Source organism: Palaemon carinicauda, chromosome 1 (genome assembly GCF_036898095.1).
Source record: "Palaemon carinicauda isolate YSFRI2023 chromosome 1, ASM3689809v2, whole genome shotgun sequence".
Taxonomy (NCBI): Eukaryota; Metazoa; Arthropoda; class Malacostraca; order Decapoda; family Palaemonidae; genus Palaemon; species Palaemon carinicauda.
Window position 1 is genome coordinate 300,314,020 of NC_090725.1, and position 106,800 is coordinate 300,420,819.

Below are 106,800 nucleotides of genomic sequence, written 5' to 3' on the forward strand. Positions count from 1 at the left end.
GGAGAGCCAGGAAATGGCTGCTGATGATGCAGCAGGTGGACCTATAGGCTCCCCCAAACACCCCACCATTACCTCAAAGGAACTAAAGGAACTAACGAGTTTGAGTGACACTTGAAGCCCAGTCTGGCAATCACCAGTCAGGGACGTTATCAAATAGGCCACCATATGCCTTATTTTAAAGGACAAAAGGTTTGTATAATTGTATGAGTAAATAACTAATCTTAAAAGTAATTGATATTTTTCCCAGCCATAAAATTCCGAGTCCTTTAAAGATGAACGTCTTACCTCAACCACCCCTCTGAGTTATAAGCTGACAGTAAAAAGTGATGATTCTGACAAGAGAGTGGGCTGGGCTACTTGCCCATCCTCATCAAATGTTGTTAAGTATAGGTATTTCATTGACAAATTCAACGCCTGTTTGCGTTTCACTGAAAACATTCCCATTTTTAAAGGACTCGGATAGTATAGGTTGGAAAAATACGAAAGGCATTTAAAATTATTTTTATTAAAAAGATCTAATATGGAATATGTAATATATTTTAATGCATATATGTCTCTTCTACTTATAAATTACAGAACACCTGAAGCAAGGATTTGGGAATATAAAATAGGAAAAAATGTTTGAAAGAAATTATCAAAAACATAACAAAGTACTTTAGTGTTTCCAAGTTATACTAATCTAAGACCTTTAACAAAAAGCAGGTGGATCTGGAAGGTAATTTAATTTATTAATGGGTGGTAAGTGCGGGCGAGTAGCATTCCCACTTTCCTGTCAAGAATATTAAATCTTGGCAGGAGAGTAAAGACATTCCCTATTTTAAAGGAGGAATTATTAGTATGCGTGTATGAAAAAGTAATACTTACGTTGGGTCTTGAGCATTACAGTGATACAAGTAATTTGGTATAACTTCTTCAGCATCCTTCACCATTCCAGAAAATTTGCGTATAAGGTCAGGCCGGGCTTTTTGTAGAAGTTTAGGTCCTATGGGTAAAAAGAATAAATGAGACAAAAGATATTTTAGGGTAGCATGAATGGGCAAATACTATTTTAAGCACCATATTACAAGGTAAGATTAACGAGGGAAAGAAAATAAGTGGTTCTGACAATTAAAAAAAATTATTTTTGGTGACTGGTGTGTAGTCCAAAAGGAATTTCTGGAAGCTAGAACAGGGAATCCAGCACTATAATATACTCTTAAAGAAATACAGTATTGTCTTCCAATGTACTAGGGTTAGTGTATCAACAGGTAAGGCACTCAGTGCGTATAAGAGAGAGAGTCATGTCTATTGTACTCGTCACAGCACCTCCAATGCTGAATTTGTCTGCGGAATGACAACACATAATCCACTGGGAACCAATAATAATACTGAAAATAATGCTTACCCAGGCATTTGTTCAACTTCTGGTTTATGTCAAGGAATTATTGAAGTTTTCCATGATGTAAGCAGAATAGCTTTGCATTGAAATGTGAAAATTATGCAAAAAAAATCTCAAGATATTTTTTAAAAATATTCATGAAAAATATGACATTCTTAATAATTTGTACGTTTCCTAGCTGTACGTACCACGAACCACATCTATTGGAGAGTCCTGGGATCCTCCCAGCTCTGACCAGAATATTCTGGATAGGCCTCCCCCTAAAATCCCCACCTGTTCCACTGCCATGGATGACTGGAGGTCAGCTCGGGTACCAACCTGGCCCATGAACTCCATTACAGTCTTGCTGGGCAAGCCTAACTCACCCCACCTGTGTGATCTAGTGGGGAATGCAGGGTGGGCAGTAAAATAAATGTGGTTCGTGGCAAGTATAGCTAGGAAAAATACAAATTACAGTACTAAGAATTTGTCATTTGTTTCGATGCGATATACTTCCACGAACCACATCTATAGGAGACTCATACTTAGGAGGAGGGTGGCAGAGATACCAAAGGAAAGGGGCCACCCAAGATACGTGCTCAACCAAAAGACATGACCGAACCAAAATTGGGGGAGGTCAACCAAAGGACCAAGACTGCTCGATGCTCTGTCCGGTAGTCCAAAGGAAAATGCTCATGAAGCAGAGAGAGATGAAGGGAAAGGACAAGCTACCATTCCACCCTTCAGCATGGAGTTTCCGGTAGTAGATATATCTGCTGTTGTGCAGCCACGACTTGAACACATCAATGGAATTGACCAAAGTCTCCCAGATAATGTGACGTAAGTTGGACTGCACCTTTCCCCCACCTTCCAGACTTGACTGACTGCCGTATTCTTGGAGAACACCAGAGAAGTCCCAATCCTCCTGACCTTGTACGGCTTCATAGACTTTGAAGGGGCGTCTCCTGCTGACCTGTAGGCTCTTCTAATCGTTTCCCTTATCCAAAACAAGATGGTATTCCTCTACACCAGCTTATCCACTCTACCGGTGGATACAAGGAGGCTCTTCATGGCATATCACAGTCTCACTGTCCTAGCCATGTACTCCGTCATAGCTCGGATAGGGCACAGGAGAAGGTCCTTATTGTTGCCGGACCTTGGAATGGAGGAAACTGAAAACTCACCGAACCTGGGGTCTTCTACTGCGAGGTTTTAAGATTTTGCCATGAAGGAGGGGACAAACCAGAACATTAGCTCCTTCCACCCTCTAGTGTGGCACACTTTATAGGACAGGCTGTGTATCTCGCTAACCCTTTGGATGAGGCTAAGGCTATGAGAGAGAATGTCTTCAACATCAAAACTCCTCTGTCCAGGATGTCCCTGAAGGGCTCGAAAGGGGGGTTCCATCAGGATGCCCTAGACCTTGGCCAAGTCCACCTCTGGAGCCCGTAGGGGATTTTGGGGGCCACAACATCTCGAAGCTCCTCAGGAGCCTAGTCCTCTGCTTCAAGGGCCCCCGGTTCAATCCCTTAAGCGAGAACACTTCGACCACCGTTATCAAGGGGCCTTCATCCATCCTGAGGTACAAGAAGGAAGTCATCACTGAGGTTGCAGAAAACCCACATATATCGGGTGCTCAAGGGGGGTCCCTAGTGACACTACTTCTGAAGATGTATCATGTGCTCGAGGGGGGGTCCCTAGCAATGCTTCCCCTGAGAATGTATCATGTGCTCGACGAGGATCCCTGGCGTCTCTTCCCCTGAGGATGTAACATGTGCTCGAGGGGTGGTCCCTAGCGACTTTTCCCTTGAGGATGTATCATGTGCTCGAGGGGGGGTCCCTAGCAACACTTCCCCTGATGGAGTACCATGTGGTTGAGGGGGTCCCTAGTGACACTTCCCCTTAGGATGTATAGGCTCTCCTGATAGTTTCTCTTAATCAGAGGAAGAAAGGGTTTCTGAATACTTAATTCCAGATCAACAAGATCTCATGAACCAAAAGTCTAATATGTCCCAGATAACTGTTCTATCAGAAAGCTCCCACTACTTTAAGGGTACTCCTTGGGAGCGCCTACTCATTGATGGGGTGGGCAAGGGTTGCCAGATTACAGCAGGGGAATTTGCTTATAGGGTGTCCGCTCCATTTGAGGACTCGAGTGTGGGCATCGGAGATGTTCGTGTGCGAAGCGGGCCATCAGCCGGTTATCTCACTTCTCCTTGACGGGTGGGGGGGAGGGTTTCTTCCGTAGATGCGAAGAATCCTGCTCCATGAAGACGAGTGGGATCCCTGTCCCTCTGCAAACAACGACTTCTCGGAGAGGGGTGAGAGGGGCTGCATGTTCCCCTGGGGGACATGAAGGGGACATGGGGAATGCTTGACCAAGTACCCTGTGCCACTATGAGAATCAGGATTTTACTGCGAAGCAAAGGAGACCTCAGGGTGGCTGGAACCACCTAGTGGTCCATCAACGACTCCGATGTCTGCAATGGTGGCAGACTAAGTGAAAAACTCAAGGTCCTCGGTTCCCTTCTTAATACAGGCACCCTCGGGACTCGTGGTAGCAACTTAGGCAGTTCTCCCGTAGGCTTCAATAATGGGGGGAAAATTGCCAGGGAAATCACCATGTGGCTTGTCCTCCTCGAGATAGTCTCTTATCCATGGGGGGGGGGGGTTTGAGAGGCACCGGACTAAGATGGGGGAACCCCCTCTGAAAAGTCTGTCGTGATCCGAAAACGCAGGTGGGGGAATGCTCTGTCCGAGGACACGAGCGAGGGTTGGTACCGGGAGCAGCGACTGACCGGGGACCAAACAGAGTGCGGTGCCTTCCGGTGTGGTACCTGGGACGGGAGGAGTGGGTCGGAGAGGAGCCATCCGTGGCGAGACGGACGGAGTAAAGCGGAAGGCAGCCAAACGTCTCTACTGCTGGGCTTCCCAGCTCTCGGGTAGCAAAGCGTTTGCAGGAAGTACAGGATCACTTGTGGCCACACTTCTCGATTACCTGAGCGGCTCCGTCACATAGCAGAAACCGCAACTGCCGAAGCCTCATGTGGTCCCATGAAAAGGCGCCCACCAGCTAGGACGTTACCGAGAGGGCTGGACTACCCATGTTGTCTGGCCTGTGCACCATGTGACTCACCACTGACACCGAAAGAAGTGAGGAGGACGTGCAGGGCAGAGGCTGTGAGGGGCGCCAGACTATGACAGGGGAAGCCCCTTTGAAGAACCCGTGATGATACGGAAAGAAGCGAGGACAGAGATGTCTGAGCACAAGGCATTGCGTCCGTTGATGAGGATGTAGCGGCTCCGTCATCTCTGTGCGCGAGGCAGATCGTCCGTTGGTGGGGAGGTAGCGGCTCCATCCCCCTTCTCCTCGTCAACTTGAGCAGTTCTGTCCCATAGCTGGAACCACTTCGCCCAACATCGCCTTACGAAGCACGTCCTTCCGCACCAGAACACCTGGAATGGTTGGTACAGAGACCAAAAGAACATTGGTCTCAGTAACGGGCTGAGACCCAGTACTAACTTACCTTGGTCACCGGTCTGGGCAGGAATAGGTGAAGATTTGGATAACTTGGATGAACGACTTCTCTTGGAAGAAGAAATGTCCTTCTTTGTTCTTTCCGCTCCCTTCCACGTGGGACAAGAAAACACCACACACACATATGACTAAGTTCCTGGAAAAAAAGGTTACTGATTTTCGGCCACTACGAGTAAAGAATGTACAAGTACCCAGGAAAGGAAAATACAAAGAAAAGTAACACAAAAGAAAAAATGTCAGCTAACGGAAGACACGTCGACCTGTGCGACAAGAACTATAATGGAGTTCATTGGCCAGATTGGAACCTGAGCTGACCTCCGGCCATCCATGGCGGTGGGAGATGTGAGGATTTAGGGGAAGGCCTATCTGGAATTTTCTGGTCGGAGTTGAGAGGATCCAAGGTTCCTTCTATACATGTGGTTCGTGGAAGTACACTACATTGGAACAAATAATAATTATGTTAGATGGGTTTATTTTAAATGGAAATTGTGTAGAAATCACCTTTTATGATTAAGAAATGCAAAAGTACTTCCTGATCACCGTCAGTATGCCGTAAGAATAGAGTTTATTATAATAGTTCCTGACACTTGTAAATAAGGTGAATGCTCGCTAGGTCCTGATCGATTGATTGACCAGTCTCAAACATGTGATATTACTATCGTTTGTTATTGTTTTTTTAACAATTTCAAATCATCTCATTTTCCCTGGATGACGCAGCGATTTTTTAGCGAATATTTCTGCGAAATGAGTATCTGATGATCATCGGAGCACTTACGGAAAAATATTGATTGACGCATACAAGTGGCATCACATCACATGGTTACATAACTACCAGCCGAGTATTTTTAAAAACTTATTGTATAAATTGTTTCCCTACTGTGCATGTCACATTGTAAATCCCTACCAGCAATACACAGGAATTGGGGCTTTAGGTATCAGAAAACAGTATTCACTTTATATAAAACACAAAAAACACATTAGTACGATGAGAAATAAAGACAAACCTTATTTTTCTGGCAAAATGATATTGCAACTTAATGCTAACTACCTTCACAAGCAAAAAAGAATAATCTATCTTATTGCTACACATTGTCTCGCTGTAGGTCAATAGTAGTGAGACTCGGCTTGACTCAGTAATAGAAAGTAGTATAAATCCCTATACAGTACTACAATGGATGTTTGGGTAGTATTTTCTTATGTAAACTAATCCTTTAAGGGGGGTAATTCTGTCATAGATTTATTAGAAAGAAATCATAGCCGCTAAACACTGTACCTACATGAGATTCCTTCCCATACACAGTGTACATTGAGAGGGGAAGACCATAGCTAAAACACACCTATTAGGCAGAATATTAAAATACACATGAGAGATAAGACATAAAACATATATGAATAATCATGTATCATGAAGACCATAGATCATAAAGATAGATACCATAAATACACTTGAAAATTAAATATAACAGCACAATTGAAAAGGTTCACCCAAACATCACAATAACAATAGCATGAAATCTCAAGGTAAGGAGGATTACTAAACCACAAGGCTGTGGGTTTGGTCCCACAAAATCATTCAACGTTCCCAGAGATGATTCTCACACAATAAAGTATAGGGGACGGAAAGAGCATCTTTACACATCTTTTTCAAGGTTAAAAAGCTCATGCTTAGAAGATATTAGCCATGTGATTTATATATAATTAAATTAAAAGATTTTGCTTTATAGTATGGCATATATAAAACAATGTCATATTCATACTAAGCAAAAGCATGACATTTAAACTCACCTAGGGGACCAGCAGTTCTCACAATAAATAAAGGATTAAATGGCTGAAGTATTGCACCAATTGCTTTTACCCAAAAGGGAAAGTTATAACGTTCACCAACATCCAATGGTCGCTCTGGGAAGCCCCATGGATCAGCCAAAACCAAGTGTTCAATTCTGCAATGAAAAATAATTAAAACCACATTTAAAAAGCATTGTAAATATAGTGCAAACACAAATCTGTCTTCTCACAATTCCATTAATCATATACTGTAAGATTTGTATCTCATCCTGATAAACCAAAGTTGCCAGACTTGTGTCTGCAAATAGAGGGAAGTTCTCACTGAAAAAGCACCAACCATATGTACAAGTATACAAATGTTCCCTGCTGTGGCATTCAGGTAAGGGTGTTCCCTCAATATAATTTTCAGTATATATATATATATATATAATATATATATATATATATATATATATATATATATATATATATATATTATATATATATATATATAACAAATGTTTTCTTTACTTAATGTATCCAGTGTGAGCTCCTAGTGTACATATTTACCTTTTGTTTCTCTAAAGAAAAGTAAAATTACATCACACTATTTATTCATTGAAATCTGATAAATGGAAAGGGAGTGGACTGTTACCATCATTAGATCAGTGTGTTGGAAAAAGCACAATATCAATTGACATCAATTTGGAAACTTTATATTTACTGTACTAATATAGACCAGGCAAACAAGTCAATACCAAAACAAACAATAACAGCATTAATGACGGTCTCCATCCACTAGTTCACACCATCAATGATAGAGCACACGCCCGCTAATTTAAAACCGGCAATTGCTGACAAATTCTAGATAATATTTGAAAATAAATAAAGCTTGACCATTGGATTACTGTTAATCGGGCTTTTCAAAATGTCGTGTGAAGGTTAAAAGGAATTTTACTGTTCATTTTACATGCACAGGATTAGGTTTCTTAAAGTCATGTAAAACTGTAAAAACCAATAAGGCAATAACAATTTCAGTTACAAGAGAGCCTATATTCCTAGAGCAACAACCTGTATTGTCTTATAACTACAAAATTAATACATGAATCAAATCTACCTTTCAGGATACTTTATAGCATATGACGCTGCTAGAAAGCCACCAAAGGAATGCCCCAACAAGATGAATTTATTTAGATTCATTTTCTCCCTCCATGCTTCTATCGTTATTATAAATTCTCTCTCTGCCTCAAGGGGATCTTTCGTAAATGCTGGGCGCGAGCTTCGACCAAAACCTGTAATAATGAAATGCTGAAAATGAAAATGGCTTTTACAAGTTCATAAATAACTGCAAAAAGATAAAAGTACAAAATACATAGTAATTGTAATAGATTTCACTATCACTCATTGAAAAGGTACAAACATTTGTATGAAACAAGCTTTAAAGGCCTGTAAGGACAATGTCCTACAATGCTTGTAGCACTCTTTTTACCTTTGTACATATTCTGTATAAATACCCTTCATTCTTATGTAAGACTCATTCTTATATGTCAAGCGTGGGATTTTATATTAACCATAAAGTCAATGTAAGAAAACACAAATGCCCTGCATTTTTCACCTGTTCGGTGTCGGTCAGTCACCTACCCAGGTCACTACAATTCCGTCCGCACAGGTCAATGTATTCGACCCATCTTGGAAATAAAGCATCACTCGACTATGGTCTGTCTCTCATACCTCAAAACTGGTGACCCCAGAGTTTTCTCTTAACGGACTTACTACGGCAATTTCAAAAGAAATCATTTGGGCTCGCAACTCCATCCACCTCAACACCATTAACGGACTCATCACGGCGCAAGTTATTTTGCATTTTGGTGTTAGCAAAGTTTTGCTACGGAGCTTCCCTTAAAAGACTCACAACGGCAGTCACCTCAACGCCATTAACGAACTCATCATGGGGCAAATTATTTTGCGTTTTGGCGTCAGTAAAATTTTGCCATGGAGTGTCCCTTAACGGACTCACAACTGCGATTTCGAAAAATCGTTTGGGCTCGCAACTCCACATACCACAACGCCACAAAAACTCATTACGGGGCAAATCATTTTGTGTTCTGGCTGCTTCGAATTTCTACTCCATTAGCGGACTAAATATGGCTCGCTACTGAGTTTCGGAGTGTGAGGTCAGATGAGAGATTCAGAAGTCGTTAGAACCTCGCCCCTCGCAACCGAAGGGCACGGCGCAGTTTTCATGCAAATAACACAAATAGCCACACAAATGTCGATGGGACAGAAGTTACAGCTACCTCCATTCACACCGGACGCAGAGATGGCATGGTTTCAGCGGGCAGTCCCACTTCAGGTTGGCAAACATCACCGACGAATTGAAAAAATCAGACATGGTGATGGTGATGCTGACGCCGGATGTGTTCAAAAGAATCTCCTCCTGGCTGAAACAGAGGCCAGAACCCATGAGGTACAGCGACCTTAGAAATAAACTGACGGAGGTCTATGATCTCTCTGTATCCCTGAAGGCCCAACGCGCCCTCGACCTAATGACAACGTCCCTCGGTGACATCTGTCCCTCAGCAGCCTGGGACGAACTGTTGGACCTCCTCCACCTGAACGAGCTCGACAGCGACGGGTGGCCCAGGGAGATAAGCCTGTCAAGGGAGATCTTCCTCCGTTGTCTTCCCTGAAGCATTCGTGCCCAGCTGGAGGGTGCCAAGGACCTAGAAATGTAATTGTAGGTTGCAAAGGCCGAAAACCTCCACCTGGCAGCCTAGGCTGCCAGATACGTTGCCACCACCTCCATCAACGCTGTCACGGAGGAGACAGATAAGTACCTGGTGGAGCCAGACGATGTAGGGGTCAACACAATCCACGGCGGAAGATCCAAATACCTCCACCCATGGCCCCCACCGCACTGACAGCAGCAGCAATGCTAGCAGGAGCATGGGCAACTAGAGGACCCCTACCACGAGGGCCCCAACCTTCCCAGATGGTGCTATGTCCACCAAGTCTGGGGGAAATGGGCACGAAAGTGTGTCCAACCATGCGCCCATCCAAAACACTAGGTGGGCGACTACGCCTACAAGCAACCATGAAGCAGGTGAGGCCGAATCACACAGGCTTCTACATCCTCGACGTCAACTCAGGAAAAAGGTTCCTGGTGGATACCGATGCTACAGTGACAACAATCCCAGCCCCGAAGGACGATCACGGTCTCCCATCAGACGACAGGGCCGCCTTGGTTGCCGCGAACAACAGCCCCATCACTTGTTACGGGGCGAGGACACTAAAGATATCCATCAGGGGCCGGAATTACAGCTGGCCTTTCCAGATCACAGACGTCAAGGAGCCCCTCCTGGGCGTCGACTTCCTCGCTCACCATGGACTGCTGGTAAACGTGCGTCGCAAACGACTAGTGGACCAGAGGACTTGGTGGTCCCATCATCTCTCCAGTGGGCCCAGCCTCCCCAGGGTGTGCTCAGTCACACCCCACGAATATGGCCACCTGCTGCAGGAATTCACGGAGGTTTTCAAACCCAAGCTCCGTCAACTGGAGGGCGTCCTCGCCAAGCAAGGGATATTCCACCAAATCTCTACGACAGGTGGTCCAACCCACTGCAGGTTCCGACGCTTCTCTCTGCAGAAGTTTCAGGATGCCAAGCGTGCCTTCCAGATGGAGCGTTTGGGAATCTGCAAAAAGGCGTCCAGCCCGTGGGCCTCTCCGCTGCACAGGGTCAAGAAACCCGACGGGAGTTGGAGGCCCTGCGGTGATTATAGACACCTCAATCTGGCCACGATACCTGACCACTACCCATTGCCCAACATGCAGGATCTAAGTGGAGCCCTCCATGGGGCCACTATTTTCTCCAAGACGGACCTTAAAGTTTTAATTTTAAGTCCCCGTGCACCCATATGTCATCCCAAAGATGACCATCACTATCCCCTTCGGATCCTACATCTTCTCCTACCTGACGTTCGGTCTGAGAAACGCTGGGGCTACTTTCCAGCGTCTAATGGACAGCATTTAGGGGTACCTTCCCTTCTGCGCCGTCTACATCGACGACATCCTCGTGTTCTCCAAGACGCGGGAGGAAGACCTGGCGCACGTGAGGATGGTTCTGAAGCTACTGCAGGAGAATGGCCTCGTGGTACACTTCGATAAATGAACTTTTGGGGCTGAGAAGGTGGAGTTCCTGGGGCACGAACTCTCAAAAAGGGGCATGTCAAAGGTGCATTCCATAAACAAGTTCTCGACACTGACCTCCGTGAAGTCCCTCCAGGAATTCATCGGCATACTGAACTACTACCGGAGGTTCCTACCCAACATCACCGGCGTGATGACCCCCCCTTCTCAACGTCCTGAAGGGGAAACCAAAGAAGCTACAGTGGGGTCCACAAGAAGCCTTCACCCAAACAAAGATTGCCCTCTGCAAGGCCACAACCCTGGCCTACCAGGACCCCGGGGCCCCGGTGAGGTTAACTACGGACGCCAGTAACATTGCGTGCGGTGCCGTCCTGGAGCAGGTGATCAACGACATGCCCCACCCACTCATTTTCTTCAGCAGGACGTTCAAACCACCCGAGACTCGCTATAGCACTTTCGACTGCGAGCTTCTGGCAGTGTACCATGCTGTCAGACACTTCAAATACTTGCTGGAGGGAGCCTCATTCATAATCCAGACGGACCACCAGCCTCTTGTTCACGCTTTCACCAGGCCCGGGGACACATGGCCTACTCGACAGCAACAACATCTGGCGGCTATCTCAGAGATCGGCTGTACTATCAGCTACATCCCAGGGAGAAAGAATCCAGTGGCTGACGCTCCGTCAAGAATCGTTATCAACTCCAACCACATTGGGGTGGACTACGAGGACATCGCCTGGGAACAAACGTCAAACGCAAGGTCCTACTTGACCTCCCTTCAACTGGAGGATGTCAAGTTACATCCCAACGGGCCCACTCTGCTCTGCGATACCGGCACAAGCCTCCAGAGAATGCGCAGGAGAGCGCAGGCGCAATCGCAGGACAGTGCTGCGTGCAGGAGGATGCTCGTGCGCAGTTTCCGGTGAATGCACAGGAGAGCGCTGGTGCTTGGGAGAACGGTGCCGTACAGTAGAGCGCAGGCACTTGGGAGAATGGTGCCATACAGTAGAGCGCAGGCGTTTGGGAGAACGGTGCCATACAGGAGAGCTCTGTTGGTTTGGAGAGCACTTTCGTGCAGGAGAGCTTTGGCGAGCCAGAAATCGAGGCTGTGCATAAGAGCACTGATGTCTTGGGGAGCGGCGCTGTTGCGCAGTGGAGTGCTGACGAGCTTGAGCGGGAGAGCGCAGTTGTGCTGGCGAGCGTAGGTTAGCTAGCGAGCTGTCAAACGCGGCTCTTTGGAACAGCGGAGCTGCGCTGGCAATTGGGAGATCGCTGGGGCATTGAAGGGCGCTTAGGACGAACAGGAGAAGACTGGCGGTCGGGTGAACGCCAAAGCGCTGGAGAGCGCTGGTGCACTGCAGGGTGCTGGCGAGCTGGAGAGCATTGGTGTGCAGCTGAATGCTTAGATAGAACTTCCGGAGGATGTACAAGAGGCAGGAACTGTGACGGCAGGTCAGCAGGTTGGCTGGCAGGTTGAATAGGAACAGGGATGTGCCCTCTGGAAGGCCGAATATCCACCGAGGGGGATCGTGAATAATCCACAGAAGAATCCAGGGCCGAAATCCGAGGACTAGAAGCAGCATCGTCAGGAGAAGGACCAGGAACGGCCAAAGGTCTAGGCACAAAAGACGACTGAAGCTGAGGCTCTTCTGCGGGGGACGGCTGTGAAGACGAGGATGAAGAGCCGAAGAGGCGCCTTTTCACCGATGGTGATGGGCAACCTCTAAGGTGGAGTGAAGGGCGAGCTCTGTGACGGAGATGCCCTCTAGGGGCCGTGGGATCAGTAAGCTGACCTTGAGCAGCAGTTCTCCGAAGAGGAGTTTCTATGAGAGAACTCCCCCCCAAGGGAGAGAAGCACTCGCAGATAAGAGAGAGGCGATGGACTTAAGTTTCCCCCTCAAAGGATGAACAGGAACGGAGGAAAAGTAGTCGGCAGCAACAGCTGGAGAATCTGGAGGGGCAGGGTCGTCAGCAGCAGCCACAGAAGACACCTCTAACACCACAATGTCGACGAGAGACAGAGGATCCACCTCCGAAGCCGACGACGGCTGTACACTTGCACCACGGAGGATAAGTTGCAGCAAGGAGTCCTTTAAGGGCGGACCGGGAAGCCCCAAGGACGACCATACATGTAACACAGAAGACAAGGCCTCACCCGGGGGGGCTGCTTCGCTAGGGGAAGCAACACCATCTCTCAAGGAACGGGGTTGGCCACAAATTAAAGGGTCTACGCTACTGCTTGACGGTCTCTCGGAAGAGACCGAACGAGTAGGAGCTTCGGAGGAAGGTCAGGAGGAGGAAGAAGAGGTTTTGGGTTTTATTCCCTTCAAAGAAACCTTTGAAGGAGAAATATCCTGCTTTGACTACTTCCTCCGCCATCGCCCAAAACCTTTCCCACTAGGAGGCAGACCATTCCCGACACTCGTTACACTTATTACCACTATCACACCGTTGACTTCTGCAGGCGGGACAAAGGGTGTGGCGGTTGGTGTCCACGGCTGACATGAAGGTACTGCAGGGCCGGCCTTCAAGTCCAGGGCAGGTACGCATGGTCGGCAGAAGTCAATACAAACACACACTATCAAAGAGAAATCACAAACAGAAAGCATTAATGGTAGTCCAAAATATAACTTGGTGAGGATGAAGAACGGCAACGACCGTTCACCATCCAAGCCAAAAGCAAAGTGAGCTAAATCACTGGTGTGTGAGGCGGGAGAAGTAGCAAGCTACTCCCCCCTACCCCCACTAACTAGCAGAACATGAACTTCGATTTAATTAGTTGTACGGTTCCCTATTGCGCGTAAAACTGAACCACCGTAGACAGAATAACGAGTGCCGACCGTAGAGCATTTGTGAGGTGTACTGACAGCACTAGACCCTGTTATTAAATTGAACAAAGAGAATTATAAATCTTGGTGATGCTCAAGGGCAGGCAGTTATCATTGCATTACTGAATGTGTCTAGTAATTGCTGTTAATGCAGATTAGACTAGAAAATTAATGTCTTTGTCTTTGAATATCTTTCTATTGAATTACAAGTACGAATACTCATCAAATATTTTGGTCAGTCTTGATAGTAAAATGTGGAAATAGTTGAAGTAAATATCCTGATAATTGTGTAAATTATTCAAGTAGGTTCCTAATTCTTTTCATAACGAGATTTTAAGTCAATTTTTCTACATGTAATTGGATGGTTTAATTAAGTGTGATTATTACAGTTGTAAAAGGATGTTATACATTCAATAGATATGACAAATTTGGAGATAATTTGTATTTTTCCCTGACTAATGCAAACCTGGAGTTATTTATGTTATATTCTTTCAGCGGTACCCAGCCGCCTCTATATATACTTTCTCAGCTGTGAGAGACATCACTTTTTATTGCAGGCAGGACTTCTGGGGGAAAGGTAATGGCAGGCTAATTTATATAAATAACTACAGGTTTGTATTAGTTAGGGAAAAATACAAATTATCTCCGAATTTTTTGTTTGTTCCCATACTAACAAACCTTCCGTTATTTATGTAGATGACTCACTCTTAGGTGGGTGGAAGTCCTAGATCTGGCATGGACATTGACCCGGTTTTACCTAGTACAGTATATGACTGTGGTATAGGGAAAACTTTGACACCTTGCTGAAGTATGACTGTGGTCTAGGGAAAACTTTGACACCTTGCTGAAGTATGACCGTGGTCTAGGGAAAACTGACACCTTGCTGAAGTATACAAAGTGAGTATATTCGCAGCCTGTTAGAGGCTGTTATTTGTAGGAAACATCTGAATTTTAAATAGGAAAAAACAAGACATATCTCATTGCTCTCTCATAGATACAATGGGGACATGAACAGTATAAAAATTTTATGACTTATAGTAGGCTACACAAGAGAAGTGATAATTACCTGCAGAGGTTGAAGCCAGCTTGCAGCAGAACCCATGGCCCTGTACCCCAAGAGACGGCAAGATGAAGGAAGGAAAGTCAGACATTCATCCCAGTCTTAAACCGGGTAACCAATGCCCTCAACCAACTGCTACCTGTCCATTAAGGCGCTTGAGGTATCCTAAACCACTTGTTGAGCAGCCTCCACAGGACCGATAATAAACTTATTGAGCCTCCTGTGGGTTACGTCTTTGAGGTAATGGGCTGTGAATGTGGTATGTCTTCTACACACCAACTTGGAGGACCTGCAACACGGAAAAGTTGCGTTTGAACGCTTGGAAAGTACTGATTCCCGACGTCATGGGCTCTAGGTCGACGAGCCTGAAGAGGATCTGGAGCCAAGGCTCTTTGGATCATTTGGCGATGTTAGTCTGGCCCGTATTGCTGCAATGTGTTTAAGATAGTATCTCAAACTCCTCACTGGGCAAAGTAACAACTGATGTGTCGTTGGTTACAGAACGAAGATTCACAATCTGAAAGGGCCCGAATATAAGGTCCAGCACCCTAGGATTTTGAGTCTTAGCAATAAACTCAGAGACTAAGCTGAGCGTCACTTCCTCCCATCCCCTTGAATGGGCGATGTCATATGAGAGGCCATGAAGCGAGCAGCAACGCCATCTTCAAAGTGAGATTTCGGTCAGTTGCATAGCGTAATGGTTTGTAGGGAGGTCTTTTTAGGGACCTCACGACGCGAACCACGTTCCAAGGAGGAGGCCTAACCTCTGACTGAGGGCAAGTGATCTCATAACTCCGTGTGAGTAAAGAAAGCTCCAATGAAGAGGAAATGTTGACTCCTTTCAGCAATAGCCTTTTACCGGCAACACTGAAAGGTGCTTTTCTTCCCGAAGGTATACAAGAAACTCCACTATTACTGGAAGTGGCATCGAGTGGAGAGATATTCCTTTTTCGACACCAACCACAGAAGACTCTCCACTCAGCCTAGACCAAGGCTGAGGACCTACGCAAGTGCCTGGACATTCGCTCCGCAACTTGTCGTGAAAAGCCCTTCTAAGTGAGGAGACGCATGAAGTCGAAGTGACTGCATGGTATTGTGGAAGATATTCGCGTGTGACTGTTTGAGTAGGTCTCGTTGTGGGGGGAGTTCTCTTGGCCGATCTATGAGAAGTTGCAGGAGGTCTGGGAACCACTCTGCATGATGCCATAGCAGAGCTACAAGGGTCATCAATAGGTCTTTGGACGCTCTGGCTTTGTTGAGCAGTCTTCTCATCAGACAAAACTGGGGAAAGGCGTACATGTTGATGTTGTCCCACTGTTGTTGGAATGCATCTTGCCATAGAGCCTGATAGTCCGGGACTGGAGAATAGTTAAGCGGAAGCTTGTTGTTCAGAGATGTTGCGAACAGGTCTACAGTCAGCGAACCCCACAAAGTCAGGACTTTGTTGGCTATCTGACAATTCAAAGACCACTTGGTGCCTACTATCTGAGTCACTCTGCTCACATTGTCCATGAATATAGTGAGCTGATAAAGCCACTGAATGTTCTTCTGAACATCTGAAGATCTTTACTGCAAGATTGGAATAGAGGCTGCAAAAAGGTACTGCCATGTTTGTTTATGTAAGCCACTACTGTGGTGTTGTCTCTCATCAAAACCACAGAGTGACCTGCAAGCAACTGTTGGGACTGATGAAGAGCCAGGTAGGCTGCCCTCATCTCTAGAAGATTTATGTGCCAGTACCTTTCTGATTCTGACCAAAGCAGGTGAGGCCCCCACCCTGCTTTTGATGCATCTGTGAAGAGCATCAAATCGAGAGGGGGAACGAGAAGATTCTGGCCTCGCCGAAGGTTTTTGTCTACCATCCACCAACTCAAATCCGTCATCTGATCCCGAGTTATGGGAACTCGGGTGTCCGGTGGGTCGGAGTGTTGGTTCCACACGGACTTCAGCTGCCATTGCAGGGATCTTATCCTGAGGCGGCCGTTTGGAACAAGATGGATGAGAGAGGTTAGATGGCCTAACAGAATCAACCAACGAGAGGCTGAAAGAACTTTTTTCAGGAGGAAAGGAGCAGCCACTTCCTTCAGCCAGTGTACTCTTTTGTCTGATGGGAAGACTTTCTCTAGGATGGAGTCTATTGTCATTCCGAGGTATGCGTCTCTGTGATGGTTGCAGTGATGCCTTCTCGCGATTTATCAGGACCCCCAGATCCTGACAAAACTCAAGAAGCATATCTTGGTGACGAAGAAGGGTCGTCTCCGAGTCTGCTAGGATCAGCCAGTCGTCCAGATATCTGAGAAGACGGATTACGTTCATGTGAGCCAAAGATGACACTAGGGCGAACACTGGTAAAAACCTGAGGGGCTGTCACGAGACTGAAGCATGGAACCTTAAACTGGTACATCTTTCCTTCGTGAATGAACCTTAAATACTTCCTTAAAGACGGTTGCATTGGGATCTGGAAGTAGGCGTCCTTTAGATCCAGTGTGGACATGAAGTCCCTTGGACGTACCACTTGAATGACCATGTCTGCTGTCTCCATTATGAACTGAGTCTGTTGGACAAACTTGTTCAGAGGGGAGAGATCAATGATTGGTCTCCAGCCTCCAGTCGTCTTTTTCACCAGCAAAATCCAACTGTAAAAGCATGGAGACCCGTCCACTATCGCTTGGAGAGCAACCTTCTGCAGCATGATCTAGACAAAAGGCTCACCAGCGGCTGGAGGAGAAGGTGCTCCTCTAGGGGAAGCAACAACAACCCCACCCCCCCTAGTACCCTGGGGATGCCAGGAGATGAGCGATCTGCGCTCCTGCTCGCTCGTCCCCAATGAGAGTGCGTGTGAGAAGGAGCTATTTAGATATTTGAGGGAGAACGATCGTGCTTAGACTTCTTCCTACGCCTTCCAAACTCCTCCCACTGGGAGGCAGACCACTCTCTACACTCTGCGCAGAGCGAGCCCTGGTCACAACGATGCCCTCAACACGTAGGACACAGAGAGTGCGTGTCAGTCTCCAACAACGACATGAAGGTCTCGCACGTGGTACTCTCTCGCCCTGGACAGGTTAGCATGATGAAGACGATCGCAGAAGGAGGACACGCACACCTAAAAAGAGAAAGCAAAAATTAAAAGGTACAATGACAGTAGGGAGGAGAGCAGACGCGTCCAATCTCTACCGAGCCGAAAGAAATAGGGACATCTCTCACAGCTGTGAGAGATATAGAGGGTAACCCCCAGCCACCCCCTGCCTACCCGCTAAGCGGTTAGGCAGGGTTGCCACTTCACATTAAAGTCTAATGGCTACCTCCAGCTGCCGCTGAAAGAACATCCTATTAAATAACGGAAAGTTTGTTAGTATGGGAACAATTACCTATTTGTATGAATGCTTACTACATGAGAGAAGGTTAACTTGCCATACTTACCAAGTATGTCAAAGGCATACACTGGTCTGTGTGCAGCAATTGAATCAAAATTCAAACACCATAGGCCAACTCCTGAGCCAAAGCCATGTAAAAGGACTAACGGAACATTGGGCGCCTCTTCATTTAAACTTATGGTCCAAACATAAGATTCCTCCTTTCCGACAGGGCAACCAACACTAACATAACGTCCTTTATATGCACTTTTTAGATCTGTTAAATACAAAATAAACAACTGGTTAAGTTTTGATAAATACATATTAAATAAATGTAAAATATCCAAGACCTAGATGTAATGTAATTATCTATAATAAATCCATTACTTCACGTTTTCAACAAAGTAATGTACTTTTAAATGATTTTGTTTTTAACAATGCACTTCCAAACTTGTACAAATATTTATTTTTACTATAGTAAAAAAAAAACAAAATGGGGTATTACTGCACTAATATTCAATATTTAATGCTAGCATATTCTGGATGCTGACTTACAGTATTCTATAAAATGGGGATGTATATCATAAATTGATTTTAAACAGAACTTACTAGATAGAAGTGCCTTCTCTGCTTCTCTTAGCAGACTTAGTGATGTTGGACACCATTTTAGCCAGCCACCAAACCAGCTATTGTTAGAAGTGAAATGAAACCTTTTAATTAATTTGTACACTAAAGTCATAATGACTAATATAAGAAATATCTGCTCTCTCATTATACTGTAATTAAAAATGTCAGAAAGTTGGAAAAAATAATGGAATGCTTAATTCACCTAACCTTGGAAAAAAAATTTACAATACAATTTCAAAAATTCTGAGAATTCATCGTACGATCAAACTATTTGTTTACTTACAATACAAGTTATCACAATGTAATGAAAACAGAAGGTATATGTAATTTTAGTTTAACCAATTCCTGAAACAATATGGAAATATGAAAAAATTTCAAAGGAGAATGATAACAGCAAAGCTGGAATGCAGCAGTTAAGAATTATAACGAGGCATCAACAACCGACAGTAGTTACCTGCCGGTAGCAGGGAGGTAACAGGCAACCCCCCCACCCTTGGCTCACTGGCAAAACACTTAAGATAGCAACTGGGACTTTCAAGGTGGTTGGTGCTGGTGGGAAGTTTGACTAAGGTATTCAGATTTGCATTGTTTGGAAAAATACAAATTACTTTAAAGAAAATTTATTTGTTCTACACATACAAACCATCGTCCTTTACATAGGACACTTATCCTTAGGTAGGAGAAAGTCTCCATTCCAACTGGCTGGAAAACTTACCTAAGAATCTTTTAGTATCCTGCTTTTCAAACAAAGGGTGTAGCTTAGCTAGTAATAATAATAATAATAATAATTTGTGGTGCTGAAAGATTTGAGGTTCCTTCCACCATGTGTACCAGTGGTTTAGTAATACTGCACCAGCAGGTTCATGACCCTGGCTTCAAGGGTTGTTCTGAGCCAAAAATCTCTGTCATAGACCTGGCATAGATATGTGATGGGTTTGCTTGAATTAGGTTGTGTGGAACACATAATACAGATTATGGGGTTTGCCTGGTTAAGTCACACTCCCCCTTGCAAGGAATGTCAGGGAAACTCCTATGTACCAGAGTACAGAATAGTCACAAACTGAGAGGGGCTTCCCTGTTAATCAGGTCGAGTTCAGTTGGCGAGGTTCTATGCAGCTGTCTATAACACCTGCAGCACAACTACAACAGTCTCCAAAGAGAAAGTATTTTAGCGACCTGTGGGTCACATACCGCAGATAATGAGCAGTGAATGTTGTCTGACTTTTCCATGTGCCTGCCTTCTTAGAGTACCTACGTCACAGAGATTCTTCTTGAATGCTAAAGAAGCACTCACCCTTCTGATGAGGTTCACCTTAAATTCTAAAGAAGCACTCACACTTTTGATATGTGCTCTTACCCATATTCTTCCTGGGGAAGATGGTGACATTGTCCGTGTAATGACCTCTCAGACACAAAGAAATTGTATTTTTAGTTATCTTTTTCATCTTCCCTGTACTGACGAAAAGATGTTGCAGGTGAGATCTAACAGCAATCATACGCTTGTGATAGTGCTTCAGTGATCTCACTGATCAGGCTCATGATCTGAAAGGATAAAAATCTAGAATCAGTTATTGAAGGAATCAGGGTCCTAGTTACAAACTCTTGGATGAAAGGGAGCGAGATCTGCCTCACCCACTTAAATGGGAGGTGGTCCTTATCAGGCAAGATGACGGAGGAACAAAAACGTCGAGGGCGTTCCACAGGTCTTGGAATGCGTCCTTAAATACTGCCTCTGGATCTGGAACTGGAGAGTTTGTGGTTTAAGGAAGTCGCGAATAGGTCCATAGTCGGAGAACCCAACAAAGTCAGGATTTCCATCACTACCCGAGGACTTAAAGACCATTCGCAGCCAACCACTTGCAATCTTCTGATCAGCTTGTCCTCCATGAATGAAGCGGGCTGTCAGCGAAATCAAGTTGAGTTCCGCCCACTCAAGAATCTCTACTGCAAGATGGCAAAGTTACAATGACATAGTACCTCCTTGATTTCTTATGTAGGCCACCATGGGAGTGTTTTCATTCATCAACACCAATGAGTGCTCTGTTAGAAGAGGGAAAGAATGCTGGAGAGCAAGAAAGCTGCTCTTACTTGTGAGTAAGGAGCATACAGCATAGTGCCACCAAGCAGAGCGTGGCGTGCATGACCAAGAAGCGTGCACCATCTAATTATGATCAGTTTTGCCTTTCTCCACAAAAACAGGCACCTCTCCAAGTGATAGTATGAGCTAAGAAGAGAACAGCCCCAAGGGGTGACCAGCTAACTCCTTTTCTCCCTTTCCCAAGAGTTGTACCTGATCATAAGAGTACGCAAACCTAAGCGGCCATCAAAGCTACTCGTCGTTCCCCTGAACATTAAGAAAGACATTTCACGTCCAACAGACCCTAGGTTGGGAAACTCTACAGTATATAAAACCTGCACCAGTGTGTGCAATAGAAACAAGGTCACTGATAATGAAAATTAATAACTTCAAGAGGTGTGGCAGTAGAACAGTAAGACCCAAGGCCAAAATATGATGGGAAGATCATAATATAAATACTGGATCTAAAAGAGCTAGATAGTTTGGCAATGTGATGAGGTGAGGCAAGAAACCCTAGGTCAAAATAGTAGTACAGTAGATATGGAAGTGGTAAGACAAAGACCAAATATATGGCTCAAAAAAATGTTGGGAAAAAAAGGATAAAGACCTGCACTTGGTGTGAATTTAGGGGTAAAGAGCAAAAGGCAATACGGTGGAAAATACTTTTTCCATTCACCATCATAAAGGGAACTACTAATATCTAAAACATTTATGATGGTGATAAATCAATAAAAGTTGCAGATAAATAGCATACACAAAAGTCACTTCTATTTCACAAAGACTACCACTCTGTGAAACTGTATCTACGACATAATCAGAATTCTGCAGATAAAGAAACTTAGTGACCAAGAAAAAATTGTGGCAACTGCATCACCTGTATGAACAATTTGCATTTAAACCTTAACAACAGGGCATATGTTTTAATCTACAAATGCCTTAGATGCTTTACCTGAAGCTCTAGGTAAATATAGAGCCTTAAACCTTATATAAACTGGTTAGGTTATCAAACAAACATACAATAGCTGGATGCTATTAATATAACAAATTCGGAGATAATTTGTATTTTGCCCAACGATACAAGCCTTAGCTATTTAATTGGAGTTATTAAAATTTAGCGAGGGTTAACTACCCATCCCACTAGTTAGTGGGGGGGGGTTACTTTGCTACCCTTCCAACAAATGGAATGGGGGGGTAGGGGGTACTTTGTTACCCCTCCCACTCACACACTTGTGATTGAGCTCACTTACCTTGGAGGTAGGACTTCAAGGGGGACAGGGTTGGCGGCAAGTATGTTTAAATAGCTAAGGTTTGTATCGTTATGAAAGTACAAATTACCTCCAAATTTGTCATTTGTTCCGTAACTGGAGTACAAACCAACGCTATTTAATAAGGGTGACTTACCTATTAGGAAGGTAGATGTCCCTGCCAATCTGTCATTTTGGCCTTACCCGGGGTACACCCTATTGTGCAGAGATTAGAGTGACAATAAGGAGATCCTAACACCTCGCTAAACCTGATAAGCATGGTCTGCGGCCTATACAAGCTGTGTCTGGTGAGGAACTAGCAATGTGACTGTCAAGGTAAAGGTCATTCTGAGATTTGCAGTGAATAACCGAGAAGACCGAGATTTTCCTATAATGGGTAGATACATACTTTTGAAGGGATATGTAATTAAAAGACAAAAATATCTATTCCCAAAGTGTGAGCAGCGAGACAAGATTCGACTACTGTATTGTTTGGTCAAACCTGTCATCACTTCACTGTCGTCAGCATTTTTAAAGTAAACCGACCCTCGACGAAGAGTGCCTGCAGCAATAAGGGGACTCCTGTTTTGACCAAGATGTCATCGTCTTAATTAGTGGAGTCGGCATATTTTAAGAAACCGAGCTTGAGGGATATCCTTGTTTATGAAATATGTCATCATGGAAGGACACGTGCTGCCCTTTTATAACGACTTAACACATGGTCCAGATTTTATCAGAAATTACTTCTAGAAGCTTCCATGACGTCATCGAAGAGGGCGTTTTTGAGGAGGCCAATCGAGATGCAGAATTTAAAAAAAAAAGACGCCTTCTATGGAAACGACCACTGCTCACTGTAATTATCTCCACCCATACATGGGTATATAAACTTCAAGAAGAGATTGTCCAGGAGAGATAGGACAGGCCATAAGACAAGAGAGGAATTTTGTCCGAAGAAGATGAGAACCAAGACCTAATGAGATAAGAAGCAGAGAAGTCCAGAAGTCTGATAGAGCTAGATTTTAACCTTCCTTCTACAAAAAACGTCTATCTCCAAAATCCTGTTATGGCTGAAAAGAATAGACAAATTGAAGCAGCCAGCCCTCTCTGCTTTTGACGAGAAGTAGCCAACACTCCTTGCAGCCTCCCTTAGTTCAACAGTATCATCGAATTCTTGGAGAAGACTTCTGATGCCCCATCTTGATGCCACCCTTTCCGTGACATCTTCAAATCCAGTCATCGTGCCAATTTCATCTGAACTCCAGCTGCCCTTCTGCAACGTTCTCAAGCCTGAATTCTCCGTACCAGCATCGTCTCAGCAGCTGCAGAAAACTATTCATTAAGTATTTTTACCTAACTGACTGTTCCCTCTTTCTATTGATGTTTTGATTGATTTGATTTGCCAGTTAAAGTAACCGGATTAGCAACATTGATTTTCTTTAAAAGTTTGTGAATGATCGTGGTGTTTTTCATGAGTTTTTTTATATTCATTTCCCATATTTCACTGGTGGTTGTTGGAAACATTTATTTTAATTATCAAAAGAACCTGTAACGATTTGAAGACAACGTAACAAATTAAAACAGGGAGAATATAGAAAAAAGCAGAATGAGTGAGATTACGAAAGATTTGATAGCTTCAGGTAAGCTTCTTGGTCTAGATGGCGATGCTCCCCATGAGTATGTTTTAAAGAGAGAACAGGAAATGTATAAGACGAAAGAGCAGCTAAAAGAGAAGAAAGTAAGAGACAGCTAGAAGAAAATGAGAGACAGCAAGAGGAAAATGAGAAACAGCTTAAGCATGAGTTAGAAATTGCTCATTTAAGACAAAATCTTCAAAATAGTCCACCAGGTAGCAGACCAGGAAGTAATGCTTCAGGTAGCAGACGAGGTAGTAATTCATCATTGAACGATGACTGATAATTTAGGTATGGGTGCAGTATTGAAATTACTGCCAAAATTTGATGAGGAAGATGTAATGAAATATTTCATATCTTTTGAAAAGTTAATGAACAGAGTATGTTTCCCTATATATACAGTATAAGTTAAAAAGTAAAAGATTAATGGCAGTCCAAAAAGGGCGAGGAGGAAGAGCGGTGACAACCAGTCTCAATCTGAGCCAAAAGTAAAGTAAGCTCAATCACAGGTGTGCGAGCGGGAGGGCTAGCAAGCTACCCCGCTAACTAGCAGGATGGGTAGTTAACCCTTGCTAGATTTTAATGGCTCGTCCTTTCAGCATCTCCGAATGTAATACCCCTATTAAATAGCGTTGGTTTGTATTCCAGATACGGAACAAACAGTTTATGTATTTTGCATGAATGGAAAAATTTTATAGAGAGTAAACCATCACAAAAATTGGTAGCTTTAAGAATTTATCAGTGAATGATAAGCTTTACTAACTACAGAATAGTTATCTAAAGATTATAAGTAATCTTATCATTCTAGATTACACATAACAATAAAACCTTAGCACAATGGAATGTCACTGTACTTTAGTTACTTGGCAATAAATATCACTAGAAAACATCTTTTACTACAGAATGCATCAGCAAATTTTTGAGTGATCACGTTTGTAAGAACTAGCTCTAAATCATCCTTTAAATAAACATGTTTGCTTTTTGGTTAAGTTTTTGAATGAGCTTAGATGCCTAATAACAAGCTCAATCACATACAAAGAAAGTCCTTTAATGAACAACTTCCTTAAAAAAAGGAAAACTACATGACTCAAGACACACATAATGTACTCTCATTCAAATTTAAGATATGAAGAACTGATAACAATAGTTTGACCCCCAAGTTAAAAACCAAATTTTTGGTATTACGTATAAAAAGCTGAACATAGAGTTAATTGAGCGCAGGCAACATAAAATTAGGAAATGTTTTAAAGAAATTAACAAAATAATATGGAGAATAAACAGACAGTCACCTTTATGTATAGATTAACTGAAATATGATTGATATTTAAGGATATCACCTAAGCACTGGAGCCTTGAGGATAAATCACCAATATACTGCATGCTAAAATGGCAAGATCAAAAGCTTTTAAAGTAAAATAAAAAGCTTCAGCCAGTCACTATAGAAGGTAAAAGCTATGTTAACAAGTAAATACAAAGATCTTTAATAAATTCTTATAAAAATAAGTTATCAGCCTTTCAGTATACAAGAATTACATTCCATACATTAAACTGAAAAACAACCTCAGAGAAGTACTGTACACTTGGTACAGTACTTTAATTAATCCATCTTCAATAAAACAAACTACAAAATCAAATTCTCAAACATCATAGAGAAGATGGTGAGAGTATGAACTACATCTGAGGAAAACCAATTTGAAGTTTAGAAACAAACCAAATTTTATTTTTTAAAGTTTAGAAACAAACCCAATTTTGTTTGCCCCACTGAAAATAACTGTACGGCCCAAATATACCATCAATAGCATTATTCAAGACTTTGAAAGATCTGTGAAGAGAAAGGTAACAATTTGTGAAGAGTGGAACTATGTACATTAAGTGGGTAAGACATGATGGGATATGAGAAATATCACTGGAAAAAATAAGAAGAAAAAGTTAAGGGGAAAAAAATGTGTTTGGTATTGTACACTAATACAGAAAAGAGTAAGTACAGCTGTTCCAATGGCAACAAACTGACCAGTCTAAAAGTCAAGAGGTTTTCATCTCGGTACCTTGGGTGTTTTTTACTGATCCCTATCATCAGTTACATAAAACACCACCTAATTTCATAACGGGATATCTTTTTTTAAAAAGCTGCTGTTTACTTATCTTCAAGGTATTCTAATATTTTTTTCTAGTTGAAGATGTTGAGTATAGATAAAAGAAAAGGTAGTTAACAGGACACTCATAGAGGTAATGTATTTATAATTTATTTGATGTCAGGGGATTGGAAGCCTTCCCACCAACTATTAACCCTTTTACCCTCAAAGGACATACTGGTACGTTTCACAAAACTCATCCCTTTACCCCCATGGACATACCGGTACGTCCTTGCAAAAAAATGCTATAAAATTTTTTTTTTTCATATTTTTGATATTTTTTTGAGAAAATTCAGGCATTTTCCAAGAGAATGTGACCAACCTGACCTCTCTATGACAAAAATTAAGGCTGTTAGAGCCATTTAAAAAAAATATACTGCAAAATGTGCTGGGAAAAAAATAACCCCCAGGGGGTTAGGGGTTGGAAACTTCCAAATAGCCTGGGGGTAAAAGGGTTAAAAACTTGAGGATCATCATATTTCTTAGGACACCAAGATTCCTCCAAAATAGCTGCTAACACATCTTTAAATGCATTAACTTTACTATACTGTAGTCCATATCATCAGATCCAATAACTTATAATGGAAAACAAATGATCAAAGGTGTCATAGTTAAATTCAATAGATACATATTTCCTCCAAGGTTTAAATACACTAAGGGCTATGGGACTGAAATTCTACTTAATAAAATAAGATGACCAAGAAAAACACAAATATACAGTAATGGAAGATTAATAGTCTTTAGATAAGGTAATTACCAAATTATATGCATTTACATGTGATTGCTACATGACAAGACTGCAAAATGCTACACAACCTACTAACAACTCGGGCCAATATGACAAGCATCATGTTTCAAGTGTAAAGGTTTTCTGACAAAATTACAAGTAAAATCCTCATAAGTATTGTTATAATGTATAAGGCTTCAGTGGTACTTTTTCTCTTAAAATATTATTTTATTCTTTACAACAATGATTTTACCAACAACTGGATTATACTGTAACAACTACAGTACTTTACAATACAAAATAAGAATGTGGTTAGTCTTCAAAGCTTTGCTTTTACTGTACTCTGGATTACAATTCTCCTTAACATTGACAATAAAACCTTCTATACATGAGCCTATTGTTTTTAAAGTATATGGTATACTTCCCCCTACTGTATAATTTTTACAATAAACAAATTCCACATAATCATCATGTCACTGAAATGTCGCTCTTTCCATGCAACCAGATATAGAGAAACCAGTTAGCTGGATTAAGGAGAGGACTCCCCAATCTATAAATAAATTTATTTTTTACTAGAAAAAAGGGATTTTGACGAAGGAAAAATCTATTTCTGGGGAGAGACCTGTGGCGCCCGGTGAAAAGAGTCCTTCTTATATATCTTTTCTGATAAAACCTTCCAATTATACCAGAGAAAGATAAAAGCATGGAATGCTGAGGTTACTACCCTCGCGCGAGCACCTTTTGGGTGTCGTGTATAAAGCAAAGGCGAGTGAAAACCACTATTCACAGGTTGTCTTCCATTTAGTTAATTCCTTCGTCAAAGGGATGGGCCGATACAAAGGCCCTAGCCAACCACCAGCGCCACACCACCACGCCACGACGCGAGCGCCACCTGAACAACATCCTTCTGTAATGGCCATGACGGCTTGGAAAGGAAAGGGTGGGATCGTGTAAAATAAAGGGGAAGGGTTTCACCGGGTGCCACAGGTCTCTCCCCAGAAATAGATTTTTCCTTCGTCAAAATCCCTTTTCTGGGTCGACCTGTGGCGGCCAGTGAAAATGTACCAGAGAATGCCTTCCAAGCCCAACAATAACAACTGATTTAATGAGGGGAGAGAAACAACACCATGTAAAGAAAATCATAAATAATTAAGGTAAGTAGGCATAACACATAAACTAGCCACAGGGCATAGTGGGAGTAAGGTTAAACAAACATGATAACAGGGAAGCCTCCGAGTATGAGGAAACATGCAACAAAACTGACATGGCTAAGAATATCCCAACTCTATAACAACGGTAATCAATAATAGTTACAATCATAATAGCCTAATATGTAATAAACGTAGGGCTAACGAACCACCAAGGAAGCGGCGTCGTGGTGCGAGTGGCGGGTAGGAGGGAGAAGAAAAGAGATGGATGAAAGGAAGAACAAAAGATCACTGGGGAGAGATAAGGCTCCCAGCTGCAACTGTTGGGTATTTAAGAGCCTGTAAGTTCATTAGATAGTGGCGTTTGAAGACCATAGGAGATTCCCAACCCGTGAACTTTATAAGGTCATCAAAGTCCATCTTCTGGAAATAACTGATGGAGGTAGCTATGGACCGGATATCATGAGCATGGGGAAATGATCCCGGATTGGCTTGTTTAATGAAGTATAGGATCTATTGCCTAATACCACGTATGGAAATGGTACCTCCTTGTTCTCTGATAAACAAGGGGCCAGACGATCGGGTAGCAGTCGTGGCTAAAAAGGCCCTGAGAGTGGTGACCGGATATAGAGAAGTATCTTGGAGAAGAGGAATAACCTTCCAAGGGGACCACCTATTTTGGGGGTTAACGGCCGAATCATATTGGCGAATTGTCGAGTCCCTTTTGTCTGATTCGATGAAGAAATCGTTTTCCGGTTCAATGTTCGCGTCTCTACGAGCTGCCAACTTCCTGTAGTCTACAAAGTTAGAGTTTTGGCCATCCTTGAGTAATCTGACACAGTGAGTTTGGAATACTCGGGTCAGTTTGAGGAACGGGATCCGGATGGGACGGAGTTTCCACTCGAGGAAGAGAGGAAACCAACTGTTCTTGGGCAGTGAGGTGGTACTAAAGCCACTGCGCCCCGGAAGGAGCGTAGTTGGTGTAAAAGTTTTTAGAAGATTCACTGGGGGAGATAGGGAAATCTTCTTCTAATGGTTCCAATCCCGGGGTAATGCGTCCATGGCATAAGCCCGAGGGTCCAGGGTTGGGGTCACATAACAAGGAAGTTTGTGATTGAACTGAGTTGCGAATAGATTTACCTGGATGCCTGGAACGAGCCTGAGTATCCACCGGAATGAAATTCTGACTCCAGGGGACTCGTCCTGGATAGTGAGTCCGCTCTCACATCCTGGCCTCCCGCTAGGTGAGGTGCTGACAGGAACCAGTTCTTTTCTGTTGCCCAGGCGAAGAAAGTGACCAGGATCTGATTCAGTTTGGGTGACTTGGATCCTCCCCTGTTGACGTAGTGTACCGCGTCTGTGCTGTCTGACACTACTCTGATGTGGGTCGACCTCGGAGGAGAGTCTCTCTTCAGGGTCAAGAACACTGCCATGGCTTCGAGAACATTGATATGAGACTGTTTCATGGCGAGTGACCAAGAACCTGAAACATCTGATGTTCGGAGTAATCCCCCCATCCACTTAGAGACACGGCTGAATGGAATGTCACTTGTGGAGGTGGGAATTGTAGAGGAACCGCTTTGGAGAGGTTCTTCGGTTCGGACCATGGCCGTAGTCTCATTTTCCAGACAGAGGGGATCTTCGAGACCTTGTCTTCTTATAGGTACTGTAGCTCTCTTTCTCCAAAATCGATTGATGTCTTTGAGTTTGGCTTTTATTAGGAGATCTGTTACTGAAGTGAACTGGAAAAGGCCGAGGATACTTTCTAGGCTCTTTGGACACCTGTTTGTGTTTGAGAAAATTCTTGATCTTGGAACCTATTCCTCTTACTTTTGGAAGGGAGAGACAACGTGTGCTTCGAAAGGTCCCACTGAATGGCTAACCATTCTAAGTGGCCTGATGGTCGCAGGCGAGACTTTTGGAGACTGACCCGAAATCACAGGTTGTCGAGCAATCGAAGTAATTCCTTCGTAGCTCTGTTGCCTTCTATGGCCGGCCGGGCCCAAATGAGCCAACCGGCCAGATAAGCAATGATCTGTATCTCTTGGTTCCTGAGTTGTTCTAACACTGCCTCTCCCAGTTTCGTGAATATCCTGGGATCAATGTTGAGGCCGAAGGGCATGTCTTGAACACAAAGGCTTTCCTGCTTAGGCGGAAACCCAGATAAGAAGAGAAGTTTCGAGCTATAGGCGCAAGCTAATAGCCGTCGGTAAGCTCGACAGAGGTGGTGACGGTCCCACGGGGAAGTAAGGTCCGTACCTGAGAGATAGTCAACATCCGGAACTTGCCGCAGAGAATGAAAGAGTTTAGCTTGACAAGTCCAGGTCCACTCTCAATGCCGACAAGCCTTTCTTCGGAAATGTGAACAGGCGGCTTTGGAACTTCAGTGATCGATCCCGTTTGATTGCTTTTTCTTGAGTAACCCTGTGGTGTACTCTTTCAGGATGGGAGTGGATTTCTGGGAGAAGACCACTAGCGGAGGAGGAGGACCTTGAGGCCATTTTCATCTCAAACCGTTAGAGATTATGCTATGATCCCACAGACCGAAGGTCCAATGGTCTCGAAAGTGGTAAAGTCTTCCCCCTACCGGGACCACCGCGTTGTGAGGGAGTGAATCTAGGTCCTTCCCTTCTCCGAGCCCCCTTTTTCCTAGGTCCGCCTTGATGGCGGGACTGTCTTCTACTCCTGTAGCTTCCTCTCTGGTGTCCATGAAAGGAGCCTGAGGGTTCGGATCTAGGGCTGTATGCAGGCAAAACATCCCAACGGGGTTGGGCTGTGTACCTGGGGAATCAGTGAGGTAGACCACCTGATGATGGGGATTCAGATGCAAAGGCGTCGAACCAGAGGAGGGCTGTGATGCCGAGTGGGTAACCGACTATCGATTCCTGTCTGATAGAGGTCTCAGACAGAACGTACTTCCCACAACTGACCCGATCAGACCAACAAACGTGTAGGTCGAACTGGAAGGGCAGAGCTTGGAATTATCGTACCCCCCAGGCTGACAACATCCTGGTCCAGACAGATCGGGCCTGCCCTTTAGGTAATAATACCGTTACCTTCGGTACCTTGTCTAACCTAACCAAGGCAATCTCTTTCAATCGAACGAATCCGTTGAATGGGAATTCTAGTACCTGGGAGTAAAATCTAGGTCCCCCAGAGAGAGGACGTCTATGCCATCCAGATTTATGGTACCACCTATATCCAAGTTCCTGAACGGCTCTGACTCACCACCATACCTTAGAGCTGCGTCATAGCCCCTTGGTTTTCCCTAGAATGTGTTGCTTTTAGCAGTCACGGTTTATGCAGGGTAACATGAACATCAGGATCCTTTAATGGTCCTAGGTCGGTGACGTAGGTAATTGCAAAGCTGAAGGCTCAAAACTCATCCCCACCTACCTGCCCATCCATGGGGTTGTCGTCCAACCTTAGAGAGGACACTCCGAGGAGATAGGGACCTCTAGATGGAGCATTCCTTCCCAACCTTGATACCCAAGGGCGGAGAGCCTCTCTTGCAGGCCAGAGAGATTCATCATCATCCTGATGGGAACCATGCAGGCGAACCTTCTGTAACAGAAAGGGGACATAAGTCTGGATGTTCCTTGAACTTTGGTTAGCGATCCTATTCACAGGCTGGGATCAGCTGTATAACTCTTAAAAAGCAATTTTAAAGAAAAGTCATTTAATGTACCATCTTTTGGGGTATAGTGCGACACTTGTATTCATGAAATGTGACACTGTTGGCGCATTCGCCACTGGGTGGAAATTTATTTCTATATGAACACTATGTTGTATGGATATTTATCCATATTTAGACATAGTTAGAATTGACTATGCATAAATATAGGCATAATTAATTTATTTCTATTTGAACACTATGTTGTATGGATATTTATCCATATTTAGACATAGTTAGGATTGAATATGCATAAATATAGGCATAATTAATTTAATTCTATTTGAACACGATGTTGTATGGATATTTATCCATATTTATACATAGTTACTGAGTGATCTCCGTCTGTACCGGAGCTCCGGTAACCATCCCCGGTACAATCAAAGGTCCGTCATAGTGACAACGTGAACCCCAGAGGAAATCTAATATTAACCTCAATGCTGAACGCCTGTACGATATCCGGTTAAGCCGGAGATTTGATGAAAAGTATCGTAATGACGATATTGTGATTATTCATGAAAAAGGGTTCATACCCTGATTCTGATCGTCTGATTGATCTCTGTTTGTACCGGAGAACCAGTGACAAAGGTCCGTCATCGTGAAAACGTGATCCTCAGCGGTACGATAACATTCCCCAATACTGAATGTCTGTGCTATCTCCAGTGAAGCCGGAGATTCAATGAAAAAGGGACCGTAATAATGAAACTGTGAAATCTTCATCGGTATCACATTGTTAACTCCGGTTCTGGACGTCTGCTTGATCTCTGTTTGTACCGGAGATCCGGTAGCAAAGGCCCGTCACCGGTACGATAACATTAACCTCAATGAATGTTTGTGTTATCTCCGGCGAAGCCGGAGATTCGATGAAAAAAGGGGCCGTAAAGGTGTAATTGAGATCAAACATGACAAAGGTTCGTGCAAAAGGCCCCAGCCGGAGTCTGAGTGCCGGATTTCACCGTTGCACTCCAAATATCTGACTAGTTCTCACCCAATGAGTATCCATTATAGCGGAGTATAACTCAAGGCGGAGCTAAGCATAACTCAAGGCGGAGCTAAGGGTGTCGGTATAAAACGACCCCAATGACTCATACACTAACGTTCCTACTAATAGTGTTAGCTATATTAACAGTAACCACATCAATAAAACGTGTATAACATTAAACGTACTATCATCAACTCTGATAATAAGAGGAGGCCTGAATAACTCGTGATCGTATAAAAACGGAGAACGGGAAAATCACCTCCCTTACTCGAGCTAATAAACGAGCACCCTATGTTCTCACTCTCAAGGTTACATAATAAAAAACTAACATCACACAATAATATAAGAAAAGTAAAAAATTGATTGCTTTTTTTTTTTTTTTTTTTTTTTTAGTCATTGTAATAACCAAGAACGAAGAATAACGACAACGTAACCAATAAACAAGGATATAGTCTAAATCGAGCCTTCCTGAGGCGAGTACAAACTAACAGACTAAATCGCTAAACGCTTAAATCGCTATTCGCCCCATACCATTGTTGGCACTATAATATCCAACTGTTTGTATATTTGTAATTTACCTAATGTCTGTTAATGACATAAGGATAAATAACTTAAAGCAATCTGCCGACCTCCGAGGGTCGGGGAAGCAGTGACATGCCCTTAAAATAAATATAAACACCAGCCTTAGCTAAAGGCAAGGCAAATATAAGTGTTAAGTGTATGGGCGACCTCCGGTGAAGCCGGAGCGTAATGAGATGTCCTGAATAATGCCGCCTTAGCCAAAGGCAAGGCAAATAAGTGTGACGTGTATGGGCGACCTCCGGGGACGCCGGAGGATAATGAGATGCCCTGAATAATTCAATTGTGGCTAATAATTCAATTGTGAAGATATAAAAGCCAAGCCGCAGCTAAAGGCTAAGGCGTAGATCATAGCAAAGCGTATTTACGATCCCCGGTGAGGCCGGAGTGAGAAGAAAGGTCCTGAATAATTATTGTGAATAAAAACACAATTGTAATAACAATGGCTATTGTGGATATGGCCGTGGCCTGAGACCGCAGTAAGGGCCACCGGAGGGTCGTATCTAAACAATATGAAGCCCGTCCCATGCAGTAAACAATATATAAATATAACAATAGAACGAAAGTCATTGAGAATCCCTCATGCTGGAGTAGAACTCAAGGCGGAGTGGAAAACGTTCATAACTACTCCCGAGCCGTAACGGGGAGAGGACGAAACACGGACCTAAAATAACGCTAACAATTGAAAAGTAACCAAAAATAAATAACTCGTAAGTTATCATACACCCAGAGGGGGAGAGGTGAGGGAGGGAGAACCCGTTGAACGCACAAAACGGAAAACGGGAAATCCGTTCACCCACCGGAGCTAAGAAAGAAAACGAGAGAAAGGGGTAACTCGTGACTACGAACAGAAAACGGGGACCCCAAGCTCTCGCTCTCTTGGACATAATATCAGGACTAAAAATCACACAACACTATTATAAACGTATAAAATAAAAATGTACATCAAGATAAGACTACGAACGAAGAATAGCATCTGCTAAAACTTAAAATAAATAGCACAGCCGAGTGACAAACGCCCCGGAGGGGCGAGTACTAAACAATAACAAAGCTAGACCGCTATCTCGTTCGTAGGCTGGACTTGCTAGCAATAAGTACCATGAGCAAAAAAACACAAAAATAATAACGGTTCTAAAGGCATAAGGCCAGGACTTAACCAAGAACCTAAGTGACAGAGTACTAAACGGGCAGACAAAGATGAATTCCCAAACAAGTGAACAAACAATGGCCGCCATGAAGGGCCATTCGGGAATAATAAAACAAACTATACTGGATATAAAACAAAAGCCCGGTACTATAAAAAGCTGTCAAAACAAACTATGGTACTTAATATTGGAATGTGTGAAGATGGAGCTTCGGACATGACGAAATAAATCCATGAATGTTAAAAACGATTGAGAGCACCACAAATTACACACTATTCTATCAGTCCAAAAAGAAGGATGTCGTTCAGGTGGCGCTCGCGTCGTGGCGTGGTGGTGTGGCGCTGGTGGTTGGCTAGGGCCTTTGTATCGGCCCATCCCTTTGACGAAGGAATTAACTAAATGGAAGACAACCTGTGAATAGTGGTTTTCACGCGCCTTTACTTTATACACGACACCCAAAAGGTGCTCGCGCGAGGGTAGTAACCTCAGCATTCCATGCTTTCATCTTTCTCTGGTATAATTGGAAGGTTTTATCAGAAAAGATATATAAGAAGGACTCTTTTCACCGGCCGCCACAGGTCGACCCAGAAAGATATTTTCAAAATAAAACTGATTTTTTTCAATACTGTACTACTTGCCCAGTATTCATACACTATACGCATGAACGAGCCTGGTGACAACAAGTGAAAACAAGTAGTTTTCCTGGATTTTATCTACCCCAAATAAGATTTTACACACATAAGACTTTACAGCCTCTTATAACACTGTCAATAGTTTGCATTCGCTTATAGACAACTGTTTGCTGTATAGGCGGCTGGGTAGCCCCCACCCATCCAACGCCCCCACCCACTGCGGTGGTTAGGTAGGGTTGCCACATCGCACTAAAATCTAATGGCTGCCTTCCAGCTGCGTTAGAAGTAATATCCAATAAACAGCACTAGGTTTGTATGAATTAGGAAAAAATAATTGGTGAGGGATCTATGGTCGTGGTTCAATCACGCCCCAGTTTTCTATGCCGACACTCAAAGAGTGAGCGAGCTAGGTTTATTCCTGGCATTCCATGCATCTCTTTTTCTCTGGTATATTCAGCAATAACTATGCCTTAGAAATGGTGCTAGAGGAGCATTTCACTGGGCGACACAGGTCCCTTGCCCAGAAATAGATTTTTCCTTCGTCAAAATCCCTTTTTTGATTGTCCGATACTGATACCAGATACTCATGGTGGAGGCCTATATCAATACTGATACCAATACTCACAAAAAGGCAGATACTATTATTATTATTGATTATTATTATTATTATTATTATTATTATTATTATTATTAATAATATTATTATTTAGACGAGAATGACCATGAATGGGAGGTAAATCAGTTGTTGTTTGCAGATGATACTGTACTGGTTGCAGACACAGAAGAGAAGCTTGGGCGATTAGTGACAGAATTTGGAAGAGTGTGTGAGAGAAGGAAGTTGAGAGTTAATGTGGGTAAGAGTAAGGTTATGAGATGTACGAGAAGGGAAGGTGGTGCGAGGTTGAATGTCATGTTGAATGGAGAGTTACATGAGGAAGTGGATCAGTTTAAGTACTTGGGGTCTGTTGTTGCACCAAATGGTGGAGTGGAAGCGGATGTACGTCAGAGAGTGAATGAAGGTTGCAAAGTGTTGGGGGCAGTTAAGGGAGTAGTAAAAAATAGAGGGTTGGGCATGAATGTAAAAAGAGTTCTATATGAGAAAGTGATTGTACCAACTGTGATGTATGGATCGGAGTTGTGGGGAATGAAAGTGACGGAGAGACAGAAATTGAATGTGTTTGAGATGAAGTGTCTGAGGAGTATGGCTGGTGTATCTCGAGTAGATAGGGTTAGGAACGAAGTGGTGAGAGTGAGAACGGGTGTAAGAAATGAGTTAGCAGCTAGAGTGGATATGAATGTGTTGAGGTGGTTTGGCCATGTTGAGAGAATGGAAAATGGCTGTCTGCTAAAGAAGGTGAAGAATGCAAGAGTTGATGGGAGAAGTACAAGAGGAAGGCCAAGGTTTGGGTGGTTGGATGGAGTGAAGAAAGCTCTGGGTGATAGGAGGATAGATGTGAGAGAGGCAGGAGAGCGTGCTAGAAATAGGAATGAATGGCGAGCGATTGTGACGCAGTTCCGGTAGGCCCTGCTGCTGCCTCCGATGCCTTAGATGACCGCGGAGGTAGCAGCAGTAGGGGATTCAGCATTATGAAGCTTCATCTGTGGTGGATAATGTGGGAGGGTGGGCTGTGGCACCCTAGCAGTACCAGCTGAACTCGGTTGAGTCCCTTGTTAGGCTGGAGGAATGTAGAGTAGAGGTCCCCTTTTTTATTTTGTTTTATTTGTTGATGTCGGCTACCCCCCAAAATTGGGGGAAGTGCCTTGGTATATGTATGTATGTATGTATGTATTATTATTATTATTATTATTATTATTATTATTATTATTACTAGCTAAGCTACTACCCTAGTTGGAAAAGTAAGATGCTATACTGTATGCCCAGGGACTCCAACAGGGAAAAATAGGCCAGTGAGGAAAGGAGAAACGTAAATAAATAAAGGATATGAGGTAATGATCAATTAAAATAAAATATTTTAAAAACATTACAAACATTCAGCAGGGCTCCACAAGGGACTAGAAGAGTTGGAAAACCCAGGCCTACATGGCTGAGAACTATGAAGTGCGGAGTAAGAGATGATAAATGGAGAAGTATTGAATTAAAAGCTCAAGATAGATGAGACTAGCGAAATCTAATCGAAGCCCTTTGCGTCAATAGGCATAGGAAATAATGATGATGAAAATCACTAATACCATTAAAACATATATTTCATATATAAACTATAACAGAACCTATGTCAGCCTGTTCAACATAAAAACATTTGCTGCAAGTTTGAACTTTTGAAATTCTACTGATTCAAGTACCCGATAAGGAAGATCATTCCACAACTTGGTCACATCTGGAATAAAACTTCAAGAGTACTGTGTAGTATTGAGCCTTACAATGGACAAGGCCTGACTATTAGAATTAACTGCATGCCTAGTATTACGAACAGGATGGAACTGTCCGGGAACATCTCAATGTAAAGGATAGTCAGAATTATAAAAAAAATCTTATGAAACATGCATAATGAACTAGGCCTATAGAACAACAGTGCCAGAGATTAATATCTAGATCAGGAATAAGAAATTTAATAGACCATAAGTTCCTGCCCAACAAATTAAGATGAGAATCAGCAGCTGAAGACCAGACAGGTGAACAATAATCAAAACAAGGTAGAATGAAAGAATCAAAACTTCTTAAGAATAGATTGATCACCGAAAATCGTAAAAGACTTTCTCAATACGCCAATTTTTTGTGCAATTAAAGAAGACAGTCCTAATGTGTTTCTCAAAAGTAAAATTGCTGTCGAGAATCACACCTAAAATTCTAAAAGAATCATACAAAGTTAAAGAAACATCAATGCTGAGATCTGGATGTTGAGGAGCGACGGTCTTTGACCTACCTATCATCATATTTTGAGTTTTGTTAGGATTAAAGGTCATACCCCATAAGCTGCACCATTCACTAATTTTACCTTGATCTCTATTAAGGGATTCAGCAACCCAAGATCTACATTCAGTGGATAAAATTGATGCAAAGAGAGTAGCATCATCTGCATATGCAACAAGCTTGTTTTTTAGGCTAAAGCACATGTCATGTGCATTTAGTATAAAAAGTAATGTGCCAAGAACACAACCCTGAGGAACACTAGATATAACATCCCTATACTCACTATGGTGCCAATCAACAACAACTCTTTGAGATCTATTACTTAAAAAATCAATAATGATGCTGAGAAAAGACCCACCCACTCCCAGCAGTTTAAGTTTGAAAAGAAAGGCCTTATGATTGACCCGGTCAATGGCAGCACTAAAATCAAGGGCAATCATACAAACTTCCTGACCACAATCAAGGGATTTTTGTACAGCATTGGAGATTGTAAGAAGGGCATCACATGCCCTAAGGCCTTATCGAAAACCAAATTGCAAACTAGGGAACAGATGATTACCTTCAGCAAACCTATTAAGACGTTTTGCCAAAAGAGGTTAAAAAACTTTAGATCATATGGGAGTTATGGAAATTGGGCGGTAATCAGTTGGACTTGAGCTACCACAAACACATTTACATAGCAGAGTAACATTACCAATTCTCCAACAAGTGCTAAAAGCTACTCTTCTTGCTGACTTACCCAAAATAACAGATAACTTTAGAGCCAAGAAATCGGCAGTCTTTATAAAATACAAAGGAAAAATACCATTTGGGTCTACACCTCCATAAGCATCAAGATCCATCAATAGAGCATTAATTTCACAAGATCAAAAAGCTAAACTAGTTAGTTTAGCCTCAGGAAAACAGGAATGAGGAAGTTCAAGTTTCTCCTTACTCTTCTTACTGTCAAATACATCTGCCAAAAGGGTTGCCTTTTCCTTTGGACAGTGAGTGACAGAGCCATCTGGTTTAAGTAAAGGAGGAAATATTGCATCTACACAAAATAGTGCAGATTTAAGGGTAGTCCAATACTTATGCTCCTGGTTTGTACCAGAAAGGGTTTCTTTTATGGTTAAATTGTATTCCTTTTCAATTGAAGCATAAACTCTGAGAAAAATCTCTAAGCTGAGTATAGTTATTCCAGGTCAAATGTGATCTGTTACCCTTCCAAAGATGATAGGCCTCCTGCTTCTCCAAATAAGCATGTTTACAATCATCATTGAACTAGGGTTTGTCCTTCACTCGTTACCTTGGCACACGAGAAGGGATACCCCTATCAATTATGTTGACTAGATCTTCATTCAAAGGGACAACAGGATCAACACTATACAACTGTGACCAATTCAACCCCAAAAGATCATGCAAAATCCTGTTCCATCCTGCTTGAGATTTCATATAAATCTTACATGAGTACGATACATCAGGGACTGATGTACTGTATCACTAATGAAATCAAAGCATTATCAGATGTCCCAACTGGAGAACCAACCTTACTTGTTATATTACCAGGGGAGTCGGTGTAAACGAGGTCAAAACAGTTACAAGATCTGCGAGTAGCTACAATTATGATTTGCTCAGAGCCTGATTCAGAGGCAAAGTCTAAAGCTCTTAAGCCATGGTAATCGGTAGGAGAAACCGAATTTAACCACTCCCTATGGTGGCGACCATTGAAATCACCAACAAAGACAAAAGAGGCTTTTCTATCATCATCTTGTACCTTAGCCATTATGGTAAGAAGACAATCGAAGATAGAATCATCAGGATTCCTGTAGATCGAACGCATGACATCCACATCCATAGCAGGATTTATGAGAAGCAAGGTACTCAGTCCTAATATACACCACCATTCCCCTGGCCCTAGGGATGGGATCGCTTTTCAGAAATATTGGCTTCTTAAAACCAGTTATAAGGAGCTCAGACAAGTGCCTCATATTAGAAACCAAAGCTTCTGAGCACAAAAGAATATCAAACTGTCTGGACGCAAACGCAAGGTCTTGAACATTTGCATGAAGACCATGAATATTGCAATACAGTAGACGACATTGACGAAATCTAGGACGTACTGGTCCCAGATTTTGCTCAATGTCTCTAGAGAGCATAAGAGTTAATGGTAAAAAATAAAGATATATCATACTTAAAAACTAAATTAACAAGAATAACAAAAACAAAATATACAGAAATAAAAATAAATTGATTGATCAACCCCATAGACTATAGAAAAAAAGTTGGAAAAACTGGTCAACATAGAGGAGCCGATACACCATGCAAGGCTAAATACCCTCCAAGATTGCCACTTCAACTGAAGGGAGGACAGGGTAAGGATGTTTTTTAATAGAAAAAAAATCAGATAAGGAAAAGACAACCTCTTGATAAACCACCAGGCATCTATGGCCTTTCTGTTAAGCCTGCCCAACACACCATTTAAAAAAAACATGAGGAAGAAAAAAGTAAGATAGCATAGTGCGCCTGAGTATACCCTAAAGCAGGAGAACTCTAACCCAAGACAGTGGAAGACCATGGTACAGAGGCTATGGCGCTACCCAAGACTAGAGAACCGCTAATTGTACCGACACCGATACTATCGGCACATCTCTACATAAAAGACTTAGTACAAGAGAGACCTGAGCTACCATTAGCAAGATCACTCTGAGTGAACACCAGGAAAGCAGCGCAAAGTCCCAAACAAAGGGTTTTGAACATCCCTGAAGACCCAGGTTTAAAGACTTATGATTCAGTACTTAGAAATATAGATTCTTCAAGTCCACTGAAAGCATGAAGTCTCTTTCTCTAAGGAAATTCCATAAAATTTATATAGTTTGCCTCTAGAAATTAATTGTGATACAAACTGATTCAGGGGAGTGAGATCGATGACCAGTCTCCAGGCCCGAGTTGACTTCTTCACCAGGAGGAGAAGACTGTAGAAGCACAGAAATCCACCTCTAATGTTTTCAAGCATGATATTCTCATACTGTACATTCATTTTTCTTCTGCAACAATGCTAGGCCTTCCAGTGATATTGGAGAAAAGGTGTGAAAGCTATCAGTCTGCATGATAATGGACGGCTGGTGGTCCAAAAAAGATGATATGTGCCTGTCCCGAAGGACATTCACTGCCTAAGGCTAGACACTGTTTCTCTGCCAGATTGCCCAAAGGCTTGCCAAATATCCTCCTACCCATCTACCCCTTCTCTGCCTTCCTTCCTGAACTGATCAGGTAGGAGGCCTCAAAAAGGCTGTGCATGCAAATATTTTTCAAAGAGTAGAAGTTCTAGGTGGTCTCAATCAAGGTCTAGAGAAGTCGTGTTGACCTTCTTCCCCACTGACCCCACGTATGGCTGCACCTTTAGGTTTGAAGAACACTGTGTGGATCAGGAAGTCCTGCAATTCAGTAGAGTACTCCCATAGATTAAGGGAGCCATAGATGCGTCATCTCTGCCTCTCCATATGGCGTTTTTGTCACACCATACACAGCAGCGCCATCTGGTTTTAGTTGCGGTGACTTGAGAGAGTTAAGTGAATGTCAGACTGCTGTGGTGTAGCGAATGTAGTCTTGTTTTTAATGTTTATTACTATTATTTTTATTATTATTATTATTATCTGCAATGATCATTATTACTCTTATTATTATTTATTACTTTTATTATTGTTATTGTTATTATTATTATTATTATTATTATTATTATTATTATTATTATCTAAATTGATTATTATTATTATTATCTAAATTGATTATTATTTTATTATCTACAATGATCATTATTATTATTATTATTATTATTATTATTATTATCTAAATTGATTATTATTTTATAATCTACAATGATCATTATTATTATTATTATTATTATTATTTGTAACGGAAATTTCAAATGGCAAGAACCAAACCAACTTGCAATATAAAATGTTAGCCTTCGTGTAAAAAGAAAATAGATTGTAGAAAGTAAATTACTTTACGGACAAAAAAAAAAAAAAAAAACATAGATGAAAGCACATCTAAAACATAATAATAAGACTGCATTACCAGTTCTTTGGAGGACATGAAAAAGGAAAGACTATGGTGCATGTCACTTACAAAAAAAAAAAATATAATCTGTCTTTTTCGTAGAGACGGAATTGAATTGTTTTACACTATGCACTGTACGAATAATATACTCTCTTAAGAAATAAATGATTAACATTCCCTATAATCAAGCTCTCCATATTTTTGCAATTTGCGTTTCTTGCAAAAGAAATTGCAATGCTTTGCGGAAAGTTAATTCGCCTTTGATTGTACAGCGACTTTGTTGAAGCAATGGAGATAATGAAAGCAGTAATACAGCCATAGCCTTTGTACCGTGGTCTTCCACTATCTTAGGGTCGAGTTCTCTTGCTTGAGGTTACACTCGGGTACACTGTAGTCATTTTTTTTAATGAGGTGCATTTGCACTGTCTCGTAATGGTGTTCTTTTGGCTAGGAAAAGTTTCCACGGATAATCAAACTTCTTAGAATAATACATCTATGATCAAACACAGCTGCTGCTTGAGCCGGCCGTTATGACTGCAATAGAACATAGATGGCGCTGCATGCGTGGTGTGACACCTTGTCATAATGTAGTGACGCATCTATGGCTCCCTTAATCTATGGTACTCCACTTCTCCAACAGCCGCTGCACATGACTCTCCGGCAAGAGTGACCTGGATCCCCACAACAAATCATTCAAAAGCCCCAGTGCTACCTCTGGACAAAGCAGTTCAATAATCAGGTCACCACAGCTTCCATCACCTTCAAAACCCAGTCAGCCAACTGGTTCACAGCCTGGTATGATCCACAAGGTCACCACCTTTCCACCAAACAGCACAACTCTCCTGTAATTCTCCTAAGTCAGGAATCAATAATCACATGGTTTTCACGATTAATGTCACTCCACTTTACTACTAAACAAGCTATGAGAATGTCAGGGTGGTGGCCATAGAACAAGTCTCCATGACTGGCGATTCTGAAGCCGCGAAAAACATGCCATCTGATCCAAGTCTCTCAAAGAGAAAACAACCAGGTAGTGCACACACTAACAGGTCAACATGAAGAGATGCAGATACAAAACTCTTGCATGTAGAGCCTTCACTATCTAGAAAATGAAGGGGGATAGAAACTTGTTGGACTGGTCAAAGTTCTCAGATCCACAAGCCTGACTCCCAATTTGACCTAGAGCCAACTACAATATAAAAAATTTGGTAGTAATTTGTATTTTTCCTAACTATACAAAACAGTTCTTTATGTAAGAGAAAAAATCAGAGCAAGCTGGCATATGGCTATAAAAACTTTTCATAAGGTGTCAACAACTGTTAAGGTTCTTACTAGTGGTATCGGGGAGAAGCACCCTTTCCCCCAAACACTCATACTTTCTTCACTTTGATCACAATCAGGACTTTCTCTGGGGGTAAGTGATGGCGAGTAAAGTATGTGTAAAGAACTACGGTTTGTTTAATTAGAGAAATTGCAAATTACTTCAAAATTTGTCATTTGTTCCAACACAAATCCAAACCCTTGTTCTTTATGTAGGAGACTCGCCCTAAGGAGGGCGTGAGGGGGAGTCCTTTCAACCGAGTGAAACTTTTGATTCAGGATCGCTGCTTCCAAGCATAACGATGCAAGGGATGAGCATCCTGACACCTCGTAAACTAATGGCCACTAGCGGGTTGACGGCCTTTGAGAAAGTGATCAGTGTGTAAGAACGTAACTGTGATTGTCATGGGCTTGTTCTTACTGTGATTATCATGGGCTATGTATAATCAACAGGTTTGTGAATGTACACAATGAGGATCAGACGTCGCAACTCCCCTCGTAAGAAGAGTGGGGATGTTAACAGGGAATACAATGTACAATATACTGTACAGTATGCAGGTGGTGTTATTGTTAATATGAAGTATGCCTCATATTGTTTACCGACAGGAAATTATAGCTTTTAATTTTCTCTAAATTGTGCTATCCTTAAAAGTAATACTAAATATAACTACTGTATACACTTGCCACACCAAAATTGGTGCTATGGATACCTTTAGAAATGTAATATTCCAAATTTCAATTAACAAGCCATTCATTATGAATGGGAACTTTTATTCCTTCACTGCGTTGCAGATATATTTTTTCTCACTATGGTTTCTTTTTACAGGGTTACATTAGGAGTGGGTTCTCTGTACTCTTTTGTCTTGTGTATTTTCCACCTGAATTCCCATCTGGTTTAAATCCTTATCTATGCCTTGATTACTACTACTTCAATACCCCATAATTTTCTAACTGGTCCTCCTCTCTTCTCATCACAATCTCTGGAATCTTTTCCCGCCTACGGGCTTCACAACTTTCTTATTTCTATTATAATTTTAACACACTACAGCCAATGATCACAATATTTCATGGTCCCACCTAAATAACTAACCCAGTTATCAAAGATCTCTCAGCATATGACAAATACAGAAACATAAGCAACTACAAAAAAAGAGATACTCATCATTTATCTGTTAACTCAGGATCGGGCATAGTTTTGCACAAAGCACTGACATTACTTCTGTCTTCATATATCTTAGGCCACCATGTCATATTATAATCGCCAATGTCTGAATAGAGAGTTCCTGCTGCTTTCCATTTCTGATAACGTGCTCTTGATTTTTCAATTTCATCACCAGCAGTTATAGTTGAAATTGTAGATATAAAAATAAATACGAAGATTTTCTTTCCAACATTCATCTCTACAGTATATGCAGAGTACAGTATATACTGTATATTGGATCACGCTTGAAAACCTTTAGGCCTTAATGCACTACCAACTAGTCCTCAACTGAGAGAGGTCAACAAGATAACTATTAGATAGTAACACCATCCAGATTTATAAATAACTCAAGTACCAGCCCTTACAAACAAGCACTAAAATTATGCCTCTTCAGATTTAGATAACACTTATAAAGTTATCCACACCAAAAACAGAAGTCAGTGATATAAAATGAAGTAAAAAACATGCTAAATTACTTATGCAAGTTTCTTGTTACTTGTAAAAAATGACTATGTTAAAATAAATTTACCAACACCCTTTTTCATAATACTTTAAGATTTATGATACAGTACATCAAACTATGATAGTAAATATCAAAGTAAATTAAATTGTCATATCTGGATCTGTCTTTAATGAATAATACTAAAGCTTATAATCTCATGATCTCAAGTGACCTTTTATTCTGATTGAGGATAAACATAAACTGAAAACATGAAAGGATTCACATTTGGTACCAAAAAAAACAACTTACAAACACATTAGGTCTGTCTCTTCAATTGCAAAAAAATAAAAAAATAAAAAAAAAAAGAGAGAGAGAGAGAGAGAGAGAGAGAGAGAGAGAGAGAGAGAGAGAGAGAGAGAGAGAGAGAGAGAGAGAGAGACTTGTTGAGAAAGTCTTTCAAGATTTTTGGCGATTAATCTATTCTGAAGAGGTGTTTTAATTCTTTCATTATATCTTATTTAGAGTATTGTTCTCCTGTCTGGTCTTCAGCTGTTGGACAGGAACTCAAAGGTCTATTAAATTTCTTATTCCTGATCTAGATATTAATCTCTGGCTCAGATGCCCACTTAGTTCGTTATGCATGCTGCATAAGATTTTTCATAATTCTGATCATCCTTTACATTCAGATCTTTCCAGACAGTTATTATCATTATTACTAGCTAAACTACAACCCTAGTTGGAAAAGCAAGATGCTATAAGCCCAAGGGCTCCACCAGGGAAAAATAGCCCAGTGAGTAAAGGAAATAAGTTAATAAATAAATGATATAAGTAATGAAAAAAGGGATTTTGACGAAGGAAAAATCTATTTCTGGGGAGAGACCTGTGACGCCCGGTGAAAAGTCCTTCTATCTACCTTTTCTGATATAAATCTTCCAAATATACCAGAGAAAAATAAAAGCATGGAATGCAGAGGTTACTACCCTCGCGCGAGCACCTCGTGAGTGTCGTGTCTACATTGGGGGCGTGTGAAAACCACTATTCACAGGCTGTCTTCCAATTAGATAACTCCTTCATCAAAGGGAAGGGCCGTAACAAAGACCCCAGAATAATGTAATTGTGATCAATCATGACAAAGGTTCGTGTGCAAAAGGCCGCAGCCGGAGTCTGAGTGCTGGATTTGACCGTTGCACTCCAAATATCTGACTAGTTCTCACCCAATGAGTATCCATTATAGCGGAGTATAACTCAAGGCGGAGCTAAGGGTGTCGGCATAAAGCGACCCCAATTAATGACTCATACACTAACGTAACCTATTAATAGTGCTAGCTATATTAACAGTAACCACATCAATAAAACGTGTATATCATTAAACGTAATATCATCAACCCGGAGAATAAGAGGAGGCAGGAATAACTTGTGATCGTAAAAAAAAACGGAAAACGGGAAATCCACCTCTCGCACTCGAGCTAATAAAGAAAACGAGAGAAGGGGTAACTCGTATCTGTAGGACAGAAAACAAGCACTCTATGCTCTCGCTCTCAAGGTTACATAATAAAAAACCAACATCACACAATAATATGATAAGAAAAATAATAAAATTGATTGCTTTTTCTTAGTAATTGTAATAACCAAGAACGAAGAATAACGACAACGTAACAAATAAACAAGTACTGTATATAGTCTAAATCGAGCACCTTCCTGAGGCGAGTACAAAACTATAACAAAGACTAAATCGCTATTCTTCGTAGGTCCAAATAAATACCATAGTAAAAACTAATAATAAATAATGATAATAAAATTGGTCATAAAACGTAAGTAATATAACCTAGATGACAGAGTACCAGAAGGGCAATAATAACTTGAAAATTTACTGAAGCGAACACAACCCAAAATGGCTGCCGATACTGAGGCAGGCCAATCGCTTCCAAAAATAAAATCCACAATACTGGAAACAGAACAAATGCCTGGTACTGCAATAAACTGTCAAAACAAACTATGGTACTTAACATTGGTAAAGGTGAAGTAGCAACGTCAGTCATGTTGAATTAACGACAAACACTTCGAGAAACACTGGGCAAAAAATGTTTTAACTTTGCGGGCAAGTCCAAAACAGAAGGATGACCTGGAGGGTGTTCGTGTAGGTGGCGGTGGCGTGGTGCAAGTGTGGTTTCTGGGGTCTTTGTTACGGCCCTTCCCTTTGATGAAGGAGTTATCTAATTGGAAGACAGCCTGTGAATAGTGGTTTTCACACGCCCCCGATGTAGACACGACACTCACGAGGTGCTCGCGTGAGGGTAGTAACCTCTGCATTCCATGCTTTTATTTTTCTCTGGTATATTTGGAAGAATTATATCAGAAAAGGTAGATAGAAGGACTTTTCACCAGCCGTCACAGGTCGACCCAGAAATTTAAATTAAATATTCTAAAAATATTAACAACATTAAAACTGATATTTGATATATAAACTATTAAAGGACTTATGTAAGCCTGTTCAACATAAAAACAGTTGCTGCAGTTCTACTGATTCAACTAACCGATTAGGAAGATAATTCCACAACTTGGTCACAGCTGGAATAAAATGTTATTTTTATTAGTAAAATAAATTTTTGAATATACTTACCCGATAATCATGTAGCTGTCAACTCCGTTGCCCGACAGAATTCTACGGGAGGGATACGCCAGCTATCACTATACTAGAAGGGGGTGTACTCACAAGCGCCACCTGTGGCCAGGTACTACAGTACTTGTTGTTGACGCCACCTCACTTTTTCCTCGGTCCACTGGTTCTCTATGGGGAGGAAGGGTGGGTCAATTAAATCATGATTATCGGGTAAGTATATTCAAAAATTTATTTTACTAATGAAAATAACATTTTTCAATATTAAACTTACCCGATAATCATGTAGCTGATTCACACCCAGGGGGGTGGGTGAAAAACCAGTGTACAAGACTAAAGGATAGCTAAGTATCCCGTATTTCATATAATCAGTTATCCACAATAACAATGAAATAATAAGTACCTGGTAAGGAAGTCGACTTGAACCGTTACTCTGCCTTTAATAAGATCGTCTTCCTTACTGAGCGCAGCGTTCCTCTTGGAAGGCTGAATCAACTCAAAGGTGCTAAAGTATACAGGGCTGCAACCCATACTAAAGGACCTCATCACAACCTTTAACCTCGGCGCTTCTCAAGAAAGAATTGACCACCCGCCAAATCAACAAGGATGTGGAAGGCTTCTTAGCCGACCGTACAACCCATAAAAAGTATTCAAGAGAAAGGTTAAAAGGTTATGGGATTATGGGAATGTAGTGGCTGAGCCCTCGCCTACTACTGCATTCGTTGCTACGAATGGTCCCAGGGTGTAGCAGTACTCGTAAAGAGACTGGACATCTTTGAGATAGAATGATGCGAACACTGACTTGCTTCTCCAATAGGTTGCATCCATAACACTCTGCAGAGAATGGCTCTGTTTGAAGGCCACTGAAGTAGCCACAGCTCCCACTTCATGTGTCCTTACCTTCAGCAAAGCAAGGTCTTCTTCCTTCAGATGAGAATGTGTTTCTCTAATCAGAAGCCTGAATAGTAAGAAACTGAGTTCTTAGAACTTGGAAAAGAAGGTTTCTTGATAGCACACTATAAGGCTTCTGATTGTCCTTGTAAAGGTTAAGACCTTTTAGATAGTACCTAAGAGCTCTAACTGGGCAAAGTACTCTCTTCAGTTCATTCCCCACCAAGTTGGACAGGCTTGGGATCTCGAACGACTTAGGCCAAGGACGTGAAGGAAGCTCGTTTAGCAAAAACCGAGCTGCAAGGAACATGTAGCCGTTTCAGATGTGAAAACAATGATCCTGCTGAAGGCGTGGATCTCACTTACTCTTTTAGCTGTTGTCAAGCACACGAGGAAAAGAGTTTTTAATGTGAGGTCCTAAAAAGAGGCTGATTGGAGAGGTTCAAATCTTGATGACATAAGGAACCTTAGGACCACGTCTAGATTCCAGCCTGGAGTGGACAACCGACGTTCCTTTGAGGTCTCAAAAGACCTAGGGAGGTCCTGTAGATCTTTGTTGGTGGAAAGATCCAAGCCTCTGTGGCGGAAAACCGCTGCCAACATACTTCTGTAACCCTTGATCGTAGGAGCTGTAAGGGATCTTACTTTCCTTAGATATAACAGGAAGTCAGCAATCTGGGTTACAGTGGTACTGGTTGAGGAAACTGCATTGGTCTTGTACCAGCTACGGAAGACTTCCCCTTGAGACTGATAGATTCTGAGAGTGGATGTTCTCCTTGCTTTGGCAATCGCTCTGGCTGCCTCCTTCGAAAAGCCCCTAGCTCTTGAGAGTCTTTCGAAAGTCTGAAGGCAGTCAGACGAAGAGCGTGGAGGATTGGGTGTACCTTCTTTACGTGAGGTAGACTTAGAAGGTTCACTCCTAGAGGAAGAGTCCTGGGAATGTCGACCAGCCATTGCAGTACCTCTAAGAACCATTCTCTCGCGGGCCAGAGCGGAGCCAACCAACGTCAGCCGTGTCCCTTTGTGAGAGGAGAACTTCTGAAGTACCCTGTTGACAATCTTGAACGGCGGGAATGCATACAGGTCGAGATGGAACCAATCCAGCAGAAAAGCATCCACGTGAACTGCTGCTGGGTCTGGAATCGGAGAACAATACAACAGGAGTCTCTAGGTTATCGAGGTAGCGAACAGATCTATGGTTGGCTGACCCCACAGGGCCCAAAGTCTGCTGCAAACATTCTTGAGAAGGGTCCACTCTGTGGGGATGACCTGACCCTTCCGGCTGAGGTGATCTGCCATGACATTCATACCGCCCTGAATGAACCTCGTTACCAGTTAGCTTTCGATCTTTAGACCAGATGAGTAGGTCCCTTGCGATCTAGAACAACTTCCACGAAAGAGTCCCTCCCTGCTTGAAGATGCAAGCCAGGGCTGTGGTGTTGTCAGAGTCCACCTCCACCACTTTGTTAAGCTGGAGGGACTTGAAGTTTATCAAGGCCAGAATAACCGCCAACAACTCCTTGCAATTGATGTGAAGTGTCCTTTGCTCCTGATTCCATGTTCCCGAGCATTCTTGTCCGTCCAAAGTCGCACCCCAGCCCGTGTCTGATGCGTCCGAGAGGAGACGGCGGTCGTGTTTCTGAACAGCCAAAGGTAGACTTCCTTGAGAAGAAAGCTGTTCTTACACCACGCGAGAGAAGACCTCCTCTCTTCGGAAACAGGAACTGAGACCGTCTCTAGCGTCATGTCCTTTATCCAGTGAGCAGCTAGATGATACTGAAGGGGGGGGAGGTGGAGTCTCCCTAACACGATGAACAGGGCCAGCGATGAAAGTGTCCCTGTTAGACTCATCCACTACCTGACTGAGCATCGGTTCCTTCTCAGCATGCTCTGGATGCATTCTAGGGCTTGGAAGATCCTTGGGGCCGACGGAGAAGCCCGAAAAGCTCGACTCTGAAGATCCATACCCAAGGAGACAATGGTCTGGGATGGGACGAGCTGAGACTCCTCAAAATTGACCAGGAGGCCCAGTTCCTTGGTCAGATCCATAGTCCATTTGAAAATCTCCAGACAGCGACGACTTGTGGGAGCTCTTAAAAGCCAGTCGTCTGACGGAGCCGGACACAAGATCATGGTACTGCTGCACAGTCTGTGAACTGTCAACCATGGGCAAGCGAGGAAGTACAGTGACAACCCGAATCTGTCTAGACTGTCTGGGTCGTACAGACAACTCCTTATCGGGTTGCTGAGGTTGCCGCACTGCGTCACAACAAGTCACTTCTGCTGGTTGTTGAACGTCTTCCCCGTGACACATTGACTCCGTAAACAAAAAATCCTCTAACAAGGATTAAGCTTGGACTGCATGTCTTGCAACACAGCTCAAGGTCTATGGGAGCAGGTGTGGTAACAGACGGGATTAGCGACTGAAGTGGAACCATTACCTTCCCTGGAAGCATGTTATGCTTAAATAAAAGTCCATAGGAGGCTACGCAGCTAAAGGCTCCCTCCAAATGACAGAGTCCTCAAGGGAATATCAGAAGGAGGGAGAAAAGAACTTTCTCATCTACAGGGACCATATCCTAGAAAAGCTAAGTTCTCTCAGTGAGGGTTTCACTGGTGCAAAAGCAGCGGACTAGAAGGCAACGTTATGAAACTGCTTGACAGTCTAGTGAGTTGGCAACAACCAAAGATGTGTGACTGAGAAGCATGCGGTAAGGTATGCAGAGCATGTTGTATGCAGAGTATGCTGTATGCAGAGCATGCTGTATGTAGAGCATGTTGTATGCAGAGCATGCTGAATGCAGAGCATGCTGTATGCAGAGCATGTTGTATGCAGAGCATGCTGAATGCAGAGCATGCTGTATGCAGAGCATGTTGTATGCAGAGCATGCTGTATGCAGAGCATGCTGTAGGTAGAGCATGTTGTATGCAGAGCATGCTGAATGCAGAGCATGCTGTATGCAGAGCATGTTGTATGCAGAGCATGCTGTAAGCAGAGCATGCTGTATGTAGAGCATGCTGTAAGGTAAGCAGAGCGTGTGCATGGCGTTTAACATTTCTCAGAAATTCCATGACCAGTGCTAGAGTGCTTTATGCATGCTTGCATGGGGTTTTAATATCAACATAATATTTACCTTACATTCATAACTCATGATTCATATTTTTGCCATATTTTGCGATATTGTTAAAAATATATTGCAAGGAATACAAATATATTTTTATAAGTAATACAAATAACCTCCATTATCATAATGTTTGACAATGGAGGTAAGGTAAGCTGAACAACAGAGTCAGAACGAGCTGGAACAACAATAGTTGTGGTTTCCTCTTCAAGACTCTGTTGAGGGAACACCTGAGGCTCAGTCTGCAAAGGCTGATCAGCAGAAGGTAGGCGCATGGGTGGAGGAGGCTGACTCCTGGCATGAGTGGCTGAACTCAAGGGTTGCGCTTGCTGAGTGGTTGGCGGATGCGCCGTAGCAAGTTCCTGAGGAACGAGTTGAGGTTCCTGCGGTGTGAGCTGAGAGCGAAAAGGTAGTGGCTGCGCAGAACGCAGTAAAAGTCTCGCAAGTTGAGGCTCCTGAGGCGCAAGGCTAAGGTGTTGAGGTGCTTGCCTTGAGGAGGGTTGAGCTCGCTGCAGCGAGAGCTGAGGAGACTGACTCATGGATGGGAGAGGTTGTTGTACCTCAAGCGAGTGTTGCCTCACTGGTGGAACAGCAAGTGGAAGCGGAGGAAGAGAGGTATAAGCCTCCTGTTCCCATTGCTGAGGTTGCCTTAAGGAAGGCGGAGGGAGCTGCACACCACTGGGATCAGTAAACTCATAACGTGGCTCAACATCGTACGCCTGGCAGGCGGTACTGCGGTCAGGCGGAGCGAGCGCAGGCGGAGCGAGCGCAGGCGGAGGGAGCGCAGGCGCGGAGCGAGCGCAGGCGGAGGCGCAACCTTCTCAGCCCGACACTCACGCATCAAGACCGAAAGTCGTGACTGCATGGACTGCAGTAGAGTCAACTTGGGGTCGGCAGACACTAAGGTCTGCTGAGGTAAAGCCTTAACAGCAGAGATCTGTTGCGGCAGAACCTTACTCCTCTTAGGCGGAGTGCATTCAACTGATGACTGCGGGGAGTCAGAGCTAACCCAATGACTGCATCCGGGTTGTTGAACTCTAACTTCGTACGTCTGGCATAGGTCTGGACTTTACGTTTAAGAGGTCTTGAGACCTGAGACCAGCGTTTTCTCCCCTAAATTTTTTCTGCAGACGAGCAAAATAAGGGCTCAATCGTCTGCGGGTGGGAGTGACGGTCTCGGTAAGACACGCCCGCAACCACCGAGGATACTTCTGTGCGCCGATCAAGGCCTGCTGAACCCTTTTGCCCTTCGACATTGCTTCTCCCCTGGGCTTGGGAGCTTGCAAGAGGTCCCGGACTGGGAGGACGACTGGCGCGCACAGAGACTAGGGAGAAGAGCAAAAACGATAACAACGTTACTCGCTTGAATGAAACGTTTATCCTCCTCTTTCTCCCTCCGTCTCTATATCTCTCTCTCTCTCTCTCTCTCTCTTGACTTAGAACCTGAGAGAAGAGCCCAATCATATATATCGTTAAAACATATTATTGTTAAAGGAAAAAACTGAAATATTTCCCAAAATGAAAAGTTCCTTTATTAGGATTAAAACCATTAAGTTAAGAAAGAATGAACAAAACGCTAGACACGGTTACTCTTACTGCAACGTGAAACCGTGAAAATTCTTTCTCTATCGTAACGATAGAGCGCAAGTTGAACGTTCTGAACGTCAACAACTGCAGAGACAAAACAAAACGTTAGTTCACTTTGAAAACAGTACGAGACTATCAAAGAAATTCTTTCAAAGACATTAAAATAGCATAATATGTTAACAGGTAAAACCGAAATGACGGGCTCAAAGTTAATTAACTTCGGTACCAAGAAAAGACCGCCTACTATTAGGAAGGTCGAATATAAACAAATATAAAAATTAATTTTAATAAGTTTATAATAAAAGGAAGTTAATCGAAGAGGCCTATAAGAGGCGGAGAGATATAAAATAAATCTATAACTTTTGTTAAGCAAAATTAAGAAAGAGAGTCTATACTCTCTTAGACACCAACACTTCCGTCTAAGGGAAGGGTCGGCCATTTAAAGGTGAAAGAGAGTTAATACTCTCTTCGTCACCATAATTAATCAAATTAATTCCAAAAGCTAACTAAGCTAATATAGAAGTTTCCAGTATAGCGAATAGCTGCAAATTTTAGAGAAATACTTCACCAAACCGTGAACAATACTCCAAAATCATAAGCGTATCCAAGAACGTCTTGCCGGAAGCACGACAGAGGAAAAAGTGAGGTGGCGTCAACAACAAGTACTGTAGTACCTGGCCACAGGTGGCGCTTGTGAGTACACCCCCTTCTAGTATAGTGATAGCTGGCGTATCCCTCCCGTAGAATTCTGTCGGGCAACGGAGTTGACAGCTACATGATTATCGGGTAAGTTTAATATTGAAAAACTTCTAGAGTGCTGTGTAGTATTGAACCTCATGATGGAGAAAGCCTGACTATTAGAATTAACTGCATACCTAGTATCACGAACAGGATGGAACTGTCCGGGAAGATCTGAATGTAAAGGATGGTCAGAATTATAAAAAAAATTATGCAACATGCCTAATGAACTAATTGAACAACGGTACCAGAGATTAATATTTAGATCATGATTAAGAAATTTAATAGACCATAAGTTCCTGTCCAACAAATTAAGATGAGAATCAGCAGCTGAACACCAGACAGTAGAATAATACTCGAAACAAGGTAAAATGAAAGAATTAAAACACTTCTATAGAAAAGATTGATCACCAAAAATCTTGAAAGACTTTCTCAATAAACCAATTTTTTGTGCAATTGAAGAAGACACAGTCCTAATGTGTTTCTCAAAAGTAAATTTGCTGTCGAGAATCACACCTACAGATTTAAGAGTCATACAAAGTTAAAGAAACATTATCAATGCTGAGATCCAGACATTGAGGAGCCACTGTCCTTGACCTACTGTACTTACAATCGTACTTTGAGTTTTGTTAGGATTCAACTTCATATCCCATAATTTGCACCATGTACTAATTTTAGCTAGATCTCTATTGAGGGATTCAGCAACCCCAGATCTACATTCAGGAGATGGAATTGATGCACAGAGTAACATCATCTGCATATGCAACAAGCTTGTTTTCTAGATCAAACTACATGTCATGTGTACTGTATATAGTATGAAAAGTAATGGGCCAAGAACACTACCCTGGGGAACATCAGATATCATATTCCTATACTCACTATGGTGCCCACCAACAACTCTTTGAGATCTATTACTTGAAAATTCAATAATGATGCTAAGAAACGACCCACCCACTCCCAAATGTTTGAGTTTGAAAACAACAAGGGCATCCATCCTGTTCGTAATACTATAAATGCAGTTAATTCTAATTGTTATGCCTTCATCATAAGGCTCAATACTAACGTTTAGTTGTGGAATGATCTTCCAAATCGGGTACTGTAGTTGAATTGGTAGAACTTCAAAAGTTCAAACTTGCTGTAAATGTTTTTATGTTGAACAGGCTGACATAAACATCTTTTTGTAGTTTATTTATGAAATATCAGTGTTGGTGCTGTTACTGTTTTTGAAATATTTTATTTTAATTGTTCATTATTGTTCATTATTTCTCATATTTATTTATTTCCTTATTTTCTTTCCTCACTGGGCTATTTTCCCCATTGGAGCCATTGGGCTTATAGCATCTTGCTTTTCCAACTAGGGTTGAACCTTAGCTAGGTAATAGTAGTAGTAGTAGTAGTAGTAGTAGTAGTAGTAGTAGTAGTAGTAGTAGTAGTAACAAAAGAAAAATAAAAAACAATAATAATAATAATAATAATAATAATAATAATTAGAAAGAAGACACTCTATTCCTTGTATAACTCTCTCTTTAGTCAAAAGGATGACTGATGAGTCAACTGGAATACAGGAGATACAAACATAAGTAATAGAAGATACAAACATCATACATATACCAATTTGGTGGCCCTTCCCCCAATTTTGGGGGGTAGCCAACATCAAACAAAAGAAACAGAAAAGGGGACCTCTCCTCTCTACGTTCCTCCCAGCCTGACAAGGGACTCAACCGAGTTTGGCTGGTACTGCTAGGGGTGCCACAGCCCACCCTCCCCCGTTATCCACCACAGATGAAGCTTCATAACGCTGAATCCCATACTGCTGCTACCTCCGCGGTCTTCCAAGGCACCGGAGGAAGCAGCAGAGCCTACCGGAACTGCGTCACAATCGCTCGCCATTCATTCTTATTTCTAGCACGCTCTCTTGCCTCTCTCACATCTAACCTCCTACCACCCAGAGCTTCCTTCACTCCACCCAAACCTTGGCCTTCCTCTTGTACTTCTCCCATCGACTCTTGCATTCATCACCTTCTTTAGCAGACAGCCAGTTTCCATTCTCTCAACATGGCCAAACCACCTCAACACATTCATATCCACTCTAGCTGCTAACTCATTTCTTACACCCGTTCTCACCCTCACTACAGTACTTCGTTCCTAACCCTATCTACTCGAGATACACCAGCCATACTCCTTAGACATTTTATCTCAAACACATTCAATTTCTATCTCTCCGTCACTTTCATTCCCCACAACTCCGATCCATACATCACAGTTAGTACAATCACTTTCTCATACAGAACTCTCTTTACATTCATGCCCAACCCTCTATTTTTTACTACTCCCTTAACTGCCCCCTACACTTTGCATCCTTCATCACTCTCTGACGTACATCTGCTTCCACTCCACCATTTGCTGCAACAACAGACCCCAAGTACTTAAACTGATCCACCTCCTCAAGCAACTCTCCATTCAACATGACATTCAATCTTGCACCACCTCCCTTCTCGTACATCTCATAACCTTACTCTTACCCACATTAACTCTCAACTTCCTTCTCTCACACACCCTTCAAAATTCTGTCACTAATCGGCCAAGCTTCTAACAACAACTGATTTACCTCCCATTCATGGTCATTCTCGCCTACCAATTTCAATCCTCGTCCAAGCACTTGAGCATTCACCTCTCTCACCACTCCATCAACATACAAGTTAAACAACCACGGCGACATCACACATCCCTGTCTCAGCCCCACTCTCACCGGAAACCAATCACTCACTTCATTTCCTATCCTAACACATGCTTTACTACCTTTGTAGAAACTTTTCACTGCTTGCAACAACCTTCCACCAACTCCATATAACCTCATCACATTCCTCATTGCTTCCCTTCAACTCTATCATACGCTTTCTCCAGATTCATAAATGCAACATACACTTCCTTACCTTTTGCTAAATATTTCTTGCATATCTGCCTAACTGTAAAAATCTGATTCATACAACCCCAACCTCTTCTAAAACCACCCTGTACTTCTAAGATAGCATTCTCTGTTTTTTCCTTAATCCTATTAATCAGTACTCTACCATACACTTTTCCCACCACACTCAAAAAACTAATACCCCTTGAATTGCAACACTCATGCACATCTCTCTTACCCTTATATAGTGGTACAATACACGCACAAACCCAATCTACTGGTACCATTGACAAAACAAAACATATTAAGCAATCTCACCAACCATTCAAGTACAGTCACACCCCATTCCTTCAACATCTCAGCTCTCACACCATCCATACCAGATGCTTTTCCTACTCTCGTTTCATCTAGTGCTCTCCTCACTTCCCCTCTTGTAATCTCTCTCTCATTCTCATCTCCCATCACCAGCACCTCAATACCTGGAACAGCAATTATATCTGCCTCCCTATTATCCTCAACATTCAGTAAACTTTCAAACATAAAAGTAAATGAGGTAAATGACATATCTAACTATCTCCTTTTCCAAGGTTGGAGTTTTGAACGGTACGGATAAAACTTTACGGGCTGGAAACAGCAACTTGGGGAAGTTCTGTAATAGGCCTGATTGCCAAATTATAAAAACATCAATAGTTTTTGCAGCACTTAATCTGTTCACATAGCCTGATTAAAAATTATACATGTGACTCAAGTGCCATTCATCAATGGTACTTCCATGCACTTAATATAAAGACCTCATCTCTCTTCCATTGGGGGTTATTATTGTGATCCACCGAAGACCCTGGGCTCGAAGTGAACAGTCACACTAATCCTTAAAATGCTGTCTCAAATGCACCGTTTCCCTAAAGCCTGGTTTGTTATGAGGCATAAGACGCCTCAGGGATAATGGTAGCTTAGTAACTGGTGGCACAGTTGTAGGATCTGGTGAGGATGGACCCGATGGAGTGGCGACTGGTTCCTGTTGATCCGTTAACTGCATAGGAGTTGTAGCTGTTGGCCCTGGGGCTGTAAGCTGTGGAGTCGTTGGCTCTGTATATGGGACTTCAACTGGAGCTGGTGCAGCTTCTGGCTCAGGTGGACCTTCTGCAACTTCAATCATGGTAGGTGCACTGTTTGTGGGCTGGTTGGAACCGATTCTGGGGGGTGTGCGAAGTATGGGATCAATCCTATCAGGAGGAGGCTGGGATGGTCGGAATCTCCTGAGATGTTGGCGATTTCAGAGTGTCACTCTACCAGAAGATGAAGAACAGCAAAATCCATTCACCAACCGAGCCAAAAGCAAAGTGAGCTAAATCACCGGTGTGTGAGCGGGAGCGGTAGCAAGCTACCCCCCCTAAATTAGCAACATGGGTAGTTAACCCTAAAAAAGTTTTAATGGCTCGTCATTTCAGCTTCGCCGAAAGTAATACCCCTAAATAAATACCGTAGTTTTGTATTCAAGTTACAGAAAAAAACGTGATATAACCGAATTTGACCTTCATTTCAATTGCAAACAGAACAAATAGTTTGGCTAGCTTCACCACAGAAGCTAGTCAAACTGGCTGTTCTGTTTGGTTGAGATGAAATGAAGTTAAATTCGGTGAAATAACATTTACTACAGGAAAACATATTTTCTGTTCAAAACGTTTTACCCTAAATATGACAAATTTGTAGATAATTTGTATTTTTCCTAACTATACAAATCTCAGCTATTTAATAGGGTTATTACTTTTGGTGTAGCTGAAATGACGAGCCATTAAATTTTAACGAGGGTTAACTACCCATACCACTAGTTAGCGGGGGTAGGGGAGGGTAGCTTGCTACCGCTCCCCCTCACACAACTGTGATTGAGCTCACTTTGCTTGGAGGTAGGACTTCAAGGGGGATAAGGCTGGTGGGTAAGTTTGCTTAAATAGCTAAAGTTCGTATAGTTAGGAAAAATAAATACAAATTATCTACGAATTTGTCATTTGTTCCTAACTGGAATACAAACCACGCTATTTAATAGGGGTGACTCACCCATTAGGTAGGGTGGACGTCCCAGCCAATCTGGCTTTGGCTTTACCCGGGGTCTCCTTATCTGAGTGTGTCAGTCCTCAAAAATAAGGAGTCCCTGCACCTTGCTAAAACCTTGCTAAGCAAGGTCCGCGGCCTACGCAAGCTGTGTGTTGAGGTATATAGAAGTGTGACTGTCCAGGTAAAGTTATTCCAAGTTCTTTAGAAGGAAAAACTGTGTAACTAGGACTTTCCCAATACCACCTCGTCAGGGTATGGGGACGCAACACTATTAGTTTTAATATGATATTTTGATTATAAAATAAATTTTTGAATATACTTACCCGGTGAATATATAATAGCTGACGTCTCCGACGGCTCGACAGAATTCAAAAACTCGCGAGCGATCGCCATGAAGGTAGCGGGTGTGCCCACCAGCGCCAACTATCGGCCAGATACCGCATATACATGTAAACAGCTCCAGTTCTTCTCATCCCGCTGTGTCTCTATCGGGGAGGAAGGGGGGGCCTTTAATTTATATATTCACCGGGTAAGTATATTCAAAAATTTATTTTATAATCAAAATATCATTTTTAAATATTAAACTTAGCCGGTGAATATATAATAGCTGATTCACACCCATGGTGGTGGGTAGAGACCAGTATTAATACAGTTTACGGCGTATATGCTTAGAGTTTTTGACAGTTATATCATAACAAAACCCAAATAAATATAGGTACCTGGTAAGGAAGCTGACTCTAACGATTACTCTGCCTTGTTAGTCCGCTTTCCTCACGAAGCCCAGCCATCCTCTTAGGATGCTGAAAGACTCCCAGGAGCTGAAGTATCTAGGGCGACAACCCATACAACAGGACCTCATCAAAACCCTTAATCTGGGCGCTCTCAAGAAATGACATTTGACCACCCGCCAAATCAAAAAGGATGCGAAAGGCTTCTTAGCCTTCCGTACAACCCAATTAAAAACATTTCAAGAGAAGATTAAAAGGATATTGGAATTAAGGGAATGTAGTGGTAGAACCCTTACCCACTACTGCACTCGCTGCAACGAATGGACCCAGTGTGTAGCAGTCCTCATAAAGAGTCTGGACATCTTTTAAGTAAAATGACGCGAATACCGACTTGCTTCTCCAAACGGTCGCGTCCATAATACTTTGCAGAGATCTATTTTGCTTAAAGGCCACAGAAGTTGCTATAGCTCTTACTTCGTGCGTCTTAACCTTAAGCAAGCAACGATCTTTTTCACTCAAGTGAGAATGAGCCTCTCGGATTAAAAATCTAATAAAATATGACAAAGCAATCTTTGACATAGGCAATGAAGGCTTCTTAACTGAGCACCACAAAGCCTCAGATCCACCTCGTAAGGATTTAGTCCGAGCTAAATAAAACTTCAGAGCTCTAACTGGACACAGCACTCTTTCAAGCTCGTTGCCTACGATCTCTGACAGGCAAGGTATATCAAATGACTTAGGCCAAGGACGAGATGGCAGTTCATTTTTGGCCAAGAAAACCAAGCTGAAGTGAACATGTGGCTTTATCTGTAGAAAAGCCGATGTTCCTACTGAAGGCATGGATCTCACTGACCCTTTTAGCCGAAGCCAAGCACACTAAGAAAAGCGTCTTGAGGGTGAGATCCTTCAGGGAGGCTAAATGTAATGGCTCAAACCTGTCGGACATTAGGAACCTTAGGACCACGTCTAAGTTCCATCCAGGAGTTGCCATACAACGCTCCTTAGAGGTCTCGAAGGACTTAAGGAGATCTTGGAGATCTTGATTATTGGACAGATCTAAGCCTCTATGTCTGAACACAGACCCCAACATGCTCCTGTAGCCCTTAATAGTGGGCGCTGAGAGGGAGCGAACATTTCTCAGATGTAGGAGAAAGTCTGCAATTTGGGCTACAGAGGTACTGGAAGAGGAAATGGATGATGACTTGCACCAGTCTCTAAAGACTTCCCACTTCCACTGATAGACCTTGATGGTAGATGCTCTCCTAGCTCTCGCAATCGTTTTGGCTGCCCCCTTCGAAAATCCTCTAGCTCTTGAGAGTCTTTCGATAGTCTGAAGGCAGTCAGACGAAGCGCGGGGAGGCTTTGATGAAGACTCCTTACGTGGCTGCCGTAAGAGATCCATCCTTAAAGGTAGACTCCTTGGAACGTCTACCAGCCATTGAAGTACCTCTGTTACTCACTCTCTCGCGGGCCAGAGTGGAGCAACCAATGTCAACCTGGTCCCTTCGTGAGAGGTGAACTCCTGCAGCACCTTGTCTAGGATCTTGAAAGGTGGAAAGGCATAAACGTCCAGGTGAGACCAGTCCAGCAGGAAAGCGTCTATGTGAGCTGCCTCTGGATCTGGAACTGGAAAGCAGTAAGTCGAGAGCCTCTTTGTCAGAGAGAGTAGCAAAAAGATCTATGGTGGGTAGACCCCATGTCATCCATAGCTTCTCGCACACAGTCTTATGCAACGTCCACTCCATGGAGAAGACTTGTCCTCTTCTGCTGAGGCCGTCCGCCAAGACATTCATTTCTGCACAAATCTCGCCAACGGAGAGATGTTACTGCCTTAAAAGGAGTTCCTTCTGATCCGTGGATCAAAGAACCGAGCCTTCCAGACTGTCCAGTGGAGCTCCCTAACCCAAATCCACTGGATCTGAAAACAACACATGGTTTGGGTTCTTGATCGCAAGAGAAAGACCTTCTCGAAGTCTGATGTTGCTGTCCCACCAAGTCAGACATGTCTAGACTGAGTTGGAGATTGGGAAAGAGATACTCACTAAGCCCTTCTCCTTGTTCCAATGTTTAGGTGAAATAGGAAAGGGCATAGGTTGAGTCTCCCCAGAGAGATAAACTACTCCAGCGATGAAAGAGTTCCCACGAGGCTAGTTCAAACTCTTACAGAGCAACTGTTTTTCTCTTGCAAGTGAAGGACTTTTAACAGAGCTTGTTCCATTCTTGCGGGAGACGAAAAGGGTCGAAAAATCAGACACTGTATCTCCATTCCCAAAAAAAGAATAGTCTGGGATGGGATACTGTAAGTTACGACTTCTCTACGTTCACTATGAGACCTCGCTCCTTGGTTAGGTCTAATGTCCATTAGAGGCTCTCCAGACAGCGATATAATGACGAACGCCCTGATTAGCCAGTCGTCAAAATAAAGGGAGGCTCTGAATCCTCAAAAAATGTAGAAAGCTTGCTACATTTTGCAAGGGCCTTGTAAAAACAAGAGGAGCAGGAATGAGGTCGGAGTACAGTGCTCTACAGTGGTACATCACTTTCCCGTCCACAAACCTCAGATGTAGTTGAAAGTTTGGATGAATCGGGATGTGGAAGTATGCATCCTGAAGGTCGAGAGAGACCATCCAGTCGCCTTCCATTAATGCTGTCAAGACAGCTTGGTAGACTTCATCGTGAAGTTTGTCTTGACAATGAACACATTGAGCGCACTTGCATCTTACGTACTCCTGCAGTGAACGTGGCTGCCAGATCATTGGAGCCATCCCTGATAGTCTTGTTCCTGCAGAGAACGTGGCTGTCAGATCATTGGAGCCATCCCTGATAGCCTTGTTTATGCATGACATAATTGTACAGCAAAACTTCAAACGCTCGAAAAAACTCCTAACAGGAGATGGTCTAGCTCTGAAGCCGACCATAAAATCTTGGAGCGTCTCATGGCCAGGCGCCAGGGAGAGTCTATGAGGCTTGAGAAGTCTATCTGGGCAGAGGCAGGAACTCCCAAGCCGAGAACTTCTCCCGTGTCATACCAGACGCTCGCTCTATAAGCCAGTTTAAAAGGAGGGAAAGCAAAGGCTGTCTCCCCCAAACTCCTCCTGGTGATCAACCAGTCGCCTAGCAAACGTAAAGCTCTCTTAGAAGAGCGAGAGAGCACTAGCTTAGAAAACAACGGCTTCGAAGTAGCTAGGCCTAGTGTAAACTCTGACGTTTAGGCGAACGAGGAGCAGCAGTTATAAAATGGTCCGGACAAAGATCCTTAAAAATCAGCATGATTTATTTAAAGTCCATAGAGGGCTGAGCAGCTTTAGGCTCCTCTCCGTCTGACAGAGTCCCCAAGGGAATATCAGTAGGAGGGGGATCAGCAACTTCCTCATCTGAAGGAACCTCGTCCGACAATTGCCGAGTCTCAAGCAAGGGAGAGACCTGCCGTGGTGGCAATGCTTGACAAGCAGAGTCCACACGCAAAGGAGCAACAGTAGCAGTCAAGGACGCTACGTCATGTAACTGCTTAAAGGACTGACCAGCAACAACAACAGGTGCGGGAGGACGCTCGACGTCAAGTCGAGACTGCCTTGACTGCCTAGATAGAGCAGTTAAAACAACTCTTGACTGTGGTGCTTGACGTTCAACGTCAAAACAAGGCAACTGAGCTGGTTGGCGAGCGTCCTGAACGTCAACACGAGACTGCGGCAGCGGCTGAACGTCAACACGAGGCTGCGGTAGCGGCTGAAAGTCAACACGGGACTGCAGCGAGTAAGGATCCAAGTCACGTGACTGACGTGACAAACTCCCGACATCACGTTTCATAACGTCAAACGGACGAGTAAATGCTCATTTGGGCGGCTAACGGCCAGAGTCTCGTTTAGTGTAACGGCGACTCGAAAGCGAAGGTTCATCGTGAACCTGCTCAACGTCATACTTCTCCATAAGGGAGGCAAGCTTAGTCTGCATGTCCTGCAGGACAACCCATTTAGGATCAACAGGAGTCGGGACGGGCCGAGACGACGGTAACGTCTGTGTTGGCAAAACATTGCCTTTACCGCGACCCTCGGACCCCGTGTTACGCTTGCGTTTAATAAGCGAATCGTCTTCCGACGACTGCAAAGGGTCAGAGCTGTCCCAATGGCTACAGCCAGGATGCTGGACCTGTCCTGAATGGACTGACTTCCGCTTTAAGGGTCTAGAAACTTTGCTCCAAGATTTCTTTTGCGAGAAGCCTTCGGATGACGAGGAGAAAAAACAGCCTCGCTCGTCTTATGGTAGGGGCGATCTTGCTAGACACGCCCGATACCATAGAGGGAACGTTTGTTCGTTGGTTAAAGCCTCTCGTCCCCATAAGTCCTACGACATTACTTCTCCCTGATAGCATGGGAGCCTGAAAGAGGTATCGGACTAGGTGAACGACAAGCACGAACAGACGAACCCTCGGTCGCAACACTAAAAAACACTTTGCGCAATTATCACTTTATCACTACGATTTTCTGTTTTTGCACTTACTTCCCTGAAACCGAATTTTTTAATAATTTCACATTAGGCATGAATAAAAACTGATTTCTACCTGAAGCACGCAATTCTCCCCTACATCAAAAGGTTATAATTGCGAAATAAGTCGTATAATGTAAGCACATTAATACAAGCAAAAAAACAGTAAACATACAGTATATAACGAATAAAACGGAAATAAGGGATTTTGACGTAGGAAAAATCTATTTCTGGGCGAGGGACCTGTGCCGCCCAGTGAATAAGCTCCTATTAGCACTTATTCTTAGGTAATTTACTGCTAAATATACCAGAGAAAAAATGTAAAGGAGTGCTAGGTTAACTAGCTCGCTCACCTATTGGTGTCGGTATGGAATTGGGCGTATAATCCAGAGGTCCCGCACTATTTAGATTCATCCACGACAAAGACCCCAATAGAGGAGAGCCGTTCAACCTCACTCGGCACCACCAACTCTGCATCCGCTCAGAACCCAACTCCTTAGCACCCAAAGTTTGGGGACTTCAAGGGAGAGGAGCTGGGAGGGTTCACTGGGCGGCACAGGTCCCTCGCCCAGAAATAGATTTTTCCTACGTCAAAATCCCTTTTCTGGGCTTGAACCTGTGCCGGCCAGTGAATATATACAAGAGAAATGTCACTAAACTTGCAAAATAAAGGAAAAAACATAAACATAAGGGAAACACAAGTTACTTTAATCAGAGATGAGTACCAAAAACAGCTATAAGGGTACCTTAAAAAGAACATAAATCCACTTGGTAGAACAATTGACAAAAAAGGTAAGGTATAATAATGCCGTGAGTGATGATATATACAGATACTCAGGAGTCAAAAATTTACAAATATAGTAATAGTAATCAGGTGCGAAACCAACGAATACAAATAGGGTATAAATGAGGCAGGTAAGGGGGAGAGATAAAATGACAAGGAATTAACATGTGAGTTACCTGGGGGTAACTACGCTCCCTGCAGCTACTGTAGGAAATTCAAGGGCTTCCAAATGTTTAAGATAGTGTTTTTTGAACACTGACGGTGACTTCCACCCTGTATACCTAGAAAGATCCATAAAATTCATGTGGTGAAAAAAGTTCACCGAAGTAGCAACTGCTCTAATATCATGTGCCAGAGGAAAAGAGTCAGGGCTAGCTTGTTTAATAAAATACAAAATTTGTTGCCTGATCCCTTTAATGGTAATGGTACCGCCTTGATCTCTAACGAATAGAGGCCCGGAGGAGTTAGAGGAGGTCCGGGATAAATAAGACTTAAGAGTTGTAACAGGGCACAGAGACGGATCTTGCGTGAGGGGAACAATTTTCCAGGAGGACCATCTGTTCTGAGGGTCTTCGTTCTTAGCTAAAAAGAATTTGTTAGGTGAAAGAAGGACCTCTCCCGAAGGAAGGAACTCAATATGACCCGGGTCTCTTGACAAAGCTGCCAGTTCAGAAATTCTTGCCCCGGAAGCCAAACTCACAAGGAAAAGTGTTTTCCTGAGAAGGGGAATATAATCACAAGAACTGTTAATGGTATCAGAAGCCAATTTGAGCACATCATTAAGGAACCAGGTAACCGGGGTAGGATGAGTAACCGGTTTCAGTCTGGCACAGGCTTTCGGAATTGAAGCTAACAAAGAGTCGGTTAAGTCTATGTTAAAACCCACTAGGAAGATCTTTTTCAAAGCAGATTTAATAGTGGTGATAGTATTGGCTGCCAGACCTGATTCTAATAAAGTTCTAAAGAAAGTGACTGTAAGGTTCAAGTTCATACAGTGTACGTCTGAGTCTATCAGAAATTTAGCCAACTTTTTAACCGCAGAATCATATTGGCGGATGGTGGAATCCCGTTTATCTGATTCTAGGAACAGGGTGTTTTGAGGATCGATATTGGCACCATGCATGGCCGCAAACTTCATGAAGTCCATAAAGTTAGGGCGCTCTGAATGTTTGAGAAAGCGTACACAACGCGTGTTTGTACTATCTGAGACAGAACCGGATTGGGTATCGGGTGAGGATGTAGTCTCAACTCTCGCAGGAGAGGGTACCAATTGCTCTTGGGCCAGTTGGGTGCGACCAAGGCTACTCGTCCCTTGAAGGATCTCAGTTTGTCTAGGACTTTCAGTAAAAGATTCACCGGGGGAAAGAGATAAATCCTTTCCCAGATGTCCCAATTCTGTGACATGGCGTCTGTGGCGTAGGCCTGAGGGTCTAGATTGGGAGCCACATATACTCTCAATTTGTGGTTGGACTCCGTGGCGAAGAGGTCCACTTGGAGACCCGGAACCCGAGAGAGAATCCACCGGAATGACTTTAGATCGAGTGACCATTCCGATTCTAGAGGGGAGGTCCGGGACAAGGCGTCTGCAACTACGTTCCGGACTCCCGCCAGGTGGACAGCTGAAAGATGCCAACGGTTCGAGGCTGCTAGGGAGAATATGGCTACTAGAACATGGTTCAGAGGCCCTGATTTTGATCCGCCTCTGTTGAGGCAGCGGACCACCACTTCGCTGTCGAGAACCAGACGAAGGTGTTGTCTCTTGGATGAAGCGAGATGTTTCAGGGTTAGAAGAACTGCCATGGCCTCCAGCACATTGATGTGAAATTGGCGGAATAAGGGAGACCAAAGGCCTTGAACTTTCTTGAGCTGAGAATAGCCTCCCCAACCTGATAGGGATGCGTCCGTGTGAATGATTAACTTCGGAGGCGGAAATCGAAGAGGAACTGACTTTGACAGATTGCTGGCCTTTGTCCAAGGTAGAAGTCTTTCCCGGAGAATGGGAGGAAGGCGGACTTTCCTGTCCCGGAGCTTCCGATTCGCCCTCGAACGCCAGACACGATTGATATCTTTCAACTTCGCTTTCAGAAGTAGATCCGTCACTGAAGCGAATTGAAGGGACCCTAGGATCCTCTCTTGGAGTCGTCTGGAACTCACTTTGTCTTTGAGAAAGCGCTTGGTGTTCGTTGCAATCTCTAACCTCTTGGGTTTGGGAAGACACAGAGTGTGAGATATAAGATCCCATTGCAGGCCGAGCCATTGGAACTTTGATTTCGGAAGAAGACGGGACTTCTTGAAGTTGATCTGAAAGCCTAGAGATTGAAGGTATTGGATGACTTTGTGAGTGGCTTTTAGGCAATTTTGGGAGGTGTCTGACCAAATGAGCCAGTCGTCCAGATAGGCTACGACTTGAATCCCTTGATTTCTGAGTTCCTGAACAGCAACTTCTGCTAACTTTGTGAAGATCCTTGGGGCGATGTTGAGCCCGAAAGGCATCACCTTGAAGGAGTAATTTTTGTTTCCTAGGCGGAAGCCTAGATACGGACGGAAGTGTCTCGCTATCGGGACGTGATAATAGGCGTCTGTAAGATCGATAGAGGTGGTGACGGCCCCACGGGGAAGTAAGGTCCGCACCTGCGAGACGGTAAGCATTCGAAACTTGTCGCATTGAATGGACAAGTTGAGAAGGGATAGGTCTAGAATCACTCTTCTCTTGTCCGAATCCTTCTTCGGGACACTGAACAGCCGACCCTGAAACTTCAGGTGTTTCGTTTCTTGTATGGCGTTCTTTTGTAACAGGTCCTGGACAAACTCGACTAGGTCCGGAGTGGAATGCTGATGAAATCTGTTCGGTGGAGGAGGTCCTTGAATCCAACTCCACCCCAGTCCCTTGGAGATGATACTGAAAGCCCAGGGACTGAACCTCCATTTGTTGCGGAAGGCATAAAGCCTCCCCCCTACCCGCTGCACCTCAGTATTGGCTTGAGGAGTTGCCTCCACGTCCGCCTCGGAAGTTCTTTCCTTTGCGAAAGAATCTACCCCTACCTCTGTTCTGGTATGAACCACGGTGGTAGCCTCTACCTCTGTTATAGCCCTGGGAAGAGTTTTGAGCTTCATAAGATCGGTTGAAGGCTGGAGAGGTGGTGGAGGCACCGGGAAGCTGGCTCTTAGGGAGCAGAACGGTGACGTAGTCGTCCGAAGAAGGAGCCTGAGAGGTGGAAGGCTGTGCAGGAACAGCAGGAGATGGTGGGAGAGGCTGCCGGAAAACGGACGAGCTACTTTGCTGTTGCCGGAACTGAGTGGAGGTATACGGGCGGAGCTTCTTCCTACCACGGGCTTGGTAACTTGCGGGATCATATTTCCGCTTAGGAGTCAAACCCCAACGGGCTTTAAGGCTCTGATTAACTCTTGTAGCTTCCGTCAAAACTTCCTCCACAAGATCCTCAGGGAAAAGATTTGGACCCCAACAAGAGGACCGGATAAGTTTATTCGGTTCGTGCCTAATAGTTGCCTCAGCCAGGACGTGTTTGCGGCACCTACGTTTAGCAAGAGCGAAGTCATATAAGTCGAAGTACAACGACTGCAAAGTAGCCTTATTGAGAGACTTAAAGATACTCTCAGTATCATAAGTTAAGGCTATCGACTCCGTAGAGGTGGCCAAGTTCAAGGTTCGACCAACACGTAGGCGGGAATCATACTCCTGTTTAATAAGGGATTCCGGGAGACGGGGAAGCCGTTCACTAAAGATTACTGACGCACAGTCCGCTGTCAGCTTGCCGGAAGTAAAGGTGGTATGGACATTGTCCCAACACTCATTATCCGAAGGAAGAAGGAGGGAGATCGGATCTACCTCTCGGATGGGAGGCAAGGGCTTCTCCTCCAGAGCGTATTGAAAAGCAAGCTCTGCGATCTTAGTGACGCATGGAGTCACGGTAGTCTTGTCCATTAGGAACATCGTAAAAGAGCTTTTATGAGGCGTCAACATGGTATTGGTGCAACCTATGTCGTTTAGAAACCTAGCCCAAACAGATTGGGCTTGTTCCTTTGGGAAAATGACGGTCTCTTTAGGGACCTTATCCAGTCGAACCAGAGCTTCCTCGGTAAGCCTGGCATAACCGTGAAACGGGAATGCGAGACCAGGAGGAAAGAATTCAAAGTCCTCTAGTGGACGAGTACCGAGACCTTCCAACGTTAACATCCCATCTGAGAAAGGGGAATGAAGAGCCATGCGCCAAGGGTTATTCTTGGTAAACGGAGGAAGCTTAGAGGCATCCGGGATGAGAGAGCTTTGAACTCGCTCCGGAGCACCATGCTCTAATGCCCCAAGTCTCTGACCAATGTTGGAAAACATCGTGTCCATCTTGGCCTGCATTTCTGACACAATCTTGGATTGCATCTCCGACACAATGCGAAGCATGGCTGATTCGGAAAGGCCCGGGTTAGGAGCCGAAGTGGCGGATTGTACTCCCGGGTCGTGAGACTTAGAGGAGGAGCCGGAAGTCTTAGATGATGGGTTTATATTTGGTTTAGAACCATGGGAAGCCTTGTGGGGCTTACGAGCTTTCGGCAAAGTTCTGGATTTAGATTTCTCTTTGGGGTGAACCGGGTGAGATCGGTGAGACGAATCGCGGTCCCCAGAAAAACCATGGAAAGAAGAGAGATCAGATGAAGAAGAAAGAGCGGGGCTGAGGATAGGAATCTCAGCGCCGGTAACACCTGCCTCACTTACCACCCTACCTGCATCCGGATCATCCAACAACATAGGTTCCACATCCAAGTTCAAGGAGGCAACATTGTCTTCCAGATCTCCGGGAGCATCCAACGGATCTTGTTCCTGGTCGATGAATCCCGAAATAGTGGCATCAATGTCGGCAATGATGGGTGCCGCAACATGCCTAGCCACAGCGGCTGAAGACTTGGCATTAGGGTAGATCATAGCACAGTAGTCTTCAGAAAGGACGTAAGGCTGTTTTGCTTTCACGTTTCGGGCAAATCCCCCAACCCACACTTTCAGTGTGGCCCGAGCCGCAGTCTTCTGCTCCGGGGATGCCTGAAATAATAGTGGGAATTACAGAAAGGAAGATTCCCGGAGGTCCTTCAAGACCATAGAAATCTTACTAAATAGTGTATGTATACCAATTAAAGGTAAAATAATTAGAAAGGCAACATAGCCAACGGGACTCACCGAATCCGATCCAAGGGTGGTGATGAGGTCAAAACAGACCATACAATTATCAGGGTGCCAGACTACGATGTCTTCCAGCTGAACTCCGCAGAGGGCGTGAGACCTACACACAGTATGGCCACAAGGCTGGTGAAGAACAGCCGCACAGGCCGTCGTCTGACAATGCACCATCTATAAAAAGAATAGTATATGAGAAACTGTAATTCTCTTAAGTAGGGGCGGGTCCGGAGGACCCGGGACTAAACATAAGTCTAACTTAAGACTAGAGCTTAACTGTAATACTCTTAAGTAGGGGCGGGTCCGGAGGACCCGGGCCTAAACATAAGTCTAACTTAAGACTAGAGTATAACTATCCATTCCGGTCGAGCCGGGATCATAAAGAAGGATGCAACAAAGAATTAACACACATGGTGTCTGATTTCCCGGAGCGAGGTTAAGCCCCGGACCGGGATATAAAAGTACATCCATAAACTAATACATATAGGAACTCCGGGATAGTGATCTGTCATATATAATCATAGTAACTGTTATAAATTAAGAGGGGGGGCGGAACCGTAGATAAGAACCACCAACCGAACCCGGAGGGTTTCGTATAACATAATAAAAGTGTGATAGGTGAATATAAAATAGGGTGCACCGGGATCCTACTCTGTTGACCGGTGGCCAACCCGTCTAGACAGAGACGAAACCGCCGGGACACCCGGAGGACAAAGTCCATAAACACTGAACTACCCCCTCTAAAAGGAGGGAAGGCAACGGTCCCCTAGGGGAGGGGGGAGAGAAGCCTAGCCACCAACCTAGCGAGAGGGGGAGCTTGGGGGAGGATCACGTGATACGGAGCAGCAGGGCTACCAACTGACGATCCCCAAACACTACCAAAACAGATCATACGGAGTAATAAGCACAAATATTCATTATAAAAGTAATAGCGTTGAAAAATATATAAATATACACATAAAAAATTAGGGCAAGGCATGCGAAATAATGAATAAATCCCAAAGGACAACAACCTGATGGCTTATATAATAAAAATTGCCGCCCTGTGAATAGTAACGAAGGTCGGCAAGCCATCTACGATACGTAATCTGATATCGGCCCTAAATATGAACCACAAGGGTTCTAAACGCTAAATAATGAATATCCACAATAAAACATATAAAAATTTAAACTAATAATAAAAATAATACACTTAGTAACACCGCGAGTGAAACTAAAAGCTCTCAAAACAGGAGTACCAACCGTAAGCGGAATCGAGCAAGACCGAGATGATCGAAGAAAATAAACTCCTATAATTTAAATATTAAACGATCTAGATTGCTCAAAACACAGCAAAACATAGCTTGGTACTTAACTTAGACGGTGTCTCCTGGGAAACCGATGTAGAAGCCATAATCCAGCGAAAAATAAGGCAAAAACACGAGAGCACAAACAAGCGGGTTACCACACAGGCGTGCTAAAAAGGAGTTGGGTTCTGAGCGGATGCAGAGTTGGTGGTGCCGAGTGAGGTTGAACGGCTCTCCTCTATTGGGGTCTTTGTCGTGGATGAATCTAAATAGTGCGGGACCTCTGGATTATACGCCCAATTCCATACCGACACCAATAGGTGAGCGAGCTAGTTAACCTAGCACTCCTTTACATTTTTTCTCTGGTATATTTAGCAGTAAATTACCTAAGAATAAGTGCTAATAGGAGCTTATTCACTGGCCGGCACAGGTTCAAGCCCAGAAATGTTATTTTTATAATAAAATAAATTTTTGAATATACTTACCCGGTGATTATATAAGCTGCAACTCTGTTGCTCGACAGAAAACTCTACGTTAAAAATCCGCCAGCGATCGCAATGCAGGTAGGGGGTGTACTTCAACAGCGCCATCTGTCGTGCAGGTACTCAGTACTCAATGTAAACACAGAACTCAATTTTCTCCTCGGTCCACTGGGTCTCTATTGGGGAGGAAGGGAGGGTCCTTTAATATATAATCACCGGGTAAGTATATTCAAAAATTTATTTTATTATAAAAATAACATTTTTCAATATTAAACTTAGCCGGTGATTATATAAGCTGATTCACACCCAGGGGGGTGGGTAGAGACCAGCAATAATTGTTTACATTATTATGAGCTAAGGATTTTTTATTTCATTTTAGCAGTTATTCAAAATAACAAACATATAAGTACCTGGTAAGGAAGTCGACTTGAACAATTACTCTGCCTTTTTAAGTACGTCTTCCTTACGGAGCCTCGCGATCCTTTTAGGATGCTGTGCGACCCCTAGGATCTGAAGTATCAAGGGTTGCAACCCATACAACAGGACCTCATCAAAACCTCTAATCTAGGCGCTTCTCAAGAAATGACTTTGACCACCCGCCAAATCAAGTAGGATGCGAAAGGCTTCTTAGTCTTCCGGACAACCCAAAAACAAAAATAAAACATTTCAAGAGAAAGATTAAAAAGGTTATGGAATTAGGGAATTGTAGTGGTTGAGCCCTCACCCACTACTACACTCGTTGCTACGAATGGTCCCAGAGAGTAGCAGTTCTCGTAAAGAGAATGGACATTCTTAAGATAAAAAGACGCGAACACTGACTTGCTTTTTCAATAGGTTGCGTCGATTATACTTTGCAGAGATCTATTTTGTTTAAAGGCCACGGAAGTTGCGACAGCTTTGACTTCGTGTGTCCTTACCTTCAGCAAAGCTTGGTCTTCCTCATTCAGATGGGAATGAGCTTCTCGTATTAACAGTCTGATAAAATAGGATAAAGCATTCTTTGACTAGGCAAAGATGGTTTCTTAACTGAACACCATAAAGCTTCAGACGGGCCTCGTAAAGGTTTAGTTCGTTTTAAATAGAACTTAAGAGCTCTTACAGGGCATAAGACTCTTTCTAGTTCATTTCCAACCATACGATAAGTTTGGAATATCGAACGATATTGGCCAAGGCCGAGAAGGCAGCTCGTTTTTGGCTAGAAAACCAAGTTGTAGAACATGTAGCCGTTTCGGATGAGAATCCGATGTTCTTGCTGAAGGCATGAATCTCATTGACTCTTTCAGCTGTGGCTAAGCATACCAGGAAAAGAGTCTTTAAGGTGAGATCTTTCAGGGAGGCTGATTGTAGCGGTTCGAACCTGTCTGACATAAGGAATCTTAGTACCACGTCTAAATTCCAACCAGGTGTAACCAAACGACGCTCCTTCGTGGTCTCAAAAGACTTAAGGAGGTCCTGTAAATCTTTATTGTTGGAAAGATCTAAGCCTCTGTGACGGAAGACTGATGCCAACATGCTTCTGTAACCCTTGATAGAGGGAGCTGAAAGAGATCGTTCTATCCTCAGATATAAGAGGAAGTCAGCTATTTGAGTTACAGAGGTACTGGTCGAGGATACGGATACTGACTTGCACCAGTTTCGGAAGATTTCCCACTTCGATTGGTAGACTCTAAGGGTGGATGTTCTCCTTGCTCTAGCAATCGCTCTGGCTGCCTCCTCCGAAAAGCCTCTAGCTCTCGAGTCTTTCGATAGTCTGAAGGCAGTCAGACGAAGAGCGTGGAGGCCTTGGTGTACCTTCTTTACGCGTGGCTAACGTAGAAGGTCCACCCTTAGGGGAAGTGTTCTGGGAACGTCTACTAGCCATCGAAGTACCTCGGTGAACCATTCTCTCGCGGGCCAGAGGGAAGCAACTAGCGTCAACCTTGTCCCTTCGTGAGAGGCGAACTTCTGCAGTACCTTGTTGACAATCTTGAACGGAGGGAATGCATATAGATCTAGATGTGACCAATCTAGGAGAAAGGCCTCTATATGAACTGCTGCTGGGTCCGGGATTGGTGAGCAAAATATTGGGAGCCTCTTGGTCATCGAGGTTGCGAAGAGATCTATGGTGGCTGGCCCCAGGTGGCCCAAAGTCTCTTGCATACATCCTTGTGGAGGGTCCATTCTGTTGGAATTATTTGTCCCTTCCGACTGAGACAATCTGCCATGACATTCAAGTTGCCTTGGATGAACCTCGTTACTAGTGATATGTCTAGACCTTTTGACCAGGTGAGGAGGTCCCTTGCGATCTCGTACAACGTCAGAGAGTAGGTCCCTCCTTGCTTGGAGATGTACGCCAAAGCCGTGGTGTTGTCCGAGTTCACCTCCACCACTTTGCCTTGAAGGAGAGACCTGAAGCTTTTCCAGGCCAGACGTACTGCCAGTAGCTCCTTGCAGTTGAAATGCATTGTCCTTTGAATCGAGTTCCATAATCCCGAGCATTCCCGACCGTCTAATGTCGCACCCCAGCCTACGTCCGATGCGTCTGAGAAGAGAACGTGGTTGGGAGTCTGAACAGTCAGGGGAAGACCCTCTCTTAGGTTGATATAGTCCTTTCACCAAGTCAGACAAGACTTTATCTTTCCGGAAACCGGGATCGAGACCGCTTCTAGCGTCTTGTCCTTTTTCCAGTGAAAAGCTAGATGGTATAGAAGAGGACGGAGGTGTAGTCTTCCTAGTGACACAAATTGATCCACGGATGACAGTGTCCCTACCAGACTCATCCACAGCCTGACTGAGCAGCGTTCCTTCTTCAGCATCTTCTGGATGGATAGCAGGACTGGGGGCTGATCGTCTTGTTCAGCAACGTCCTCATCAGAGGGTTCCTCATCCGAAACTGATGAGGAAACGGCAACGGAGTGGGCAACGTCTGACTCGCTGAATCCGGTCGCACTGGTGGATGCGTGACGGAGCCGGACGCAATATCATGGAACTGCTGCACAGTCTGTGAACTGTCAACAACCATGGGTGCGCGAGGAAGTACAGCGTCAACCCGAAACTGTCTAGACCGTCTGGGTTGTGCAGTCAACACCCTACCGGGTTGCTGAGGTTGACGCACTGCGTCACAACAAGTCACCTCTGCTGGTTGTTGAACGTCCTGAACGTCAACAACCACCTCCGAGCGTCGCTTAACGTCAACCTGCGGCTGGCAACCCACACTGGGTCGCATCGGTGGAGGAACCACCTCAACTGGCAGACGCGAGTAGGTTACCTCAGCGTCAACAGGGCGCACAACCGACCGGTTGGAAGGTTGTTGGCCAGAAGGAGGAACCACCTCAACTGGCAGACGCGAGTAGGTTACCTCAGCGTCAACAGGGCGCACAACCGACCGGTTGGAAGGTTGTTGGCCAGAAGGTTCTTCTCCGCATTTAAGTCCTCTATCAAGGCCGCAAGCTTGGACTGCCTGTCTTGCAGCAAAGCCCATTTAGGGTCTACGGGAGCAGGTGTGGCAACAGACGGGGTTAGCGACTGAGGCGGAACCGTTTACCATCCCTGAAAGCCTTGTTATGTGTGACATAATAGTACTGTACAGCAAAACTTCAAAGGCTCGACAAAAGCTGAGAAGTTGACCTGTAAACAACTTGGAGCGTCTCCTGGCTAGGCGCCAGGGCGAGTCTACCAGAATTGAGAAGTCTATCTGGGCAGAGGCATGAACTCCCAAGCCGAGAACTTCTCTCGTGTCATATCAGACTCTCGCTCTATAAGCCAGTTTAAAAGAAGGGAAATCAAAGGCTGTATCCCTAAAACTCCTCCTGGTGCAAAAACCAGTCACCTAGCCAACGTAACGCTCTCTAGGAGAGCGAGAGAGCACTAGCTTAAAAACAACGGCTTCGAAGTAGCTAGGCCTAGTGTAAGTTCTGACGTTAAGGCGAACGAGGAGCAGCAGTTACAAGATTCGGACGAAGATCCTTAAAAAAATCATCATGATTTAATTAAAGTCCATAGGAGGCTAAGCAACTTAAGGCTCCTCTCCATCTGACAGAGTCCTCAAGGGAATATCAGTAGGAGGGAGAACAGCAACTTCCTCATCTACAGGAACCTTGTCCGATAAAAGCTAGGTTACCTCAGTGAGTCTCTCACTGGTGCATAAGTAGCAGACCAGAAGGCAACGTCATGTAACTGCTTGACAGTCTGTGAACTGTCAACAACTGAACTGTCAACCACAACAGGTGTGTGAGGACGTACAGTGTCCACTCGAGACTGCTTTGACTGTCTAGACTGAGCAGTCAAAACAACTCTAGAATGCGGAGGTTGACGCACCGCGTCAAAACAAAACAACTTAGACTGTTGTTGTACCTCGCGAACGTCAACGGAAGGTTCCGTGCGTCGCTGAACGTCAACATGCGGCTGGCAGGGTACACTGGAACGCATGGGTGGCGGGACTCTCTTGGAGTGCGGCAGAAGGTCGCCTCAGCGTCCACAGGACGCACAACCGTGGTTGATTGTAGGCTAGAGGTTGGTGTAGTGTCAACCTTCTCCGCACGAAAGTCCTGCATCAATGACGTTAACTGAGACTGCATGGTCTGCAGCAAAGACCACTTAGGGTCTACAGGAGCAGGTGCGGCAACAGACGGTGTGACTGCCTGATGCGGTACCGCTTTGCCTCTCTTAGGAGGTGAGCAGTCGTCGGAAGACTGCAGCGAGTCCGAACTGACCCAGTGGCTACAACTGGGCCGTTGGACTTGCGCGGAAAGGACCGACTTGCGCTTAATAAGCCGCGAGACCTTGGTCCATGGTTTCTTACGAGAAACCTCTTCCGCAGACGAGGAATAAATGGGCTCTCTCGTCTTAGAGTGGGTGGGGCGATCTTGGGTAGATACGCCCGAAACCACAGAGGGAAAACGTCTGTTCGTTGATCAAGGCCTCTCGAACCCATAAGTCGTTCGACATTACTTCTCCCCTGGGCTTGGGAGCTTGCAAGAGGTCCCGGACTAGGTGAACGACAGGCACGAACAGACGAACCCTCGGACGCAACACTGTAACACTTTGCGCATATCACTTTATCGATTTTCTGTTTTGCACTTATTTCACTGAAATCGAAACTTTTACTGATTTCTACCTGAAACACGCAATTCTACCCTTCATTAAAAGGTAGTAATTGCGAAATCAGTCGTAAAATGCAGCTCATTAATACTAGCAAAAAAAACAGAAAACATATATTAAGATAAAAAATTCAGTGGCTGGGAAAGAGACTAAACGCTAGTTCATATAAACTACGTTTTCAATCTCTCACCGCACATAGCCTGGGGACAAGAATAAAACCCTAGAAACGTTTTACCTTTCTCCCCGTACAGAGACTAGGGACGAGAGTAACACGAGAACAACGTTACCCGCTTGAACGGAACGTTTTCTCTCCTCTCTCTCCCTCCGTCTCTATCTCTCTCTCTCTTTTTCTCTTGATTTCGCACCTAAGAGAAGAGAAGAGCCCAATTATATATCGTCAAAAAAACATGTTATTTGACTAAAGGAAAAAACTGAAAGGTTTTCCAAATAAAAAGTTCCTTTAATTTAGAATTTAAAACATTTAAGCTAAGAAAGAATGAACAAAACGTCAGAATCGATTTACTCTTACTGCAAAGTGAAACCGTGATACACTCTCTCTCTATCGTAACGATAGAGCGCATGTTGAACGTCCTGAACGTCAACAACTGCGTAGTCTAAACGTTAGTTCATCTTTGAAAACAGTACGAAGACTATCAAAGAAATTCTTTCATAAAACATTACATTTAAAAAGTTTTAAATTCTTTAAAGGCTAAATACGATATAACGGGCTCAACGTTGATTAACTTCGGTTCCAAGTTAGGACCGCCTACTATCAGGAAAGGTCGCATATAAACAAAACATAAAAATTTATTTTTATATGTTTATAATAAATGGAAAGTTAATCGAAGAGGCCTAATAAAGGCGGAGAGATATAAAATATATAGATCTATAACGTGTTAAGCAAAAATATTAAAAACCTAAACACACTTCCGTCTAAGGGAAGGGTCGGCCATTTAAAAGTGAAAGAGAGTCCATACTCTCTTTGTCACCATAATTAAATCTATCCAAAACGAGTTCAAGTTTTGAGATGAAGATAAAACACCTGCATAGCGAAAGCTCAAAACTAGAATAGTGTACTTCACCAAATAGTTGTGAAAACAAATCCAGTTAGTAACAGCGAATTAGTAGGTCTTGCCGGTAGCCCGACAGAGAGAAAATTGAGTTCTGTGTTTACATTGAGTACTGAGTACCTGCACGACAGATGGCGCTGTTGAAGTACACCCCCTACCTGCATTGCGATCGCTGGCGGATTTTTAACGTAGAGTTTTCTGTCGAGCAACAGAGTTGCAGCTTATATAATCACCGGCTAAGTTTAATATTGAAAAATATAAAGTTAAAAAGATCAGTGACTGGGGAGGAGACTAAACACTAGTTCATTAAAAACTACATTTTCAATCTCTCACCGTACAGTGCCTTGGGACGAGAATAAAAACTAAAAACGTTTTATCCTTTCTCCCCGTACAGAGACTTGGGACGAGAGTAAAAAACTGACTCGAGAACAACGTTACTCGCTTGGGACGAGATTAAAGATCGGAACGTTCTCTCTTCCTCTCTCTCTCTCTCTCTCTCTCTCTCTCTTGATTTCACACAGAAGAGAAAAGCCCACTTACCCTTCGTCAATAAACAGGTTACAGTATTTGACCAAAGGAAAAAACTGAAAGGACTAAGAAATTGAAAATTAACAAGTTCCTTTGAATTAGTATTTAAAACATTTCAGTTTGAAAGAAGAATGAACAAAACGTCAAAATCGATTTATTCTACAAAGTGAAACCGTGATTCTCTCTTTCTCTATCGTAACGATAGAGCGCAAACTGCGTAGCATAATAAACCAAACGTTAGTTCATCTTTGAAACAGCACGAAGACTATTCAAAGAAAATCTTTCATAAAATATCTACTAAAAAATATTCATTTAATAACTCTTACAGAGCAAATGATTTAAACTTAACGAAAATAAAAGTTGAATGGGCTCAACGTTGTTTAACTTCGGTTTCCAAGTTAGGACCGCCTACTCTCGGATTAGGGGAGGAATAGGTAAGGCCGCATATAAACAAATCATTAAAATTTATCTTGATGTTTAGTATAAATGGAAAGCTAATCGAAGAGGCCTAATAAAGGCGGGTGAGATATAAAATATATAGAGGAAAATCTATAATTAACAACAACAATTTATAACGTGATAAGATAATTGCTAAAAGCCTAAAACACACTTACGTACACTAAGGGAAGGGTCGGCCATTTTTACTCTATGGAAAAAAACCAGAGATAAAAGCAAGGGCAAAACACTTTTACTCTCCTTTCAAAAGCATTTCTTTTGAGGATAGTATTGAATAATCCAACACGGCGAAAGCAATAAAACCAAAACCAAGTACTTCACCAATTCGGTAGAAAACTCGAGGTCATAATAGCGAGTGGAATCGACTTGTCGATGAAACCGACAGAGAAGAACTGGAGCTGTTTACATGTATACAGTATGCGGTATCTGGCCGATAGTTGGCGCTGGTGGGCACACCCGCTACCTTCATGGCGATCGCTCGCGAGTTTTTGAATTCTGTCGAGCCGTCGGCGACGTCAGCTATTATATATTCACCGGCTAAGTTTAATATTTAAAAACTAAGTACATAAGGGAGCATGGTTTACCTGCAGTGGTTTGAGGTCAGCTGTGCAGAAAACCCAGAATGCTGCTTTCCCCAAGAGAGGGGAGAATGAAGAAAAGAATAAGGTCCAGTCAAACCTTTTCATTCACACAGACTAAAACCAGGTAACAATGCCCTCAACCTTCTGCTACTTGTCCAATAAGGAGCTTGAGGTTTTAAACCAGCTGTTGTGCACCCACCACAGGACAGATAGAGAACGTATTGAGTCTCCTGTGGGTCACGTCTTGCAAGTAGTGAGATGTGAATGTGGTCTGACGATTCCACGCCCCAGCTTGAAGAACCTGCGTCATTGAAAAGTTTCTCTTGAATACCAGGGACATAGCCATGCCCGACATCATGAGCTCTGGGACGACATGAAGGAGGAGAGTCTGGATTCAATGTATTGTCTATGACCTTGTGAATTCATGCTGTGATGATGTTCTTGGTGACCCTCCTCTTGGTCCTTCCTGTGCTGACGAATAGTTCAGGCACACAGGGACAGGCTGCGGCCGTTCTCTTAAGATACAGCCTCAAACTCCTCACTGGGCATAGTAAGAGATGGTCTGGGTCATCTGTTACAGTACAGAGACTAGAAATCCGGAAGGAGTCGAATCATGGATCCACTACTCCCAGGTTCTGAGTCTTAGTAATAAACTCAGGGACGAAGCTGAACGTTACCTCCCTTCATCCCCTTGAATGGGCGATGTCGTATGAGAGACCACGAAGTTCACTGACTCTTTTGGCCGAAGCCAAAGCTAGCAGGAACACTGTCTTCCAAGTCCGGTGGCAATCAGTTGCCTGGCGTAATGGTTTATAGGGAGGTCTCTTAAGAGACCTGAGAACTCGAACCACGTTCCATGGGGGAGGTCTCACTTCTGACTGGGGCAGGTAAGTTCATAACTCCATATGTGTAAGGAAAGTTCTAGCCATGAAGAAACGTCCATTCCTTTCAGTCTGAAGGTGAGCTTAAGGCTGAGCGATAGCTGACGCGCAGGAGATCATGGGCGCGCAAGAGAGCGCAAGCACGCTGTAGTGCGCTGGCGCGTGGCCGACCCTGGGGGTGTGAGCGCAGGGTGAGCAGGTGAACGTGGGCGCAGGGCGCCCAGGCGCATGATCTTGCTGCCTTCTATGAGGGCCAGCTGGTGAAGGGGCGCGCCGAAGCGCTGTAGAGTGCTGACAAGCTGCTGGTGAGCGCTGATGTCCTGTAGGTTGGCAAGCTGTAGGGCAATGGCGCTCAGCAGCACACTTTGGTAGAGCTACAATAGGCTTTACCGGTGACAGGAACGGTGATGGCAGGTCGGCAGGTCTGAAGGGTGGATGGTCGAAGTGCCCTCTGAAAGGGCGAGCATCCACCGAAGGGGATCGCGAATGATCAGCAGAGGTCCAAGACCGAAGTCACAGGACTAGTTGCAGGACCAGTGACGATCGATGGATGAAGGTCAGATGAATGTAGCGGAGGCTCCTCTGCAGGGGACGGTTGCGATGACGATGAACCAAAGAGGCGCTTAGGGAGACCTCTAAGGCGAAGTGGAAGGCATGCTTTCCGACGAATGCGCCCTCTGGGGGCCATTGGATCAGAAAGCTGACCATGCGCCCCAGCAGTCCTCCAAAGAGGATTCTCTATAAGTGAACTCCCCCAAGGGAGAGAAACACTTGCAGGAGAGACAGACGTTGGACTTAGTTTCCCCCTCGAAGAATGTTTAGGAACGGGAGAAACTAAGCCGGCAGCAACCGCTGGAGAGTCTGGAGGGGCAAAGGAGTTGGATGATAATGCATGAGACACCTCTGACACAATAACGTCGACGAGGACCAGAGGATCTACCTCTGACGGCAATGATGACTGCTGAACAGAAGCACCCATGCGGATGAACTGTTGCAAAGCTTCCTTAGAGGGCGGACCCGTAAGCCCAAAGGAAAACCAAATCTGTAAAAGAGAGGTTAGTGACAAGGCCTCACCCAGGGGGAGAGGTGGGGCTGCTTCGCTGGGGGAAGCAACATCATCTCTCGAGAACCAGGGTTGGCCGACATTAACTTGGTCTAGGCTACTACTCAACGGTCTCTCGTAAGAGACCGAACGAGTAGGAGCTTCGGAGGAGGGTCGGGAGATGGAAGAAGAGGCCTTGGGTTTTTCTCCCTTCGAAGGAATATCCCGCTTAGACTTCTTCTTCCGCCATCGCCCAAACCTCTCCCCCTGGGACCAGCGTCAATGACCTTAGATGTCAGGATGCCTGAAAACTTTAAATCATTCATTCATTCATTCCCACTGGGAGGAAGACCACTCCCCACACTCATTACACTTATTTACGCTCTCACACCGTTGACCTCTGCATACAGGACAAAGGGTGTGAGGATCAGTCTCCAAAAGGGCGGCCGGAGATTCTAGGGCAGGTGCCCATGGTTGCAGAAATCAACTTCACAAACACACTATAAGAGATAAAGAAAAATAAAAAATCTTTAATGGCTGCCAATATTCGGCGAGGATGAAGAGTGGCAACGTTCGTTCACCATCCGAGCCGAAAGCAAAGTGAGCTCAATCACAGGTGTGTGAAGGGGGGCGGTAGCAAGCTACCCTCCCCTACCCCCGCTAACTAGCGGAATGGGTAGTTAACCCTCGTTAAAATTTAATGGCTCGTCATTTCAGCTACACCGAAAGTAATACCCCTATTAAATAGCGTGGTTTGTATTCCAGTTACGGAACAAATAATAAGTTTTTGTTTCGCAGAGGGTTCGCTTCGCTCGCCGAAAAATAAAAACATCAAGCACCGTATGTACTGGCAAGCAGTAATATTGAGCTGTGCAAGCTAACATTAGCAATGTTTTACCCTAAATCTAATGGTTTTTGTTCCGTCGTAGGCTTGCTCCGCTCACCGAAAAATAAAAGCATCAAGCTCCGTATGTACTGGCAAGTGGTACTGTTAAGCTGCGCATGCTAACATCAATATAACTTTAATAATCAATTGCCTTTACTAACCAGGTACTAAACTTGAAGTGAAAATAATGACTTACTTTATGGTCGTGACGTTGAAGGCCGGGGTCTTCTAGCAACTGTTGCTGTACTAGAGGTGGTGGAGCGTACAGTCGAAAGTGTTAATTACATTTGGTGCACCATGGTAATTTCCATGAAATTTCCCTGCTGCTTTTAAGTACGGATAACTACAACCAGTACACGTTTGTATAGGAAGTTCCATAAATAGCACACGAAAGGAGTAGAATACGAACAAAGGCATAACACGGACAATAGTTTTATGGGGAAAAAGGCTAGGGAAGGGACTGATGCGAGCACTTAAAGGGGGAGGGGAAATATCAAACCCCCTGTGGAAACTTTCCATACCTATGAGCACGTGATTGGTTAATGGAAACAGAACGGAGTATACAAAGTAAACTTGAATGAACTTGCATGGGAAACTTGTTCAGAGCAAGTATTTATGTGAAAACTGGCTGTGATAAGGTAATAACAACAGGTATGAAGGAAAAATTTTATTTTCATTAGTAAAATAAATTTTTGAATATACTTACCCGATAATCATGTAGCTGTCAACTCCGTTGCCCGACAGAATTCTACGGGAGGGATACGCCAGCTATCACTATACTAGAAGGGGGTGTACTCACCAGCGCCACCTGTGGCCAGGTACTGCAGTACTTCTTGTTGACACCACCTCACTTTTTCCTCGGTCCACTGGTTCTCTATGGGGAGGAAGGGTGGGTCAATTAAATCATGATTATCGGGTAAGTATATTCAAAAATTTATTTTACTAATGAAAATAACATTTTTCAATATTAAACTTACCCGATAATCATGTAGCTGATTCACACCCAGGGGGGTGGGTGAAAACCAGTGTACATGACTAAAGGATAGCTAAGTATCCCGTATTTCATATAATCAGTTATTTCAGAATAACAATGAAATAATAAGTACCTGGTAAGGAAGTCGACTTGAACCGTTACTCTGCCTTTATTAAGTTCGTCTTCCTTACTGAGCGCAGCGTTCCTCTTAGGAGGCTGAATCAACTCTAAGGTGCTAAAGTATACAGGGCTGCAACCCATACTAAAGGACCTCTACACAACCTCTAACCCAGGCGCTTCTCAAGAATGAATTGACCACCCGCCAAATCAAAAAGGATGCGGAAGGCTTCTTAGCCTACCGTAACAACCCAAAAAACAACAATAAAAGCATTCAAGAGAAAGGTTAAAAAAGGTTATGGGATTAAGGGAATGTAGTGGCTGAGCCCTCACCTACTACTGCACTCGCTGCTACGAATGGTCCCAGGGTGTAGCAGTTCTCGTAAAGAGACTGGACATCTTTAAGATAAAATGATGCAAACACTGACTTGCTCCTCCAATAAGTTGCATCCATAATGCTCTGCAGAGAACGGTTTTTATTAAAGGCCATCGAAGTGGCTACGGCTCTCACTTCGTGGGTCCTTACCTTCAGCAAAGCAAGGTCTTCATCCTTCATGTGAGAATGGGCTTCTCTAATCAGAAGCCTTATATAATACGAAACTCCGTTTTTGGACATGGGCATCGAAGGTTTCTTGATTGCACACCATAAGGCTTCTGACTGTCCTCGTATAGGTTTTGACCTATTAAGATAATATTTCAGAGCTCTGACAGGGCAAAGAACTCTTTCTAGTTCGTTACCTACCATGTTGGAAAGGCTAGGAATTTCAAACGATCTAGGCCAAGGACGTGAAGGAAGTTCATTCTTAGCTAAAAATCCGAGCTGTAAAGAACATGTTGCAGATTCGGATGTGAACCCAATGTTCTTGCTGAAGGCATGAACCTCACTGACTCTTTTAGCTGTTGCAAGGCAGACGAGGAAAAGAGTCTTGAGGGTAAGGTCCTTGAAGGAAGCTGACTGGAGAGGTTCGAACCTAGGAGACATAAGGAACCTTAAGACTACGTCTAGATTCCAGCCTGGAGTGGGTAAACGACGTTCTTTAGAAGTCTCAAAAGACTTAAGGATGTCTTGAAGGTCCTTGTTGGAAGAAAGGTCCAAACCTCTGTGGCGGAGAACTGAAGCCAACATACTTCTGTACCCTTTAATCGTAGGAGCCGAAAGGGATCTCTCATTCCTTAGATGTAATAGGAAGTCAGCTATTTGGGTTACAGAGGTATTGGTAGAGGAAACTGCATTGGCTCTACACCAGCTTCGGAAGACTTCCCACTTGGATTGGTAGACTCTACGAGTGGATACCCTCCTTGCTCTGGCAATCGCACTGGCTGCCTCCTTCGAAAAGCCTCTAGCTCTAGCGAATCTTTCGACAGTCTGAAGGCAGTCAGACGAAGAGCGTGGAGGTTTGGGTGCACCTTGTCTACGTGAGGTTGACGTAGAAGGTCCACTCTTAGAGGGAGAGTCCTGGGGACGTCGACCAGCCATTGTAGTACCTCTGTGAACCATTCTCTTGCAGGCCAAAGGGGAGCAACCAGCGTCAGCCGTGTCCCTTCGTGCGAGACGAACTTCTGAATGACTCTGTTGATGATCTTGAACGGTGGGAATGCGTAAAGGTCGAGATGGGACCAATTCAGCAGAAAAGCATCCACATGAACTGCTGCTGGGTCTGGAACTGGGGAACAGTACAAAGGAAGCCTCTTGGTCATGGAGGTGGCAAACAGATCTATCGTAGGCTGACCCCACAAGGTCCAAAGTCTGTTGCACACGCTCTTGTGAAGGGTCCATTCCGTGGGGATGACTTGATCTTTTCTGCTTAGGCGATCTGCTGAGACGTTCATGTTGCCCTGAATGAACCTCGTTACTAGAGTGAGGTTTAGACTTCTTGACCAAATGAGGAGGTCCCTTGCTATCTCGTACAGGTTCCTCGAATGGGTCCCTCCCTGCTTGGAGATGTAAGCCAAGGCTGTGGTGTTGTCGGAGTTCACCTCCACCACCTTGCCTAGCAGGAGGGACTTGAAGTTCATTAGGGCCATATGAACTGCCAGTAGCTCCTTGCAGTTGATGTGGAGCGTTTCCTGTTCCCTGTTCCACGTTCCCGAGCATTCCTGTCCGTTCAAGGTCGCGCCCCAGCCCGAGTCTGATGCATCCGAGAAGAGATGAAGATTGGGGGTCTGAATCGCTAACGATAGGCCCTCCTTGAGAAGGAGGTTGGTCTTCCACCACAAGAGAGTGGTCTTCATCTCTTTGGTGACAGGGATAGAGACTGCTTCGAGCGTCAAATCCTTGTCCCAATGAGCTGCTAGATGGAATTGGAGAGGGCGGAGGTGGAGTCTCCCTAACTCGACGAACAGGGCTAAAGATGACAGGGTCCCTGTGAGACTCATCCACTGTCTCACCGAGCAACTGTTCCTCTTCAGCATGCTCAGGATGCAATCTAGGGCTTGGCTTATCCTTGGGGCCGATGGAAAAGCCCGAAAATCCTGACTCCGAATCTCCATTCCCAGGTAAACTATGGATTGGGAGGGAATGAGCTGGGACTTTTCTAAGTTGACTAACAGACCCAGTTCCTTGATCAAGTCTAAAGTCCAGTTGAGACTCTCCAGACAGCGACGACTCGTGGAGGCTCTCAACAGCCAGTCGTCTAAATAAAGGGAGGCTCTGATGTCCGATAAGTGGAGGAATTTTGCAACATTCCTCATCAGATGCATAAACACCATAGGAGCTGTGCTTAGGCCAAAACACAGGGCTTGGAATTGGTACACAACCTTTCCAAAAACGAATCTCAGGAAAGGTTGGGAGTCTGGATGAATAGGAACGTGAAAGTAAGCGTCTTTCAGATCCAACGAGACCATCCAGTCCTCCTGCCTGACCGCTGCTAGGACCGACTTCGTCGTCTCCATAGTGAACGTCTGCTTGGTGACATAAGCATTGAGCGCGCTGACGTCCAGCACCGGTCTCCAACCTCCTGTCTTCTTGGCCACCAGAAAGAGACGGTTGTAGAAGCCCGGGGATTGATGGTCCCGGACTATAACCACTGCCTTCTTCTGTAACAGGAGCGACACCTCCTGGTGCAACGCTAGCCTCTTGTCCTTTTCCTTGTAGTTGGGAGAGAGGTTGATGGGAGAAGTGGTCAGAGGGGGTTTGCGGCAGAATGGTATCCTGTAACCCTCCCTTAGCCACCTGACAGACTGGGCGTCTGCACCTCTCCTTTCCCAAGCTTGCCAGAAGGTCTTGAGTCTGGCTCCTACTGCTGTCTGGAGAGGAGGAGAGTCAGTGTTTGCCTTTTGAAGTCTTGGGACCTTTCCTAGACCTGCTCCTGGAAGAGTCTGGACGGGAGCTTCCTCGGCTGGGGGCTCTGCCACGAAAGGGCGGAATAAACCTTGTAGCAGGAGTATCAGCCACTGGGGTGCGGTAAGTCCTGGGAACTGAGGGAGCAACCTTAGTCTTACGAGCTGAAGAGGCCACAAGATCATGAGTGTCCTTCTGAATCAGGGCCGCAGACAAATCCTTGATAAGCTCTTCGGGAAACAAGAACTTAGAAAGCGGAGCAAAAAGGAGTTGAGACCTTTGACAAGGTGTGATGCTGGAAGAAAGAAAGGTGCAAAGTTGCTCCCTTTTCTTAAGAACTCCTGACACAAACATTGAAGCAAGCTCGCCAGACCCATCCCGAATTGCTTTATCCATGCAGGACATTAAAAGCATGGCCGAGTCCTTGTCCGCAGGGGAGGTCTTCTTGCTCAGGGCCCCCAGGCACCAGTCTAGAAAATTGAACATCTCAAAGGCACGAAATACACCCTTTAGGAAGTGGTCTAAATCGGAGAAGGTCCAGCAAACCTTAGAGCGCCTCATTGCTGATCTACGAGGAGAGTCGACCAAACTTGAGAAGTCAGCCTGGGCAGAGGCAGGGACTCCCAAGCCTGGTTCTTCTCCTGTGGCATACCATACGCCCGCCTTAGAAGTGAGCTTAGTAGGTGGGAACATAAAGGAAGTCTTCCCTAGTTGCTGTTTAGACTGCAACCACTCCCCTAATATTCTTAAAGCTCTCTTAGATGACCTAGCAAAGACGAGCTTAGTATAAGTTGACTTAACAGGTTGCATGCCCAGCGAAAACTCAGATGGAGGAGAGCGGGGGGTAGCAGAAACAAAATGGTCCGGGTATACCTCTCTGAAAAGAGCCAGGACCTTACGAAAGTCAATGGGTAGAGGAGAAGACTTGGGTTCTTCCACGTCTGATGAGGGATCCAGGTGCGCAGCTTCCTCCTCAGAAACCTCATCACCAGAGTGTAGCGAAGTGAGAGGTAATGTAACAGTGGTATGCTGAACAGCAGAATCTGAACAAGCGGGTGCATAAACGCTTGTGGTTTCATCCTCAAGTCTCTGTTGCTGAGTTAAAACCTGAGGTTCAGGCTGCAAAGACTGGTCAAGAAGAGTAGAGGAAGGTAGGCGCATGGGTTGAGGTGGCTGACTCCTAGCATGAGTTTCTTGTCTCAAGAGTTGCGCTTGCTGTAAGGGTTGCGGATGCGCAGTAGCAGGTTCCTGAGGAACGAGTTGAGGTTCCTGAGGTGTGAGCTGCGAGAGTTGAGGTAGCGGCTGCGCAGAACGCAGTTCTTGTCTCGCGAGTTGAAGTTCCTGAGGTGCTAGCCTAAGGAGTTGAGGCTCTCGCCTTGAGGAGGGTTGAGGTCGCTGCAGCGAGTGCTGAGGTGGCTGCCTCATGGATGGAAGAGGTTGTCGTACCTCAAGAGATTGTTGCCTCGCTGGTGGAACCGCAAGCGGAAGCGGAGGAAGTAAGGCATAAGACTCCTGCTCCCATTGCTGAGGTTGCCTTAAGGAAGGCGGAGGTTGCTGCACACCGCTGGTAACTGGCAACTCAGTACGCGGTAAGGTATCCTGAGGAACCTCAACTTCGTACGCCTGACAGACTGGACTGCGGTGAGGCGGAGCGATCGCAGGAGGAGGTGTAACCTTCTCAGCCTGACACTCACGCATTAAGACCGCAAGCTGTGACTGCATGGACTGCAGCAAAGTCATCTTGGGGTCGACAGACGCTAAGGTCTGCTGAGGCAAAGCCTTAACAGAAGATGAGGTCTGTTGCGGCATCACCTTACCTCTCTTAGGAGGTGTGCAGTCACCTGATGACTGCGGAGAGTCAGAGCTAATCCAATGACTGCAACCAGGTTGTAGAACTCTTGAGGTCTGGACTTTGCGTTTGAGAGGTCTTGAGACCTGAGTCCAGCGTTTTCTCCCTGACATTTCTTCTGCAGACGAGTAAAAGACGGGCTCAATCGTCTGCGGGTGGGAGTGACGGTCTCTGAAAGACACGCCCGCAACCACCGAGGATACTTCTGTGCGCCGATCAAGGCCTGCCGAACCCTTTTGCCCTTCGACATTGCTTCTCCCCTGGGCTTGGGAGCTTGCAAGAGGTCCCGGACTGGGAGGACGACTGGCACGCACAGAAGTACCCTCACGCACCACACTGACACTGACACTAGCACTTGGCACCGCACTGACACTAGCACTTGGCACAGCACTGGCACTACCACCTCCCACTGCACTTTTGACCTTAAGTTCTTTGACTTCTGCCATAAGAGACTTATGGTCACTAACCACCGATTCCACTTTGTCACCTAAAGCCTGAATGGCACGCAAAACATCGGACATATCAGGTTGAGCACAAATAGAAGGTTCGGGGGTAGCCACTACAGGGGGAGGAAAAGGTTGAGGATCATGAGGTGAGGAAAAAAGTGAAGAGCGAGAAGAACTCCTCCTAACTCTCTCTCTCTCTAACTTGGTTGAATATTTCAGGAATCGAACAAATTCAAGTTCCGAAAGTCCGGCGCATTCCTCACATCGATCTTCCAACTGACAGGGTCTTTCCCTACAGTCAGAACAAGCGGTGTGAGGATCAACCGAGGCCTTCGGAACACGCCTATTACAAGACCTACATCGTCTATGGGGTGGGGCTTGTGAAAGGTCAGACATCTTGAATCAAAGAGTTAGTCAAGGGGGATTCCAAATCAAGCAAAAAGATCGTTAACCATTAATCAAAACCAAATAAAAGCTATCTAAGCTAATTAGAAAAGTTTCCAGTATAGCGAAAGCTGAAATCTTAGAGAAATACTTCACCAAAAACCGTGAACAATACTCCAAAATCATAAGCGTATCCCAGAACGTCTTGCCGGAAGCACGACAGAGGAAAAAGTGAGGTGGTGTCAACAAGAAGTACTGCAGTACCTGGCCACAGGTGGCGCTGGTGAGTACACCCCCTTCTAGTATAGTGATAGCTGGCGTATCCCTCCCGTAGAATTCTGTCGGGCAACGGAGTTGACAGCTACATGATTATCGGGTAAGTTTAATATTGAAAAATAGTAAGTTATAATGAAGAGAATAATAAATATTTAATGGTAATAAATTGAAATGTCGTAATAATGGAGAAAACGGCTGAAAGAGGTATGGAAACAAAGAGAAATATAAAAGTGGGTATTACATCAATGAATAAATAATGTTATTAGAGGGGTAAAAACTCGTAATATACTTGGATAACTAGGGTAAAAAATAATATGTCCACGTGGGTATTGCATAAACATACAGTATTAGAAGAATGGTTGGGGTAAAACGCAATATGCCCATGTGGGTACAGTATTTGATAAAAGAATGGGTACGTACAGTATTAGAAGGGTCAGATCAAGAAGGATACTTGAATGTCGGGGGTAAAAATGAGGGTTTATAAGAAAACGAGTAATTCTTGCATAAAATGAGATCAACTGAAGATTAGGGACCCCAACACACGCTAGGGTTGCTTATTTTCAGGTGAAAAAATTAAGTCATTTTTCTTCAGGTGAGGAATTTAAATCTTATAATGGAACCTAACTAATAACCTATTAATGGTCGGTTCGATTATTTTTGTACTGAAATTGCAAGACAATAGGCTTTTAATCAAATATGGATTGTTTGTATAAATTTGATTTTTTTAACAAATATTTAATAAAGAAGTTTTTAATGAATATAAATACTTTTTTCCTTTTTTTTTTATAGTATTATTAGCCAAAATGGATCACCTGAAGATTGGAGACGTCAATAAGCTGGGGTCGCTTATATTCAGGTGAGGAAAATCAGGGTCTCTCTTCTTCAGGTGTGTGTAGTTAGGGTCCTTTATCTTCAGGAGAACTATTTGGGGTCACTTATCTTCAGGTGATCCGTAAAATGTAATATGTACATGTGGGTATTACAAAACAGGGAAGAGTACATGCGATATAAGAAGGGCTAGGTCCAGTGGAATACTTGAATGTCGCGGGTAAAAATACTTGAATGACGTGGGGAAAATTGGGGAGGGGTTACGAGGAAACAAGTAATCCTATTGGTAAAAATAAAGGAGGGCGGGGTTTATGCGCAGAAGACCTAAAATTGGTATGTACATACGGACGAACGGGAGCGAATACAGCCAACCCGTAGAATGTCAACAAATGAAAAATATACCGTTAATATAGGATATAGATAATTTGTGAAGTTTACCATGGATATAATATACGTCCAAGAATATAATGTATAGAGAAGAAAAGGATTATTTTACCATCATATACCATTTCCCCAGTGTGTTTTCCCCACCCAAAACCAATCGGTGATATATATATATATATATATATATATATATATATATATATATATATATATATATATATATATATATATATATATATATATAAAATTATTATCCTTATTATTAAAATTAATATTATTATTATTATTTTTATTATTATTAATAACAATATTATTATTATTATTTTTATTATCATTATTATATTATCTTTATTATTAATATTATTATTATTATTATTATTATTATTATCATCATTATGTTATTTTTATTAGTAAAATAAATTTTTGAATATACTTACCCGATAATCATGTAGCTGTCAACTCCGTTGCCCGACAGAATTCTATGGAGGGATACGCCAGCTATCACAATACTAGAAGGGGGTGTACTTACCAGCGCCACCTGTGGCCAGGTACTCAAGTACTTCTTGTTGACACCTCCTCAATTATTCCTCGGTCCACTGGTTCTCTATGGGGAGGAAGGGAGGGTCGATTAAATCATGATTATCGGGTAAGTATATTCAAAAATTTATTTTACTAATAAAAATAACATTTTTCAATATTAAACTTACCCGATAATCATGTAGCTGATTCACACCCAGGGGGGTGGGTGAAAACCAGTGTACAAGATTAAAGGATAGCTAAGTATCCCGTATTTCATATAATCAGTTATCCACAATAACAATGAAATAATAAGTACCTGGTAAGGAAGTCGACTTGAACCGTTACTCTGCCTTTAATAAGATCGTCTTCCTTACTGAGCGCAGCGTTCCTCTTGGGAGGCTGAATCAACTCAAAGGTGCTAAAGTATACAGGGCTGCAACCCATACTAAAGGACCTCATCACAACCTTTAACCTCGGCGCTTCTCAAGAAAGAATTGACCACCCGCCAAATCAACAAGGATGTGGAAGGCTTCTTAGCCGACCGTACAACCCATAAAAAGTATTCAAGAGAAAGGTTAAAAGGTTATGGGATTATGGGAATGTAGTGGCTGAGCCCTCGCCTACTACTGCATTCGTTGCTACGAATGGTCCCAGGGTGTAGCAGTACTCGTAAAGAGACTGGACATCTTTGAGATAGAATGATGCGAACACTGACTTGCTTCTCCAATAGGTTGCATCCATAACACTCTGCAGAGAATGGCTCTGTTTGAAGGCCACTGAAGTAGCCACAGCTCCCACTTCATGTGTCCTTACCTTCAGCAAAGCAAGGTCTTCTTCCTTCAGATGAGAATGTGTTTCTCTAATCAGAAGCCTGAATAGTAAGAAACTGAGTTCTTAGAACTTGGAAAAGAAGGTTTCTTGATAGCACACTATAAGGCTTCTGATTGTCCTTGTAAAGGTTAAGACCTTTTTAGATAGTACCTAAGAGCTCTAACTGGGCAAAGTACTCTCTTCAGACCATTCCCCACCAAGTTGGACAGGCTTGGGATCTCGAACGACTTAGCCCAAGGACGTGAAGGAAGCTCGTTTAGCAAAAACCGAGCTGCAAGGAACATGTAGCCGTTTCAGATGTGAAAACAATGATCCTGCTGAAGGCGTGGATCTCACTTACTCTTTTAGCTGTTGTCAAGCACACGAGGAAAAGAGTTTTTAATGTGAGGTCCTAAAAAGAGGCTGATTGGAGAGGTTCAAATCTTGATGACATAAGGAACCTTAGGACCACGTCTAGATTCCAGCCTGGAGTGGACAACCGACGTTCCTTTGAGGTCTCAAAAGACCTAGGGAGGTCCTGTAGATCTTTGTTGGTGGAAAGATCCAAGCCTCTGTGGCGGAAAACCGCTGCCAACATACTTCTGTAACCCTTGATCGTAGGAGCTGAAAGGGATCTTACTTTCCTTAGATATAACAGGAAGTCAGCAATCTGGGTTACAGTGGTACTGGTTGAGGAAACTGCATTGGTCTTGTACCAGCTACGGAAGACTTCCCCTATAGACTGATAGATACTGAGAGTGGATGTTCTCCTTGCTTTGGCAATCGCTCTGGCTGCTTCCTTCGAAAAGCCCCTAGCTCTTGAGAGTCTTTCGAAAGTCTGAAGGCAGTCAGACGAAGAGCGTGGAGGATTGGTGTACCTTCTTTACGTGAGGTAGACTTAGAAGGTTCACTCCTAGAGGAAGAGTCCTGGGAATGTCGACCAGCCATTGCAGTACCTCTAAGAACCATTCTCTCGCGGGCCAGAGCGGAGCCAACCAACGTCAGCCGTGTCCCTTTGTGAGAGGAGAACTTCTGAAGTACCCTGTTGACAATCTTGAACGGCGGGAATGCATACAGGTCGAGATGGAACCAATCCAGCAGAAAAGCATCCACGTGAACTGCTGCTGGGTCTGGAATCGGAGAACAATACAACAGGAGTCTCTAGGTTATCGAGGTAGTGAACAGATCTATGGTTGGCTGACCCCACAGGGCCCAAAGTCTGTTGCAAACATTCTTGAGAAGGGTCCACTCTGTGGGGATGACCTGACCCTTCCGTCTGAGGTGATCTGCCATGACATTCATACCGCCCTGAATGAACCTCGTTACCAGTTAGCTTTCGATCTTTAGACCAGATGAGTAGGTCCCTTGCGATCTAGAACAACTTCCACGAAAGAGTCCCTCCCTGCTTGAAGATATAAGCCAGGGCTGTGGTGTTGTCAGAGTCCACCTCCACCACTTTGTTAAGCTGGAGGGACTTGAAGTTTATCAAGGCCAGAATAACCGCCAACAACTCCTTGCAATTGATGTGAAGTGTCCTTTGCTCCTGATTCCAAGTTCCCGAGCATTCTTGTCCGTCCAAAGTCGCACCCCAGCCCGTGTCTGATGCGTCCGAGAGGAGACGGCGGTTGTGTTTCTGAACAGCCAAAGGTAGACTTCCTTGAGAAGAAAGCTGTTCTTACACCACGCGAGAGAAGACCTCCTCTCTTCGGAAACAGGACTGAGACCGTCTCTAGCGTCATGTCCTTTATCCAGTGAGCAGCTAGATGATACTGAAGGGGGGGGAGGTGGAGTCTCCCTAACACGATGAACAGGGCCAGCGATGAAAGTGTCCCTGTTAGACTCATCCACTACCTGACTGAGCATCGGTTCCTTCTCAGCATGCTCTGGATGCATTCTAGGGCTTGGAAGATCCTTGGGGCCGACGGAAAAGTCCGAAAAGCTCGACTCTGAAGATCCATACCCAAGGAGACAATGCTCTGGGATGGGACGAGCTGAGACTCCTCAAAATTGACCAGGAGGCCCAGTTCCTTGGTCAGATCCATAGTCCATTTGAAAATCTCCAGACAGCGACGACTTGTGGGAGCTCTTAAAAGCCAGTCGTCTGACGGAGCCGGACACAAGATCATGGTACTGCTGCACAGTCTGTGAACTGTCGATCATGGGCAAGCGAGGAAGTACAGTGACAACCCGAATCTGTCTAGACTGTCTGGGTCGTACAGACAAACTCCTTATCGGGTTGCTGAGGTTGCCGCACTGCGTCACAACAAGTCACTTCTGTTGGTTGTTGAACGTCTTCCCCGTGACACATTGACTCCGTAAACAAAAAATCCTCTAACAAGGACTAAGCTTGGACTGCATGTCTTGTAACACAGCTCAAGGTCTATGGGAGCAGGTGTGGTAACAGACGGGATTAGCGACTGAAGTGGAACCATTACCTTCCCTGGAAGCATGTTATGCTTAAATAAAAGTCCATAGGAGGCTATGCAGCTAAAGGCTCCCTCCAAATGACAGAGTCCTCAAGGGAATATCAGAAGGAGGGAGAAAAGAACTTTCTCATCTACAGGGACCATATCCTAGAAAAGCTAAGTTCTCTCAGTGAGGGTTCACTGGTGCAAAAGCAGCAGACTAGAAGGCAACGTTATGAAACTGCTTGACAGTCTAGTGAGTTGGCAACAACCAAAGATGTGTGACTGAGAAGCATGCGGTAAGGTATGCAGAGCATGTTGTATGCAGAGTATGCTGTATGCAGAGCATGCTGTATGTAGAGCATGTTGTATGCAGAGCATGCTGTATGCAGAGCATGTTGTATGCAGAGCATGCTGAATGCAGAGCATGCTGTGTGCAGAGCATGTTGTATGCAGAGCATGCTGTATGCAGAGCATGCTGTATGTAGAGCATGTTGTATGCAGAGCATGCTGAATGCAGAGCATGCTGTATGCAGAGCATGTAGTATGCAGAGCATGCTGTGAGCAGAGCATGTAAGGTAAGCAGAGCGTGTGCATGGCGTTTAACATTTCTCAGAAATTCCATGACCAGTGCTAGAGTGCTTTATGCATGCTTGCATGGGGTTTTAATATCAACATAATATATACCTTACATTCATAACTCATGATTCATATTTTTGCCATATTTTGCGATATTGTTAAAAATATATTGCCAGGAATACAAATATATTTTTATAAGTAATACAAATAACCTCCATTATCATAGGTTTGAAAATGGAGGTAAGGTATGCTGAACAGCAGAGTCAGAACGAGCTGGAACAACAATAGTTGTGGTTTCCTCTTCAAGACTCTGTTGAGGGAACACCTGAGGCTCAGTCTGCAAAGGCTGATCAGCAGAAGGTAGGCTCATGGGTGGAGGAGGCTGACTCCTGGCATGAGAGGCTGACTCCTGGCATGAGTGGCTGAACTCAAGGGTTGCGCTTGCTGAGTGGTTGGCGGATGCGCAGTAGCAAGTTCCTGAGGAACGAGTTGAGGTTCCTGCGGTGTGAGCTGAGAGCGAAAAGGTAGTGGCTGCGCAGAACGCAGTAAAAATCTCGCAAGTTGAGGCTCCTGAGGCGCAAGGCTAAGGTGTTGAGGTGCTTGCCTTGAGGAGGGTTGAGCTCGCTGCAGCGAGAGCTGAGGAGACTGACTCATGGACGGGAGAGGTTGTTGTACCTCAACCGAGTGTTGCATCACTGGTGGAGCAGCAAGTGGAGGCGGAGGAAGAGAGGTATAATCCTCCTGATCCCATTGTAAAAGTTGCCTTAAGGAAGGCGGAGGCTGAACACCACTGGGAACAGCAAACTCAGAACGTGGCTCAACATCGTACGCCTGGCAGGTGGAACTGCGATCAGGCGGAGCGAGCGCAGGCGGAGGGAGTGTAGGCGGAGGCGGAGGCGCAACACTCTCAGCCCGACACTCACGCATCAAGTCCGAAAGCAGTGCTTGCATGGACTGTAGTAGAGTCCACTTGGGGTCGGCAGAAACTACAGTAGGCTGAGGTAAAGCCTTAACAGTCGAGCTCTGTTGTGGCAGAACCTTACTCCTCTTAGGCGGAGTGCATTCAACTGATGACTGAGGAGAGTCAGAGCTAACCCAATGACTGCATCCGGGTTGTTGAACTCTAACTTCGTACGTCTGGCATAGGTCTGGACTTTACGTTTAAGAGGTCTTGAGACCTGAGACCAGCGTTTTCTCCCCTAAATTTCTTCTGCAGACGAGCAAAATAAGGGCTCAATCGTCTGCGGGTGGGAGTGACAGTCTCGGTAAGACACGCCCACAACCACCGAGGATACTTCTGTGCGCCGATCAAGGCCTGCTGAACCCTTCTGCCCTTCGACATTGCTTCTCCCCTGGGCTTGGGAGCTTGCAAGAGGTCCCGGACTGGGAGGACGACTGGCGCGCACAGAAGTACCCTCACGCACAACACTGAACTTTGCGCTAATCACTTATCACTTTGATTTTCTGTTTGCACTTATTTCACTGAACTCGAAAGATAAATAATTCAGTGGCTGGAAAGAGACTAAACACTAGATCACTCTAGAAACGTTTACCTTCTTCCCCTAAAGAGACTAGGGAGGAGTAAAAAACGATAACAACGTTATTCGTACGCCTGGCAGGCTTGAATGAAACGTTTATTCTCCTCTTTCTCCCTCCGTCTCTATCTCTCTCTCTCTCTCTCTCTCTCTCTCTTGACTTAGAACCTGAGAGAAGAGCCCAATCATATATATCGTTAAAACATATTATTGTTAAAGGAAAAAACTGAAATATTTCCCAAAATGAAAAGTTCCTTTATTAGGATCAAAACCATTAAGTTAAGAAAGAATGAACAAAACGCTAGACACGGTTACTCTTACTGCAACGTGAAACTGTGAAAACTCTTTCTCTATCGTAACGATAGAGTGCAAGTTGAACGTTCTGAACGTCAACAACTGCAGAGACAAAACAAAACGTTAGTTCAACTTTGAAAACAGTACTAGACTATCAAAGAAATTCTTTCAAAGACATTAAAATAGCATAATATGTTAACAGGTAAAACCGAAATGACGGGCTCAATGTTAATTAACTTCGGTACCAAGAAAAGACCGCCTACTATTAGGAAGGTCGAATATAAACAAATATAAAAATCAATTTTAATAAGTTTATAATAAAAGGAAGTTAATCGAAGAGGCCTATAAGAGGCGGAGAGATATAAAATAAATCTATAACTTTTGTTACAAAATTAAGAAAGAGAGTCTATACTCTCTTAGACACCAACACTTCCGTCTAAGGGAAGGGTCGGCCATTGAAAGGTGAAAGAGAGTTCATACTCTCTTCGACACCATAATTAATCAAATTAATTCCAAAAGCTAACGAAGCTAATATAGAAGTTTCCAGTAAAGCGACAGCCGAAATCAAAGAGAAATACTTCACCAAAGTCGTGAAAATACTCCAAGAACATAAGCGTATCCCAGAACGTCTTGCCGGAAGCACGACAGAGGAATAATTGAGGAGGTGTCAACAAGAAGTACTTGAGTACCTGGCCACAGGTGGCGCTGGTAAGTACACCCCCTTCTAGTATTGTGATAGCTGGCGTATCCCTCCATAGAATTCTGTCGGGCAATGGAGTTGACAGCTACATGATTATTGGGTAAGTTTAATATTGAAAAATTAATATTAATATTATTATTATTATTGTTATTATTATTACTATTATTATTAAAATTATTATTATTATTATTATTAATATTATTATTATTATTACTATTAATAATAAAATTATTATGATTATTATTATTATAATTATCATATATATATATATATATATATATATATATATATATATATATATATATATATACATATATATATATATATTACATGAGTATTTATTTGCAACAAAAATTTGTCATTTTTGAAGGAAATGGGTATTTTTCTAAAGAGAAAAATTTGGTTTTACTACGAAAGGTTTCCCCGTCAGTACGTACAGTAAAATAATACCGTAATACCAATGGAGCCTTTGTATATCCGCGGCCAGTTCCTCATGCATTGATTAAAAATAGACCTAAACGCCAACCCCCCCTAACCTAACCTACAAGTAGTATCCAACGCCCAACCCACATTTCCCCTTTACACTAACATATTCTAAGTTAGCCATAATAATCCATACAGGTGGCCGCTATCATACATACACCCCATACCAATATATCTACGAATTAATGTAGGTTAATAAACGACTGGCGTGGTTTATCACTATTAACTTGACTAATGGACACTACAATGAAACCAAAATTACTTACGGTTCCTGTTGTTTTTCTATCTCGAACCCAATTTCTCCACTCATGATTGAAAGGCAAGTATCTAATCGTATATCTAATCGTATAAGGTCTTTTCAAAATCACTAAAACACTAAATAAATCACTAATGTCATTACTCAGGACCCACAGGCAGATCTTGCTTTAAGGTTGCCTTGCCTTGTGCGAGACACGGGCTCTTGCTTTGGAAATTGACAGACAGTAATAGGCGTAATCACATTCAATGACAGAGTCGCAAAATCTCAATGTTTTGATAAGCTTAAATGATGCAATAGGTTCTTTTAGGTTATTGCGTTTGACTATTTATTTCCTTATTTCAACTTTTTATTACGATTTATTTCATTAAAGTTTTTTATAATATAATTAATCGAGAAATAAAAATAGATTTAGCTTTCTTTGGCGTACCTAAACGCTAAAACTTAGTTTTTTTATCATTAAAAGCATAACACAATATTATATAATTCTCTGCGCCTATTTTTACGATTTCTTTCATTAAAATTTTTTCTAATTAAATTTTTTGAGAAATCAAAATAGATTCAGCTTTTTTTTGACGCCCCTAAACGCTAAAACTGTTTTTTTTTTATTATTAAAAGCACAACACAATATTATATAATTCTCTGCGCCTATTTTTACGATTTCTTTCATTAAATTTTTTTCGAATTAAATTTTTTGAGAAATCAAAATAGATTTAGCTTTTTTTGACACCCCTAAACGCTAAAACTTAGTCTTTTTATTATTAAAAGCACAATACAATATTATATAATTCTCTGCGCCTATTTTTAACTTATTATTAAGATTTCTTTCATTATTTTTTATATATTTGAATTTCTCAAGAAATAAAAATATATTTAGCTTTCTTTGACGCACCTAAACGCTTAAACTTAGTTTTTTTATTATCTTTATTATTAAAAGCATAACACAACATTATATAATTTTCTGAGCCTATTTTTATGATGAATTATATAATAAACTCAAAGATATCGTTCTATTATAATTTGCTACCAATTTTGATACACTATTTTGTCTACAAAAATACAAAAATAGCAAAATCACGATGACTGATTGACAAATGGTAGCAAGTCATCGTGATATCGTTTTTCATGGTTCTTCCAGAGATTCGAATTGTACATTTTGAATAATGTGTTAGAATAATTTACAATCATAAATGAATCCCCATGAAATAAATTTCGTAAAAGCTGAAATAACGATGGCATGATCTCGCTGAAAGGTGTAGAAACTTCGAGAAATTCAATGGAAAACGTGTGGCCTACATTCATCAATGGAGCTGCTAAAGAAAATGTTTTTAGCAAATGGTACCTGGGAAATAAATGCAGCCATCCTTGTTGGTGATATGAAGGCTGATAGTCAAAAATATTTCTTGGAAATGATGATGGATACAATATCAATCATGGTGTTTCCCATTTATCGTTGTAAGAAATAAACATGGAATTATTTATGTAAATTGACATGTCAGTCTCCCCTCTAATATTTCTATTACTACGGTCATAGTTTTCTATGTTACAGATAAGTAATTAGTTTGTATTAGTCTCCTCCTGTCAATTAGTCACTCACGAAGAACGCAATAGGTTATGGATGCACATTAAAGTTATTTGATGGTGATGAAAAAAGTATGAAAAGTAAAGTTCTTGGATCATAAGAGTTTTAGACTTTAGAATTGTTATCGGCAGAACAAAATTTTCTTCAAGTACGCCTAATCGATGATAACACAGACACAGACACTCTCTCTCTCTCTCTCTCTCTCTCTCTCTCTCTCTCTCTCTCTCTCTCTCTCTCTCTCTCTCTCTCTCTCTCTCTCTCTCTATTATATATATATATATATATATATATATATATATATATATATATATATATATATATATATATATATATATATATATATATATATATATATATATATATATATATATATATCGTTGGGTATACCAAAGATGACGGTAGAACACCTTTGAATCTTTTCCCAGATCATTTTGTAATAAAAAGTAAACCTACGATTAATTCTATGAACTGTACTTTGAACTGATAACCCTTCAGATGGTGAGCAATAAATGCTACCGACTGAGTCACCAAGATTAGCTTACATAAACCTACCAGATAAACCAGGCATATCTCAAGACTACTAGCAAGGACTTACATGAGGTATCATTCAATTAAATAAATTTGAAAGGTCTGCCGGATGATTTTGGGCAATTTTGCACCGTCGCTATTCAAAATCATAAGAAAGTGTCATTCATATGGTTCTCAAAACTGTTCTGAAAGGCAATTCTCTTGTAATATCACTTGCAGAAATATTATACAGTAGGAAGTATCCGAAGGGAACTTCCATCAGGACGACATGGCTTGAGCCCAAAAAATTAACTAAAATCCTTGTGGTCTGCTAGTACCCGTGGACATAGAAATTTTGAGTGCAAAAATTAATCAAATGGATATGAAGCTAACCAAAGATGGTGTCATCATTATAATATTAATACTCATTCTAAGTCTTCAGTACCAAAATACCAGGAAGACTATTTTGGTTGACTGAGATGAAGATATGCCAAACTCTCATAGACAGTAGATTAGATCATGCATTTTTTGGATAATTTCCATGGTGTTTAGACATTCAGGTTGTGCAAGAGGAATTCATTGTACTAAATTAATTTGGGGTTTTCTTTTGACTTTTAAATATATTGTGGTTCATGTCACAAGTCACTGACTAAGTGCATGATGTCATGGTATACCTTAAACTAGTGATAGACCTCTGGTTTGAGTTTATCAGTGCTATAGTTTAATCTTATCTTCATTTATTTAGCCTGATATTTTCATCAATTATTGATTTGTGTTGTCAACTTTGATTAATCATTTATTTTTCGTTGCCTTGAAATGATTAATTTGACCAGTTTATTATTGTCAATTTTATGGAATAAAGGTATTTGGTGAATTTAGAAAAAATTCATGTACTTTTGTTCCTTTGCATGAATTACTATGGAATTTACAATTGAAGTGGTTAATAATTTGGGATAGTCCCCTTGAAGTGAATTTAAATTGTTGATTATGCCAGAAGTGTCATTTAAGACTCCGAGAGAGTAAGTTGAATTAAAACAAAAATAAGATTACTAAAAACAAATGCACTCCTTTTTTTTAAGTGCTTCAAAGGTGAAGATTCTCATTTCTGAATTAAAGCCCGCAGGCAGAATTTAGTGCTGTACTGTAATTAAATAAATTGCTACTCGACTAGTCCCTTTTCACCTTTGGTGATATTGTCTGTAAATTAATTACCACGTCAGCATTTCAGTGAGGGGTTTTAGGACAGAGCCAAAAGAGTGCCTAATCAGTTGGATGGCATTAGTACTGATAAATCTAAACAGTCATAGATTTTATGTGAAAGCAACTTTCTTTTGGACAGTATAATACTATGGTTTACAATCTGCATCATCCAATGTATTTTCCCTGACAGTGTGCTCAAGTGGTTGTGCTTATATCCCCCGGGGAAAATCTTTGTTGTCTGTTGCAGGGAAGTTTTTCTGGAGCACGTCTCCGACACTAAAAAATCTTCCACATGTGGTTCCCTGAATCGGATCTATTCCATTAAGTTTTCATCCAGTTTATAAAGATGTAGGCTATCTCAGCCTCTTAACTGCAATAACATGAATTATCAATGTGTTGTTTTACAATCCCATCAGGTGTGGCGAAAATCTTGATGGATGTAACAAAGAAGTCTGTATTACAAACACGCTTTACAGTAGTGTATTACATCACATAATGTTCTTCTTGTCCAAGCAGAACTTGAGATGCTTCCACTCTCTCCGAGTTTCTTGACTTTGACTACCTTAGTAAACAAATAAACAATACACATTGACCAAATGAATATCATTATGAAATATTCTAATCTCATATGCAGTAATAAATAATTAGAATCCTCTTTTATCTTCGAGGTATTTCATACAAAATCCAATACTTTATAATGTAAACTACAACACATTAATTAAAGCTAAAACATGTTCAATTGCTGATATCTGATGCAATGTCACTTTCAATACATGTAGAGCTATTGTACTGCATTACATAATACATAAATATATAACATGTTCACCTTTAACTTTTGGAGCATTAAATTTTCTAAGTCATAACATGAATCAATTTGATTACGCATTTTGAGGCCCCATTCTGTCACGTTAATTCACACATATAAGACATATTGTAGAATTTTCTAAGTCCAGGAACCTAAGCATGGACATAGACTTAGTTTGAGCCAGAGCTTTTCCCTCTACTGACAGGATCCTGAGATTCAGGAAGATAGCAGAGAAACCTTTCTGGAAGGGAAACTTCTAGGTCACCTCTACTCTGGAAAAACTTGTCCCCTTCGGAAGAATGCATCTTCACTTGGTGCAATGGGCTCTGAAGAACTAGTGGTTTCAGACATCCGACCACCCTGTAACCCTGCTGTTGGTACCTCAGGATGTTGTGAGCATGCCTCCATTGGCGGCTGAGGGAGGAAAACCTGTTAGCAGGAACCCCCCTTCAAGGTTCTTCCCCCACAATTCTTTCTATTCTGAGATGCTTCTCACCAGGTGGGGCACTCACCTAGGAAGGAAGCAAATCTCAGGCCTATGGTTAGAAAAGGACAAGACCTTTCACATCAATTTCTTGGTTAGTGAAAGCAGCACAACTAGCATTACTCAACTTCTCAGACTCTAAGAGGTCACTCCGTGGTCTGATGAGTGATGAGTGATAACTCCAAACAAGGAGACACAGGCCACTCTCCAGCTCTGCCAGCTGGCAATAGAGATCCACAGTTGGCCACAGACTAACGTAATCCCCCTCTCGGTGAGGTTTATACCTGGGAATAGGAACGGTACTGCCGACCATCTGAGTCGACCAGGGACCACAGTTGGTTCCGAATGGTCTTTGCTTACTTTAGTAGTGAAGAGACTTTTGATTTTGTGGGGTTCCCCATCTCTAGACATGGTCATCATCTACCTGAACCACAAACTCCCACTGTACAGTACTGCTCACCAGTCCTAGACTAAGCAGCAGTAATGGGAGATACCTTTCAACACCCATGGGACGGACTAGACTTTTACGCCTTCCCACTGTTCTGTCTGATTTCAGATTCTGAAGTCTGAAAATCCCAGGGAATCAGAGTAATGCTAGCAACACCAAAGTAGCCAACAGTGGGGTGGTATTTAGACCTACAGGAACTTCATACGGAAGTTCTTTTCCAGAAGGGCCAATCCTACTAAGTCAACCACACGTAAGAAAGTTCCATGAAGCAGTATGCTGTATTGCATGTCACTTCACGGTTGGAGACTATCCAGCATCCAAAGAGGCTTTTCAAGACAAAGAACGAAACAACTTTCCGGATATCTCTGAGTCATCCACAACAGTCTAACAGCCCAAGTGGAAAATCTTTTGCGATTGGTGCTGTATGGGGAAATATTGCACCACTCAAGACCATTATTCCCAACTTTTTGGTGTTCCTGAGGAACAAGAAATCCCTTTCAGTCACTGCATTAAAAGGTTATCGCTCGGCCTTGAGCTAGGTATTTAAACTGAGAGGGTTTGATCTCTCCTCTCATTAGGAGTTTCGAGCAGACTAGTCCTCCGCAAGAACTCAAACCGCCTTCTTGGGATATGACATCAGTCCTTAGGCCTTCAAATAAAGCCCCTATGAACCTACGCATAAAGCCTTGGAGAGATACCTTACCCTGAACTGTCTTTTTCCTTGCCTTAGCTTCAGCCATGAGTGAGCAAGTTACATGAACAATCTCATGTCACATTCCAGAGGGTGGAAAGATTTATCTCTAAACATTTGTTCCCAAATTTATAGCAAGACCCAAAATCCGCTAGAAAACAATATCAGATTTGACTATTTCACGATTTAACTAATGACCCGGATGGTTTTTTACTCTGTTCAGTGAGAGCAATTCTTAAATATTTTTGTTTGTGATCACAGGTTGCCCCAAAAAAGAAAGTATCCAAAAACAGTTTCCTTTTAGTTAAGGGAAATAATCTTGAGTTTATATATCTCGAGGGGAAGTGTTGACAGGGCTCCCTACCTAGAGCACATGCTATCTGTGGTTTTGCTGCAACCATAGTTTTACACAAAAACGACTGTAGCACGTCCTCAAAGTTGGCATGTAGAAGAGACAACACTTCTACGGACCATTAACTCAGAGATTGTACTTGTAAGTACAATACTTTGACTCTTTCTCTTTAGGCCCTATTTTTACAGCTCAATAAATAATCTAATCTTACGCAACACGTAAATTTTCATCAAAGGCATCAGTTATTCTCCTCTGCTTTATAAGGGTATGTAATGTGGATCAAGGCAGATGGCAATCACAGATGGACCTGAAGCCTCTTTATGATCCAGCTATACTGTTACAAATTAATCCACTTCTGACCTTTTGCTCCAATTGCTCTTATAAGGAATTGCATGTCAGATAGGAAGGGTATACTGTACCTCTTAACAGAAACTCTGCCCCCCACCCCCACCCCCACCGGAAGACTGCCATTTAAATGATCAAGAAGTTTGTACCCGCGTAGGAATAAACTACAATTTTTAAAAAAAATTGTATTCTTCCTAACTATACAAACCTGAGTCATTTAATCAAAGATCCCACCTCAACTGCCCCACAAGTCTTTGACTAAAAGAGTGAAGTGTCATGCGACGGAGCTTTGTGCCGCTATGAACTGGAGTTGCCTTGCAACCGTACTATGACGCAACCATACCCTTTTTCTCTTTGATTGTCCGGTTGTAGAAAACAAGACTGGGAGTAACCCATTTAAATGAAAAGTTTGTACAACTTGGAAAAATACAAACTTAAAAATTTGTAGTATTTGGATTGTAAAAAGTGACATAAAAAATTATGGAAATACTGATATAATGTATGATTAGGCTAAAACTATAAATGATTTATCGTGTTAATTTTGTAGTTAATGTATTTAATTTACTATATTCAATATTATTGTAAATCAAAAGTTTGGTACTTTCGTTGACAATTAACAACTATACGAATGGTATTTACTAAGGTTTACTTCATAATATGAAATACAAAAGCAAATAGGTCATCTAATTTGACGATGAACATGCTAATTGTAGACTCTTTCTAAAAATGTTCTGTCTCTTGGAAATTTTTATATTAAATAGCACAAGATAAAAGAAATGTAACAAGTACAGTATCCAGGAATTTCCTGGATTTCCAGTTACGATGATAGATAATATTAATAATCAATCAATCAATCAATAAATACTGGGTCTCCACAAACCTTTCAGAAAGGAAAAGAAAAAATAACATCTATGGCCGGGTTTCAATCTGAGGATAACTGTAGTATAAATGTTTGATCCAGCAGAAACATTTAAGACCCTTTTTGCATGTCTGGCCCCCAAAAGATTTAGGCTCTTCTTTGGGTGTCTGGTGGGCCTCATGCAGCAGGCACTGTCTGGTATGTGTCACTTTGTAATTTAACTTTCATTTTAGATTAAGCTACAGTAGTTCCCTTCAGTACATTTTATGTTTCATCTACATCAACTTTCCCACAACTAAGGGTTAGGGGTTAACTTTTGAGTATGTCTGGCAGACATTATGCAAAGATAATTTGTCTGGCATTGGCCATTCCAAATTCTCCAAAATATGAAGAAGTATATAAACTGTTTCAAGTATTACTAAGAATGTTTAGTCTAGCCTATTTTTTGCTTCTGGCAGGCTTAATGCAGCAATCAGTATGTCTTTAAAGAGGCACTGTACTTCAAGTAGATTCATTCAGTACCTTTTGTTTTATCTACATTTTTTTTCAGACCAGTGTGTGGGAGACAACTTTTGGGCATGTCTGGCACGTATAATACAGCAAATAATTTGTCTCGCACTGGCTATTCTGATCTCCCAAAGATGTTTAGAATTATATAAAATTTGTTTCAAGTACCAAGAATGTTTGATCTAGATTAATTTTTGTTTCTGGTAGGCCTAATGCAGCAGAGATTTAGTCTGACATGGACCATTTCTTAATCAGTGTGATGTGTAAGTTACCCTGAAATACATGAAATACATTGTATGGTACGTACCTACGTTTGATCAAGCTGATTTTTTTGCCCACTTTGGGAGTCCAAATGGGCCTAATGCAGCAGGTGCTTTCCGGCTGACATCTAGTTCTTCATCCTATCATTTTCTGTGTGACCCTGAACTCCACAATTAATAAAATGTTCGAAGGACCAATCTCAATCTGGCTGCCGATCTATTACTGTATATCTGTGATGTATGAGTGCAAAAGTAAAAGTGTTGGGATGAATCCGGCAAAAAAATGAATTAGAATGTTTACTTGTACATAATAAATAGAATCAGAATGAATATAATAAAAATCAGACTTGAATAATATACAGAATATGCTACTGAAAATGTAATAAAAGACCTCTGAATCATGCATGTAGATGTACTCACTTACAGTGCCCTTTTTTTTCTGGGGGGGGGGGGGAAGACTCCGTTCTGGTAAGCTAAATGTATGATTTGATCATTTTTACTGTAAATGTCATTGTTAGCCTATTATAATTATTTCAATCAAGCATATTCAGTGCTCAAATCTAACGTATTCTTGTTACTTTTCATGTTGCATACAATTTTGCTACTTTGATCTTGGTAATGTGCAATACAATACTATACTGCATCAACCATTATCACATAAAAGAGTATGCATACACATACATACATACATACATATACCAAGGCACTTCCCCCAATTTTGGGGGGTAGCCGACATCAACAAAGAAACA

General features: G+C 43.1%; 1 protein-coding gene across 2 annotated transcripts; it reads right to left on the reverse strand.

Annotated features, from left to right (window-relative positions):
- Positions 1-829: 829 nt before the first annotated feature.
- LOC137658216 ((Lyso)-N-acylphosphatidylethanolamine lipase-like) lies at positions 830-98,294 on the reverse strand. 2 transcript variants are annotated; one of them, XM_068392909.1, is made up of 6 exons: positions 98,022-98,294; positions 18,657-18,733; positions 18,115-18,324; positions 7,777-7,951; positions 6,681-6,835; positions 830-982 (listed from the first exon to the last, which is right to left on the reverse strand). In XM_068392909.1, exons 1-6 carry the CDS (start codon positions 98,063-98,065, stop codon positions 861-863), a joined length of 783 nt encoding a protein of 260 aa, XP_068249010.1. In that variant the 5' UTR covers positions 98,066-98,294; the 3' UTR covers positions 830-860. The 2 variants fall into 2 exon arrangements, with proteins under 2 accessions (XP_068249010.1, XP_068249004.1); XM_068392903.1 differs by lacking the exon at positions 98,022-98,294 and adding an exon at positions 44,037-44,355 and having other exon boundaries at positions 18,657-18,736.
- Positions 98,295-106,800: the final 8,506 nt, after the last annotated feature.

Coding starts and splice junctions, on each gene's coding strand:
- LOC137658216 (XM_068392903.1), bottom strand. CDS start 44,272: ATGAATGTTGGAAAGAAAATCTTCGTATTTATTTTTATATCTACAATT. Junction 18,737..44,036: donor CCTGAGTTAACAGATAAATG/ATGAGTATCTCT, acceptor CACTTCTAACAA/TAGCTGGTTTGGTGGCTGGC. Junction 983..6,680: donor GAGAACTGCTGGTCCCCTAG/GTGAGTTTAAAT, acceptor TTTTACCCATAG/GACCTAAACTTCTACAAAAA.